The 144,179-nt window shown below is 48.6% G+C and overlaps 2 protein-coding genes and 1 long non-coding RNA gene across 4 annotated transcripts; 2 read left to right on the top strand and 1 right to left on the bottom strand.

The window, feature by feature from the left end:
• The first annotated feature begins 21,038 nt into the window (after nucleotides 1–21,038).
• On the top strand, nucleotides 21,039–23,923 carry LOC148543477 (uncharacterized). Its single transcript, XR_015871721.1, has 4 exons — nucleotides 21,039–21,244; nucleotides 22,255–22,346; nucleotides 23,527–23,634; nucleotides 23,739–23,923. It is a non-coding gene; the product is annotated as an uncharacterized LOC148543477 (long non-coding RNA).
• A 9,766-nt stretch (nucleotides 23,924–33,689) lies between these two features.
• LOC148543476 (butyrophilin subfamily 1 member A1-like) lies at nucleotides 33,690–78,846 on the bottom strand. Its single transcript, XM_088451601.1, has 8 exons — nucleotides 78,656–78,846; nucleotides 66,439–66,789; nucleotides 64,900–65,175; nucleotides 55,829–55,945; nucleotides 52,834–52,866; nucleotides 38,312–38,332; nucleotides 35,652–35,678; nucleotides 33,690–35,364 (listed from the first exon to the last, which is right to left on the bottom strand). The coding sequence occupies exons 1-8, from the start codon at nucleotides 78,705–78,707 to the stop codon at nucleotides 34,781–34,783; spliced, it is 1,461 nt and encodes a 486-aa protein (XP_088307727.1). The 5' UTR covers nucleotides 78,708–78,846; the 3' UTR covers nucleotides 33,690–34,780.
• A 128-nt stretch (nucleotides 78,847–78,974) lies between these two features.
• LOC148543475 (butyrophilin subfamily 2 member A2-like) lies at nucleotides 78,975–129,480 on the top strand. Of its 2 annotated transcripts, none has more exons than XM_088480762.1 (8): nucleotides 78,975–79,041; nucleotides 113,063–113,416; nucleotides 115,408–115,686; nucleotides 118,676–118,792; nucleotides 119,970–119,990; nucleotides 120,402–120,422; nucleotides 127,790–127,816; nucleotides 128,577–129,480. In XM_088480762.1, exons 1-8 carry the CDS (start codon nucleotides 78,987–78,989, stop codon nucleotides 129,158–129,160), a joined length of 1,458 nt encoding a protein of 485 aa, XP_088336888.1. In that variant the 5' UTR covers nucleotides 78,975–78,986; the 3' UTR covers nucleotides 129,161–129,480. The 2 variants fall into 2 exon arrangements, with proteins under 2 accessions (XP_088336888.1, XP_088300660.1); XM_088444534.1 differs by lacking the exon at nucleotides 78,975–79,041 and adding an exon at nucleotides 93,876–93,913.
• Nucleotides 129,481–144,179: the final 14,699 nt, after the last annotated feature.

Here is a 144,179-nt window from a genome sequence, read left to right as displayed (position 1 = left end):
CAGATATGGTAATGCAGCAGGAGGCATCACGTCTCCTGTGCATTACTTATGCAAGCTGCGTTGTCCAATGCAGCATCGGATAATCTGCATAACAACGGCCGGCTAAGGTGACCCATGTTCATACTTGCCTACACTCCCGAATTTTCGGGTAACCCCCCACACCCCTGAAAGAGTAGGCAAATCTCCTACATCCCGCCCACTTCCTAGTAAAGTGGGCAGGATGGGGAGATTTTCCGAGAAATTTGCTGGTCCGTAGGAAGGGGGCGAGGCTAAAAGACGGCGTATTGTGACATTTAGCCCCGCCCCCTCCTCATGGACCCGCAAATCGCAGAGTTTTCATGTAAAGGGGCCTAATGATGGCTTTAATCTGGACCCGCCCCCCGAAGATGAGAGCAGCAGGTCCTCTCCGGTGGCTCCCGGTAAGGTGCCCTGCAAAGTAGGTAAGTATGCCCATGGGACCACGCAGCCGGCTGTCGCAGTTGAGAGGAAGAGGCCAGGAAATTTCCATCAGCCGACGGAGATTCTGGCCTCTTCCCTCTCCCCCTAATGGCGGCAGCACACCTCCATTTCAGGAGGCCGTCCCCTCCCTACCCACAAATAGCAGCAGACTGTCAATCACTGACGAGCGGGATCGCATACCCATTCTGCACATGCACAGATTGGGTCATTCATCTGCGCAGATTCCCGCACTGCTGAATCAAGCCCATTGTGCGTACCTACCATGGGATGGGAGGAGGTCCAGCGCAGCCCAGTGCGTCGGAAGAGCTGGTCACACCCCTGTGTTATTCATGTGTGGTCTTGTCTTCAATAATGACAGGGTAAATATTGGAAGGCATGCCCTCAGTGATCTGGAAGATAGAAAGTTTTGTGTGGACACAACACCAGATAAGCTTGGCACAGCCAGAGGACAGTGGCGGGGTGTCGAAGTTACTACCAGTATTCATCAGAGCCCCCTTCCCCCCAAGCAGGGATGGATCAGCACTTCTATATAGATTCAGAATGCAGAACGCTCAGATCTAATCAACTTGCGGTTGTGAGACATTTTAGAGAAAAAAAAAGCACACGGAAAATCAACTCAAGTGTTGCATTATTTTTATTATTATCATTTATTTATATGGTGCCACAAATGTTCCGCAGCACCTTACATAGTACATAAACAAGTTGTAGACAAGTGACTTACAGTACAATACAATACAGGACAAGGACATGGATAATATATATTGCTACATTAGCGACCATAACACCCAGATAAGCAACAGAGCAAAGCAACCAAGTGTTAGGTGCCCTAGTGGGGAGTAAGAAGTAGATGAAACTAAAGTAGGGAGAAGCACAAGAGGGTAGAGGGCCCTGCTCATAAGAGCTTACATTCTAAATTATTGATCATATCCCACCATTGCGAAGAGGTGGTGACAGGGAGAAGGCGCTCCTCCAAAGGGAATTACAATGGATATATATCGGCACAACAGCCTATCCCCCAATGGGCTCAACGACTATTTTCAGATGGGTTGTTTCCTTGATTAGAGTCCCCATATGATTGGTCACTTTGGGGCATAGGGCCGATTCAGATCCGCTCGCGAGCGCACATCGCTGGCAAGCAGGTCGATGGTCAGCCAGTGCGCACGTGTGGCATGCGCAATGCACGTGCGTGAGCCCCGGAGCGAGTGAGAACTTCACTCGCTCCGGGGTTCGCTACAAAATGGGGTGGCTGTCGATGTTGATCGACAGCTCGCCCTGTTTTGTAAGCGGGGAGGGGGGGTGGCTGGACAAACGGAGGCATTCCCAAAGGAACACCTGCTGTTTGTGGGCCCTACTGACATCATTCGTGATGTCAGTAGTGGACTTCCTGCTCTATTAGAGCAGGAAGTTCACTCTGGCTTGCGGGAACTGAGACCCTACCACAAGGGTCTCGTCGCAAGCCCCGATGGACGCGGTTATCACGACCATCGCCAGGCCGTTCGCAAAAGCTGTTGGTGATCACCCACAGCTATGCGAGCGGCCTGGAGGTGGATTTTTTTTTTCTTTTTAAAAAGCACTGATTCAGAGCGTAAGCTCGCAAATAGCAAGGGAACTGAGCATTGACGATTTTAGTGAAGCAAATCACAGAAAAAAATATTTCACCAAGCTGCTGTAAGGAGGTGATCAGGGTGCTGAAACAGTAAGAGAGCATCTGAAACTGAGGCTTGGAATGAAGCATGACACAGAAAAACTGTTGTGTTATGGGAGTGACTGACTGCTGCAGGGCAGAGGGCTGCAGTCGGATTGGCTCTCTGAGACTTTGAGAACCAATCGGAGATATCAATGTGCCCTGTTGCTTAGCAGCAGCCTATAGAGGGGAGGGAGTGAGGGACTGAGCCGGGTCACATCTGAGGCAGATAGAGAGTGAGAGGCCACCTCCAATGAACCCATGAAGATGCATTGATGCAGACATAGGGAAGCCATAGCTATCAGGAATTTTAAAATCAAACAAATAAACATTAGAACACAATCAAATGATTTCCTGTTGATGGAGGTAAACATCGGACCGTCACTATCAAATTGTAAAAACACTACCACGGAACAAAAACATCGATGGTTAGTAACCATTGGATTGCAATGTCCATCCCTACGCTGGACCTGCAAACAGACTCCAGCCACCACTCCTCCACCATAAAGTGTTCCCGCTCAGCCACACGCCCTTGGTGAACAGGAGGCACCTCCCATAGAAGTTAGCACTGTTCTCTGACAGGGGCACCACGACGAGGAAGCTCAAGAGAAAGCCCAGGAAATACAGGGTACAAAGAGGACATTGCGCATTGCCATGTTTGGCAGCTGGGGAGGGGTGTACGTGGAGGCTGTGGAAATTTGCACAGGTGCCCCAGCCCCGGGGAAATGCTGCTGATAATGCTTATGGCAGCTGCTATACAAATGTTTCATCCATGATCCCCCTGCCCTTCCCAGCACATTCCAGTGGCTGGGCCACAGCCAGCTGCAGGGCAGCAGCAGTGGGGGTGGGGGTGACACTTGTGAGATGCAGGGGGCAAGAGTGACAAAGAGGGGGCCTGTGGTGAGCTGCAGAGGTCTGTGGTGTGATGAAGGGGCTGTGGTAAGAAGCAGGAGTGAGAAGCAGGGGGCCTGTGATGAGAGCAGGGGGCCTTTTGTGAGCTGCAGAGGCCTGTGGTGTGATGCAGGGGCTGTGGTAAGAAGCAGGAGTGAGAAGCAGGAGTGAGAAGCAGGGGCCTGTGGTGAGAGCAGGGGGCTGTGGTGAGCTGCAGAGGTCTGTGGTGTGGTGCAGGGGCTGTGGTAAGAAGCAGGAGTGAGCTGCAGAGGCCTGTGGTGAGCTGCAGGGAACTATGGCAACATTACATACAGATGTGTCCTGCTGCATCCGCAGCAAATCGCGGCAGGCATAGCGTGAGGTGTGCGCCCACGAGCAGATAAGCGCACTGCGTTTGCACCCACGCCTCCATAGGATTACATGGTGCGATCGCAGTGCACGCCATAGCGTACCACAGCATATGCTGCTGCGGGTAATCGCATGGCGCGATGCGTGCGCACATTTGTAGAGCGATTAGCTGCAGGGGGCTGTGGCGAAATTAAATTGCCCCCATGCAAAGCTGGGGTGGGTCGCTATATATATTGGGGTGGGTCGAAAAAAAATGAAATTGCGAGTTCGAATTCCAATAGTGCGGAAAAGTTGTGGCCATAACAGTAATACACGTGTGCAAAATGTCAGCTCGGTCGGATAATTTTCACTATCCCCAGCGGGCGATTGAAGTTTTGAAATTTTGACACAAATTAAAGTATTCTGTAATTGCGTGAAGGCGTGGTTTTGGGGCACATATTTTGGCAGTGAAGTTGTTTTTAGGTTAAAACACTTCAGTTGAACTCAGTTGGATGCAAACCTTCGGGGTATAGGTTTAAGATGGGTCTGGGCCTGAAAATAAGGTCAAAATATTGCAAATTTCCACGAAATGCCATCTTTGCCGTTTGTGTGTATTCTGACTTATAAAATATTATTTTCTAGGAGGTAGGAGTAGGGATGGACATCGGAAGGCCACCATCAAATGCTGGCTGGACTTCCACCATTGAAACTTTCAATGCGATGGTAACTAACCATCGCATCAAAAGTATTCAATGGTAAAAACTATTCATATGATTTGCACATGCGCTAAAAACCCTGCTCGCAGTTGGCAAGGGGTGGGATCGTGGCGGGGCTAAGGGCAGGGCCCGGAGCAACATACATACTGTGTCCTCTCTAGTGTAGCTATCAGCGCTGCTGTGCTGTGGGGAATGGAGGGTACATTATATTTACATAAACAATCCGGCTCTAGAGTCCATCATGCCCAGCACTGGTGGGGAGGCCACTGAAGTGAGGGCCTGATGCAGAGCCGGACGCTCTGACAGAGCGCTCGCTCTGAATAAGGGCCGGGCATTTTTTTTTTCAGAACGGCCTCCTGGCCGCTCGCATAGCTGTGGGTGACCACCCACAGCTATAGCAAGCGGCCATGATGAAGGTCGCGATGGTCAAGACCATCGCGACCATGGGGCTTGCGATGAGACCCTTGCGGTAGGGTCTCGTTGCCGCAAGCCCCAGAGAGCTTTCGGCTCTAACAGAGCCGGAAGCTCTCCTACTGACATCACTGGTGATGTCAGTGGGGCCGGCCCCAGGCGGTAGGCGTTCCCATGGGAACGCCTCCGTCTGGGCAGCCATGCCCCCAGACCGCCGACCAAAGGGGACGTGCTGTCACTCAACATCGACAGCACGCCCCCTTTGGTACGAGACCCGGAGCGACGGATTGCCCGTCGCTATCCGGGTCTCGCGCATGCACACGACGGAGCCAGCTCTGTCATGTTCATGCGCACTCAGGGCCGGTTCTCCCATTACGCATGGTACGCAGCTGCGTAAGGCGCCACATAGTGAAGGGCGCCTCAGCTGCGTACCATGCGGGCCGCGGTGCAGACTGTGTCTCTGTGACGCAGCGCTACACAGCACAAACACACAGCCGCCGGCTCCGGCAGCTGTGTGTTTCCCTTAGCAGCTGATGAGAGTCAGACAGACTCTCATCGGCTACTGTTCCCACTGCCAGAGCCGGATATCTTCCGGCTCCCGCAGTGGGTAATGGGAGTGACGTCATGGCGTGATGTCACTCCCATAATGCAAAGCGGCGGACGGAGGAGCTGGTATCGGCGGCGGGACCAGGACCGGGTTTCAGGTAAGTGTTTTTTTTTTTAATTTTCATTACGTCTCTACTGCGGGGGCACTACAAGGGGGGATTACTAGGGGGGAATACTACTTATGACACTACAGGGGGTAATACTACTGGGGGGCGCTACAAGGGGGGATTACTAGGGTGAATACAACTTATGACACTACAGGGGGTAATACTACTGGGGGCACTACAAGGGGGGATTACTATGGGGGAATACTACTTATGACACAACAGGGGGTAATACTACTGGGGGGCACTACAAGGGGGGATTACTAGGGGGGGAATACTACTGGGACACTACAGGGGTAATTCTACTGGGGGCACTACAAGGGGGGGATTACTACTGGGGACACTACAGGGGGTAATACTACTGGGGATATTACAGGGGGTAATACTACTGGGGACACTAAAGGGGGTAATACTACTGGGGGGCACTACAAGGAGGGAGGGATTACTAGGGGGGGAATACTACTTATGACACTACAGGGGGTAATACTACTGGGGGGCACTACAAGGAGGGATTACTAGGGGGGGAATACTACTTATGACACTACAGGGGGTAATACTACTGGGGGGGATTACTAGGGGGGAATACTACTGGGGACACTACAGGAGGTAATACTACTGGGGGGCACTACAAGGGGGGATTACCAGGGGGGAATACTACTGGGGACACTACAGGGGGTAATTCTACTGGGGGCACTACAAGGGGGGATTACTAGGGGGGGATTACTACTGGGGACACTACAGGGGGTAATACTACTGGGGGCACTACTACTGGGGGCACTACAGGGGGTAATACTACTGGGGACACTACAGGGGGTAATACTACTGGGGGCACTACAGGGGTAATACTACTGGGGGCACTACAAGGGGGGGATTACTACTGGGGGCACTACAAGGGGGGGATTACTACTGGGGGCACTACAAGGGGGGGGATTACTACTGGGGGCACTACAAGGGGGGGATTACTACTGGGGGCACTACAAGGGGGGGACTACTACTGGGGGCACTACAAGGGGGGCTACTACTGGGAGCACTACAAGGGGAGATTACTACTGGGGGCACTACAAGGGGGGAGGAATACTACTGGGGGTACTACAAGGGGGGGATTAGTACTAGGGGCACTACAAGGGGGGGGACCACTACTGGGGGCGCTATATAAAGGGCACTGCATAGTGGGTACCACTACTGGGGGCACTGCATAGGGGGGAGTACTACTGGGGCACTATATAAGGGGAATACTACTGGTGAGGGCTGTGCATTGATTGGCTCTCTGTGCTGTGTGAGTGACTGCTGCTGGGCGAGGGCTGCTCTCTGATTGGCTCTCTGAGACAGTTTTGAAGTTTTCTTCACTTTGGAGTGATCAATGACTGATGAGGTGTCATTGGGAGTGATGAGACCTAAGTCTTGCAAAACTGCAGTTGATATGGCAGCAGTTTCCCTATATGACACACCATATTGATCACTAACGAGAGCAGACTAATGCACATTTGCTGTGAGGAGCTTTGATGGCTTATATATCATCTTCGCCAGTGTCTGAATCACTTTTAGATTCACTAGAAGAATGTTGTTTGATATTGCAGCTTGCAAGTGCCAGTCCATGGAATCTTGCACTTGCGACAAGTCAAGAAAGGTTCCTCCTTCTGAATGGGAGTTTTTGAAAGACCAACGAGCTTCCAGGCTTATGTTTATATTAGGGATGTGCGCCGACCCCCTGTGTTTTGGTTTTGGATCTGTATCTCCTCAGTGTTTTGGATCTGGATTTGGTTTTGGCAAAACCACCCTTGCGTGTTTTGGTTTTGGATCTGTATTTTTTTCTAAAAAAATCATAAAACAGCTAAAATCACATAATTTGGGCTTGTTTTTGTTCCTACAGTAATATTAACCTCAACAACAGTTATTTACAGTCATTTCCAGTCAATTTTAACCACCTCACAGCTCACAATATTGACTTCATCCAGTTTAGGCCAAAAAGTTCAATCCAACTAGCTGGCCGACTAAACTAAGCAACAGCAGTGGGCGGCACTAACATGTGGCAGTTCAGCTTCCAACATGGCACAGAGTGGCACTGCAGTAGTAGACAGGATGGCAGTTTAATAAACAATACAACCCCATAGGGAATTTCAAAACCAAGAATGCTTTCATTAATCAAGAACTAGGTCAGAGGCCCAAGGGAGTTGGAATATGTTTATGGACTGAAGACAGGAAAAGGACGGAAGGATTCATTCATTTTTAATTTATTTATTTTAATGTTTTGATTATTTAAAAAAAAAATATGAGGGAAGATCAATGTAGGATCAAGTTCTTCAGTTCATGAAAGACATCTTGGATCTGGAGGAGGTTTTTCTATACATCTAATAGAAATGTGGTGGCCTTGCTTGTGGCGGTGCTGCTAGTAAACACTGACAGACGTTTACTTTGTGCTCAGGGAGGTTGTTAGGGATAATTGGGACCAAGACTTGCTGTTTATATCAGAGGAAAGCAGCCTGTAGCTCTACGTTTGAACTAGAACTCCCATCATCCGTGATGTTTGCCAGGCCTAACGGAAGTTATTTGTCAACAGGTGGCGTGCCTCAGGTTACCTCAGCCTGCTTTACGCAGAATATATAACGGAATTGGTATGTAATGCCGGCTGCCATTTTTCAAACACAGCCTGTGACATGGCAGTTAGGAGCTGATTGACTGGTACCTTATCACCATTCACTTTATCTCCTAACACAGCTTAGTAAATAGACCCGACGTTTCATGAATTTAATTCATTTCATCAGGATATGCATATTCTGATGAAATGAATTAAATTCATGAAACGTCGATAACCGATAAACTAAAGGAGACTTATTGTTTATTTATAAGTCGCTTAGAGTGCCGCCCCCCCCTGTTTCTGTTGTGTGTGATTATATATATATATATATATATATATATATATATATATATAATTTTCTGTTTTCACTATAAACTGCTGCACAGTTATGGACATAAAAGACTTTGGATACAATTATAAATATGAGTGACATATGGAATGAGTTTGTATCAATTGTGGCTTAGATTCCCCAAAGAGCACGGCTCTAATTCCTCGGTGCTATTTTCAGCTTATTACATTCATACAATTCATTTTTAGATTCACGTTTAGTGTATTTGTGTAATTTGTGTATATAGGTATGTGTTGTTCATTCTGTATACAAAACTGTTTTAATACTGTGTGTTTGAATAAAACCTATTATGGCTTATTAAAACGGGCCTCATGTTTATTAATGGAGAGTGGATTCAATACCTGTAGATTTTATTAATATAATTATTTCCACCTAGCGCAGTAATCCATTTGTTTTTGATAGTTATTCTTCTATTTACCACTGGGCTGACCTAAGTGTTGGCTACTTTTCACACTAGAATACATTAGATCTGTTAGTACAACTGCAAATTTATTTTTATTTGTTTTTATTGGTAGGAGGATGAATCTTGGTCTAGTTTCTGTAGAAATAAACCAAGCACCCCATGTTCAGCCCTGTTCCTGCTCCACCAAATAGCGGTCCCTCTAATACAGTAACAATAATGTTCCACAGTCTGGAACATGACATTAGAGGAGGGGGTGGGGCCCACCAGGGGTTTCCCCTGTACCCCTGTGGGTCAGTCTGACCCTGGACAATAGTCAGGAGGCCAGCCGAATACAGAGGAGCACAGAACAGCACACTGAGGGCAGCTACTGATTCCCTGACAAGAAGTGACAGATAAGACAGGTTTATATGGGGGGCGTGGCCACGGCGTCTATGGAGTAGTACACACAGTTGTGAGCTCTCCAATACACACATCCTGCACTACCTCCTGCTACAGCACCCCGGGGACACAGTGAACTGGGTAGCCGTCGGAGGTCCTGGAGCTCCTGTTGCGCCCGCTGCGGGAGCATTTTGCAGCCTCCTGGGCCCATAAGAGGCAGTCTTCTCGGCGGGTATAATAGCCGTGGCGGGTCACGTGGGACGCTGGCGGGCTCCGTGTCTTCGCGCAGCACTGCCACACACAGCCCTGCTTGCCTTAGCCCTGCTCTCCTTGGTAAGGAGTCCCTACAACTGGCTCTAGTGGTTAACCCTACCTCCTACTGGAGGCCTTTGCTGTTGCCCTGATCCCCTGCCTGGGTGCCTCTCTCTTCTGAGTGCTGGAGGTGCTGCTGGCCGCCATTTCACTCCCCGGACTGTGTGTTGAGTCTGTGACCTCCTTTGCTACAACAACTGCAGTGTTGGTGCTTCTGTTATCTATTACTTTATATTGCTATACTGCATCACCTATTTAATATGGGGAAAACTCATCATGCTGCTGCAGCAGCGAAGCTGGAGCGTTATTCTCGCTCATCAACGCTGCAGCCCCTGCCCCGCGATGAACGGGATGTCGGATCTCCTCCTGCGTCTCCTTTTGCCGATACTGTACCGGAGGACTCCTCTGCGGCCACTTTGCAGGGTGTACTTGATGCGGTCAGTGAAAAAAGGCTCACTGACAAGATTGGCAAAGTGCAGTCTGACCTATCTATAATTCATCATGATCTACAACGTGTCCGGGAGAGGTGGAAACACGTACGTCTACGCTCGAGGATACGGTATCTCCGCTAAAAGAGAAAGTGGCTGCTTTGGATTCTCAGATGGCTGCGGTACACAAGAAGATGTCGGGTATGGGGGGCGCCTTCGGCGTAATAACGTCAGATTTGTGGGGCTACCAGAAAAAGAGGAAGGCTCGAGCCCTGAGGAATTTCTGGAAAAATGGTTGCTGGAAACATATGGCCAGCAGGCCTTTACTTCACACTTTGCAGTAGAGCGGGCTCACCATGTGCCGACCAGACCGCTTCCTCCTGGAGCACCCCCGCGTACTTTCATTGCCAAATTCCTACACTATCAGGATCGGGATACTGTGATAAGACTGGCTCGCACTAAAGGTCCTATGGAACGTAATGGCTCTCGGATTTCAGTGTTCCATGACTTCTCCGTCGAGGTTCAAAAGGAGAGGGCACAGTTTCTTCCAGTCAAGCGTCGCCTGCGGGATCTCAATCTTCCATACGCCATGCTGTTCCCTTCGAAATTACGAGTGGTCATGGATGGTGAAACAAAATTTTTCTTCACCCCGATAGAGGCTGCTTTGTGGCTGGATTGCCGTGTCCCGGCCAGGAGGCCGTTAGTTAATGACTGAACATGGACCATAGCTCCTGAATTGCGTAGCACGTAACTATGCTATATATGTGTATGCCAACATGGTCGAGTGTTTCTTTTCTTTTTTCTTACTAATATTGATCTAGAAATGTTATCTTAGATGGTATGTGAATTTTGTCACCGTATTCCCATATTCTTTTTTTTTTTTTGTGCTCTGAGATTACGTATATAGTAGGGGTGAGCGGGTTCGGATTTCTGAAATCCGAACCCCCCCGAGCCTCCCGATCCGAGTCCGATCCGAATCAGGCTCGACTTTTCCCGCCTGACTCGGATCTGAAATCGAGGCAAAACGTCATCATCCCGCCTTCCGAGTCTCGCGGGTTTTGGATCCTATATAAGGTACCCGCGTCGGCGCCATTTTCTCACTCGGCTGTGGACAGTGAAGAGGGAGGGTGGGAGTTAGGGCTGTGTAGTGTAGTGTAGTGTAGTGCTGCTGTTGTCCACTACTTCAAAGTCCTTAGGGGCTGGCTGTGTTGTGCTGTGCTGCTGTTGTTAATAGGGGCTGTGTCCACTACTTCAAAGTCCATAGGGGCTGGCTGGACTGTGTTGTGCAGTCAGTTCTCCATAGGGGCTGTGTCCACTCCAAAGTCCTGTGCAGTGTCCCAGTCCTAAAGGGGTGCTGTAGTGTTGTCCAGGGGGTGCTCTGTCCATCAGGGGTGCTCCCCCCAAGTGCTAAAAAAATAATATATTTTCTGTGTTTGTGAATTGTGTGCGCAGTAGCCGCACGTGCATCAACAAAGTAGTGCCAAGCGTGCGCCTGTGTCATAAGTAAAGGGCCGGCTGGCTTGACCGTTAAGGGTGCTGTAACCCCCGAAAGTACACTCCAGTCCAAACCAAAAAAAAAATTATTTTCTGTGTCTGTGAATTGTGTGCGCAGTAGCCGCACGTGCATCAACAAAGTAGTGCCAAGCGTGCGCCTGTGTCATAAGTAAAGGGCCGGCTGGCTTGACCGTTAAGGGTGCTGTAACCCCCGAAAGTACACTCCAGTCCAAACCCAAAAAAAAATTATTTTCTGTGTTTGTGAATTGTGTGCGCAGTAGCCGCACGTGCATCAACAAAGTAGTGCCAAGCGTGCGCCTGTGTCATAAGTAAAGGGCCGGCTGGCTTGACCGTTAAGGGTGCTGTAACCCCCGAAAGTACACTCCAGTCCAAACTAAAAAAAAAATTATTTTCTGTGTTTGTGAATTGTGTGCGCAGTAGCCGCATGTGCATCAACAAAGTAGTGCCAAGCGTGCGCCTGTGTCATAAGTAAAGGGCCGGCTGGCTTGACCGTTAAAGGGTGCTGTAACCCCCAAAGTACACTCCAGTCCAAACCAAAAAAAAAATTATTTTCTGTGTTTGTGAATTGTGTGAGCAGTAGCCGCACGTGCATCAACAAAGTAGTGCCAAGCGTGCGCCTGTGTCATAAGTAAAGGGCCGGCTGGCTAGACCGTTAAAGGGTGCTGTAACCCCCGAAAGTACACTCCAGTCCAAACCAAAAAAAAATTATTTTCTGTGTTTGTGAATTGTGTGCGCAGTAGCCGCACGTGCATCAACAAAGTAGTGCCAAGCGTGCGCCTGTGTCATAAGTAAAGGGCCGGCTGGCTTGACCGTTAAAGGGTTCTGTAACCCCCAAAGTACACTCCAAACCAAAAAAATATATATTTTCTGTGTTTATGACTTGTGTGCACTGTGGCTGCACGTGCATCAACAAAGGAGCAGCGCCAAGCGTGCGCCTGTGTCCCATAAGTAAAGAGCCGGCTGGCTCATTTCTTAAAGGGTGGTGTAACCCACAAAGTGCACTACTCTCCAGCAAAAATAAAAAAATATTTTCTGTGTTTGTGTGCGCTTTAGCCGCACGTATATATATCAATATAACATAAATGGAGGACCAAACTTTCTCCGATAAAAATAAAATAGGGAAAGATCAAGAACCACTTCCTCCTAGTGCTGTTGCTGCTGCTGGGAGTTGTTCATCATCCCAGAGAGGAAGTAGGAACATCACTACTTTTACTAAACAATTGACCCTCCAACAGTCCCTAGCGATGAGGATGAAGTACGACAGCAGTCATCCTGAAGCAAAACGTATAACTGAGGCCTTGACTGCTATGTTGGTGTTAGACGTGCGTCCGGTATCCGACATTAGTGCAGTGGGATTTAGACAATTGATGGAGGTAGTGTTTCCTCGGTTCCAAATCCCATCTAGATTCCACCTGCATCCTCAAAGCAGCAGCGACAAGCGTGCGTCTGTCTGTTAAAGGGTGGTGACACCCTCAAAGTGTGCTACACAAACAATTAAAATATTGTTCTTTTTTTTCTGTCTTTGTGAATTGTGTGGGCTGTAGCCGCACCTGCATCCTCAAAGCAGCAGCGACAAGCGTGCGTCTGTCTGTTAAAGGGTGGTGACACCCTCAAAGTGTGCTACACAAACAATAAAAATATTCTTCTTCTTTTTTCTGTCTTTGTGAATTGTGTGGGCTGTAGCCGCTCCTGCATCCTTAAAGCAGCAGCGACAAGCGTGCGTCTGTCTGTTAAAGGGTGGTGTAACTCTCAAAGTGCTCCAAAAAATAAAAAACTATTTTTTTAATGTGTTTGTGACTTGTGTGCGATGTAGCCGCACTTGCATCCTCAAAGCAGCAGCGACAAGCGTGCGTCTGTCTGTTAAAGGGTGGTGACACCCTCAAAGTGTGCTACACAAACAATAAAAATATTCATCTTCTTTTTTCTGTCTATGTGAATTGTGTGGGCTGTAGCCGCACCTGCATCCTTAAAGCAGCAGTGACAAGCGTGCATCTGTCTGTTAAAGGGTGGTGACACCGTCAAAGTGTGCTACACAAACAATAAAAATATTCTTCTTCTTTTTTCTGTCTATGTGAATTGTGTGGGCTGTAGCCGCACCTGCATCCTTAAAGCAGCAGCGACAAGCGTGCGTCTGTCTGTTAAAGGGTGGTGACACCTCAAAGTGTTCTACACAAACAATTAAAATATTGTTCTTTTTTTTCGGTCTTTGTGAAATGTGTTGGCTGTAGCCGCACCTGCATCCTTAAAGCAGCAGCGACAAGCGTGCGTCTGTCTGTTAAAGGGTGGTGTAACTCTCAAAGTGCTCCAAAAAATAAAAAACTATTTTTTTAATGTGTTTGTGACTTGTGTGCGATGTAGCCGCACTTGCATCCTCAAAGCAGCAGCGACAAGCGTGCGTCTGTCTGTTAAAGGGTGGTGACACCCTCAAAGTGTGCTACACAAACAATAAAAATATTCTTCTTTTTTCTGTCTTTGTGAATTGTGTGGGCTGTAGCCGCACTTGAATCCTCAAAGCAGCAGCGACAAGCGTGTGCGTCTGTCTGTTAAAGGATTACATCGGTGACAGCATCCAAGTAGGCATGTCAGACAGTCCGTACCTGTACTGGCAGGAAAAAGAAGCAATTTGGAGGTCCCTGTACAAACTGGCTCTATTTTACCTGAGTTGCCCCCCCTCCAGTGTGTACTCCGAAAGAGTGTTTAGTGCAGCCGGGAACCTTGTCAGCGAAAGGCGTAGGAGGTTGCTTCCACAAAATGTGGAGAAGATGATGTTCATAAAATGAATTATCAACTCTTCCAGGGAGACCAGCCTCCAGAACGTACAGAGGGACCTGTGGTTCCAGCAGGGACGAATTAATACTCTGTGAGGATGAGGATGTACACACTGAAGAGGGTGAGGAATCGGTGGATGAGGAGGATGAGGATGACATCTTGCCTCCGTAGAGCCAGTTTGTGCAGGGACAGATAAATTGCCAGCTTGTTTTGTGGGGGCCCAAACGAACCAATCATTTCAGCCACAGTTGTGTGGCAGACCCTGGCGCTGAAATGATTGGTTTGTTAAAGTGTGCATGTCCTGTTTATACAACATAAGGGTGGGTGGGAGGGCCCAAGGACAATTCCATCTTGCACCTCTTTTTTTTCTTTGCATTATGTACAGTTTGGGGCCTAGTTTTTCAATGCCATCCTGTCTGCCACTGCAGTGTCACGCCTAGATGGGTCACGTGTTTGTGCCGCCCACTCGTGTCGCTTAGCATAGTCATCCAGCTACCTCGGTGCAACCTTTTGGACATAAAAACACTATTGTGAGGTGTGAGGTATTCAGAATAGACTGGAAATGAGTGGAAATTAAGGTTATTGAGGTTAATAATAGCATAGGAGCAGAAAAACCTACAAATTCTGTGATTTTAGCTGTTTTTATGCTTTTTTTCAAAAAAATACAGATCCAAAACACAAAACCCAGAACCCAAAACACGGAAGGGTGGTTTTGGCAAAACCAATCCAGATCCAAAACACGAAGAAAGATCCAGATCCAAAACCAAAACACAAAACACGAAAAGTGGCCGGTGCACACCCCTAGTATATAGTCATTTTCATTGCTGTGGGACAGTGCGGTCTGATATAATAGCTATTTTCTCTACTATCTGTATAATATGTATGCTCCCTAGCCTAGTAATATTCTATTTTGGGTCAGGACAGTATTTTGTTCATATTTTTAGTCCCCGGGTGTGAAATATTGGGGGGTTCCCTGTGTTCAGGGGTCATTATATATTTTGCCTCACCCTGTATACGGGATAAATTGTTATATGTTTATCTGGTAAACTTAATTTTTTTTTTATTGTTTACCTGTTGAGGGAAGGGAGTGGGAATAGGTATGCCGCAGTTGGGGTTGGGTATACAGGGAGGGGGGACAGAAGGGATAAGGGTTGTAGTTTTACTATTTTTTCTTATTTTTTGTTTGATTCTCTATGTGGTCACAAATTATTATATATTGCAATATTGTGTGTTTAATTCAGGGTGTGCTTGTATTGTGGGTCTGTGCAAGATCGCCCTCTGGATATATATCTTGGTAGGAGATGCTATAATAGCTGGAATATTATGACGCAAGCTAATATCAATGTTCTCACTTGGAACGTACGAGGTCTTAATGACAAAATAAAACGTTCCCTAGTGCTGCGACAACTTAAACACTATGGGGCAGATATAGTCTGCCTTATGGAAACGCACCTGATAGGTGGGAAATTGCTCTCTCTTAAAAAGCCGTGGGTGGGTTGGGCTTATCATGCATCACACACGTCCGCTTCTAGGGGGGTTTCTATTCTTGTCCGCAAGTCGGTCCCTTTTGTAATGGAGTCGGTGCAGATTGACCCAGGGGGTCGTTATGTTTTTTTGAAATGTAGGATTAATAATCTAACACTTTTATTGCTGGCGTTATATATACCGCCTCCTTATTCTCCTGTAGTTTTAAAGAGAGTGGCGGAGTTTATGGCCCTGTCCCCGGGAACGGCTACAATATGTGTTGGGGATTTCAATAATGTTTTGGATCAGGATTTGGATAGAAGGGGTACAACTCAGAGGAGTCCCTCATCACACGGCAACAGGTTTTCGGTTTATGTGTCTGGGCTGGGCTTGGTCGATGCGTGGATGACGAAAAACCCTACTGCAAGGCAGTTTTCCTGTTTTTCGTATTCTCACCTCACGTTCTCCCGGATTGACCTGGCGCTGCTCACGCGGGATATGCTGCCTAGAGTTAAGTCTGTGCGTTATGAGACCAGGGGAATCTCGGACCATTCTCCATTGACACTTAGCTTAGATCTGGGATGTCAAAGGGGCTAATCATTTTGGAAACTTAGGCCCTGATTCAGAGCCGGACGCTCTGACCAGAGCGCTCGCTCTGAATCAGGGCCCACCTCCATTAAAATGGAGCGTCCTCCTGGACGCTCGTATAGCTGTGGGTCACCACCCACAGCATATACGAGCGTCCAACAAGATGGTCGCGATGGTCTTGACCATCACGACCATCGGACTTGCGAGTGAAACTCTGTGGTCGGGTTTCTCAACCGCAAGGCCAGGAGTGATTTTGGCTCTATCAGAGCCAAAATCACTCCCACTGACATCACTAGTGATGTCAGTGGGGCCGGCTTCAGACGGTAGGCGTTCCCATAGGAACGCCTCCGTCTGGCAGGCACGCCCACCAAAGGGGGCGTGCTGTCAATCAACATCGACAGCACGCCCCCTTTGGTGCGAGACCCGGAGCGATGGAAAGTCCTTCGCTCGCCGGGTCTCGCGCATGCGCATGACGGAGCTCCCTCCGTCGTGCGCATGCGCAGTGGGGACCATCGACCCACTTGCGAGCGTACTGCCGCTCGCGAGTGGGTCTGAATGACCCCCTTAATTCATTTTGGTTGACCCGCATGGGGGAGGGCTCTGATTTGGAAGAAATGTGGAAGGAATATTTTGAACTGAACTGTGGTACGGCCCCAGCTCAGATAATATGGGACACTTTTAAGTCTTTTCTTAGGGGGACTTTGATTAAACGCGCGTCTGATTTAAGGTCCTTTTACAAAAAAAAGGAATTAGAGCTGGAGGCTTCCTGTCAATCATTAGAGCTTACTTATCTTGCTGATGGATTAGAGTTGTCCAAGGTTGCCTGGCTGTCTGCACAGAAGGCATGGAACGACTGTTTGTCAGATAAGGCTAGATATAAATTGCTATTCAATTCACACTCTAGATATGCAACAGGTGGCAGACCAGGAAGCTATTTGGCCAATTTGGCAAGATTGGACAGTCCTTCAATAACTATAGTAGAGATCGTGGGTCCAGGGGGTATAATTTATGACCAAACACCAGATATCACACAGGAGTTTGTTAGATACTATCAGCGACCAGTTGATTAGCCAGCCGTGCCGTTGCAGCAGTGCAATGGTCAGGTCCAAGTGGCGTAACAGGAGCTCTGGAGATCCTGCCACCAATAATAGGTCGTCCAAGTATGGCAACATGCGGACTCCCTGCAGCCGCAGAGAAGCCGCCATGACCGCCATCACCTTGGTGAAAACCCGTGGTGCTGTCGCCAGGCCAAAAGGTAACGCCCGAAACTGGAAGTGGTCGCTGCGGATTGCAAACCTGAGGAACTGTTGATGGCGCAAAAGAATAGGGACATGCAGGTAAGCGTCCTGTATGTCCAATGACACCATGTAGTCCCCAGGTTCCCGCGCCAGAATGATGGACCGTAGGGTCTCCATCCGAAACTTCGGTACCCACAAAGACCTGTTGAGTGCTTTGAGGTTGAGAATCGGACGATACGACCCATTGGGTTTCTGTACCAAAAAAATATTTGAATAGAAACCCTGGCCCCTCTGGGAGAATGGAACAGGCACTATAACTCCAGCCTGGAGCATAGTGTGCAATACCTTCCGCAGCTCCATAGCCTTGTTCCAGTCTGATGGTAGACCCGTGGTGAAGAATCGAGCCGGGGGTCTGTGCCGGAAGGAGAGGGCGTACCCGTGGGAGACCACCTCCAGAACCCAAGTGTCTGTCGTAGTGGTCGACCAACACTGGGCGAACTGCAGCAGGCGGCCTCCCACCCTGGGATCCCCCAAAGGGAGGCCCGGACCGTCAGGCTGCAGGCTTGTCATCGGGCTTGGGGGCCGGACGTCTGGTACTCCATGCCTGCTTCCGGGGCTTGACCAATTTCTTAGGGCCAGCCTGTCGAGGAAACGACTGTGGTTTGGGCCTGCCCTGGGCCCTAGATGACCAAAAGGATGATGGTCCAGAACCAGAAGGAGCAGCGGCCGACGGGAGACAAGCCGATTTGGCTGCCGCCAGCGTGGCCACAATCTTATCCAGATCCGGACTTCTCCGGTAAACGGCAACGCCTCCAGACCCTTTTTGGAATCTGCGTCCACCTTCCAGGATCGCAGCCACAAGGTGCGACGAGCAGCTACCGCTGCTGAAGAAATCCTACACACCAGAGTACTAATGTCTAGGGCCGCCTCGTTGATGTAGGTGGCCGAATCACGGAGATTGCCAATCAACTCCGCCTGTTCGGCCGGACAGTCGGAATCAAAAGAAGCCTCTAATGAATCCGCCCAGCGCTCCATCGCTCTGGCAACCCAGCAAATGGCCATAGCCAGCCGTGCTGCCCCCCCCCCCCCCGCAAGGGAATAAGCGGACTTCAGGCAGATCTCCACCTTGCGGTCCGTAGCATCCTTAAGGGAGGACATGGATGGCATCGGCAATGTGGCACTACGGACAAGACGGGTCACGTGAGAATCCACCTGTGGAGGGGATTCCCACTTTGCAAAATAATTATCCGAAAACGGATAAGCCACCGCCAGGCGTCTCTGCGGCTGGTATCTTTTGCCAGGCTGTTTCCACGCCTCCTCTAAATGGTCCACCAACTGACCAGAAAGAGGAAAGACTGTGGCATCGCCCTTCACATCTTTGAAAAAGGCATACTTAGATTTAGCCGCTGGGGGAACTTCGTCCTCAATCACCAAGGCTATGCGGACCGCCCGAATAAGTCCAGGAATATATACTTTGGACTTAGCATCAGCGTCCTTAGCATGGAGAGGTTCCTGATCGTAAGGATCCAGAATCTCCCCATCATCAGACGTCCCCTCGTCATCCTCATAAGGAGCCGACAGAGACGCCACCGGCCGTTTATGCGGCCGCATCACAGACTCCCCTTGCAACACATCCGACAAGTGCTGTACAGAACTCGTCAGGGAGTTAACCCACGCTGGCTCCTGAGAAAGCGGGAGCGGGGAAATAGGGAGACTGTGGGGTACCACCAATTGTCGTGGGAAACCCTGCATGGGTGACGACACCACTGACTGCTGGGACAAACCCATCGGTGTAAACGCGGGCTGCGGAGCTAACTGGCCCACTAAGGCTGTAAGCGCTTGAGCAAAACAAGCCCAGGGCGGCTCCTGTACCGGTGCAGTAACCGTAAGAGGCCACGCCATAGACAAACACTGCCGGCAGAGGCCCTCCGCGCTACCCTCCCCCTCCGCTAACGGTACTTTACACGTAGTACACTGTAGCCGGAGGGGAAAATCACTTTCAGACATGATGGCACCACGTATGTGACCCCTCTCACCAATTATATATTTAAGAGGCGAGAGACCACCCTGCAGCATCGCACCGCAAGGGCTTAGCAGAAAAAACAGGGACAGTATAAAGCTGACAGTTTAGAAAAAAAGTTACAGGCAGCAGCGCTAGCACAGTCACATACAATGCAGAGAAATAACAATTCCTGCACTAACAGCGCTGATCACTCAACTACACAGACACAGGGCCTGGTAGGACACAGCGCTGCATACACAGACCTGACCACAGCGGAGGAGAGGTATGCGGGGGGACCCAGACCACGATGCTTCCAATGCAGGCTTCCAGCAGCGTTCACCATGCTTCAGAAAAGATGGCCACCGAGGAGCAGAGAGAAGCTGGCCTGGGGAAGGAGCGCTGACACAGGGCCAGTCAGCACAGTGCAGAGAGGGCTGTGTGCAGCGGGGGAGGCGCCGGCTGTGAGACAGGGAAGGCGCGCTCCCCTGGCATGCATTTAACCCCTGGGACGCCGCAGCGCTACCGCTCTGCTGCGGTCTGCTGTCCCAGGGGGTAGTGGAAGCGCAGGTTGGTCGCCTGGCTCCACGCTGCAGCCAGTCCCCAGGGAGCCCCCTGCCTGGGGACTTAGGACCATGTGATCAGCGGGGACCCCCCGCGGGACCCCGCTGCTTACCTCTGTCCCCCTTGAATCCGGCCATGGTCCGGAACATCTGGGGTCACCGCTAGCTGTGACCCCAGATGTCCACCAGCATCCCCGGATCAGTACCGGCGTTCTGGTACCGGCGGGGTGTAGGGAAGACAGCATGGACGTCAGGACTGACTGTCCATGCTGTTCATCCAGATGTGCAGCCACAGCTGCATGAAGAAAAAGCTTCAGGGGCTCTTCTAAGCCCCCCTCTAGCAGGTGCCTCCGACTCTGGCCGGGCACCAAACGAAATTGAGATGCCTTGGCTCGGGGGCGGGGTATAGGAGGGGGACCTAGTGCATCCTGGGAGGCTGAAAGCTTAACTCTTTGGTGCCCGATGACTGACGTCACACCTATACCCCAAGGTATCCTGTGGATACCCTATGGACCCTGAAGTAGAAAAATATATATTCAACATTGGCCATAAACCATCGATTACTTGGAAACATCGATGGTCGATGGCCATCCCTAATCTAGCATGGCCCACATGGCTCCGGCCACACCCACACAGCACTAGTCACACCTCCCCTTCTCAGTATAGGCCCATGACCATTTTCAGCCCCAGGCCCACATGGCCCTTAATCGGGCCCTGTGTTATGGGAAAATAAGCCATGCGTGACCAGCCCCAAAGCCCTACTTTATGCAGATTTCTGCTTGCAACCCAGAAGGAATGTGAGCAGAAGTCTGCGATAAGTGCAGCCTCAGGACTGGGCGCCCCAAACAACTGAATACCTACCACTGCAGTGAGACTGGGACTGGTCGTTATTATTATCTAATATCAAAGCAACAAATCTGTATCTTACATTGATCTATTAATTAATCTGCAAAGTCCAATAAAGACTCAGGACTTTCCCCCGCCCTCCCTCGCTATGCGCTGCGGTCTCGTTTAGATCAATGATTGCCTTTTATAATAATAAATGAATGAATACATAAATCACACTATCTTATCTAACCAGCTACTGGCAGGCAAGCAGTGCTGGGACTGACCGCTGGGGGGCGCACTATAACACAAATATGACACAGCCCTGTTACTATTAGTGTCATTGCATTGTTGGGGCTAACAAGCTCCGCCCTCTCTCACGTCGTGACGTCAGACGCAGGCGTGTGTGATATAAAAGCCGCCTCCCACCGCCATCACCCTCTCTCTTTCTCGAGTCTCGCTGTTGAGCGGCTCCTTCCCGCGTATTAGCCGGTGACATCCTCAATTGTAGGGAGATGGGCCGGCTAATGTCCGCTGTGGCTGCTCTGGTAATCCCCCGGGGCGTCTCCTGTGGGAGCGATGTCTGTGAGAGCAGTCCCATAGCGCCCGGATGGTGCTGCCACGTGTGCGGGTGATAGAGGTGGGTCACGTGTCAGGCAGTATAGGGGGGGGGGGGGGGGGAGTATATACAGTGTATTGTAATCTCTGCCCCTGTATTGTATTCATCTCTCTCCCTCTTTCCCTTACTGCGGGCTGTGTGTATATAGTGTATCTCTGCTGCATCCGTACTGTAATCTCTTCCCCCCCCCCCCCCCCCCCCCCCATTGTGAGGTCATGGCTGTATATAGGGTGGGATTCCATTGGGGAGGGGGGGGACATGGACTGATGTGTGAGCACATCTGGTATAGGACCCTTAACCACTGGTGTGGAACACATTGAATACGATCACCCGCTAGATTTTGTATTGGTGATCAGGAGGGTCTGTACTATGTCCTGGGGGTCCTTACTGATCATCACTGCAAGTGTATGTATTGGGGTTAGTAGAGTGGGTGTCCTGGGGGCACATGTAATGCAGTCAGTAGGGAGGAGACATTAGATGTGACACTAATGCAAAGACGCTTGTCCCTTTTACACCTAAAGGCCCCTATACATCAGCAATCGTGCAATTTGCAATCAGTTGTGTATAAACTTTCCCTTTTCAATCGATTTGTGGCATCTCTGCAATCGATTGAAGGGGAAAGATTTTTATACTGGACCTGAGTTGCCTTCTACACCGAGCCGTGACCTGGGGTAAGGGGTATTCTGTTTGGGGTGTGTGGGACTTTTATTTTTATTTTTTTTTGTGGGGGGGTTAAAAATCAACCTGACTCAGTCTTTGTCCCTGTGATTAGACCATCACCTCTGAGTGTCTCGCTAAGAGACTGTCTCAATAAGCTGACACTCCTGCAATTATGATGGGACTAAAGAACTGAAGTCCTTATTTCTCCACAAACCTAAGAATGGGGCTAAGCCCACGCCTCGCTGGGGTAGGGGGGTGATGCCATCTCTTGGAACAGGGCTGTCTTACTACAAATTGTTTTTAAATGTTCCACATAGACCTGTTTTTTTGTTTTTTGCTGACTTGTTCTCTTTTTGTATTTAAATGGACAGAGGCTGAGCTGTGGGATCTGATGGAGGGATCAGACTCTGGACTCTCGTATTCTTTGTCTGTGCAGCCCTGGGACCAAGCGTCAATGTCGGGGGTGAGTCTCCTGCCTGGTAGGGTGTGGGGGAGTGTAATAAATGGCTCTCTGCAATGATGTGATATCTGATGCCATCTGATGCTTCATGCTGAATCTCAGAGGCTGTTACTGAGCAAGACCTGCATTTGCTGCTGCCTGAGGGAATGTGTATACCTTCCCCCCCATACTCCCCAACTGTCCTGGTCTTTAACACATCACTAATGACTTTAATAGGCGGCCACTGGCCCTGTTTACATGCCCCCGTCCCACAGAAGTAACACTTGTCAAACTCAATATACACCAAGCCTGCTTTCTGGTTAAGGTAATGGGTAACTCCACAGGGTCATATGGGGAAGGGGGACTTTGTCCAAAATAGACATTACTTTCCCCGACTACTTAATTTTTTTTTTATTCGCTTCTACATAGTCTTGTGCAATATGTCCAGTAGTAACTTATACAAAGTGCTAATTAATACATGGCAGCATTGTTGCCAATAGCTGCTGGTCCATCTGAGCCATTGAGTAACACACCTGAGGGGGTGCGATGCACTTACCTGTGGAGAAAGTACCATCCAATCAACTCCTAACTGTCAGTTTATGGGCTGTTTGAAAAATGATAGGATTGGTTGGTACTTTATCACTCCAGGGCTTGGTGCATCTCCCCCTGGGCACTGCTAGTCTCTCCCATTACTGAAGTTCCATCAGATTGGATGAGGTCTGTTAGTGAGCAGCAAGTTCCCAGTGTCGGGAGCTTCTGATTGGGAATGTGCTGGCACATGGTGGGGGGGGGGGGGGTCTCTGGTTGTAGTGTTGCAGCAAGGGGTCCAGCCCCCTGCCCAATTTTTAAAGGGTAAAGTTGCAGTGATCAGTCACCGTGAAGATGGCGAGCGCACTGATTCTATTCACCGTGAGGGGAGAGGGGGATGCCCAGCACTTACGGAAGTGGCGGGCATGTCTCAAGTGTAAGAATGCCCCTCCCTGGTTGGCCATGCCGCTTTTCAGTAGTGTGCGCATCAAAGGTGTCTTCATAGACTCCCTGTCTGTGCCCAGCCCACACTCTAGCGGGGATACTATGGTTGGGTGAATTCTGTTCAAATGCTTTAATTGTATGCAGTGGGTACCAGTCAGTTTTGTCATGTCAGAATATAAATACCTGTGTAAGTGCCTTATTTTGTGATTACAGCTTTAGTTGTGTGTTTTAGTGTTTAGAAGAGACGTGAGATGATGGATTAGCTGAAGCTGTAAATGATGGTACCGGGAGTGTGATGGAGTACTAGCACTGCACGTCATGACTGTCTGTCAATCAACAGGTAATTACATGCAGAAGACGGCCTGTGAGGTTCTGTCCCTCTATATTGCAGGTTTGGTCCCGTGTGCCGCCATCTTGTACTAACCCTGTTTCTCCCCATTTCAGATTCCTCAGCGTCAAGCTCTTCTCCCAGAGTAACAGCCAACATTGACAGTCTGACATTGTTAGAGGATCCCCAATGCTGCTGATAGACTTGAGGTGGAGTTCTATCACTGTCCAGCAGGTGGCAGTATTCGTGTATATGTACCATCCTGTAACCTTGCCAAATAAAGCCTGATCAGAACCTAAAACATGGTGTTTATTCTTAGTGCAGACTCTGCAATGAGGTGTGTTGTAACGCCAGTCATGTGCACAGCAATGGTGACTTTCGTGTCAGAAGCCAGCTTAATGCAAGAACATCTATCTCTTTAGACTGGTGATGAACAAGGTGGTCTCCTTGATATATAGCTCTAAAGCCTTTCAGCTATACAGTAGTAACAGGGTTTAGTTCTGGATGATGTCAGAAGTTGGTTCTAGTTAGTGGTAGTAGGGCATCTTGAGGCCCCATCCATCAGCGATGGTTTGCTGGGATTGCAGAAATCCAACTTGTTGGATTGCACAGATGGGTGTAGATCATTAGGTCTAGATAGACAATGGAAGATAGACGGGGTCTGAAGCCGGCTTTTTTTTTTTTTTTTTAACTATAGCTACGTCATTATCGTTTATAAAATCGTTCTTTTTAAAATTAACAATAATCGCTCATGTTTGTGGTTCATCGTCCATTCTGACTTTACAACAAACTATTTTCGTTAAGAAAATTGTACCGAATGAACAATGTCCATTCACTGTATGCATGATTAAAAAAAATCATTCATTAATTTAGTAACCAACGATTTTTATAAACTATTTTCGTTTACTTTTTCAAAGTAAAAACTGAACGATAATTGTTCGCTAAAATCATTTGTTACTAACATCGTTGTGTGTATGCAGCTTAAAGGTGCATACACAAGAATTTAGTTAATGAACCATTTTAGTAAACTATTTTCTACCTTGAAAAAATGAACTAAAATTGTTTACTAAAGTTTTTCATTTAAAAGTAATGAATGATTTTTATGAACTACAAATGATTTTTGCATATTAACTTAATGAAAATCGCTGAGTTGACAAGTCTGACTGAACTACAAACGTGAACGCACATGAACAATAATCGTTCATCGTTTGACTCAAAGTGAACGATTTTTTTCAAACTATTATCGTTAAATGATATTATTTAATGATAATCATTCAAAAAATCATGTGTATGCGCACTTGAGGTAAGGCACTTACTCCGATGGGTCGACTAGTTGACACTCGTATAGTCAAATGGTCAATTTTTTTTTTTTTTAATTTAGGGTTAGGCACCAGGAGGCAGGGTTAGGATTAGGGTAAAGATTAGGGCTAAACAAAACAAACCATGTGTTGACTGTTTGCATGTTGACCATATGAGTGTTCTAATGACAATGTTGACCTTCAAACATGTCGACCATTAGTGTATCAACCTTCAGTCCCTGTCTACCATTGTCTATCTAGACAATGTAGACCTAATGACTGGATACTGCACAGATATGCAAATTGGTAAAAATGTAACATGTCAAATTTCAGCGATCCTGCTATGGATTGTTTAACATCGATGGTCGGCATTTCCTGTTTGCTCATGAGAACCTCAATCGCATGTATGGGGGCCTTTAGTGTGGGAAGGTTAATTACTCTTAAGCGGCGACTCAATTGTCTGACTTCTGTGTCAAGTTTTTACTTGACCAGCCCCATACTCGCCCTATTGCACAGGATTAACTGCGTTTCAGCAGCAATTTCCACGCTAAAGGTGCATACACTATTTTTTTTACGATTATCTATAACAATAACTATATCGTTCAGTTGTTGAGAAAATTGTTCACTTTCTGAGTTAAAACGGTGAACAATTATCATTCACGTTTGTACTTCGTAGTTCAGTCAGACTGACCAATTCATTGATTTTCAGTAAGGGAAAATGCAAAAATTTGGTTCAAAATCTTTCATTATATTTAGTAAACTCTTCGTTCATTTTTCTCTTGAAAAAATGACTGAAAATCGTTTACTAAAATCGTTCATTTACTAAATCGTGTGGGTGCTCTGCAGTTAAGGTGTGACCAGCCCCAAATCCCCCTGTGAGCAGAAATCTGCGTACAGTGCATCATCTGGACTGGTTGCCCAAAACTGAATAGGCGTGATAAACAATCAAACCGTGTCTAGTGGTGGTGTGTGGTTGGTGTACCACAGTAAGGCATAATTGTGGAGTCTTGTTTGTTATAGGCTGGTGCCACCCCAGTGGAAAACTATTATCAGCACTTCGAAACAAGAGATGACCTCTCGCATATAGTCTCCCTTGGAAGGAAAGCCCATCAGTGTCTCTGAGCATTAGAGCTGAACAAACTTCACCCGGGCAATCCTGAAGTGATAGCGGAGCAAAGAACAGCATCTCCTCCCCAACTCTTTTGACTTTACCCGTGTCTTGTCACTTCCAACCACTGTATGATGTAGCTCAGGAGGTAGCCAGGTCGAACTTGGAGGCTTTTCTCTTAGCCGTCCTCTAACCATAAGGAGGAGTGTCAAGGGGAGAAGGACGCATGGACCTTTAACTCCTTGAGTCCCTTCATTAGTTTTTTTGGGCCATATGTGTCCTGTGCCTTTTAGGGTTAAGTTACCCTTAGTGGGTTTATAGGTCACTCAGAGGGTATAATTTACACTTTTTTTTTTTTTTTGGCATAGGGAAAGGATGGGTGCAATCAGCTGGTCCAGATTATGGCGCCATCCGAAGCCCCCTTAGTGCGTAGCTAAAATTCTAGATTCTAAGGGTGGCGGTAGGACTTACAATAACTAAACCAAATTACATATTTAAGTATGTAATCGCATATATATTTTTATATATATCATGGCCACCCCTGTGTGTGTTGGTAAGAAGCAGAGCTCTTTTCTATTGACACTGTAGCCGTTTCCAAATCTGCTGACCAGCTCCACATGCAGTGTGTAAGAACTATATACTTATACAAATGTGATTAAAGTGGTGGTTTGTTTTAACATTTATACAAAGGTTTGGTATGAGCCATTATAAAGGCTTCTGTACATAAATTACCCCTTCAGTACTTTCACCTGTTAGGGTATTACAGTACTTGGTGAGCTGTGTAATGATTGCAGTCACTTAGATAGGAGCTCTGGGCTGGCATGGTAAGAATGTGACTGGTCTGTTGGTGCTGGAATCCTGTCACCTGTCAGAATCCTGGTGCTGGTAATTACTGAGTTGAGACACTAGGGGGAGGGTCAGGTTGAGACTCTAGGGGGAGGGTCAGGTTGAGACTCTAGGGGGAGGGTCAGGTTGAGACTCTAGGGGGAGGGTCAGGTTGAGACTCTAGGGGGAGGGTCAGGTTGAGACTCTAGGGGGAGGGTCAGGTTGAGACTCTAGGGGGAGGGTTAGGATACTGACCAACAGGTGTTTCTGTCCTAACTCTGTTGGTATTCTGTACCCAACCTGCTCCATGAGGTCTCTGGTTCATAATTGATCAGCCATGTTGGTTATTTCCACATAATGGCTGCTTCCATAATGCATACCTTCCAACATTTTTCAGCAAGAACTCAGTACAGGAGTTTGGCCACATCTTAAAGGGGGTGTTGTCACAGAAAGGGGTGTGTCCATGGGGGTCTTGAGGTAGCTGGCGCTGGCGGGTTTTAAACTTGCAGTATAAGTGTTATACTGCAAGTTCTGTTTACTGGTGCAAGCGTCAGGGCAGACTGGAGAACCACAGAGGACGGAGAAGAGCCGACTGTCACACAGCAGCGCTGCTTAATAAATCAGGAGATTGTACCCACCCAGTACAGCCACTGTTTGCCGGTACAGACCATTAAGAAAAGGTCTGTACTGGCTAAAGCTATAAAGTTGGAGGGTATGCATAATTCTGCTTATCAGTGGTTTGATCAGCATTTGTGATACTGTAACCTAACACAAATAGCTGCATCCTTTGGAGGATGTGTAATAAGCCAGCACAGACATGACTGAATGCCTTTAACTTGTGCAATACATTTTACTCAGATGCCCTGAAGCTAGAAATCTAATAGGATACATGGCAGGTGTCTGCCTGATTAACACTTAACTGCTAATAAATCATTAATGTATATTTTGCACTTACCTATTAAGGCTATATAGTAACCACCTTTGCAAAATACCAATAACTAGGAATTTTTATTGCATTTTGTAGTGTACAGTAGTTTCACAGAAAAGAACAGGGTTCTGCCTATGCTGTAATATTGCACCTGATCCCATTGCTGAAGTGGCCCAGTCCATATAGGTGGGTTGTAAGTCTCTCCCATTCCATAATACAGGGGCAGTTGAGATCTCCCAGCTGTTGTGGTGGAATTCAGTGTGTAACGGGAAGAGGAAACATCACAAGGATTGCTACACTCTGTTCTACATACACGGCTTCCTGGCCTCCAGGGTGGAAGATGTAGGTGAGTATCTTCAGGCTGCCCATTGTCAAAGTGAGGGGGGGGGGTTGCCTTGACATTCATGACCCCCTGGAGCCAAGAGGACTGTTGTGAGGTGAGGATCTGCTGCCAGAAGGATGGTTTGGCCCCTTTTCCCATAAGAAACCATCTACAGCCTCCCCCTCCCATAAAAAAAGGGAGGCCATAGGCGTCAACACCAAACCCCGTCAAACTACAAAAAAGTGACACACATGGAAAGAAGTGGGGTGTAGTGTAATAATGGCTACAAAGCTATTGGCTGGGAGAATTGTCCTGATACTGGCTTGGAGGGGTATTCAATATGAAACGTTAACTTCACTGCCGAAGTTAACGCAGAAAAAAACTCCGATATGAAACATTAAGTCTGGTGCGCGCTCCCGCTTATCCCCGTATTCAATATAAAATTAACGAAAACGGGAAACTCCGAAGTTGGATTTGCATAAAGTTATGAATTTTTCCTTAAAATAATTGTAAGACCCCCCCCCCCCTAAATTTGGAAAAACATGGGGGAACACTATGGATACCCCCGTTTTAGCCTTTAATTGAAAGTCGGGGATTTAAATAGCCGCAGCAGGTGCTTTTTTCCCGACATTGAAGAAGTGATGCAGAAGAGCACTTAGGTTATTTTTTTTGTTTTTTTAAGTGGTCCCATCAAATTTGGGGTACATGAAAATGGGTACTAGCATATTTTGGTGTCCCTAAAGTAATTTTTTAAAAATTCTGCATTTGTGCACCTGCCGCTATAATTCTATTCTAGAAAACACCTGCCGCTATAATCTATTCTAGAATACACCTGCCGCTATAATCTATTCTAGAATACACCTGCCGCATCCTTGCAGAATAGCCCTGAACCTATTTCCCTATTGTTTAACCAATTTTACCCTTTTTTTTTTTTTTTTTTTTTTTGCACTCCAATTTTTAAATTAATTTTTTGGGGTGTCCCTATTTTTTTTTAAACTTTTTTTGACACAGTTCTTTTTTAAATGTCAATCTCAGGGCTGCAGGCTATTTTTTTTTTAAGCCTGCACCCCTAAACCCCAATTCTGCACTTTTTTTCGACACCTATTCAATGGTGAAAACTTATCACCATTTTTTATCAAAGACTTTTCAAAACTGCGATAAGTCTTTGATAATGAATACGGTGTAAAACTAAAACAAGTGATATTAACGCAAAAAACACCCATATTGAATACCCCTCTTAGAAGGCTTGGGCAAGGGAAAAATGGTGCCTGTGCCTTCCTCTGACATTACTAAGCCACGGGTACCTGGCACTGCTGCTCCTCAACCATAGCTCACATTTACAATATTTTATTGGGGAATAGGGGTTTCAGACTAAAGCTGGGCATCCACTATACAAATTTCTGTCAGATATCTGTCCAATCTGGTTGCAATGAAAACCTTGTAATGTATGGGAGCAAATGACAATCGTCCATTCGCTCACAAACACTGGAAAATAACCAAAAATGGTCGTTCAGACAAATTGGTTAAAACAAATGTAACCAATTTGAACAAATTTTTTTTTGTTCTTTTTTCAGTGTTTAAAACCATATGATCGACTGTCATTAGCTCCCATATATTACCAGGTTTTCATTCCAACCAGGTTGGACAGATATCTGACAGAAAATTGTATAGTGTATGCCCAGCTTTAGGTTTGGGTTGCACATATGGACCGATATATGTATATGTCTGTGCACTATACACCAAACCAGTTTCTCATTAATGTATGAATGGAGCATGTGCAACTTCATACTAATTATCCCTACAAGAATTAGGAGAGACCCAGCTTTTTCCAAGTAATCCTCCCATCCCCAAATAACAGCGTCATGTGACGCCCATCCAGCACCCGTGCGCTGTGGTTCTCCAGGGCTGACAGGGGAGATAATGGGATGAGTCTCAACAGTGGTGTTACACAACCGATCACCGCGCAACCTCTACGGTGGCCAGCAGTTATCCCTCAGTCAGTGCACCAGAGCGGAGGCCCCCTGTGCTTCCAATAAGGGAGAATTAATAAGATAACATGTTTAATGGGTTCATCAAGTGATAGCCACACAAAAACGCTTGTTCCCACGGGTTTTTTTTCAGCAGCGTTACATAAACCAATTGCGATCTTTGTACTAATGTTTTGGCGCATGTTCCATGATCATCTCCTGTCATTTTAAATGTGATGCTTTAAAAAAAAAAAAGTTACTTCTACTCTGCTTATGTAAAAGTGAGATAACAGCAGGTCACAATGCTGTAATAGAGTAAAGTTTTATAGTAATACACAGCTGATGTGCTATGCAGTACGGTAACCAGTAGATGGCGCCAGTAACCTTGTTTTGTCATGTTGGTGAGATGCAATGCAAATGATAATTGTCTAGTAAACATGTTAATTATGTATAATTGTAACATAATATCAATCATTCCACATAACAAAGTGTCTAAACAGGTATGCTAATGATGATGGGTGAGAGAAAGGCCTGGAGGATGGGGCTAATGACTCAGACAATGTGATTATTGTCATCATCTAGGTTACAACTCGGGAGCTCAGACATCCTAGGATCACAATGACTCACCGTAAAATACAGTCTGCTTACTAGAGAGCAAGGATTATTATCATCCTTTATTTATATGGCGCCACAAGGGTTCCGCAGCGCATTACATAATACATAAACAAATGAGCACACAAGACAAGTACATAGACAAATGGTAACACAATAAAAACAGTTATTAACCGTACAAACAATGCAGGAAAAATACACGATTTCTACATTGCTGCATAACACTTAGATAAGCCGCATGGTGTCAGCAACCAAGGGTTAGGTGCTGTCGTAAATTAAAGGAGGAGTAAGTGAGGGAAGAGGGCCCTGCTCGTGAGAGCTTACATTCTAAAGGGGAGGGGGCAGACAAACGGGTGACACAGATGGGCTGGATTGTGAGGAAGGAACACTGAGTAGTGGGTTAGGATGAGAGCTGGAAAGCTTTGAGGAAGAAAGGGGTCCTGAGAGCCCATTTCAAGGTTAAGAGCCAAGAAGCAAAGTTAACAAGACCAGGGGGACGAGGAAAGGCAGCTACTTGAGGAAGTCGGAAAAGGATCAGATAACGTCCCTATAATAGAACCTATATACAAAGTAAAATGTCATTTAAAATGAGACATCGGAGAGTAAGCTGGGTACACCTTTAACGATGTTTACCCAGCCGACTTGTCGTGCAACGGGACTCGGCGGGGGGTCCTGGCATCGGCAAGTGCATACACGATTGCTGATGTCGGGAGCGACATCGCAACGGCGGGGGCCATGCAGCATTCGGCAGCATGGCCCTCGCTGACTATGCATGCAGGTCTGCTGGGCGATGTCGCTGACAGAGCCCGCATCGTAAGCGGCATCGAGTGTACACACTAGATGTTGCCGACCGATCCAACCGGATGACATCATTTAGTGAGTACCGACCGGAACGATAAGTTTGTCTGCCGTACTTGCATTAGACGTCACGTGATATCACGCCTGACATCTATTATCTACATCACTGAAGTCATTATGGTGGTGCAGCAACAACCAGCAAAACCTGTTATTAAAGAACTCATTCGGTAACTGTTCAACTTCGTAGGTAACATTTGCACTTTGGCCTGCTAACCATTCAGACGCACGCACACATTGTCTAACGTGCACAAGATAAATGCTAATTGCTGATTGGCTGTTCAGTGCTCATTTTGCAGCTCGGTGGGATATCAGTGTTTGATTTCTAAAACTTTATTTAACTGGAAACATATGTTGTGACTCATAGCAACCAATCAGAGGTTTGTTTAATTAGACTGCTGCATATTAACACCTTCATGACAAAAACAAATTTAACATTTTTTGTGCTATTTTTGTCAGAAACTTTTTTTTATTTCTTGGTCTATCCAAAAATATAATTTATATTGTGTTTTAAGACTCTTTTTTTTCTTTTCATTATTAACACAAGCATTAATCCGCAGTGAATCGGTTCTCAGTGATTTAGGGGTCTATTCATGTAGCAGTGAAACGCCCTTTATCGGAGATAACAGGGCTTTTCACTGCTTCTTCCTATTCATAGAAGGGGTCACCGTGGAGAACTCTCAGATCTCTCCAGCATTACCCCTGATTAGCACAGACATCGCTTTCCCATAGCCTAGCATGGGGAGAGCGATTCATAGAAGCAGGGAGAGCTCAGCTTTCAGTTTCGCTTCTTAAAAGCTTTTGCGGCAGCTCAAAACGGCGTAATGTGCCTCATGGGAGGGGAAAGACTCCTGTCTCCCCGCCTTCTCCCTGCTCTCCCCACCCCCTTCACCGGCAGCAGCCAATCAGAGGAGCCTAGGGCGTATGCATATGCTGGGTCTCCTCCCTGCTGCCCAACTCCGCCCAGTGCCCCCTCGTTCTAACCCCACCAACACTATAGTAAGGTGACCCGGCCTATGCCGGGTCACCAGCTCTCACCTTCCCGGCGCTGCTCCCCCACACTGCCTCACACCATGACCCGTGCAGCACTTGAAATGTGCAGTGTCCGTGGCCGGCCACACTGCCCCCGCCGCTCTGTCACCCTCCCCGACCCCCAACGTTCTGTTCTCACCCCCGCTGTCGCCTGCCTCCTCCCCCCCCCGCCTGCGACCGCTGCTTTGTGATACATGCAGTCAGCCCCGTAACATTTCTCCCCAGACTATTTACGCGCCGCTGCCCCCGATGTTAGTGAAGTCAACTGGCATAATGTTGGGTCACTTCAGACTGTTCATTCCCCCGCTGCCGCCGGCTCTGCCTCCTCCCTGTCCCTGATGTGCGGTCGCCGGTGTAATAAGTCACTGTCCCCAGGTCACCCGGCTCCCCCTGTCCCTGATCTGCCGGAGGATGGTGCCAGCGCGTGCGCACACGGAGGATCCCGCACCGCAGGAGCTGAAGACGGGATCGCAGAGGACCTTCTCCTTCACACTGCAACGCCGAAAAGGTAAGTGTACATGAATTGCTGCTTAACAAAGCTATATAGCGCATCAAACTGCTGCAATATATAGTGATAAGTAACAATTTAGTTTTCACTTTCTACATGAATAGACTCCTTAGATAGCAGCTACTATTAGATCTCGTTGGGCGTGGAGCTATTAATGCTGCCTTGCATCGGGGGACCTGATCCTCATAGTAACTGTAGGGTGGTGTATTTAGTGGTCATGTCTGTGTGTATGACATTCCCCTCACTGTTATATTATGTAGCAGGGCTCCTCACAGTGACTGTTGGGGGGAGGTGGCTATGCCCATTACATTATGTAGCAGGGATCCTCATAGTAACTGTATGAAGGGGTATTCAGTGGTCATGTCTGTGTGTATGACATTCCCCTCACCGTTAATGTGTGGCAGGGCTCCAGTAACTGTAGGAAGAGGTGCTAAGTGATAATGTTTCTGTGAATTACTTTCCACTCCCCCTATGTGTAGCTGGGCTCCTCATAGTGACTATAATATAGCACCAAAATAACTAATTAAAAATATCTCACATTATAATATATAAAGTCTGTTTAACAAAAATGAACATAATTGCATTCTGCGTGACACTGTTTTGCATGGATTGTTTTTATTAGGTATAGAAAGTTTTACCAATGACTGTATAAATAAAGATATACAAATGACACAATACACAGTGACTAATACACAGCAATATTAATATATGGAATAAAAATCTTTATACATATATAAGACCGGTTCTCAGCTTTTCATGTTGGCACCCCGCTGGCTCTCTGAATTATTTAGTGCGCTAGATAAATCCTTTCTGACTGCTGACTTGTGGATCAGGACTGCTGGGGAGCTGGCAGAGGACGTGGCAGATGAAATTCAGGTGAGGGTATCTTTAACCATTTCGGCACCAGGCGGCATTTCATGTGGGAGAGGGTAACAGGTCAGAGTGGTGAATACACAGACAAATAGGCAGATGGAAGATATCTGTGATAATACACACGAGGTGCCGCAACTAATCAGACATTAGTTTTCATTCCCTAAACTGTTATAGAGACTGACGAGAGGAATGCACAGTGCTGGGCTACAAGCCAACAATATAACATACCATTACACTATTTAGTGATATATATATATATATATATATATATATATATATATTACCCCATATATTACCACTCCTGCGGAACACATCACCTTAAACCAGCTCACTGATGGCACTGTATTGTCTCACCTGCTGATTGATGGCACCATGTTATGTCACCAAGTTATTGCTGGCACCGTATTATCTCACCAGCTCATTGCTGGTGCCGTTTAATGGGCCTGATTCACTATGGATTGCGGCTGCGATTACACACGCAGTCTCACTGCGATAGTATGCTAATCCATTGTGATCGCTATGCCATCGCAGCACTCAGGGCCGTAACTAGGGTAGTGCGACCAGTGCCATGGCACAGGGCACCGCAGGGCAGGTGGCACTGTTGGGGGCCTGTGAATTTTCCTGTTTATTATCATTCTCACTTGTAGCTTCCTCTTCTTTTATCCCCAGCATCTCATGGCCTCTCCTATCTCTTCCCTATGAGGCCATGGCCCTTTTTCAGGTGCACTAGCTTATGTCCCTATTTTAAAAATTCAGACTGGACCTGGGCGATTAGATGGCAATAATGTGCCCACTCATTTCTGTGGCTACTGCAGCCGCTGTTGTTCAGCTCATGTCCTAGTATTACAAATTAATGTGAAAGAGATACCGGGACCAACATAGTAAAATCCATGAACAGGCTCCGTGAATGTATGTGTGAATGTGTAGAGGCGATTGTAGGTGTCCACATCATAAAATGAGACCCTGCCGTTGTCGTAGTCTAAAAACGTCCCCACTCTTTGTATCCTCATGGGTTCATGTGCTCCATTGTCATTCAGTAATCCAGGCTCCCTCGGCCCTGGATACTGGGAAAACGTGATGGGTTCAGGAGTGGCAGAGAGAGCAAAATAACCTTCATTCGTTGCCCTAATGGCCCATATTCCAACCTCAGGGCCCTCGCGCTGGCCTCCTGTCCGCCTCACAGACTGATTGGCTATCCCCAGAGACCAGAAATTCCCGTTCTGCTCCAGGATTTCCGTCTCCCAGTAGTGCGTTCCCGAGCAAATGGGAGTTTGAGTAAGTACGCAAGGCTCCGTGTCAAACCTCTCCGGCGATTGGAAGTCTTGCTGAGCCACATCGCTGGTTGTGATGTTACGGCCGTCCGGAGAGACGAGCAGGCCGCAGTAAGCGGTGAGAGGATCAAACAACATTGAGTCTGAAGGGATTACAGTAAAACAAAGTGATTACATAAAGTGATCATCAAACGGAGGAGAGAACACACAAATAAATATGATGAATGAACACATTCTGTTATGGTGATGTCAGGTATGGGGGCCAAGGGCACGATGACCAACAGACATGAAGAACAAGCACAATATACACAGCTACAAACAGAAATGAGAGTATAAAAACATAGAAGAATCATATACAGAAATAAAGGAAGATATTTAGGTAAAAAGACACAGAGAAGCCAGTAGAAACTGATTTTCATACAGTACATACCCTTTCTAACAGAAACTTTCCTCCATTCTAGACAGAAAGAAAAAAATAATGAAATGACATTTGTGGTAATACCATCTACATGAGGCCTAGCAATTCACAAAGGAATTAGATATTTATTAAACAAAATTTGCAGGACATCCCCCGAAAACACCAGTTTTGGGCAAATACCTACAAATATTATACATCGCCTCCATTTCCGAACACGGGGCCTGATTCAGAGACGGACGCCCTGAAAGAGCGCTCGCTCTGAATCAGGGCGGGTTTTTTTTTTTTTTTTGTGCTGCCTCCTGGCCGCTCACATCCTGGGCGGCCAGGATGATGGTCGCGATGGTCAAGACCATCGCGACCATCGGGCTTGCGACGAGACCCTTGTGGTAGGGTCTCGTGGCCGCAAGCCCCAGAGAGCTTCTGGCTCTAATAGAGCCGGAAGCTCTCTCACTGACATCACTGGTGATGTCAGTGGGACCGCCCACAAACGGCAAGCGTTCCCTCGGGAACGCCTCCGTTTGGGCAGCCACCCCCCCAGCCCGCCCACCAAACGGGGCGAGCTGTCACTCAACATCGACAGCTCGCCCCCTTTGGTGCGAGACCTGGAGTGACGGATTGCCCGTTGCTAGCCGGGTCTCGCGCATGCGCAGCTATTGCGGGCGGCCAGGATGATGTTCGCGATGGTCAAGACCATCGCGACCATCAGGCTTGCGACGAGACCCTTGTGGTAGGGTCTCGTGGCCGTAAGCCCCAGAGAGCTTCTGGCTCTAATAGAGCCGGAAGCTCTCTCACTGACATCACTGGTGATGTCAGTGGGACCGCCCACAAACGGCAAGCGTTCCCTCGGGAACGCCTCCGTTTGGGCAGCCACCCCCCCAGCCCGCCCACCAAACGGGGCGAGCTGTCACTCAACATCGACAGCTCGCCCCCTTTGGTGCGAGACCCGGAGTGACGGATTGCCCGTTGCTAGCCGGGTCTCGCGCATGCGCAGCTATTGCGGGCGGCCAGGATGATGATCGCGATGGTCAAGACCATCGCGACCATCAGGCTTGCGACGAGACCCTTGTGGTAGGGTCTCGTGGCCGCAAGCCCCAGAGAGCTTCTGGCTCTAATAGAGCCGGAAGCTCTCTCACTGACATCACTGGTGATGTCAGTGGGGCCGCCCACAAACGGCAAGCGTTCCCTCGGGAACGCCTCCGTTTGGGCAGCCACCCCCCCAGCCCGCCCACCAAACGGGGCGAGCTGTCACTCAACATCGACAGCTCGCCCCCTTTGGTGCGAGACCCGGAGTGACGGATTGCCCGTTGCTAGCCGGGTCTCGCGCATGCACAGCTATTGCGGGCGGCCAGGATGATGATCGCGATGGTCAAGACCATCGCGACCATCAGGCTTGCGACGAGACCCTTGTGGTAGGGTCTCGTGGCCGCAAGCCCCAGAGAGATTCTGGCTCTAATAGAGCCAGAAGCTCTCTCACTGACATCACTGGTGATGTCAGTGGGGCCGCCCACAAACGGCAGGCGTTCGCTTGGGAACGCCTCCGTTTGTGAAGCCACCCCCCCTGCCACGCCTACAAAATGGGGCGAGCTGTCGATCAACATCGACAGCCGCCCCTTTTGTAGTGAGCCACGGAGCAAGAGATTTTCTCTCTCGCTCCGGGGCTTGCGCACGTGCAGTGCGGCCGCTGCACGTGCGCAGAGCACACCATCGACCCGCTCACGAGCACTGAAGCGCTTGTGAACGGGACTGAATCAGGCCCACGGTCCCTCCATTTTTCTGACCGCAATGCAGCCCCCATAAGCTTCGGATCCCTCTCAGTTGGCCCACGATGACGCCTGGGCCATGCACAGTAGACGCGGGGGGACCGGAAGCACACCGATAGTGTAAGCTATCTCCCGGGAAGAGCACAATGCTAAATTCTTGTAAAAATTTACATTTCATGTTGTGAATTTAGGTGACAATAATTTATCACATCCGCATTAAAAATGTGATAAATAGGAACAGGAACGTTTCAAGAGAGAAGGGGGGGCCGTGTGCAGTCTCGGGGCCCCCTCCTCTCTCTCCGGCAGCCGGCAGCGCACCGAGGACCTGATCCAGACCCGTTCACTCGTTGCCGGGCGATTGTTGCTCAGTGCGCATGCGTAAGCCAGTCACTGCGATGGGGAATCGTGCGCTCGTAGCACAAAGCCAGAGCGCTGCTTTGAGTGGCAGATAGTGCCGTCTGTGGGTGGTTACAACTGCGATCCGTAATGGATCCGGGCTAAGCTGTGAATCCGAAAGAAATCGCAACTGCGCAAGAACTAGCGTTCGCCTCTGAATCAAGCCCACTGTGCAATAATCTGACCCAGCAGCCGAAATTCATCTACTCAGCCCGGTAATAGCCTCGCCTTGTATATAATATATCACTGACAGGCCACGCGGCACAATGTATACACAAATGACCTTTCCTATTAAATATCAGACATATTACATTGCTAATATAGAGATGTATTAACCATTGATCATTAGCTATTAATCAGTAGATTCAGGGTGAACTCAAATATTCGCATTTATTAGTGCTTGCAGAGCAGTGGCGGGGGCCTGACCAGCGCACACGCTGACATTACCGTTATTAGTGCTGTGCTATTAATCCCAATCTTACAGTTATTTTATGTTGTTCCGGCAGAGACACTCACCAATTTCACGTCTCAGGCGCTCTGAAAATAGAACACAAACAACAACATGCTTTAGGTAGAGAACCCCAGTCAGAGTGTAGCAAATATAGGCCACGTGCGTGTCACTACTTGTGGCTCCGAGTAATAACGTGGCCCCAGGAAATAGAGGTTGCAGCGGCTGTCCCGCCACACCCTGGGGCTGAGAGATATACAGTATTGGAGTCTTATGATTGTTATCGCGGCAGAGTGTGAGAATGATGCGGTAAACCCCCCTCCCCACCCTGGCATTTATCAGGTTTACTAATATGTCAGATTTTCAGGTGGGGGGGGGCTACTCCGTGACCTCATAACTCAGTACACTCAGAGAGAAGGCAGAACGCAGGAGGCCTTTTATTGGAGTGCGTCCAGGGCCACTGATGATTAATATTTAACGCGCAGCCTTTATTGGTTACACTTTAAAATGTCACAGGATTCAATTTTTTATATGGTTAAACTGCAAAATAAAAAAAGATAAGTGTATAGAGTAGGAAAAGGGGGTTTGTTAAACAGCTGTGTGTATAATGCCCATAATATTCCTATAAAGTATAATTATACCCATACGCTTGTATACCGGATAATCCGTCATTCAGAACGGTTCAGTGACACCATATCCAGGCTTCCAGCATGCTGCAAAGTGATCCTAATGCATTTGTTATTGGCGCTAAATTACAATGACCCCCGAAGCAGGAAGTAAAATTATCAGAAATGCGATCGCTTTATATCTTACTGATCACCGAGAGGGGCGCCTATCGGGGTCCGCGTACAGGCGTCTATGAACGGTACAATCCCCTGAGACAATAATCCTTATTACCTGATATGCAGCGATAAGGATTCTTAATTTTCGAAGGCAAATCTTCATACATATGCCCCAGACTCTCGTGAGGACCCTCTCTGTCTATGACGGAGTTGTTAGGGGCATATTTATCAATTATCTTTATTCATGGCAATAAGAAAGTAACATTCGCCATTATGTATCAGAAAACACATGCAGGGACAGAATGAGTCCATCCTTGTAATGTGTTAGGAGTGAAGTCATGTCATTAGTGGTCACTCTTCAATCGGGACCCTGTAGCGTTACTGCACATGCGTAGTCTGTCGAACATACATGTGCGGCGGCTATTACTGGGGAGGGTTCTGGCTGAACCATCTATAGGTAAGGAGAAGGTTAGGGTGAAGACTAGGGTTAGAAAAAAAAAAAACATGTGTCGACTATTTATTTATCGACCTTTAGACCCAGTCGACCATCTTCCATGTCGACCTTTTGTCCCTGTCGACCTATTGTCTGCTTAACATCTGGGGCCAAATGTAATAGAGTGAGAGTTTAGCAAATGTGAGTTTAGCAGTAATCTCTCACACTTTTTAAACTCGGCCAATGTAATAGAGTCCGAGAACATGGAAACTCGCCTGTTTTTATACTAATAAACTCTCGATTTAAACTCTCATCCAGATCTTTTCCCATTTTCAAGATAAAACTCGACCAATGTGAAAGATTACTGCTAAACTCTCACATTTTCTAAACTCTCACCCTATTACACTTGGCCCCTGGTGTCTATCTAGACACTGTCGACCTTTTAACTGTCTATCAATAGTCCGGAACACCCTGGTCGCTGTGTTGGATAAGGCAGTGCACGATGTAACGCCCCAATCAGCGTCCAGTGTTAGTGTTCCATGATGTTAGTAGGCCAGGCAGCGGCCAGCAATAGTCTCTCCAATAGACAGTAGTCAGTGAGAATAATAGTGAGCAAGAAACAGCAGCAGTTGTTCAAAAGACTTTGAATGCGTTTCACCGTTCCTGACGGCTTTTTCATGAAGCATGTGTATAATCTTAAGCTAGATACACACTTGTTGATATGTCGTTCAGTCAGTCGACTACCAATATATTGGTAGCAGTCGGGTGGGTGTGTATACCCAATATGTCTGTGAACGACGTAGTTCACAGATATATCAGGTCGGCCCTGCAGCACAGCCGATGCCGATATATCATGCAGATATATATCAGTACATCTGCCTGAGTGTATGGGCGACCTGCTGATCGCACGTACATTTGCTGCTGGAACCATCGGCACTGACATCACATCGACATTGACATCACATCGACACTGACATCACATCGACACTGACATCACATCGACACTGACCTCACAACGGGCAGGGCAATTTTGAAATGCCCGTCTTGTTGTGATGTTCGGCCAGACATATCAAGCAGCCGATTGGTAAGTGTATATAGCTTACCATATCAGCCTCTCAGTCAGCGCGACGTGTACCGAGCATTAGTCTGCAAATGTAGAGAGCAAAGCGACCTATGCTGACTGGCTGTACATATACTTTTAACAATTATAAGTAACTTTCTTACATTAAGATTCAAATAATTCTTCTTTTTCCTTACACGTAGGTATTTAAGATTATATGTATGAAATAATTGTAACGTCCCTGCGATCAGACGCAATGACACTGCACTCACCTTTATTATTCATGCAGGATAATGTGTACAGTGTGCTGATATCACATACGGAGTAATATCACCTGAACACTATACACTATTATATTGTACAGCAGGATGTGCCTTTATTTCTGTATTGTGTGTATAGTGTCATTCTGTAGCTCAGTGTTCTATGGACCTCATTCAGACCCGCTCGCAAGCGGGTCAATGGTGAGGGCCTGCGCACGTGCAGCGCTCGCACTGCGCGTGCGCAAACCCCGGAGCGAGTGACAAATGCACTCACACCGGGGCTCACTATAAAAGGGGCAGCTGTCGATGTTGATCGACAGCTCGCCCCGTTTTGTAGGCGGGGTGGCCGGACAAACGGAGGCGTTCCTGAAGGAACGCCTGCCGTTACAGGCGGCCCTACTGACATCACCAGTGATCAGGATCAGAGCAGGAAGCTACCTGGGGCTTGCGGTAGACGAGACCCTACCGCAAGGGTCTCGTCGCAAGCCCCGATGGTCGCGATGGTCTCGACCATTGCGACCATCACCTAGTCACTCGCTAAAGCTGTGGGTGGTAACCCACAGCTTAGCGAGCGGCCAGGAGGCCGCCTTTCAAAAGAAAAGCGGCCGCCCTCATTCAGAGCGAGTGCTCGCATTTTGCGAGCGGCTCTGAATGAGGTCCTATGTCCAGAGATCATTGTACATTTAAAGCTGCATCTGGAGGCAGCCGCTATTGCAGATCTGAGCGCTGAGTCCGTAGACGTAGCATCAGATAAACATCGGGCAGCCATCAGCCTAAGCTGACGCAGAATGGCCGCCAGAACGCCCTTGCCGGGATCAGGAAATCTGCAGCTCCTCAGACAATGGATCGGCGGAGCTCTCTGTACACTGAATACAAGAAGACGGCCGAGGAGAACTGCTGAGCTGCTCCCACACTATGAGACCCAGCGGAGCATCCAGCCGTCCAGTCTCCACCTCTCCTCAGCACTGAACGGCGAGCAGTGAGGGGTCACACCACAGCATGAGTGTGGGGATAGCAGGAGTATATATATATATAGAGAGAGAGAAAGGGGGGTATATACATGTACATATACTGTATGTGAACACTTTCCCCCGCCCCCTACAAATCCTGTGTTTGCCTCTATGCAGGTCCTGCTGAGTAAGCTGAGACTTAACGGAACTGGACAGCCAGGTGCAGACACTGGGCTCGACAGGCCTCCAAAATAGGGGCCACCGTTTTGGAGAACAGTTCCGGTCACCGCCCCCCAAACACTGCAGGATGTCAATCGTGCTGCGGCTAAGGGGAGTCTGCGAGCGAGCATGCCGGACCCATTTGTGTACATGTGCAGGACGGATCCTGCCTCTGCGCAGACCCAGAACCATCGGATTTGTACGCAAACCATCGAATTTACGTATGTCCCTGAATCAGACCCTAAAAGAGTATAATCAACTTATAATGTGCCACTGTGACCTATATAGTTCGTGGCACATCCCTGAGTGGTTAACGAGGACGCTGTGACATTGACCATTAGGATACAATTATGCAGCACGCTGACAAGGTACCGGTTAACCATTGTGAGGGATACCCCACATTATTATCTGCCCCCACACAACCATTGTTTTATTCTAAGGGGTCTAGTTACTAAGCAGTGTTAGGAGACAGAGTGAAAAGTGATAAGGTACCAGCCAATCAGATCCCAACTGTCATTTTTCAAACACAGCCTGTGAGATGACAGTTGGGAGCTGATTGGCTGGCACCTTATCACTTTTCACTCTGTCTCCTAACACTGCTTAGTAAATAGGCCCCTAAGACTGATAACTGGCAAGCATAAACCAATACCTGCCCAGCATGACTACATTATACATACACAGGCTAATCAGTATAACTATACTTTCCATGCAATATTGCGGATACCGGGCGCTCGCCTTTTCCTACGTTATACACTTCCTCACTTTTTATTTTGCGGTTTTACTATATTCCAATTAAAAATAACTAGGGTCCTATTTAACAATTAATATTCAAGGGATATCACACCATTTTCACAGGGTACCCTCAAATATTAAATATCCCCCCCCCCCCGAATGTATTTACAGGGGACGGCGGCAAATATTAGAGATATCACATGCGACCCCCATTTCCGATCGCAAAAAGCAGCCCCATTGAAACCTACAGGTGCGGCTTTCTTGCCGAATAGATCAAGCTCTGGAATGTGAAGCGGCGATAAGAAACCGTGGGCTACAGTGGCGGCTCCAGAGGTGGGGCTGCAGCACGGTCCAAAATTCAAATAGGGGAGCCACACCAACTGCCAGTGATGTTAGGCAGCATTTGGGGTGACAGTTGGTGTGACTCCCCTATTTGAATTGTGGACTGTGCTGCAACCCCACCTCTGGAACCGCCACTGATGGGGTATATTTACTAAAGTCCGGGTTTCCAAAAGTGCAGAAGTTGTCCATAGCAACCAAACAGATTCTAGATATTTTCTAGATAAATGATAAGTAGAATCTGATTGGTTGCTATGGGCAACTTCTCGACTTTTGTAAACCCTGCACTTTAGTACAGTAAATATACCCCTATAACTATCGTGTGTGGAACCCAATAATTCATAAATATGCCCTTTAATCTTGTGACATTATTTAAGCCACAGGTTCTCAAACTCGGTCCTCGGGACCCCGAACAGTGCATGTTTTCCAGATCTCCTCACAGAATCACAAGTGAAATAATTATCTCCACTTGTGGATCTTTTAAAATGTGTCAGTGAGTAATGACTGCACCTGTGCACCTGCTGGGTGACATGGAAAACATGACCTGTGTGGGGTCCTGAGGGCCGAGTTTGAGAACCAGTGATTTAAACATAACCAATAAAGGATATGTGTTAGATATTAATCACCGAAGGGCCTGGATGCACTCCAATAAAATGCCTCCTGCGTTCTGCTTTGTGTCTATGTTCCCTCTCCCTGGGCGCAGCCTGCACAGGATAAACACTGACACCCATTTCCTTACTGATCCCACTTGACTAGTTATTGGAATGTGCAGGTTCCAGCTGAACACAGTAATATGAGGAAGGGGAGATGGACCATCTGCAGACACAGAGATCCTCCATATATGTTATACTACACTCTCAGCCATGTAGATTTCCTAGGCAGCTATGTACTTACAAAATGTAGGCCAGGCAGTGAGGACTAAGCAGGACTAGGCAAAAAAGTTGCCATACCCCCATTCTGCTCTGCTCTGTTCTGTCCCGGCTCCCAACACATCAGACCAGGGGTAGGCAACCTGTGGCACTCCAGCTGCTGTGGAACTAAACATCCCAGCATGCCCTGCCATAGTTTTAGCAGGGTTGGGTATGAAATCCTGACTGTTGGGATGCCACTGGTCAGAATACCGGCAGCGGCATGCCGATAGCCAGGATCCCGAAACCCATAGGAACGAACGGTAAGTGCTTTCCTAACCCCTACCCTAACCCTCCCCGGTGCCTAACCCTTACCTCCCCTCCCCTCCCCCCCAGTGCCTAAACCTAACCTCTCTCCCCACATGCTAATCCTAACACTCCCCCCCCCCCCCGTGCCTAACCCTTCCTCTAGTGCGTAACCCCGCACCCACTAACCCTGCCAGGATGCCTACGGGCGAGATACTGGTGCCGGTATTTAGACCATCGGCATCCCGCACGCCGGATTGCCGACTACATCCCATATTAGCGTGCCCTAACAGCAAAACATGCTGGGAGGTGTAGTTCCACTGCAGCTGGAGTGCTACAGGTTGCCTACCCCTGCATTAGACCATGTGAGAGAGGTGGTATGCAGAGACGGGAGAGCTGGAGTGACACAGCTTAGCCCAGTAATGACTACATTGTGGTTATCATATAGAAGAGGTTCTTGGCAGCAATGGGAGGATGATGTATTGCTTGATGGAGTCTATGTAAAAAACGCTGGCATAATACGCTCCCGAAAAAAGATGCATTTTGTGTAGTGTCTCAAGATGTGTCCAACTCTGCTAGGTTAGCATAAAGTATGTTCCACCAGGAGAGGGCAGTAGTATGTGCACCAGTATTACACCAGGAGAGGGCAGTAGTATGTGCACCAGTATTACACCAGGAGAGGGCAGTAGTATGTGCACCAGTATTACACCAGGAGAGGGCAGTAGTATGTGCACCAGTATTACACCAGGAGAGATAAGTAGCATATGTGTCAGGTCTACACCAGGAGAGGGCAGTAGTATGTGTCAGGTCTACACCAGGAGAGAAAAGTAGCATATGTGTCAGGTCTACACCAGGAGAGGGCAGTAGTATGTGCACCAGTATTACACCAGGAGAGAACAGTAGCATATATGTCAGGTCTACACCAGGAGAGGGCAGTAGTATGTGTCAGGTCTACACCAGGAGAGAAAAGTAGCATATGTGTCAGGTCTACACCAGGAGAGGGCAGTAGTATGTGTCAGGTCTACACCAGGAGAGAAAAGTAGCATATGTGTCAGGTCTACACCAGGAGAGGGCAGTAGTATGTGCACCAGTATTACACCAGGAGAGAACAGTAGCATATATGTCAGGTCTACACCAGGAGAGGGCAGTAGTATGTGCACCAGTATTACACCAGGAGAGGGCAGCAGTATGTGCACCAGTATTACACCAGGAGAGATAAATAGCATATGTGTCAGGTCTACACCAGGAGAGGGCAGTACTATGTGCACCAGTATTACACCAGGAGAGGGCAGTAGTATGTGCACCAGTATTACACCAGGAGAGGGCAGCAGTATGTGCACCAGTATTACACCAGGAGAGATAAGTAGCATATGTGTCAGGTCTACACCAGGAGAGGGCAGCAGTATGTGCACCAGTATTACACCAGGAGAGATAAGTAGCATATGTGTCAGGTCTACACCAGGAGAGGGCAGTAGTATGTGCACCAGTATTACACCAGGAGAGATAAGTAGCATATGTGTCAGGTCTACACCAGGAGAGGGCAGTAGTATGTGCACCAGTATTACACCAGGAGAGATAAGTAGCATATGTGTCAGGTCTACACCAGGAGAGGGCAGTAGTATGTGCACCAGTATTACACCAGGAGAGGGCAGCAGTATGTGCACCAGTATTACACCAGGAGAGATAAATAGCATATGTGTCAGGTCTACACCAGGAGAGGGCAGTACTATGTGCACCAGTATTACACCAGGAGAGGGCAGTAGTATGTGCACCAGTATTACACCAGGAGAGGGCAGCAGTATGTGCACCAGTATTACACCAGGAGAGATAAGTAGCATATGTGTCAGGTCTACACCAGGAGAGGGCAGTAGTATGTGCACCAGTATTACACCAGGAGAGATAAGTAGCATATGTGTCAGGTCTACACCAGGAGAGGGCAGTAGTATGTGCACCAGTATTACACCAGGAGAGATAAGTAGCATATGTGTCAGGTCTACACCAGGAGAGGGCAGTAGTATGTGTCAGGTCTACACCAGGAGAGAAAAGTAGCATATGTGTCAGGTCTACACCAGGAGAGGGCAGTAGTATGTGCACCAGTATTACACCAGGAGAGATAAGTAGCATATGTGTCAGGTCTACACCAGGAGAGGGCAGTAGTATGTGCACCAGTATTACACCAGGAGAGATAAGTAGCATATGTGTCAGGTCTACACCAGGAGAGGGCAGTAGTATGTGTCAGGTCTACACCAGGAGAGAAAAGTAGCATATGTGTCAGGTCTACACCAGGAGAGGGCAGTAGTATGTGCACCAGTATTACACCAGGAGAGAACAGTAGCATATATGTCAGGTCTACACCAGGAGAGGGCAGTAGTATGTGCACCAGTATTACACCAGGAGAGGGCAGCAGTATGTGCACCAGTATTACACCAGGAGAGAAAAGTAGCATATGTGTCAGGTCTACACCAGGAGAGGGCAGTAGTATGTGCACCAGTATTACACCAGGAGAGAACAGTAGCATATATGTCAGGTCTACACCAGGAGAGGGCAGTAGTATGTGCACCAGTATTACACCAGGAGAGGGCAGCAGTATGTGCACCAGTATTACACCAGGAGAGATAAATAGCATATGTGTCAGGTCTACACCAGGAGAGGGCAGTACTATGTGCACCAGTATTACACCAGGAGAGGGCAGTAGTATGTGCACCAGTATTACACCAGGAGAGGGCAGCAGTATGTGCACCAGTATTACACCAGGAGAGAACAGTAGCATATGTGTCAGGTCTACACCAGGAGAGGGCAGTACTATGTGCACCAGTATTACACCAGGAGAGAACAGTAGCATATGTGTCAGGTCTACACCAGGAGAGGGCAGTAGTATGTGCACCAGTATTACGCCAGGAGAGAACAGTAGCATATGTGTCAGGTCTACACCAGGAGAGGGCAGTACTATGTGCACCAGTATTACACCAGGAGAGGGCAGTAGTATGTGCACCAGTATTACACCAGGAGAGGGCAGTAGTATGTGCACCAGTATTACACCAGGAGAGAACAGTAGCCTATCTGTCAGGTCTACACCAGGAGAGGGCAGTAGTATGTGCACCAGTATTACACCAGGAGAGAACAGTAGTATATGTGCCTGGGATACACCAGGGGAGAATGATAGTATGTGCACCAGTATTACACCAGGAGAGAACAGTAGCATATGTGTCAGGTCTACACCAGGAGAAAATAGTGGTCTCTGCGCCAGGATTATGCCAGGAGAAAACAGTATATGCGCCAAGTTGACGTTAGAATAAAACAGTAACATACTGTATGTGCCTGGTGTATGCCAGTAGATGTGGTTTGACAGCAGGGGCGTATCTTCCTATTGTCCGCACTTGCCGGGGGCACTGGCGCCGCCCACGGTCTGTTCGGTCTGTCAAAAATCTGCTGCTGCTGATCTCTCAGTCAAAAGCATCTGCCCTGGACAACGAGGCAGGGGAGGTGGGTGTGGGTGAATGCCTCCCGTACATCCACAGAAACGCCGAGGAAAGTCTCGCTGCATACACGTAAGCTGGAGTTTGAGACGGCATTCGCAATGTCTCTGTGATTGCAAGGTCCTGAGTAGACCCCTGCGATCCATGGGCGTTCCCAGCTAGAGTCTGGGAAGTGGTCGAGCGTTTGCAAAAATAAGCTGGTCTGTGGGCGTGTGATGGCACGTTCAGAGGTGTGTCTGCGACACGACCGCCCTCCCAATCGCAGTCTCTGAGGCCAGTTTCAGCTAGAAAGCTGATTGGTATTCTGCTGCCCAGGACTTACTCGAGGAGACGATGTGCGTCCGATGGTGGTGTGTTCTCAAGCGCAACCGGATCCGCACTCAACGCAGACAGGGGAAGTAGGTGTAGCTGCATTTTCTCAGTCCGTCGCACACTATCTCAGGCGGGGAATTTGTTAGCGGTCATTAGCATATTTTTGCCCATAACTTGCCAGCGCAGTCGCGGCTGCGAATGCAATGGCGCACATCTCTGAATCGGGCCAATCATTTTGTAAGAAAAGCATAAGAGTCTGTCTGTGTCTGGGCAGTGTTAATAGTAAATACTAAAGTTGAATATACCAAATAAAATACAAATAACTATAAATGCAAGATATACAACCTCCAGGGGCATTTTCCTGAACACGCCCCTTACGCTTGTACTACCGCTAAGGTTAAGGAGTCATAAGCGCAAGATGCATCCGAATCTCATTGCGGATTGATGCGGAGCACTTCTCTGTGCTAATACCCTACATGGAACCCTCTGCGATTTCTGCATTCGATTTTATGTTCGATTTAGCTCACCTCAAATCGAATCAAATCAAATGTAAAAATCCCACATTTACTGAAATTCAAATTTGGAAGCCTTTTCTAAATCAAATTCGATTTGGTTTGATTTTGAACAGTGATTTTGTTGTGTTGATTTTGCATGCCCATGTCCAACTCAAACACAAAATCGAACACAAAATCCCAAAAATAATAGACCTGCTTCATGCTGGAGTTTTAGCCTGAGCAGGCGTGAATTACACAGATGCATGCACAGATCACTGAGATCCGTGCATGCTTCTGTGCGTATAAAAAGTTGTTGAGTGGGATTCAGTTTTATGTTTGATTTGATGTTGGGTTTTGCCTTCAGTAAATCTCCGAAGGATAAATCGAATGCAAATTGAATGTGAATTCACCCAAAACCGAACATTAGTAAAATATACCCCCCGAGTCAGGGCAGGCTCTAGGGGTGTTCGACCTGAGCGGTCACACAGGGACGCCACCCATAGAGGGCACACCCCTCCCCAACATCCCGATTTCAGCGGGACATTAGTGGCCCGCGGGTGGTTAAGTCGGGAGGTTTGGGACCCCCACCGCCGCAGCTGTGCGACGATGCCGGACCCCGGCGACTATGAATGGATGCTGCGCGCATGCGCGCGGCATCAATTCAGTGACGGGAGAGGGCTGGGGGAAGCCCAGCTAGTGAGGCTCCCCCCAACCTGACGTTATTTGGAGGCGATACGCCTCCTAATAACGGCACGTAGGGGGCGTGGCCTATGGTAATTAGGCCACGCTCCCATTTTCGGTCAAGCCCGGCTTCGCTGGTATAGGGTGCAGTAGTGGTGATGCACAGCAGGGCAGAGCATTGAGGGGCGGAGCATGGCCTGGGTAACCAATCAGCTTCCTGACTGCACTGAGGGCCTGATTCAGAGCCGGACGCTCTGAACGAGCGCCCGATTCTGAATCAGGGCGTTTTTTGTTTTTTTGTTGCGGTCTCTTGGCCGCTCGCATAGCTGTGGGTTACCACCCACAGCTTATGCGAGCGGCCATGATGATGGTCGCGATGGTCAAGACCATCGCGACCATCGGGCTTGCGACGAGACCCTTGCGGTAGGGTCTCGTTGCCGCAAGCCCCAGAGTGCTTTTGGCTCTAACAGAGCCGAAAGCACTCCCACTGACATCACTTGTGATGTCAGTGGGGCTGGCCCCAGACGGTAGGCGTTCCCATGGGAACGCCTCCATCTGGGCAGCCACGCCCCCGGCCCGCCCACCAAAGGGGGCGTGCTGTCACTCAACATCGATAGCACGCCCCCTTTGCCCGTCGCTATCCGTGTCTCGCACATTGCCACCATCGACCTGCTTGCGAGCGCTTAGCGCTCGCGAGCGGGTCTCAATCAGGCCCTGACTATGATAACCTCCCTTGTGTAATTGGTGCAGAAGGATCGTTCATGTTTATTACATAGTGTCATTTAGCTTTGTCAGCACAGAAGCACTAAGGTGTAACCTGTACTATGCTCTGCGCTGCTTCTGTACTGAAGGTGACAACTGTACACAAACACCTGCAGATTACAGGGATTACTGGCTGCCGGATGTCATTTTATTGCTCTATAATTTAGCAGTATAACTAGAAAAGCCACAAAACTCTGCACCGTCCAGCCGTAACGGGACTGAACCAGCGCAAACATTCCCCAATATAAAGTGTCTGCATAACTCAGGCCAGGGCCCTCGACAGTTCCCGGCCTGGCCACTCCCCGTGTCCGCATCAGAAATTTAGGACTGTCATCAGGTAATGACCTGTTAGTGGTGCTTAATCCTCCACTCAGCCAATGAAAGATGATTATTCAGACGCAGCAATCCCGACTCTGTCCTCGTCCCTCCCGGAGAACGGAGGCGACACGCAATGACCAGGTACACGCCCGCCTCCATGTCAATCATGCTGCGGCTCGGGGGGGGGGGTCTGCGAACGAGATTACAGGACCCATTCTGCACCGGCACAGACCCCTATACATCAGAGATGGGCATTCGTCCGCGGATGAACGTACATCTCTGAATCAGACCCACTGTTGGCATTCATCATTAAGGGGTGTATTCAATTGTGTGAGATAAAGTACCAACCAATCAGCTCCAAGAACACATTTTGCTTCTGTCTACTCATTGTTTGTGCTTCTGTCATTCACTCTGCAGTTTCCTTTCCTGATACCATTAGTTGGGTTCAGTTTCTCCGGCTGTAACCAGCCCATAGGAGGGGTTAGCGCCGTTGCTAAGGCCGATAACTCTGTGGGATGCAATGGCTGCTCCCAGCTGGGAGAATAATAGGCGGCTGCACACTGAGCCTTTCATACAGTATAATAAGAAGGCTTCTTGCAGGCTGCTCGTAGGTAGCTGGGCAGCTTTATAGACGTACTCGCCATACTGCAATCTGCGGGGCCTGTAATAGTTCTGGGTGCTGTACACAAAGACTTGGCAGAAGTCAGGTGACGTAATACAGCTCAGAGGTTTAGGTTGTGATATCTGGAATTAGGATAACTAACATCGGTACAAAAGCATTGATGGTAGAAATCCATCACCCTCTCACCATCATCCGCTTCTCACCCTAGCAAGCAGGAGAAGGGGAGTGACGCAGGCCCTGATTCTGAGCCGGACGCTCTGACAGAGCGCTCGCTCTGAATCAGGGCCGGTCTTTTTTTTTTTTTTTTAGAACGGCCTCCTTGCCGCTCGCATAGCTGTGGGTGACCACCCACAGCTATAGCGAGCGGCCAGGAAGATGGTCGCGATGGTCAAGACCATCGCGACCCTCGGGCTTGCGACGAGACCCTTGTGGTAGGGTCTCGTTGCCGCAAGCCCCAGAGAGATTTCGGCTCTAACAGATCCGGAATCTCTCCACTGACATCACTTGTGATGTCAGTGGGGCCGGCCCCAAACGGTAGGCGTTCACATGGGAACGCCTCCGTTTGGGCAGGCACCCCCCCGGCCCGCCCACCAAAGGGGGCGTGTTGTCACTCAACATCGACAGCACGCCCTCTTTGGTACGGTTTGCCCGTCGCTATCCTGGTCTCTCGCATGCGCTCTGGGCCACCATCGACCCGGTTGCGAGCGCTCAGCGCTTGCGACCGGGTCTGAATCAGGCCCACTGTATCCCGGTTAGACTGGCAATGTGGAACTTGTATCCCAACGCCCACTTCCAGCTTATCGCTAACATGTAGGAGCACCAGGGCAGTAACTAGCTGTGTGTGAGCAGTGCTGCCGTCTAGGGTGCAGGATCCTGGAGCTGGCACCATTGCTGCGCCCACAGCTCCTGCCTTTGGCTTGCAGGGAGCCAGTAGAGCTCATACAGGAGAGTCACCTAATGGTAGCGCTGTATGCAATATGGCGAGTATACGGAACTGCATGTGGTGGGCATAGGGGGCAGGTGAGTCTGATAGAAATATAGGATCACCCCAGGGATAAGCGTGCCATTAATTCACTATAACATGAGTATATTTACATAGTACTGACCTATTACACAGCGCTCTACAGACCATTTTATATCACATCAGTACCTTAGTGACACATTGGCATTTCCCTGTAGCAACGAGCTCTACAGCTAAATAATGTGAATCAAAGATAAAAGTTGCTAGAGTCGGAATTTCTAGTGGTCTCGCGGCTCGCCCTGGGACCTGGGAGGTTTATGGATCAACACAGTTGGAAGTTAGAGAAGGTTGTGACTCTCTATGGCAGATATTCTGATAGAGTAGTAATATAAAGCTGCAGGTATATATAATGCTTGTTGTTTATTGCACACATGCTTAGTGTTTGTGTTATTTGCCTGTTTTATAAGCTGTTGCCCCCTGTTACTGCTGGCCTGGTGCTGATGACTCCGGCCTAGGTCACCGCCGAGGTCACAGTGTTAGGGAGAGTATAGAAATGGTCATTATGGGCGTTACTATGGGATCTATTTACTAAGCAGTGTTAGGAGACAGATTGAAAAGTGATAAGTTACCAGCCAATCAGCTCCCAACTGTCATTTTTCAAACACAACCTGTGAGATGGCAGTTAGGAGCTGATTGGCTGGCACCTTTTCACTTTTCGTTCTGTCTCCTAACATTGCTTAGTAAATAGACCCCTATATGTGTTTAGCACATACACATCTATAAATATTCGTATTTGATGTTTTTATGTGAGGATAACAAGCTCGAATTAATGAGCCCCAGCCGGGCCAGGCGATGAGACAAGTCCCTTGAGAATAACATACATGAACACATTTAAGGATAAATATCCCAACAAGGGAGTGTAACTAGGTCCTAGCAATGAAACAAGTCCCCTGAGAATAACACACATAAACGTATTTAAGGATAAATATCCCAAGAAGGGAGTAGAGTCACCGAGACTGACAGAGGAACACTCACCTATATAGTCATCTTTATTCATTAGTTGTTTCACTGCAATGACAAATAAAAAATAAAAATTAACAAATTCATAATAGCATCTAGATCAGTGGTCTCCAACCTGTAGCTCGCGGCCTTCATTTTGGTAGCTCACCTAGCTGCAGTACTGCCGAGTCAACTAGGAGTTAGTGACCTCTGACGTGTGCTCCCCCGTGGCATCGATGCCATGGGCGGAGCCACAGGGAAGCACGTCAGGTAATTGCTGCAGCCTCTACAGCAATCACCTGACGTGCTTCCCAGTGGTTCCACGGACGGCGGCTACACTATGGCGGAGCAGCGACTCCCTCCCAGCCCTGCCGGAAAATCACACAGCGGCCCTGCCTAGATCTTTTGCTCCTCTACTACACGTACCTCCTTGGAGCCGGTATTTAACAATGAAATGCGCCTGTGCTTAAATTTTATTTACAAACTGCAAAAATATCACTGTAGTAATTAGATGCATTTTTATTTTCTATAAAACATTTTTTTTTTCTTTCATTTTCATTAAATTACCTTCAATTGTTCGGTTATTAGCCAGATTTTTTTTTCTAGAATTTTAATAGCTCTTCAGGAGGTTTCAGTTTTCTAAAGTAGCTCACACCTCAATTAACGTTGGAGACCACTTATCTAGATATTCACTGTCTTAGTACTGCGGTCTGCGGCTATCTGCTGGCCAGACCTGTGTCTCACGGGATTTCCAAGTGTCCTCTACAAACAGCCATTATAATTTATTAGGGTCTTTTTAACCAAATGTCCCACACCTAATCCTAGATGGTTGCTGCTGTCACACACTGTTCTGCCAGCGCTCTCTCCTGAGGGGGCGCACCCACTTTCGAGCATGTCCTTTTCTAGATACAGTGCATTACGCCAGCTGCCCTATCATTTCTCCGGCATAATCAGATTTCAGAGTTTAGTTGGTACCAATTCGAAAGGGATCTTTCCATTATAACTACAGACAAACCTGGGTAATATGAGCCACTGTGTAGTCTCCTTTTGTTTAAGATATAAGAAAGTAAAATAACTAAGCTGGCATTACAAAAAAACAAAAAACAATAAATAAAATGCAAGGAGGCTAAATACCCCATGCTGAGGTCATCGCTTGGGACATTGGGCCTGATTCAGACCCGCTCGCAACCTTATAGCACTCGCAAGCGGGTCGATGGCCGGGCAGTGCGCATGCGCGTCGTGCGCACTGCGCGTGCGCGAGCCCCGCAGCGAGTGAGAAATTCACTCGCTCCGGGACTCGCTACAAACGGGGCAGCTGTCGATGTTGATCGACAGCTCACCCCGTTTTGTAGGCGGGGAGGGGGAGTGGCTGGACAAATGGAGGCGTTCCTGAAGGAACGCCTGCCGCTTGTGGGCGGCCCCACTGACATCACCAGTGATGTCAGTAGTGAGCTTCCTGCTCTATTTGAGCAGGAAGCTCACTGGGGCTTGCGGCAGACGAGACCCTACCACAAGGGTCTCGTCGCAAGCCCGATGGTCGCGATAATCGCGACCATCACCTGGCCGCTTGCAAAAGCTGTGGGTTGTCACCCACAACTTAGCGAGCGGCCAGGAGGCCGGTTTAAAAAAAAAAAGCGGCCGCCCTCATTCAGTGCAAGCGCTCGCTTTTTGTGAGCGCCTCTGAATGAGATCCATTGTTTTCTTAATAAGTACTCAGATCACAAATTGAAGTATTTAAATAAATATTGCATAAACACACTTACCAATTTATTCCTAGTACAAAATAATATACTCCAAACCAATGTTGCTGAAAAAAGTTTTAAAAAAAAGAAATTGCTAGAGGGCACCTAAAAAAATATAAATCAGAATGTGCATAGGGCTCCCGCCAATCATCGCATGCATACTGGCGTTTAGTAACGCTGTGTGCATGGCGATTTTAGCAATGGACATCTCTCCCGATAAGGGCTGTCCTTTGCGGTGCTGGGACTTCCGGATTTATGACCCACAAGTCCCTCTGTGCATGTGCGGCCGCAGGGGTCAATGGGGGGGATCCTAATAGATCCCTCTCAGGGAAATCTCCCGAAGAGAAACCCATAGGCTTCTATTAGGCAACGTGTTGCATCTCGGGTTGAAGCTCCGGAACGCGAAAGGGGACCTCATCGCTTTCAGCCATCTAAAGATGGCGAGAGCGACGCAGTGACAAACAGCAGTAATCTTAGATCACCCCTGTTTGTTAAATATACTTACATTCTATGAGGCGAGTAAGCAATCACACAGAGGGCTGGCCCTAGAGCTGGTATGTCTCATTTTTTAACAGTTTTCAACACTGAGCCCCATAGGCTATAAAATACAACACGCATTAGATAGAAAACTGACCAAAAGGCTACAGTATGTCCAAGGAGCAATTATCAATGGAATCGGTATGATTTACCGCCGGACCCATGCCCGGCGGTTGGAATCCCGACAGCAGCATCCCGGCAGAGGAGGAAATCCAGATCATCCAAGGTAAGTATTCTGTAACCTAATTCTACCCCCTAACCCTACCTTAGGGGTGCCTAACCCTAACCTTCCCCCCTAAGCGCCTAACCTAACCCCCCCTTCCCCGCCGCCTAACCCTAAGACCCCCCAGGGATGCCTAACCCTAACCTCCCCTTCCCCTAGCCTAAACCTAACCTCCCGGGGAGGTGCCTAACCCAAAGTCCTCCCCGGGAACCCTAAACCTAACCCTCCCTCCCCCCCCCCCCGCGGCTATCCGCACTCGGGGCCCGGCGCCCCTTCAATCGGGATGCCGGGCGCCGGTCTCCCGGCATCTGTAAAATGACAGGCGTCAGATTTAGACGCCTGTCTTTTAACCCTCGCCGGGATTAAGCAGTCGGGTCCGCCGGCTTCCCAAATGCATACCTTATCAATGGTTTATGCTCTGGAATAATGGTATAAGTGGTGTGCCCCCTGGGCTGAACTGCATTTTGAAAACTTACTGTAATTCGCATTGACCGTCAAGTCTAGCTGGTCTCCCAGCGCCCCACCCTACCTTTCTCCTTTCGTTTTGAGAAGAAGATCCAGGCCGTCACTGGAGAGGCCACGATGATGACAAACAGGAGCAGCCAGAAGACGATTTGCCAGGCAGAGGTGCGAGGAAACATTGCATCTGTGTGATATGGACAAGAAGAGGAGAGACCATCACTATAGTGCATCACACAAGGAACGGGGGTCACTAACAGGAAGGCTTGACGGAAACCTGCTTTAGCGATGTGTGCGTGCCTTGTTTTTTGCTGTCAGATGAGATTAGAGGGTGCCGCCTCTTTAGGTGCAAAGTCATATATATGACTACCTGAGACCCCCCCCCCCCCCTGATTAAATCACATATGCTTTTATGTTTAACTACTTGTTTAAAATTCCTTTTATAAATAAACTTGGGGGGAGTAAGGGGACACAGGTGGAGAAGTCATCTATAGCAACCAATCAGCTTCTGTCAATTCATAGACCGCATACTTACCTACTCTCCCAGAAGTTGTGGGAGCTTCACAAATTTTTGGCTATCTCCCCACACCCTCGGAAGAGAGGCCGCATCTCCCGCATCCCACCCATTTCCTAGTGAGGTGGGCGGGATGGGGAGATAACATCTGGGAATATCGTCTCCGTATGGAGGGTAGGGGGCTAAATGACGCAAAAACCTGTCACTTAGCCGTGCCCCCTCCTCGCTGCTCCGCGATTTTATATATAGAAAGGTCCACACTCACGTTTTGAATAGGAAAGTGCTGGGGTAGCGACCCAAAACAGAAATCAATGTTCCTTACACATATAAAAATAATCTGTTCCATGGGTGCACTCACCAGTCTTCACAAAAATGCTTTTAATTAATTTTACTATAACGGGAGCATAACTAACGCCATCCACATTTCAGTCCTACACATGGACCCTTTGTCAAGAAACCGTGACTTGGAGTTATCCTTCACTCCCTCACCTTCAAACCACACATTCAGCACCTCTCGCAGTCATGCCGTTTCCATCTCAAAAATATATACAGGATCAGATCCTTCCTCTCCCAGGATGCTACTAAGACCCTCATCCACTCACTGGTCATCTCCAGATTGGACTGTACTGTAACCTCCTCTTATTTGGCCTCGCTGACTCCCATCTTTCTCCAATCCAATCTGTCCTCAATGCTGCTGCTTGGCTCATCTTCCTCTCCAAACGTTCTACATCCACCTCCCCTCTCCTACAAGCCTTACACAGACTCCCCTTCAGAACCCAATTCAAGGTTCTTACACTCACCCATTCCTCTCCCACTTACATCTCTGACCCCATCTCCCTTCACACTCCTGGCTGCCCTCTTTGCCCTGCTAATGAATGCCGCCTCTCCTCCCAACTGATTACTTTTTCTCACGACTGCCTGGAAGATTTTGCACATGCTGCTCCTTACCTCTGGAACTCTCTACCTCTCCCTGTCAGACTTTTCACCTGTCTGCAAAACTTCAAACGAGCTCTCAAGGCCAACTTCTTCATCATAGCCTTCCATCTCTCATCCTAACCCTCTGTCCCATGCTCACTATCTACCCCATCTGTGTCACCCCTGTCTGTCTGCCCTTACTCTTTAGAATGTAATTTTCAGACATGCGAAGCTGCAAATAATCGCTCAATTATGTGAACATCGGCAACATCGGCGAATCGCGTGCGGCTCACAATCAGGCCCAATAGGTTTATAGCCTATGGTTTACACACAGCGCGATAACTATAGGATAATATATCACCTGTTACAGGAAGTGCTGTTAGTCTTTTGTGCTGTTAGAGCGATGTACTGATAACTATAGAGTTAAGATAATATTAAGGGTGGAATGTACTAAGGATCACATCCGCGATGTAGTTCATCGCACTGGTCATTGGGTACATACCGCGGTTGATTATAGTGGTACGTACCTAGAAATTGTGATAAAAATCGCAAAGGACAGCTCTCCCGATAAGATGTGCCCCAGACAGGCGGGTGCTTGGTACATATGGAAAATGCTGTAAAACCCCCAAAAACTGCATTTTGGGGTTTTTACCGCATTTGTCACTTTAGTACATCCCTTCCTAAGCCTCTAAAATGCCAGTTAGGGGGAGATGTACTAAGCCTTGGATGGCGATAGTACCAACCAATCAGCTACTAACTGTCATGTTACAGGCTGTGTTTGAAAAATGACAGTTAGGAGCTGGTTGGTTGGTACTTTATCTCTGTCCACTTTATCTCTCTCCAAGGCTTAGTTAGCACATAGGCCCCAAAGTCTCTTGGAGGAAGACAGATGGAAGCTGTGACTCACAACATAGTAACGGCTTAAAGTAACCGATAAACTTCTGTTGTTACTGAAATAGATATCCATTCACATTAGCACTACAAACAAGTGCAAAACTATGAAGAAAATACAATATACACATCTGGTGAATAGTAACTAGGTCAGCTAGATTCTTGCCAGATGAATCTACAAACAAACTAACACAGAGAGGGCGCTGACAGTAGTATGAGCAGCTTCAATTGAAATGAATAAATACATATATATATATCTAAAGGGTACATCAAATGTATCTTCCATAATAAGGTCAAATTTAACCAGCTTCAGATTATGGACCTCATTCAGACCCACTCGCTAGCGCTGTGCGCTCACAAGCGGCCCAATGGTTTGCGAACATGCATGCGCACGCTTCGTTCTGCGCATGCTACTCTGTGCGATCGCAGGCCGCTCGCTCACCCAGCAAAGACAGCCCAGTGAAATGAGTGACAGGAGAGGCCGTTTGTGGGTGGTAAAAGGGGCAGGACACGGGGGAGTGGAGGTGCGAACGCAGGCGCGCCTGGGTATTTCAACGCCGTTTTTAAGGCGTGCATAATTAACACGTCACATGCCTGTTTTTTACACTAAAGTCCTCGCAGTGCTTGCGGCAGGGTAAGGCAACCACAAGCACTGCGATCGCTACCGGTGGTGCTCGATGTACCAAGCTTTTAATACACTTCCTGGAGATGACGTGCGCTAGTGGGCGTCTCTACATACGCTAATGGGTGTCTGCATACAAATAGCGATCGCTCGTACAGCCAAAGTGGGTGTGCTTATGCCTTGGCGAGCGATCGCTTCCCATGGCGTCACCGTGACAAATTTGCATACGCTGGATGCGAGCGATCGCATCTAGCGAGCGGGTCTGAATGAGGTCCTATGTAAATACTTCAGGCCTGGAACAACACCCTTTCTCCAAAAAGCCCCAACACAAGAAGGCCAAAGGCCAGTCATACTGTTGTATGTTCAAAAGAAAAAATAATATTAACAAAGGATTAAAAACTTGTATATAACATCAATGATCCAATTGCATATAGCAAGATCTCTCACGGGGATCAACGTGGTAACAGTAGTCCAACCTCACCCTATCCGGGGAGAGAGCTCTAGTTAGGAGCAGGGTCCCCCACAAGCATCCAGGCAACAAGCATATCAGCATATCATTCAATGCGCTTTGTTGATAAGGCAACTTCCTGACATATATATATATATATATATATATATATATATACAGTGTATATATATATATATATATATATATATGGAATCGGTATGTATTACCGCCGGACCTAAACCCGGCAGATGAAATACCGGCGCTGGAAGGCAGGCAGATGAAGATCCCAACTGAGGAGAGTATTTACCCTAACCCTCCCCTCTCCCCCCCTAACCCTAACCTACCCCCCTAGTGCCTAAACCTAACCTACCCCCCTAGTGCCTAAACCTAACCCTCCCGAGGGGGTGCCTAACCCTAACCTCCCCCCGGTGGTGCCTGACCCTAACCCCCCCTTTCCCCTAGCCTAATCCTAACCCTCCCCTGGGGGGGTGCCTAATCCTAAATTCCCCCCGGGAGTCCCTAAACCTAATCCCCCCTGTGGCTAACAGATCCCGACGCCTGGCTCACCTACGTTCGGTATGCCGGGCGTTGGGACTTTGGCGTGGGGCTTATGATAGGCGTTGGTTTTTCACTGTCGGGATGCCAGCAGTTGGCATTTCACTCCCTCCCATCCTCTCCGGTCGGCCAATGACCGCCGCCTTTCCTCACTGGTTACCACATCTCACGCCAGAATTCGAGACTTCTCCCGAGCTGCCCCCCACCATTGGAAAGATCTCCCTCGTTCCCTCAGACTATCCCCCAGCCTGCATTGCTTCAAGCGGGCGCTGGCAATCCACCAGTTCATAAAACCATATTTGTCCTCCACTGAATCATGTCACCACATAGTCTACCTCTTACCTCCCCTTACACTAGCACACGCCTTATGTCTGCTGTTTATTTCCCCTTCCCTTGAGACTGTAAGCTCCATGAGCAGGGCCCTCCACCCTCCTGTTCTCATCACCTACTTCTCTTCCATACCTGATACACATCCTCCGTGGGCTCTCTGGACCCCAATCATTTGTTTTTGTTTTTTCTGGCGGACTAGACCCGTCATTTGTGCCCACGCTGACAGCTACAGGTCTCAGCTGATGCTGTACTTTTCTATTGCACACATTGCATCACAGCCAAGATATGTAGTGTTATTTGTACTGTACTGTGTTACCCTGTATTGTCTTATTGTTTTGCTCTCTGGGCCTGATTCAGCAAAGAACGCAGTTCCTTATACGCACGCAATTGGATGATTCATTCACAATGCTTATGCATTGCAGTGCGCGAGCCAGGCGCTGCGATCGGGAAAGCGATCACAGAGGATACGCAGACCCATGGCAGATTGATTGACAGGAAGTGCCGTTTGTGGGTGGTAACGGGGGAGTAGTCGGGCGAACGCAGGCGTACCAGTGCGTCTCAATGCCATTGCAGGGGCGTGCATAAATTAGCCACTGCGATACCAGACGCCGCCTGAGGCCTCATAGCGTGCGCTGAAGTTAGCAATTCCTGAGTGAGGTCTGACCGGCATTAACTGTGCTTATGGGTCCGATGTTACCGATTGTTTCACAATGTTGCCCTAGTATACGGATGTGAGTAAGGGGAAGTGAGCGTCCTTATGTCAGGCTGGGATCGCAATGCGAATGCAAACATTTACATATCCCCACTGATATTAGCAACTGCGTTGCCTGCGTGGAAGCAGAATAGCGATCCGTAGTGAATCAGGCCCTCTGTAGAGTGTTGCGGAACTCCTGCAGCGCCCTATAAATAAATTGTAATAATAATATTGCACATTACAACTAAACAACCAGCAGATAAATAACAGTTTGAGGTGCAATTAGTAAACTGCAGATTGCACTTTTTTTTCTTTAAAGGATCCAATTTAAAGATCTTGTAAATTCAAAACAGATACTAGCTCCAAGGAAGATCCAACAAGTGTCCCGTATCCAAAAATGGTGTCCCGTGGTTTGTGGTGTCTGGAACCCTTGTTGGATCCCCCTTGAAGTTCACGTCTGGAATCGGGTGCAGCAGAGGCCCCAGTGAACCAACTCGCTCAGTTAGACCACTTGCGTCGGATACGTTGATTGACATTGCTTTTAATGTTTTTGCTTTGTTTTTAACGCATTTGGGTATTTGTTGCCACTTGGCCGGTTAGATTGTCTTTAGTTGCATCAGCGGAGACATTGTATATATTTAGTGGTCTATGTACTAATCAGTGATAAGAGACAGAGGGCCTGATTCAGAGCCGCTCGTAAGCAGCCGCTCGTTCCCTCTGAGCGATGTTCGCACAACTGCGCATGCGTATGGGTCGTAATGCGAATGTGTCAACCAGTCATTGCGGTCGGAAATCGTGCGCTCGTAATACAGCGAGGGGCTGCTAATTTGAGTGACAGAATGAGGCGTTTGTGGGTGGTAACAGGGGAAGGTGCTTGAAAACGGGGGAGTGGAGATCCGAACGCAGGCGTGCCAAACGGTCATAACGCTGTTTAATGGGAGTGCATAATTAACAAAGCAGCGTCATCGACCACGTCACTTGGTTGTATTTTAACCTGAACTGCTCGCAGTGATTGCGGGAAGTAAATCCTACCACAAGCACTGCGAGCAGTTCAGATGCCTTTCAATGTTCCTGATTAATCTAATAAATAGCGGAGATGACGTCTGATGCGAACGGCAAAGGGGCGTCTTTACAAAATAGCGAGCGCATTTTTCTGACGCTCGCTCAGACATAGAGGCGTCAACAGACCGCAAAGAGCGAGCGCTCAATTTAAATATCCAGCCCCTTTTTAAGAACGAGCGTCCGCAAATAGCGTCCGGGTCTGAATCAGGCCCAGAGTGTAAAGTGATAAGTAAGTGATAAGGGGGCCTATTCATCAACACTAAATTAACGTTTTTAAGGACATTTTCCTTAAATAACGTTATTTTAGTATTCATGAAGCCACTTGGCACAGGAGATATCACAGTCCCCCTGCGTTAATTTCCACACTCCCCATACATTAGTACATTAGTATTAGTACATTAGTATGGGGATGTGGAAATTATGGTATTCATCAAATTCCGAAAATTATGTATTTTCGGAATTTGATGGAGTTACTATCCGCCACTGTGAGGTGGCGAATAGCAGGTGAGACTTACCTGTGTCAACGTGTGCAGGTCCCCCGGCGTCTCCCCCCGGCGCTCTGGTGCGTCCTCTGGCTCTGGAGGCTGGTCGGACATTGTGTTCTCCCAGCAGACCACGATAAAGATTAGAAAAAAAAAAAACATTTTTTTTTTTTTTTTTCTAATCTGTACTGTGGTCTGCTGGGAGACCATGTGACAGACCAGCAGGACGGAGCCGGAGGCTGCTGCGCGGACAGGTAAGTGCGGGACGGGGGGTAGTGAGCAGAGGGAGGAGGGGGGAGTTGGTGGGGGCACACAAACTTACCGCCGCTGTAGGTAGTTCTGCGCATGCGCTGGGTTTACGAGTGTAACAGCGCATGCGCAGCACTGTTTCCAGCTGCGATAAGTTAGAGTAGAGAGGGAAAAGTATCTATTTCCCGAAAAGCTGTCATCGCAAAAATAAGCAGCTTTTCGGAATAGATACTTATGGAGAGGTGGAATGATGAATTCCTCCAGTAATTAGGTAGAACTCCATGCGAGTTCTAAACCTAATTACCTCCCTCGAATTTTAAGGTATGATGAATATGCCCCAAGGTGCCAGCCAATCAGCTCCCAACTGCCATCTCACAGGCTGTGTTTGAAAAATGTCAGTTGGGAGCTGACTGGCTGGCACTTTATCACTTTTCACTCTGAGGGGTATTCAATATGAAACGTAAACTTCGCTGTCGAAGTTTACGTTGCATATCGGAGATTTTCCTGGGATAAAGTATCGGGCGCGCGCCCGCTTTATCCCCTTATTCAATATAAAACCTAAGAAAACGGGAGGCTGCGAAGTGGGATTTGCGATAAAAAATTAAATTTACCTGAAAAAAACTGTAGGACCCCCCCTAAAGCTGTAAAAACATGGGGGATCACTATGGGTCCCCCCGTTTTAGCCCGCAAATGAAAGTCGGGGATTTAAATAGCTGCGGCAGGTGCTTTTTTCCCGACATTGAAGAAGTGATGCAGAAGAGCACTTAGGTTATTTTTTCGTTTTTTTAAGTGGTCCCATCAAATTTGGGGTACATGAAAATGGGTACTAGCATATTTTTATGTCCCTAAAGTAATTTTTTTAAAATTCTGCAACTGTGCACCTGCCGCTATAATTCTATTCTAGAATACACCTGCCACTAATAATCTATTCTAGTAAACACGTGCCGCATACTTGCAGAATAGCCCTGAACCTATTTCCCTAGTTTTAAACAATTTTTTCCCATTTTTTTTTTTCCACCCCAATTTTAAAATTAATTTTTTGGGGTGTGCCTATTTTTTTTTATTATTTTTTTTGACACAGTTATTTTTAAAATGTCATTCCCAGGGGTGCAGGCTATTTTTTTTAAGCCTGTACCCCTAAACCCCAATTCTGCACTTTTTTTCGACACCTATTCAGTGGTGAAAAGTTATCCCCGTTTTTTTTCAAAGACTTTTCGAACCTGCGAAAAGTCTTTGAAATTGAATACGGTGTAAAACCAAAACCTGCGATAATGACGTCATAGGTGCGAAAACATCGCAAAAACAGAGTTTTCGCTCCATATTGAATACCCCTATCTGTCTCTTATCACTGCTTAGTACATAGACCCCATAAGATCACACAGCTCTGATTCTGTGTAATACGCATTTTGTACTTTTGTATCCATTTATTGTCTCCCAAAGCAGGAGACGCGAGAGCCATGGGAGACTTACATTATGGCGCAGCCTCGCTGCCGTCTCCTCTCCTCCTGTCATTGTACTAGAGCGGGGAGCCGCAGGACAGTAACCGGATCCTCTGCTAGCTCACGTTACTCAGCTGGTTTTCCTCCTCAGTACTCTGGACCTCTATGCATTGGAGAACGCAGTATGTTTCTCAGTATATTGTTTTCCCTTACATGTCACTTTGGGATTGATACATTTATCATTGTGATTTATTACGTGCCGCGTGCTGTGTTTCCAGAGGTTAGTTCCGCGGGGAGTAATACAAGCAGTGAGCTATAATACCACCAGCAATGACGATCGTTCCCTGCCATCCGCAGCACCATGTACTTAATATGACTTTGTCTTGAAGTTTTATTTACTGTGGAAGAGATGCGTCGAGCCTTAGAGAGAGTTAAAGTCATGTAGTTGCCCATAACAACCAATCAGCGTCTAACTGTCATTTCAAATACTGTGCTAGATAAACGACAATTAGACGCTGATTGGTCGCTATGGGCAACTACTCAACTGTATCTCTCTCCAAGGCTTGACACATCTCCCCCTGAACATCTTAGGATTTAGACCCTTTTTTAACATTCTAGTGATTGTCACATTTAGATAGTATTTGTGTCTAGGTAAATGCTGTTTTGTGTATTGTCATGGTTTATTTTTGTCATATTCATACGCGGTGATACAGGGTCAAAGTTACTTTATGTTATGTGTTAGAACATGAAGTGGCTCACGGAAAATATCACTATATATCGCATCACGTCGATGCGATATATAGTGATGTTTAGTAGTCATTAATTTTCACCCCTCCCCCCCTCTTATCTATGTGGAGTTATTGGGGAGGGTGCAGGCTCTCTTTACAGCAAATTTTAGCATTTTTGAGGCGTATTTACTTTTCTTTTGTCTTTTACACACCTGAGACTATCACAGAGGTACCGGTCTCCTTCCCGGTCACGGCATGTCTCAGTCCGCAGTAGACCTGTTCTGAGGAGTCATTCAGCAGAATACTGCTCCGCACAGCGTAGAGACCATTAGCATTGTCCTTCTGTGTCTCCGGATCTGTTGGCACCAGATCTCCATCGTGTCTTCTCCAGACCATTCTGGGCTCCGGAAACCAGCCAGACGACGAACAGGAGAGAACCACGGAGCTATCGTGAAGCCCAACAGCTATCAGTGGTGGTGATCCCAGGCCTGTGAGATACAGAAGGTCAGGGGCACAGTTAGGAAGCAAAATCATTACTGAGAATTGTGTCCACTCAGCAGGAAAGGTAAAGGGTTCACCGGAAAGGGATGAGATATAGAAAAGAGAATGGTCGCTAGCGGAAATAGCCGTGCTATTATATACTGTATATATATATATATATATATATATATATATATATAGTGTAATGAGAACTGTTTGTGGGGCCAAAGGGCTGATTTCAAAATAGTGGACAGACAGTATGAAGAGGGAAGTTTTATAGAAAACCAGGTGGCACAAATAAGTTCTACCCCAAGCATAACTATGCGGCAAGAAATGAACTAATATGGATGAGTAAGAATTGTTATGGGGCATGATTTGGGATTCTGGGGAAGTTTTTTAATTTTTAGTAACATCCGGGATCAACTGAATCCCATCCAATACCTTCCCTGAGTTATCATTTCCCAGATCTAAAATTGAAGATAGAAGGATAAGGGGCCCTTACGGCTTCATTTTATCATTGGGTTTGGAATTTGGGCCCTGATTCAGAGCCGGACGCTCTGACAGAGCGCTCGCTCTGAATCAGGGCTGGGCAATTTCTTTTCCAGAACGGCCTCCTGGCCGCTTGCATAGCTGTGGGTGACCACCCACAGCTACAGCGAGCGGCCATGATGATGGTCGCGATGGTCAAGACCATCGCGACCATCGGGCTTGCGACGAGACCCTTGGGGTAGAGTCTCATTGCCGCAAGCCCCAGAGAGATTTCGGCTCTAACAGAGCCGGAATCTCTCCACTGACATCACTCGTGATGTCAGTGGGGCCGCCCCCAAACAACCGGCGTTCTCATGGGAACGCCTCCGTTTGGGCAGCCACGCCCCTGGCCCGCCCACCAAAGGGGGCGAGCTGTCGCTCAACATCGACAGCTCGCCCCCTTTGTTGCGAGAGCCGTAGCAAAGGAGTGCCCGTCGCTATCCGGGTCTCGTGCATGCGCACGACGGAGCTGGCTCCGTCGTGCGCATGCCCTCTGGGCCACCATCGACCCGGTTGCCAGCGCTCAGCGCTCGTGACCGGGTCTGAATCAGGCCCTTGGTTCTGACATTACAAGGCACAACTCTTTGTGGCTGGATTTGGTTCGGGTCTGATTTCTGGAGTACAGATTTGGATCTAGAAGTAGAAAACATCACCAGGGAAAGAGAAATGGGGTGAGTGGGAACAGAACCGTTCCCCCGTTATTTATGAATGTTAAATCTTTTCAGAGATTTGCTGAGACGGACCCACGACATTAAGCTCCAGGATGGCTTCCTCGAAGAATTCAGCGGTGCTATTCTCCACAAAGCAGTGGTACCTTCCGGCGTCGGAGAGACGGACCTTGCGCAGAATAAGCGACAAGTTTCCATTGTCAGGCCCAGCCTCCAGGAAGGTTCTGCCGCGGTAATCTGCGCTCTGTTGCTGTCGGTCCTCGCGGCCATCTTTGAGCATGAAGGCTACAATGTGATGTTTATCGTGGAACCAGCGCACCTCTAGTCCCATGGCGCTCAATGGCGGCGAGACGGTACAGGGTAATAGCACATCTGATCCCACTGCTGCCACGAGGGAGCGGTCTTCAGAGTATACCCGAAACAACCCTGTAATAGACAGAAAGACTCTGAGATATTGAAAGTAACAAGGTACACTTTTGGGTCTGGGAATAAATGCTGCTGGACAAGAGGTATAAATGCGCTTCGCAAGGTGAAGAATATGAAAATCTGTGTGTCCCCCCCACCAATAAATATCTGTCATAGATTATGTAAAATGTCAGTTGCCTTGTTAATAGGTAATGTCTATATCTGCATACACACACAACGATTTTTTGAACGATTATCGTTAAACAATATCGTTTAACGATAATCGTTTGCAAAAATCGTTCACTTTCTGAGTCAAAAGGTGAACAATTATCGTTCATGTGCATTCAGTCAGACTTGTCAACTCAACGATTTTCATTAAGTTAATATGCAAAAATCGTTTGTAGTTCAAAAAAATCGTTCATTACACTTTAAAAAATCTGACAGATAATCTGACAGAAAATCGTTCATAAAATCGTTGGTAACAATCGTTGTGTGTGGATGCAGTTTATGGAATAGTACATCAGTGTTTGGCTTATTAGCTGATTTAATTGAGAATTCTCATGTTGTGTATTTATTTTTGGTTATGTGCAAATTTAACATCTAAGCGGATTAAATCAGTGTATCCTTAATACGGCATTATTCCATTTGTTATCCATGTGTTGCATGTATTTTTAATTATTTTAAATTGATTATCTTCTAGTAAAAACATGTTTTAAATAAGCAGCCGTGTCCGAGCGCTCCTATTCCTTTTCATTCTTTTGGTTGTCAGTTTATTGTGGGGTTTCCAGACCACATTGTAGGGCAGCCTGGACTGGGCTGAACTATTGAAAACTATACATTACATTGATCATATTGATTATTTAGATTAATTAATTAGCGCCCACTGTGTTACATATTTTCTATTTTGCTTTGACTAATATATCTGCTGCCCGTCGGGCAGTGTGTGCCCGCGATATGTCTGTGCTGCACAGCCGATGGACAGATATGTCTGCAGACTGCCCGTACACACACAGCGGCAGCCGCGGGAAGGGGGCTGGCACACGCCTCCGGCTGTCGGGACCCGCGGCCAGACGCAGATGATGGCCGTGTATAAATGACCGTTATCTGCAGATATATCTGTATAGTGTGTAACCACCATTAGTCAGTGGAAATGTGAGGGAGAGGTTAAACCTTTAGCAGCTCTTTCTATGGGCGGTATTCAATTAGTTCCACGTCCGCAATAAAGTTTCACCTGCTCGACTTTCCGCCTACATCGCGTGTTTTGCACGCAGAAACTTATCGTGGCGCCCCTGTTATCTGCCCTATTCAATACCAAACCAGGCGAAAACGGCAAGCCAGGAAGTAAGAACAGGCGGAACGTGGTGTCAGAAATGGGGAACTCAGCCTGAACCCCCAAAAAAGATGCTGTAACATTGGGGATCAATGTATATGTGTTTTGGATGGAATTGGTATGATTCCCGGCAGCGGCAGCCCGACATCAGCAGAGATCCCGGCAGCGGAAGGCCGACAGCGCTGGAAATCCCGATCGTGGATAGGTGAGTATCTACTAACCTAACCTAACCCCCCTATCCCTAACCCTCCTTAGGGGTGTCTAACCCTAACCTCCCCCCCAAGTGCCTAACCCTAATCCCCCTCTAATTGCCTAACCCTAACCACCCCCTTCCCCGCTGCCTAAACCTAAGACCCCGGGGGGGTGCCTAACCCTAACCATCCCTCCCCCTAGCCTAACCCTAACCCTCCTGGGGGGGTGCCTAACCCTAAGTCCCCCCCGGGGGTGCCTAACCCTAACCCTCCCTCCCCCTAGCCTAACCCTAACCCTCCCGGCGGGGTGCCTAACCCTAAGTCCCCCCCGGGAGCCCTAAACCTAACCTCCCCCCCCCACAGCTGTCCGCTCGCGGCGCCCGGCATCACTACGATCAGGATGCCGGGCGCCGGTCTCCCGGCGTCGGGGAAATGCCGGGCGTCTACATCTAGACGCCCGGCATTTCACCTTCGCCGGGATATGACAGTCGGGAAGCCGGTTGCCGGTATTTAGGCAGTCGGCTTCCCGATTGCATACCGTTTTGGATAGCCCTAATAAAGCTATTTGGGGTACTTAAGTTGTTTCAATAGCTTCTTATTGGCGTCTTTGCACAAGTGGTGAAGAATGGCATTAAGTAGTATTTTTTGGTGAAAATAAGTAGTCCAGGCAAATTTGGGGTACCTGAAAATGGGTGCTAGCATATTTTTATGTCTCTAAAGTGAGGTTTTAATAAAAGTGAAATTCCTCCGTCATACAAGCACCTGCAACCCCAAAAACACATGACCCCTTCTTAGAGCACCCCCAGAAAATTTTTTTGCCAGTTTTTGAAGTTGTTCCCCCACTTTGTGCTTTTTTGCCCCCAAAATTAAAGTACTTTTTTGGGGTGTTCTTAAGTTTTTTCCTGGAATTTTTTGACACAGTTGTCCTATTGGGTCCTGTCCCAAGGGTTCTGAGTGGTTCCCTACCTTTGCACCCCAAAATAAAAATGTTGCACTTCTTTTCTCCTGCTATTCAGAGGCCAATCTTTTTCACCTATTACAATGCATTGACTTTCCGCGTATGCGAAACCCAGCTGGAATTGAATACGGAGATAAGTTTCCTCCACGCAAAAAGCCGAGATCGGCGATACTTTTCCGCGGATCTCGGCTTTTCGCGTTTAATTGAATACAACCCTACGCTGGACAACCTGAACCCTGACTGCTGTGAATACTCTGCTCATTTGAACTGCTGTCGCATGTAAGCTGAATTATTGTTCCTGAACTGTGTTTGCATAATGTAAGAAGCCATTACACTGGCTAGGCCTTTTCAAACCTTGAATAAAAAGCTTACTTGTTTGCAACACCTCAGTCTCCCATTGGTCGTCTGAACGTACCCACTACTCACCTTCTAGAAGATAATAGTTAGAATCTGGTTGCTACGGGCAACATCTCCACTTCTAATACCCACACTTTAGTAAATATTCCCCTTACATTTCCAGTGCATGGGGGAAAGGGGGGTGGGGAGGCATGAGCCTGTTCTACTGACTTTCATTGGCAATGTTTCTCTATGTATCATGTATGGCACATCAATATGTAAACTTGTCTGTTACCATTTGATTCCAGTGCATTACTCTTTGTTTTTTTTATCTCAGCCAATCAGAAGCAGCTACCAATTGTCCTTATCCACAGTTTACAGTTTGCACCTGGGCCTGGGATCTGCCTCATAACAGGCGTCTGTGCTGGTGCTTCCTATAATGGGGTCTACTCATATACAGGGGTCAATTTACTAAGCAGTGTTAGGAGACAGAGTGAAAAGTGATAAGAAAGTGATAAGGTGCCAGCCAATCAGCTCTCAACTGTCATCTCACAGGCTGTGTTTGAAAAATGACAGTTGGGAGCTGATTGGCTGGCACCTTATCACTTTTCACTCTGTCTCCTAACACTGCTTAGTAAATAGAACCCATAGCCTGAAGTGGCTACCGGTAATTACCACTATGTATGTATTGCATCATATCAATGCGATATATAGTAGTGTTATGCAGTCATTCTGTAATACTAACCTGTCCGACAACAGCCTCCGATAAGCGGCTCCTCTGCGATCCCGGCAAGCAGTGTGGACAGTGAAGTATCGCGGGACCGGCAAGTTTTGTTCACACTGCGCATGCGCCGGAGGTGCTTTGCGATACAAAATCTGCCAACGTCACAGGGCGGACGCTGGATCAAGGGGGAGAAAGAAGAGTGAACTTTGCTGCTCCCCTCCCGCTACCGAGGTGTTTGCTGCTCCTCTCCCGCTACCGAGGTGTTTGCTGCTCCTCTACCGCTACCGAGATGTTTGCTGCTCTTCCCCCACTACCGAGGTGTTTGCTGCTCCTCCCCCGCTACCGAGGTGTTTGCTGCTCCTCTCCCGCTAGCGAGGTGTTTGCTGCTCCTCTCCCGCTACCGAGGTGTTTGCTGCTCCTCTCCCGCTACCGAGGTGTTTGCTGCTCCTCTCCTGCTACCGAGGTGTTTGCTGCTCCTCTCCTGCTACCGAGGTGTTTGCTGCTCCTCTCCTGCTACCGAGGTGTTTGCTGCTCCTCTCCCGCTAGCGAGGTGTTTGCTGCTCCTCCCCCACTACCGAGGTGTTTGCTGCTCCTCTCCCGCTACCGAGGTGTTTGCTGCTCCTCTACTGCTACCGAGGTGTTTGCTGCTCCTCTCCTGCTACCGAGGTGTTTGCTGCTCCTCTACCGCAACCAAGGTGTTTGCTGCTCCTCTTCCACTACCGAGGTGTTTGCTGCTCCTCCCCCACTACCAAGGTGTTTGCTGCTCCTCTCCTGCTACCGAGGTGTTTGCTGCTCCTCTCCTGCTACCGAGGTGTTTGCTGCTCCTCTCCTGCTACCGAGGTGTTTGCTGCTCCTCTCCTGCTACCAAGCTGTTTGCTGCTTCTCTCCCGCTACCGAGGTGTTTGCTGCTCCTCTCCCGCTACCGAGGTGTTTGCTGCTCCTCTCCCGCTAGCGAGGTGTTTGCTGCTCCTCTCCCGCTAGCGAGGTGTTTGCTGCTCCTCTCCCACTACCGAGGTGTTTGCTGCTCCTCTCCCGCTACTGAGGTGTTTGCTGCTCCTCTCCTGCTACCGAGGTGTTTGCTGCTCCTCCCCCACTATCCCGGCAAGCAGTGTGGATAGTGAAGTATCGCAGGACCGGCAAGTTTTGTTCACACTGCGCATGCGCCGGAGGTGCTTTGCGATACAAAATCTGCCAACGTCACAGGGCGGATGCTGGATCAAGGGGGAAAAAGAAGAGTGAACTTTGCTGCTCTTCGACCGCTACCGAGATGTTTGCTGCTCTTCCCCCGCTACCGAGGTGTTTGCTGCTCCTCCCCCGCTACCGAGGTGTTTGCCGCTCCTCTCCCGCTAGCGAGGTGTTTGCTGCTCCTCTCCCGCTACCGAGGTGTTTGCTGCTCCTCTCCCGCTACCGAGGTGTTTGCTGCTCCTCTCCTGCTACCGAGCTGTTTGCTGCTCCTCTCCTGCTACCGAGGTGTTTGCTGCTCCTCCCCCACTACCGAGGTGTTTGCTGCTCCTCTCCTGCTACCGAGGTGTTTGCTGCTCCTCTCCTGCTACAGAGGTGTTTGCTGCTCCTCTCCCGCTACCGAGGTGTTTGCTGCTCCTCTCCCGCTACCGAGGTGTTTGCTGCTCCTCTCCCGCTACCGAGGTGTTTGCTGCTCCTCTCCCGCTACCGAGGTGTTTGCTGCTCCTCTCCTGCTACCGAGCTGTTTGCTGCTCCTCTCCTGCTACCGAGGTGTTTGCTGCTCCTCCCCCACTACCGAGGTGTTTGCTGCTCCTCTCCTGCTACCGAGGTGTTTGCTGCTCCTCTCCCGCTACCGAGGTGTTTGCTGCTCCTCTCCCGCTACCGAGGTGTTTGCTGCTCCTCTCCCGCTACCGAGGTGTTTGCTGCTCCTCTCCCGCTACCGAGGTGTTTGCTGCTCCTCTCCCGCTACCGAGGTGTTTGCTGCTCCTCTCCCGCTACCGAGGTGTTTGCTGCTCCTCTCCCGCTACCGAGGTGTTTGCTGCTCCTCTCCCGCTACCGAGCTGTTTGCTGCTCCTCTCCTGCTACCGAGCTGTTTGCTGCTCCTCTCCTGCTACCGAGGTGTTTGCTGCTCCTCTCCTGCTACCGAGGTGTTTGCTGCTCCTCTCCCGCTAGCGAGGTGTTTGCTGCTCCTCTCCCACTACCGAGGTGTTTGCTGCTCCTCTCCCGCTACTGAGGTGTTTGCTGCTCCTCTCCTGCTACCGAGGTGTTTGCTGCTCCTCCCCCACTATCCCGGCAAGCAGTGTGGATAGTGAAGTATCGCAGGACTGGCAAGTTTTGTTCACACTGCGCATGCGCCGGAGGTGCTTTGCGATACAAAATCTGCCAACGTCACAGGGCGGACGCTGGATTAAGGGGGAAAAAGAAGAGTGAACTTTGCTGCTCCTCTCCCGCTACTGAGGTGTTTGCTGCTCCTCTACCGCTACCGAGATGTTTGCTGCTCTTCCACCGCTACCGAAGTGTTTGCTGCTCCTCCCCCGCTACCGAGGTGTTTGCCGCTCCTCTCCCGCTAGCGAGGTGTTTGCTGCTCCTCTCCCGCTACCGAGGTGTTTGCTGCTCCTCTCCCGCTACCGAGGTGTTTGCTGCTCCTCTCCCGCTACCGAGGTGTTTGCTGCTCCTCTCCTGCTACCGAGCTGTTTGCTGCTCCTCTCCTGCTACCGAGGTGTTTGCTGCTCCTCCCCCACTACCGAGGTGTTTGCTGCTCCTCTCCTGCTACCGAGGTGTTTGCTGCTCCTCTCCCGCTACTGAGGTGTTTGCTGCTCCTCTCCCGCTACCGAGGTGTTTGCTGCTCCTCTCCCGCTACCGAGGTGTTTGCTGCTCCTCTCCCGCTACCGAGGTGTTTGCTGCTCCTCTCCCGCTACCGAGGTGTTTGCTGCTCCTCTCCCGCTACCGAGGTGTTTGCTGCTCCTCTCCCGCTACCGAGGTGTTTGCTGCTCCTCTCCCGCTACCGAGGTGTTTGCTGCTCCTCTCCTGCTACCGAGGTGTTTGCTGCTCCTCACCCGCTGCCGCCCGCTGCCGATGTGTTTGCTGCTCCTCTCCCACTACCGAGGTGTTTGCTGCTCCTCTCCCGCTACCAAGGTTTTTGCTGCTCCTCTCCCGCTACCGAGGTGTTTGCTGCTCCTCTCCTGCTACTGAGGTGTTTGCTGCTCCTCACCCGCTGCCGATGTGTTTGCTGCTCCTCTCTCGCTACCGCGGTGTTTGCTGCTCCTCTCCTGCTACCGAGTTGTTTGCTGCTCCTCTCTCGCTACCGAGGTGTTTGCTGCTCCTCTCCCGCTACCGAGGTGTTTGCTGCTCCTCTCCCGCTACCGAGGTGTTTGCTGCTCCTCTCCCGCTACCGAGGTGTTTGCTGCTCCTCTCCCGCTACTGAGGTGTTTGCTGCTCCTCTCCCACTACCGAGGTGTTTGCTGCTCCTCTCCCGCTACCGAGGTGTTTGCTGCTCCTCTCCCGCTACCGAGGTGTTTGCTGCTCCTCTCCCGCTACCGAGGTGTTTGCTGCTCCTCTCCTGCTACCGAGGTGTTTGCTGCTCCTCTCCAGCTACCGAGGTGTTTGCTGCTCCTCTCCTGCTACCAAGGTGTTTGCTGCTCCTCTCCCGCTACCGAGGTGTTTGCTGCTCCTCTCCCACTACCGAGGTTTTTGCTGCTCCTCTCCTGCTACCAAGGTGCGCTTCAGCTCATTCTCCATCTCCAAATGGCAAAATGAAATTGAGAAGTGAATAGGAAACAATAAGTTTTCATTCTTTCGTTCTTACTAGTGTATAAGGAAGCGATTCTAACACCAAACAGGGGCGGAAGACTACTCCATGGTAACACCTTCTTAAATATGACCAAGCAGTGATAAGCCCTGTTTCCTGAAGGGCTTTGTGAAATAGGACTTTTCATTGCGTGGCCGCCGGGAAGCTGGTGAGGAGGCGGCGGAGGGATCTGCTCAAATCCCTCTTCGCATCCCCGGAACTTCTTCCCATAGGAAGGAACGGGGATCCGAGAACAAGTGCCGTCTGAATATGGCGCTTGTTCTTGGCAGCAAACTCCGAAAACTAATACCAAAGGGGTCCCATCGGACCCCTCATGATGAATGACCCGGTAACTTAAATATGCAGAAACTAGCGTTTCCACATGGTTACCGGGCCATTTATCGTTTGATGAATAGGCCCCATAGTGTGCAGACACAGGGGCTGATTCAGACCCGCTCGCAAGCATTATGCGGTCGCAAGCAGCTCGATGTCTACCCCCCTGCGCATGCGCCGCCTCCTGTGTGCGCATGCGCGAGACCCGGCCAGCGACGGACGTTCCGTCGCTACGGGTTTCGCACCAAAACGGGGCGGCTGTCGATCGCAATTTACAGCTCGCCCCGTTTTGGAGGCGGGCAGGGGGGGTGGCTGGACAAACGGAGGCGTTCCTGAGGGAACACCTTCCGTTTGTGGGTGGCCCTACTGACATCACTAGTGATGTCAGTAGGTGGACTTCCTGCTCTATCAGAGCAGGAAGTCCACTGGGGCTTGCGATGGATGAGACCCTACCACAAGGGTCTCATCGCAAGGCCCATGGTTGCGACCATCACCTGGCCTCTTGCAAAAGCTGTGGGTGGTCACCCACAGTTTAGCGAGCGGCCAGGAGGCCGGCAGGAAAAAGAATGCCGCCCTGATTCAGAGCGAGCGCTCTGAAAGAGCGTCTGGCTCTGAATCAGGGCCACAGTTTGTAATGTCGCACTAGCACTTGCGTTTCTTTTGCGCTGTATCTCTAGTTTGTAAATGAGAGTCCATAAATGAGAGTGTAAAGGCCCCTCCTCACTACACAATATTGCTAATTATTTTTCCGGTTCCGACGCATCAGAACGACAAATCATCAATATCATGCAGTGTGTAAGCACTACATGGTGTAGTGTGCGCTCCCGTGGGGTCGTCAGCTGCATCGCCTGATCTTTTGTACATGCAGAAAGATCAGATGATGCGGCTGATGATCCCATGAAGCTATGCGGCGGGGGCCGGCATATCATGCAGTCAGACACTGGGTCGCCTAGTGTGTACGGACCGCCTGACATGTCAGCCCGTCATTGCTGGGATTGTGGATTGCATCACTGGGTACACAATCATTTAGGAGCTCATTCAGACCCGCTCGCTAGATGCGTTCGCTCGCACCCTGCGTATGCAAATCCAGCGCACGCCCCCAACAAGGCAGGCGATCGCACGGCAAGGCATTAGCACGCCCACTACGTCTTGGCGTGCGATCACTTAGTGTATGCAGATGCCCATCAGCCATTCCTAAGTCGCCCACTTGCGCACGTCATCTCCTGGAAGTGCCTGAAAAAATTGGTACATCGAGCACCATCGGATGCGATCGCAGCGCTTGAGGTTGACTATATTCTGCCGCAAGCACTGCGATCACTTAAGTGTGTATTTCAAACAAGTGACGTGTACTATGACGCTGCCTTTAAAGTATGCACGCCTCTGAAACGGCGTTGAGACACTCAGGCACGCCTGCGTTCACGCCTCCACTCCCCCCGTTTCTAGCAGCCAGCCCCTTTCGCCACCCACAAACGGGCTCTCCTGTCACTCACTTTGCTGGGCTGTCTATGTGCAGCGAGCGAATGCATTCTGATCTTTCGCAGTGGTTCGCGCACGTGCATTGCGATGCATACCCATGCGTAGATTGCAAATATCGGACAACTACGAGCGATCGCATCCTAGCGAACGGGTCTGAATCAGCTCCTTAGTCTGTGCCCAGCTTAAGACAGGGACATGGAGAGGCCAAGGGGCATAATTAATAAGACTAAACTCTAACCACTGCCTGACGCAGGAGATATCAGAGCTGTCCTCTGCTGTAGGCAAGCTAACGCTGCAGCCACCATTATTCTCAATGGAGATTGCAGTCTGGGACAATTGTCAAAGCTCCGAAAAGTTTTGCTTTTTAGGGTTTGGCCTCAGTAGCTAATGAGCATTATCCATTGTAGCCTATAATCTATACCTTCACACACTCCTTCCCCATAAACTAAATATATACTGGGTGCAGGAGATAGAGGGCCTGATCTATAGGTGCGCGCTATTGCAGCCTCGACTGCGTCTTTTGCTGCGGCTCAACCGTCTTTATGCTAATGCCGCAGCCAATGGTATTCATACCGAGACGCCTACTTGCTGAGCATATTAAGACGTATCATCGAAGATTGCACCAGCCCTATTGAGGCGCACAATCTCCATCTGGACACGGCCACTGGTGTAAAGCTGGGTACACACTCAGCGATATTTTGAACGATTTGTCCGATTCCGATGGATCGGAACAGCAAATCGTCACAATCGTTAAGTGTGTACGCTCTATGTCGCGGAGTGCACACTCCCGTGGGGTCGTCAGCCGCATCGTCAGGTCGGCCCTACATGCAGCCCAACCTGAGGATGCGGCTGACGACTCCATGCAGCGGGACGTGGTAGGGGCCAACATATCGGGCAGTTGGGCACCAGATCGTCTATTGTCTACTGGCCGTCCGATATGTCGGCAGAGAGGGTCGCTCGTCGATCGCTGGGTACACGCGTCATTTAGCGTGTACCCAGCTTTAGTGCAACTGCGGCAAAAGACGCCCCCCCATCTGGGTGGCCACCCCCTGTTACCACCCTGAAATTCCCACTGAAATTGCCTCTATGCGTCAAAACTCATTCTGCGACTCCCGGTGGTAATCATTGAGACACATGCGCAGTGCGACTTGGACGAATGGGCAGACTGAAAACTTGTGTCTGAGACTGCGTCCACCTAAATCAGGCCTGGAATATTTGATAAAGAGACTGCCATAGAAACATACTTACCAACTCTCCCTGATTGTCGGGGAGACTCCCTGACATAGTAGCAATCTCCCAGACATAGTAACAATCTCCCTGACGAGTCTAGTAATCTCCCTGATTGCACCTTACCCGTATTATATAGCTGTTATATAAATAAAAAAACAAGATATATAAATTCAAATGGGATCATTAGTTTCATTTCCCTGCATTGGGTATAAGGCACAAAGGCCCTCATTCAGAGGCGGTCGCTTGGGAGCGATCGGTCACACCCAAAGTGATCGAGAATATGCAAAACGAGTGCTCAGTCGCAACGCACATCGTAAGCGCGGAAACACCCACAACAATGAAAGCACACCTATCTCTACGGCCTAATTCAGAGTCGGTCGCAGGCGGCAACCTACGTCAGCACGATTAACACCTGTTACATTGTTGATTGCCTACAAACATCGTTGAGGCAGAAACCATCGCCAGCACTCGCAATGCTTAAGGTAGACCTTGGACTATCCTTAGCACTGCGAGCAGTAGCATCGTTATTGCAACGAGATGACGTGTGTGATGACTCGCTCAGTAATATATGCACGCCCTTAAAACCCCCTTTTTAAGGTCAACAACGCCTGCGTGCGCACCACCACACCCCCCTGTAACCACCCACAAACGGCACGAAATGTCAATCACAGCTACGACCTCGTAGTGACTAGCGAGCAAGAGGATTGCGGTCGGAAAGACGGGCTTGCGCACGCGCACTGCCATGTACACGCATGCGCAGTTGAAAAAAACATCGCTCGCTACGACCAATCGCTCCATGCGACCGCCTCTGAATGAGGTCCAATGATCCCTATGGCTACATGCATTTTCTGATAGGTTTCAGTGTATTGTCATCAACTAGTAGATCTTACTTTAATGCCTTTGGGCTCAACTACTTTTGAATGTAAGTAAGGGCCTGATTCAGACCTGCTCGCAAGCGGGTCGATGTTCCCCCACTGCATACGCGCCGCCTTCAGCGTGCGCATGCGCGAGCCCCAGCGAGCGACGGCAGCTCCGTCGCTCCGGGGCTCACTACAAGACGGGGTGGCTGTTGATGTTGATTAACAGCTCGCCCTGTTTTGTAGGCGGGGAGGGGGTTGGCTGCACAAACGCAGGCGTTCCCTTAGGAACGCCTGCTGTATGTAGGCGGCCCTACTGACATCACTCTATTAGAGCAGGAAGTCCACTCGGGCTTGCGGGAGCCGAGACCCTACCGCAGGGTCTCGCCGCAAGCCCGATGGTCGCGGTAATCGTGACCATCGCCAGGCTGCTCGCACAAGCTGTGGGTGGTCACCCACAGCTGTGCGAGCGGCCTGCAGGCCGGAAAAAAAACAAAAAACGCCCTGATACAGAGCGAGCGCCTCTGAATCAGGCCCTACATTTTATGACACGCCTCTCAGATGTAGCAGTACAGTCCACTTTACCACCGCGCTAATAGGTGCTGCTTTTACAAACTCCCTGAAATGCTTTTTCAAAAGTAGGCAAATACAGTATGCATAGAAATCTGTGACAGTAAGAGACGTGTCTGGCCAGAGACAGTTACCTGCAGCTGCTGGTATTAGGACCAGGGTGAGATATGTGAGCGGTCTCTCCATCCTGTCTCCTAGTAAAGCGTCTGCCAGACTCTCCCTGATACTGCTCTGGCGTTTCCCTCTGTCATTCCCCTGGGGTTCTTCTCCTCCGCCTGCTCTCCCGTCTCACACACCCTGTATGTTGGGCTGAGAGCAGCATATCCTAAGACACATGATCACTGGTGGAAATGAATGACAAAACACAGGAAGTAGCAGAGAGAGAATAGTTTCACATTCGGCACATAGTGAAAGCAGTCTCTGATGTTACAGGGAAAGAGGAGATAAGGAGGGAGCCTGGTGAGGATGGACACTGCCTGCTGGTTTGTTCCCGTCATATTCCTGGCTACCGCAGTCTCAGGTACTGTGCCCCTCACTGTATCACTGCATTGTGCCTTCACGGTGCAGGCTGGATATGTTACACTTACTTAGTCATTAACAGTTATTTATATAGCGCACACACATTCCACAGCGCTTTACAGAGAATGGAAATCCACACAAGGGAGGGGGCGTACAAGCTGCACACAGACAGGGCCTTGGTGGGAATCAAACCCAAGACCTCAGTGCCGTGAGGGAGTAATGCTAACGACTACGCCAAACTTGAACAATACTGAGTCATACTTGCCGACAATATGCCTAGATTGGCATAGCCGGGGGGCGGGGCATGACGCTAATTTGGGGGCGGATCAGGGGTGCGACTGCGTGGCCACGCCCAGTAACACTGCTGAGATTACCGGCATTGAGCAGCCGGGGACGGGGCCACGATGACGCGATTCAGCGTAAATCGCATCATCGACTCCCCTGGACCGCCCACTTACAAGGGGGAAGCAGACACCTCCTGGGAAGGGGGGGTTTGGGTGCGGTCCGGCCCAGTCTTCAGGGGTGCCGGGAGAACCCACCTGATTTCTGGGAGGCTCCCGACCATCCCAGGCGAGTAGGTAAGTATGTACTTTGGGCCTCATTAAGCAATTGCTAATATCAGCGGTGATATGTAAATGTTTGCATTCGCTATGCGATTGCAGCCTAACATAAGGGCGCCCACTTCCACTTACTCACATCTGTATACTAGGGTAACATAGCGAAACCATCAGTAACATCGAGTAACACCAGACCATATTTGCCGACATTCAGCTCCCTCCTTCCGGGAGGGAGCTGAATGCCTGCATTCTGCGGGGGGCGTGGCCAGGCTATGATGCCATTTTGGGAGTGGGGCCAGGGGCGTGACCACACGATCGCATCATCGTGGCCCCGCCCCCTCTTCACAATGCCAAAAAAAGGCATTGTGAAGCAGGGGGCGGAGCCACAATGACGCGATTCAGTGCGAATCGCGTCATCTGCCCCCCCCTGCGGGGGGTTTTATTAGTAGTCCGGGGGGTAGGCGGCAGCTGGGAGGCTTGCCTGCCTTTCCGGGAGCGGCACCCGATATTCGGGAGGGTAGGCAAGCCTGCACCAGACCCATAGGCAGGACAGACCTCACTCAGGAATTGCTCATTTCAGCGCACGCTATGAGGCCTCAGGCTGCTTATGGTATTGCAGTGACTAATTTATGCACGCCACTGCAACGCCGTCCCAACGCTTTGGAACGCCTGTGTTCGCCCGGCCACCCCCAAACGGTACTTCCTATCGATCACTCTGCAATGGGTCTGCGTACACACTGCGCTCTCATTCCCGATCGCAGTGGCTAGTTCGCACACGCGCATATGATGATCACGATCCTTGCTGAGTCGGGCCCTGAGTGCTTTCACCAAAACCTTGTATCATATGAATGGATTGTTACAAATAGCCTTTAGCAGTATAGTAGTTATTTTATGTATATTTATATTACATGACTTTGTACTATTCTCAGTGTTTGCAGTGTCACTATTGCAGCTGCAGCTTCTGGTTACTGCTCATCCTCTGCCCCAGGGCGCCGTCTCCTGTCACTATGCTGCACACTGCGGGGACTTGTTGACAGTGTATAGGACTGTGTGGAACAAAAGATATAGGGGCTGCTTTGGCCAGTTTGCTTGGTGTAATATAGGAGGGGAGAACAGCAGCGGGTCCCACCCTTCTTGATGAGGGTGGGCTGCCCGCTGTGCTGCGAGTCTGGACAATTGGCGTTCCGGTCTGCCCGTGCGCAATGGATCTAAGAGGCGCCAGGGCCGGCACATGTGCACAGACCCCAGCAGACCGGCACATGGCTTCTAGGTACCGCGGGCCTGATCAGAGTTGTACGCTATTAGCACAGCAGCTGCATCCTTGGACGCGGCAGCAATGCTAAAATATCCTAATGTCGCTGGAGGCATCTTGTGTAAGTAGACGCCTCCCGCCTCCTTCTGTGACCTTGCTGCATCTGAGGACGTAGCCATCATATCAACTGAACAGCGGTATTCTGAGTACCCTTCAGGTTACTCAGGATGGCGGGTGTTCTAGCGCAGTCAGGGCTACTGAAGCTGTGTCGGCAGTTGCAGACACTGGCTTCGGCATAGCCAGAAAATGGGGCCAACATGCCTCCATTTTCTGGGACACTGGCCGTCGCCGCCCCCTTTCCCTCCTAGAAACAGCCGGAGCATGTCAAACATGGTGCGGCTGAAAGGGCACTGCGAGTGATCTCGCAGACGCTGATCGGCACATGCGCAGTAGAGATCCTGAGCATGTGCCGACCGCCCACTATCAGAGTTGTGCGCACACCATTGGGTATGACGCTGAATCAGGCCCTGCATCGGCTGCCGCCCCTAGAAGCCGGGTAGGAGTGATGGCAACGCTGTACAGTGGCTTCCTATTGGATGCTTTCTTTGTTAATCGTGTTCCGGAAACACCTCCCCCTGAGACTGCCTGTGCTGTGTGTGATTAGCAGGTAGCGCTTCTAATGGAAAGTCACTGCCGGTGCACGGACTGCAGATGGCACACCGGAGGTGGCGGATTTGACTGGGGGGGGGGTGCCCGCAGGTAAAATTCACCACTGGGGAGGAAGTCATTGCTGGCCACGTGCTGCCGAGTATCGCTGCAATGGTTGGCTGCGCACATACGGTGCCCTAGACACCACAAGTTTTCCCGCGCACCTCTATGGCTATAAACAAAAGAAGAAAAAATCTGCATGGTCACTGGACGCAGTGTGACGATCTGGAACGGGATATCCCGTCCATCCCTTCTAATTGAATCGGCCCATCAGAACACTCTGCACACGCTCATAAAAAAATAAAAACACGTACAGGGGAGTTATTCTATTTTGCTGGGTCAGTAATCGTCCCACCTGACAGAAATCCTGAAAACATGACCTGTTGGTAGTACTTGAGGATAAGGGTTGATAACCCTGATATTTGGTCAGTGGGGTCTAGAGGAATAGCATTTATTTGTAAACTCTTAGCAGTAGGGTACATTCTATATTAGCCAGGCACCCATTGCAGGTAACTTTTACTAGATAGATAAATTCCCATCTGCGGTTACTCTCAGTTTGCGGTGCTGCCTCTATGGACGGGGAAACTCCAGGCTGTGCTAACAGAAGTGTTATTCTTCTTGTGGTTGTGTTGCCACAGAGTCAGTTACATTGTATGCTTGGCTAGTGAGGGATCATTGTGTTTAGTAACCTAATAAGGGTTAAACCAGCTGGCAGAGAAAGTAGAAATACCACTAAGGAGCCGCTCGCTGAACAAATAAAAGTATTCCCAAGTAGTTGCAATGCCGTCATAGCTTCACTATGAGAAGTAAAAACCAATGGGACATAAGGGTTACATACTCTGCAAATAGCCATTAAACAAGTAATATACAGATTTCTGCAATCCAACACTCTCCAGCCGGCACTATAGAGAAACACAAGATTCTCACGTTAAACAACAGCACAGAAAACTATCCAGGTACAGTAGGTACAGTAGGGAGCAGGGGTGTAGTGAGGGTGGTTCCAGTGGAGCATGAGCTCCGGGCGCCAAAATGGACAGAGGGCGCCATCCAGGGTTCCCGGAATTCATGGGACGCTGCACAGTTAGTTTTATCTCGGTTTGTTTCCTCTCTATCCTAAATAAGTTACAGATCTGAGATCCATTTCTACATTTCATGCTCCCTCAAGCTGCCCTGATTGCCTCCCCTCAGGCCCCCCCTCCTCTGTGATCATCTTCTGTCACCTCCCCTCCGGCCCCCCCTCCTCTGTGATCATCTTCTGTCACCTCCCCTCTGGCCCCCCCTCCTCTGTGATCATCTTCTGTCACCTCCCATCCAGCCCCCCCTCCTCTGTGATCATCTTCTGTCACCTCCCCTCCGGCCCTCCCTCCTCTGTGATCATCTTCTGTCACCTCCCCTCCGGCCCCCCCTCCTCTGTGATCATCTTCTGTCACCTCCCCTCCGGCCCCCCCTCCTCTGTGATCATCTTCTGTCACCTCCCCTCCGGCCCCCCCTCCTCTGTGATCATCTTCTGTCACCTCCCCTCCGGCCCCCCCTCCTCTGTGATCATCTTCTGTCACCTCCCCTCCGGCCCCCCCTCCTCTGTGATCATCTTCTGTCACCTCCCCTCCGGCCCCCCCTCCTCTGTGATCATCTTCTGTCACCTCCCCTCCGGCCCCCCCTCCTCTGTGATCATCTTCTGTCACCTCCCCTCCAGCCCCCCCTCCTCTGTGATCATCTTCTGTCACCTCCCCTCCGGCCCCCCCTCCTCTGTGATCATCTTCTGTCACCTCCCCTCCGGCCCCCCCTCCTCTGTGATCATCTTCTGTCACCTCCCCTCCGGCCCCCCCTCCTCTGTGATCATCTTCTGTCACCTCCCCTTTCCTGTCAGATTGATTACATTCACTTCTCACCTCTTTAATTCCCTCCCCTCTCTACCATGGGAGCGGCTCTTTGCCCCTCTCCTCTCTTTTTTTTATTGACTTGTGCTTCAATTGACTTAATAGTTACACATCTGAGGTAAAATCCTAAACTTCAATTATAAGGTATGAGCTTAAGAAAGGTCACTGCTTTTCTATATAAAGTACTGGAGGTGTTCCCAGGCATGACCACACAGTGTTATTTGAAAGGTGTTTTAAAAATTATTAGGAGACCTGAAATAATAATAAAGGTGGTAGACAGAACATGATTAGTAATACTCACATTAATATAGGTGCAATGTATATTTGCTAAGTAGGAGCATAGCTGAGAAGGGAGCTTCCCATAGGTGTCCCCACTCCAGTGACAGCTGCTTGGGGCAGTGATTGCAGTAATAAGCTGTGCACCCTGTGGAATCTCACTCTAGCACATGTATTCTGTCAATTTAAGTTAAATGATCAGAATATATAATACAATCTCCTCTATTGACTAATAACAATGATTCTAAGGAGATAAAGTCAGATCCTAGGTGTTATACATAAATAAAGCAGTGCCAAGGAGCTGCCCCTTAATGTCAGATTCTATTCCCCCAATGGGACCTCAATGCCCAGCGTGATACTGCCACTGTTTGCTGTTTTCTCTTCACGCAGGCTGGCCATACCCCACTGGCACAGTTCAGTCCTGGGGGGGGGGGGGGCGCTATGACATGCACTTTCTTCGGGCGCCATGGTTCCACGCTACTCCTGGTAGGCAGTGATGAGTTTCGGGAGGGTAAAGGGGTCATGCAAGATGACAACTTGGCACCAGTTTAGATGAAGTTTTGCCGGCTGTTTATCACTCAGCCTCAGTATCTCTCATGTCAACATTTCAGCCCTTCTTATAGTAGGATGTCTCCCAAATAGCGTATACCTCCCGTTTCTTTGAATCAGTTTTGTCATTTATTTTTACAGATGTGACCTCATGCACCTGGCCTAAATACGCCCTACGGCGCGAGTGAGCTGCGCAGAGTGGTGTAGTGTCTTTTTTGCGCCTTTTTCGCTTGAATGTGTGTTTTAGTCACCATACGATGCAATAAAACCACTTCACGAGGCTGCGCTGATTAATTTGAAAGGCGACACTTGTGACTGTGTATGAATCTGTACAACGAAGCTTGTCGTGAAAAAGAGCTGCGGCCGATGCATCGTAGCGCTATGTATACAGACTCAGAGCCTGATTCAGCATGTAAGTCAAGTCTGACCAGCCACAAACACTGCAGCTCTCCTGACACGATCGCCTCCCCCCCCCACTGCGACCCGGCAATCGCACCCCAACCAACCCCCCACGACCCCCCCTTCCCCGGGCTTACACCTACCTTCGATGATCAGTGATTTCCTAGGGGGCTCCGGTCAGCTGGTCTCCCATCCTGCACAGTGACCCTGGTCAGCTGTTCTATGCAGCAGCTGACCAGGGTCACAGTGCAGGAGACCAGCTTGTAGTCTGTTTAGACCACACAGCTGATCACTGGGACCCGGCTCTGCTCTGCCTGTTAGAGCAGAGCAGGAGTCGGGGAACCGGGGGAAACCCTGGATAACGCCATCTCCAGGTGGCGTTATTATCACAGGGCTTCCCCCGGTATTTTTTCACAATATATTTTTAGTAACTTTGGCCAGATCACATTTCCTATTACAGTTATGGGAAATGCGATCTGATTACTAATAATATGTGACAATTAGGGGTTGGAGTAGAATTTTACGAATTCTACTCCAATTGCCTTTTAATAATGTATGTGATACTAAAATAATGTGAAAAGGGTGTGAAAACTCCCCTTTTCACTTTAATTTAGTAATAATAATGTTAATAAATAGGGCCCTTTGTACCCTGAGGAAAATGCAGTAAATACTATTGAAACATTGGTTTAACATTCAAGGGGTTTCCTGCTGTGTGTCTTTTATGTACGCTGAGTGCCGCCCTTGTATGGAGCCTCTGGTGGGACTGTGATTGGAGGGCAATGGGGTGAAGTACACTTCTGCTGGTAACGATGAGTGCTAGATTTGCCCCCGTTATCTGGAACTCTGCCCGTCGCCGTGTTAATCATGTTGCGGCTTTTGTGGCACTGAGAGCAACATCGCAGGTCCTGATATGCTCATACGCAGATCTGCAGACATCGGAGATTTACGTGAACATCGGAGTTCCGTAAATCCCTGAATCAGGCCTATGAGCGGGATGCATTATGTTGAAACATGCGCCCAAACCTCAGAAAATGCCGTTTTCTGAGGTTTAACCGCAATCACCATATGCACCAAGTTCCCTTACCTAATAGAAGGATCACACCCCAGGGTCCCCCGCATGCACAGGACCCCCGGGTCATAAACCCAGAAGTCCGCAAAAGATCTTATCTTATCGGAAGAGCTGTTTTTTCCTTAAATCTTCATGCAAACAGCGTTACTAGACTCCGGTATGCCTGCGATCATTGGCGGGAAGCATCGCATCCAAAATGTAATGTGATGCTCGTTGCATCCTGCCCCTAAACAGTATTTTCATATGGTAGGGCCAGATGTATGAAGCCTTGGAGAGAAAGATAAAGTACCAACCAATTAGCTCCTAACTGTCATTTTTCAAACACAGCCTGTAAAGTGACAGGAGCTGAGTGGCTGGTAATTTATCTCTCTCCTCTTTAGCACTCTCCAAGGCTTAGTACAGTACATCTCTCCCATGAAGTGAAAAAAAAAAATACAACTTAATATGAATTATGAACACACCTCGCAGGCTGAATACTAGGGGGTGTATTTACTAAAATCAGAGTTTTGGAGATGTTGCCCATAGCAACCACACTATCTTCTCTGAACATGGAAGCTGTAGTAGTGGAACTCTAAGCGAAATTTGGCCTTGGGAGGGCCCTTTATCCTGTGTATTGTCACAGTTGCTTAAATTTGCAAAACCGCCAGTGGGCGTCTCCATATGAATCCTGGCGGCTGCGACATTTGCATGTAAACAGCTGTGACATTAGCGTCCATCTCTGATTGAGGCCCTAGATCAGTCTTCCTATGTCATTAAGTCATAGTACAAATTCCCAACCAGGGAACTGTCCTGTCATTATCGAAGGCCCCCATTTATTAACTAGTTTGATCACCAAAACGAGTGATAAATGTCACTGTGTATGATAAATGGTGCTCCAGCCAATCAGCTCCCAACTGTCATTTTTTAACAGATGACAGTTGGGAGCTGATTGGCTGGAGATGACAGTTGGGAGCTGATAGGCTAGTTAATAAATGAGGCCCTTAGTTCTGTATATTCCACGTGTTCTGTCTGCCCAATTCACTTCCACATGGCGAGTAATTATCACTTTATTAGGTGCACTCCTATCTCTTCGGCAAGGTTTACAGAATTCCCATTGCCCTTGGTGCATCTGGAGCTGTAGTTCTTCCCATAGGCTGCAGTGCCCTCTCTGTTCTACTATATCTCTCATTGGGGCCTATTCATCATGGTATGCAGTCGGGATGCCGACAGTCTAAATCCCAACCGTCGGCATCCCGGCAAGTGTCAAATGACAGGCGTCGAAATCCTGACACCTGTCATTAGACCTACGCCGGGAGCCCGACACCCGGCTTTCCGATCAAAGGGAAGCCGGGCACGGACAGCAGCAGAGGGAAGGGTTAGGTTAGGGGCTCCCGCCGATTGCATCAGTCGGCTTCCCGACTGCTTCCCCTTCTAACTGAGGGAGGGAGCTGAATGCCTGTATGCAGCCCTTCCCTGTGCTTCTAGTTTATATGAAATATGACTATAACAGTTTCGGCATCAATCACTTTGTACAAAGTTCATGTCACTTACTATAGCAAACTTGATGGATGATATGACTCACGGGTGTTTGTAGATATTGCCTGTTGGCTGAGACGGGTTATCAGCTTCTAGTATTGCTAACCCACAGCTTAGCAATCGACAAGGAGGCGGCCGTTGAGGATGCAAGCGGCCGCCCTGATTCAGATCGACCGCTTGCAACTAACGACTGCCTCTGAATGAGGTCCAATATGTACGAAGTCTCGGCTTTTGTACGCCTCCCCTTCTCGGCGGGTGGGAGCTAAATATTTAAAGCAGCACTCACTGAAATGGATACACAAAAGGGGAAAGGAGGAAATTGTAGAAGGGAAGGAAGAGGACATTACAGGCCAAATTTGAGGGGAGGTCCATGTATCCCAGGTTTGGAGGAAATTGTACAATGAGAAAAGCACTCCTTAAGTATCCTGCATATCCTGGCTCTTCGTCAGCTTATTGGATACTGGGCCTAATTCAGACCCGGACGCTATTTGCGGCCGCTCACTCTCAAAAAGTGGCCGTCTATGCAAAACATGCGCTCGCTCTTTGCGGTGTAAGGACGCCTCTATGTCTTAGCGAGCGAGGGCTTATTGCGCTCGCAAGTGTTTAAAGACGCCCCCTTGCCACTCGCAACAAACGTCATCTCCGGGATATGTAAGATTAATCGGGAGCCATCGGAGCTGCTCGCAGCACTTAAGGTAGACCTAGGCTCCCGCAAGCAGTGCGAGCAATTCATGGAGAAATCATCCAAGTCACATGTTCAATGACGCTACTTTGCTAATTATGTACACCCATTAAACTCCGTTCTGACGGTCGGGCACGCCTGCGTTTGCACATCCACTCCCCCGTTCACAAGCACCTTCCCCTGTTACCACCCACAAACGGCACTATCTGTCACTCAAAGTCGCGGCCAGGCTGTGTACTACGAGTGGACGATTTCACATCGCAGACGCTTGTTTGCGCACTGCGACTTACAAGCATGCGCAGTTGTGCGACCATCGCTTAGAGCGAGCGAGCGCAGCTTAGCGACCGGGTCTGAATCAGGCCCACTGTTCTCTGAGCAAATACAAATTATTGCCGATATTTGCTCTATAAGACACTCCTGTAGTCCCTCCCACATTTATCCTGCATCTTACTATTTGCATATGTGCGCAATTTCATCATCATCATCTCATATGTTTCTGCATCCAGTCATCTGGGAGTGGCCTTGTGTATATTTCCATGTATTTTCCATTATTAGCAGTATCTGCTGTACTGGTAGTTCTGGTTAGTGAAATTGGCCACTGTGAAATTCATTGAGATGCTATGATCAGCAATTTTTCTTAAGCTTCAGACATTCACTACTGTCCTGGACCCACAACCACTTTCCGGTCTTCTAGTTGTTGTAAAATTCCTATAAATAAAACATTATTCTAATTTTTGCATTTAGCGTAAGTGCATCCTCCAGCTACGCAAGTGAAGGCCGACGCTGTGTGAGCTGGACCAATTTTCACCAGGATGCCCCCCTACCAGTTCACTAGGACAGGATTTTTTCCTCATGTCTCAGTGATGTCACCGTTTCCTAGTGACTTCGTCATCTGCGTTCTCATGGATGTTGGTTGAGCCCAGGAAATGGCTGCCGGCACTGTGTGTAGGTGACAGGATCACTTCCATAGACAGGTCACATGGTTTGATTGGAAGACATAAGATGACATACAGTCGGTTGGCTATCAAGTTCACAAGGACAGCATGGTGACACAGTAGACAGCATTGATGTATAACAGCCATGGGGTTGAGTGTAACCAGGGAGGGTCCTATCTGTGTGCACGTTGTCTGTTTGCTGTAGCTGTACTCCAGTTCCCTCCTTTATTCCATCTTCGTAGGTTAGTTGGCTCCTAGCAAAACTATCCTTATTGTGTGACCTGTAGGGAATTTTAGGGCTGTAACTAGGGTTTTTCCGAGAGGGGCGGCTGCTTCAACTGCAGAGCTAAATGGGGAAGAGGGGTGCCGGGGATTAATATTTTAGATCAAATTGCTTTCTTGCCCACGTTACCAACATTTCAAGTTACAGTTCTGACCTGTGGCAACAAGCTGTGGGACAAGTGGGTATAACAGCAAATTTAAAGGGATTATATAAAAAGAATTCCATTAGGTAACTTACCTCTTTGCATACTTGCCGACAATCAGCTCCCTCTTTTGCCGACGATCAGCTCCCTCCTTCCGAGAGGGAGCTGATTGTCAGCTAACAGCGGGGGAGGTGTCCGGACATTTATGTTACATTGGGGGCAGAGCCGGGGGCAAGGCCGTGCGATCGTGGTCCCGCCCCCTCTTCACAATGCAGTTATTTTCGGCATTGTGAAGCAGGGGGGCGGGGCCACGATGACACGATTCAGCGTGAATAGCGTCATCGCCCCCTCCGCTACGGGGATTTCTAGTTTATTCTGGGGGGAGGTTGGGAGGCTTGCCTGCCTTACCGGGGGGCCGAGAGCGGCACCCGATAATCGGGAGGCTCCGGCCAAATCGGCAAGGTAGGCAAGCCTGCCTCTTTGTCATTTCTGGTAACGTTTAAAAATGACTATAGGGGGTAAATGTACTTACTACAGTGAGAGTTTTTAGAAGTGAAGATGTTGCCCATAGCAACCGATCAGATTCTAGCTATTATCTTCTAGAAGGTGCTAGATAAATATTAAGTAGAATCTGATTGGTTGGTATGGGCAACATCTCCACTTCTAAAAACTCTCACTTTAGCAAATATACCCCTAGTTGTCGGGGTGTGGGGGTTACCTGAAAAAAATCGAAAACTGGGAGGTTAGGCATGTATACTTTGCACTAGTTCATCTGAGGACGTTCAGGCTGACTCACTCCCACATACTGACTTCTCACTGAGGTCCCCATTTATCAATGAAGGTAAACACCAGCGCAATTTTTCGTTTAGTATTACTGTGATACAAACGAAAAATCCACTGATATTTACCAATACTTACCCCTCCGGAGAGGTCCTCCTCCTCTGCGAGGTCCTCCGCTGGGCTGCTGGCAGCCTAACACTGCCAGCAACCGGGGTCTTGTGTAAGGCACACGCGTGACAGTCCGTCTGCATATGTGCAATACACTGAAGCTAGAAGGGCAGCCCTGGGTCCCCATTGGCGTCAATGGGGACCGCATCGTTCTCGCCATCTTTAGATGCAGCTGAGGTAGCCACAAGGATTTGCTCACTGCTGCATGGCTCTCCCTCCCCTCTAATTCCCCCGCTGGCTCACCTCTTCCCCCTCCGCAGTGCCTTCGGTGTCCAATCCAGCCCCCCTCCCGCAGATGCCCGATGCCCCCCCGTGGATGTCCGATGCCCCCCCTCTGTGGGTGTCCGGTGCCCCCCCCGCAGGTGTCCGAGACCCCCCCCGCAGATGTTGGATTAATGCAGGTGTCCGGTGCCCCCCTCCCCTGCAGCATCCCCTCTCATCTTTTCCAGCACGTCTGTGTCTTCAGCCAGTGAGTGTGGCCACATGTCGGCAGCGCCCCGGGAGTGAGAGCTCCGGGACTCAGCAGTGCAGACATAGCACATGATCCCTCTGCTGTGGCCACCTTGTAAATCTCCACAGGCTGCCATGTAAACAGCAGCCTGTGAAGGTTATCGGGGGCTGTACGCCATCTCAGGGTGGGGTTCAGTAACACCATCAGGTCCTGAAAAAAATGCTTTTTCAGAACTTGATAAATAGCCCTGACGCCTACTTTTCACAAAAGTATGTAAAAAAGGTAAAATTTCACATGTTTTTTGTGAAAGATAAGTGAAGATGAATAGGCCCCAGAATGAGAGCACGTCGCAATGACTCGGTCAGTGACAAGATGCTAATGAGGGGGCGGGACACTGACTCTGACAGGCCTGTTCCTTCTGTGATAGGGTGGAGAGGGGAAGTGGAGAGGGGGGGCGGGGTAGTGATAAAGTGGAGAAGTTGCCCAAAGCAGCCAATCAGCTTCTAACTGTCATTTCAAAGACTGTGCTAGATAAATGACAGGCAGAAGCCGATTGGCTGCTTTGGACGACTACTCTACTTCATCACTTGATACATCTCCCCCCTATGACACTTAGATATGTCGGTAACATTTTAATAAAATAGGATGATTTATGTTATTAATTCTCGAGGCGGTGGATGATGTCAGAGGAAAGGCAGCGACTGGGAGGGTAAATATCGCTGTCAGCACCTATACGTGCCAACACCTGAGGTAAACCAGGACTATTGTTACAAGGGATGCCAAAATGGAAGGGAGCGGGTTAGGGATGGCCATTGACCAACAATGATTCAAAATCATTGATGGTTTATGGTTGATGTTGAATACTTTGCCATCGATGGCAGAAAAACAAATGGTTTCCCGCCATCGATGTTAACTGTAAGTCTGATGGTTGTTTTTCTATGTCCTGTCGTTTTCAGGGCTGCTGCTGCACAGAGCTGCTAGGCTGTCACCCGGGAACGGCTCTGCGCTGCCCTCATCTCTTAGTCTAATGTGTACCCAGCTTTACACATGGTGTATCGGAAAGACAAATCGCGTGTACGCACTATGGGCCTGATTCATCAATGAGTGCAGTTGCCAATACGCACGCAATCGGCCGATTGTTGTGTCCTGTGCATGGGTATGCATCGCAGTGCGCGTGTGCGCAAACCAGCCATTGTGATTGGGACTGTGATCGCAATGACTACCGCCGCAGCACTACATAATGACGCCCACTTTGCCTCACACACATCTGTAATATATAGCAAGACTGCGAATCCTTCGGTAACATGGAGTACCATTGCAGCCTCGCGCATACTTGCACAAGCCCTGATCTTACTCAGGAATTGCTAACTCCATCGCAAGCTATCAGGCCTCAGGCTGCGTAGGGCATCGCAGTGGATAATTTATGCACGACCATGTAACACTGTTGAAATGCACCGGCACGCCAGAGTTTTGCTGACCCCACCCTGTTACTACCGACAAACGGCACTTCATGTCAATTACTCAGCGATGGGTCTGCGTAGCTGCTGCGATCGCCGTCCTGATCGCAGTGGCCGGTTCACACACACGCACTGCGATGAATACTCATGTGCAGTACGCAACAGTCAGCCAATTGCGTGCGTATTAGCAACTGCGATCCTAGCTGAATCAGGCCCTGACTGCATAGTAAGAAGTACATTGTGTGGACATTACACTTACATCCCTCCTACCACTGTACAACATCTGAGGCTGAGCCAGTGAGGACAGGGGCCATCCAGTGCTATCCCTGACTGCATAACAGAAATGCAATCAGCTGATACACTCCTACCCATTACATACAGGACCTTCCTCTCCTAATGCCCCGTGTTATTACCCTATTACTAGGTGTCCATATCGGTATGTGCAGAGTCGCAGGACCATTAATACAGGTCAGGCTCATACTCATTATATCACATCGTGCAAATGTATGATTGGGAGCCTAGCACTGACATTGCACATACATGCCTACTCTCCTGGGACGGCCTGGAGTCTCCTGAATATGGGGTTGCACTCCCGGCCCCCTGGAAAAGTAGACCCCCCCCTCCCGCATCACCCCGGACCACTACCTGCAGAGGAGCTGAATCGCGTCATTGCGGCCCCTCCCCCTGCTTCCCAATGACATTAAGGGGACGGGACCACAACGACACAATCGCGCCCCTGGCCCCAGCCCCAATACATCATCATCACCTGGCCCACACTCCCCACTGTATACAGACCAGGGCCGTAGGGAGGGTGGTGCGGCCGGTGCCTCCGCACAGGGCGGAATTCTCCAGGGTCACCGGCCACACACTTCCCGGCTCCGGAGGTCTACACGAAGAGACCTCCTGCAGTGGTGCGCGGCGCACCAAGAATGCCGGCGGAGGTTCCCGCCCTCTCTCCACCCCCTGGATGGAAAGGTAAGCGCTCAGGGAAGAGGAGGGGGCGGGGGAGGTAGCGAGGGGCAGCAGTGCTGCACAGGGCGCACTGCCGTCCAGATACGGCACTGATACAGACATTCAGCCCCCTCCCGGAAGGCTAGTATGACTATACAGGATACTCGCTCAGTGCTCTCAGGAAATGATTCATGCAAAGTTCTTGCAGCTAAATCAAAAGGGGATTTTTAGTGACAAAGAAATTCAACTGCACAATAGATGTATGTTATGTGTCTCCCCCGTACTGACCAACAAGATCCAAGGCCCCCATTTATTAACGAAGTATAACCCCTAAGATTACCGCTGTGTGTCACAGCATCGGTCTCGTCATCTTTAGATGGTGAGCGCAATGCGGTCCCCATTGCCGGCAATCTAGACCTGCCGGTGCCTTGCCAGCTTCAGCGAAGCCTTCCAGGCACTGACGGGTCCCCATGGACAGAGGATGCTGCCAGGAATTGAATGTATCGTGTGCATACAGGACTTTTACAGTGAGAAAGACTAAGGTGAATTCACTCATTAAGCCACTCTGCCGATAAGCTATTATAAGCTACATGACGGGCTCTATGTGCTAAACTTTACCTCTTTCTTAACATAGCCACTATAATTAACAGCTGGTCCAATCAAATATATTATATGATGTGGAGAGTTCAAAAGGAATCCCCAAGTGAACTGTTTTTTTTTTTTGTTGGAAAACCTGTAACAAGCTCTTTGTATCCAGTGTACTGGGGATTTGCCAATTAGGACAATTGACAACAACGGCTGTGTCATTCTGGCTCTCCTAAGGTAATGTTTTTGTTATACAAATTGCAACAAACATAAGTTAGTGTTATCTACATTCCAGCTTGCCAATTAGGACAACTGACACTACCGTCTGTGTCCTACTTTGGCTCATTTGGGAAACTTCTGCTGGATATGTATATTTGGGGATCGATATGAATGACCGCCGGACCTATGTGTTCAAATCCCGACGCCGGAAGACCAGCAGCAGTGAAAATCCCAACAGGAAAGTAAATACACTTTCGCTAACCCTTTCCCCCCCCTAACCCTCCCTTAGGGGTGCCTAGCCTCCCCCCTAGTGCCTAACCCTAACCCCCCCCCATAAGTGCCTAAACCTAACCCCCCCGCAGCCTAAACCTAACCCTCCCAGGGGGGTGTCTAACCCTAACCCCCCCTTCCCCTAGCCTAACCCTCCTGGGGGGGTGCCTAGCCCTAAGTCCCCCCCGGGAACCCCTAATCTAACCCCCCCCGCAGCCTAAACCTAACCCTCCCGGGGGGGTGTCTGACCCTAACCTCCCTCCCGGGGGTGCGTAACCCCCCCCTCCCCCTAGCCTAACCCTCCTCGGGGGGTGCCTAACCTTAAGTCCCCCCAGGAACCCCTAACCTAACCCTTCCCCCCCGTGGCTGTCCACGGACGCCGCCTGGCATACCTTCATTCGGTATGCCATGCGTCAGGCTCCCGGCATAGAGATAATGATAGGCGTTGGGATTTCAACGCCTATCATTAGTCCCCTGTCGGGATTGCACAGCCGGGTAGCCGGCGGTCGACATTTCGACCGCCGGCTTCCTGACTGCATACCGTATGTTTGCACTTATTTTTGCACTGAGTTTTATTATTTTAAGTAAAATAATTGGAGTCTGATCAACTCCTTTTATGATAACTAATAATTTATTCTAAGGAATATTTACATATTTTCTTGTTTAAAGACTTGCTTGTATGTACAGTATATGTTATTTGGTACAACTTACAACAATACTGCACTTTGTTGTCTTTATTGATGAAGTATTGTGATTAAATATCGCTTTATTTTTCGTCTGATTGATGTCCCAGCAAAGGTGTGTAAGCGCAGTTTTCTTGTGCGTTTTTGTTTTCTCTAGTGAGGTTGGCTGATGCCTCTTTCTCACTGCTGCATGATAACCTGATCTTTTTTCTTTTACTGCCGGGTCTCCGTGTCATGCACATGCACAGACGGACCCTCACGCATGCGCATTTCACAAGACTCCCGTCGCTGGCAGTGTAAGGTTGCCAGGAGCCCAGCAGAGGAGGAGGACTTCGCTGGACTTTGTTGGACCTCGCCAGAGGGGTAAGTATTGGTAAATACCAGTGGATTTTTCTTTTGTAGCACAGTGATACTAAACAAAAAATTGCGCTGGTGTTTACCTTCATTGATAAATGGGGGCCAAAGTCCAAGCAACCAGCTCCTACTTGTCATTTTTAAACACAGGAACAGACAAATCACAGGTGCACAACTCCAAATAAATTACTGATTATATATAAATTAGGGATGTGCAGGCTCGGATAGGTTCGAGTTTGCACGCCGAGTTCGGATTTTTCCCTCCAAAAAAATGGGACTCAGAAAGAGGCAAAACGTCATCTTGCATGGACAAACATCATCATTCCTGGACAAAAGGGAAAAATCCGAACTCGGCGTGCAAACTCGAACGAGCCTGCACATCCCTAATATAAATACATTATGCAATAATATTTTGCAATCAGTAGAGGTTCTTAGCATAATCATGGCCAAGATTATGGGCCTACCCACCATATCCAGGTAACCTCTGCAGGGTAGGTCCCTAATATACTAGGGTTCAAATCCAGAGCGCAAGACACCCCTAAATCTCCACTTTTATCTCTCTCCAAGGCTTAGTACATCTCCCCCTATCTCTTAGTACATCTCCCCCTATCTCTTAGTACATCTCCCCCTATCTCTCTCCAAGGCTTAGTACATCTCCCCCTCTCTCTCTCTCTCTCTCCAAGGCTTGGTACATCTCCCCCTATCTCTCTCCAAGGCTTAGTACATCTCCCCCTATCTCTCTCCAAGGCTTAGTAAATCTCCCTCTATCTCTCTCCAAGGCTTAGTACATCTCCCCCTATCTCTCTCCAAGGCTTAGTACATCTCCCCCTATCTCTCTCCAAGGCTTAGTACATCTTCCCCTATCTCTTAGTACATCTCCCCCTATCTCTCTCCAAAGCTTAGTACATCTCCCCCTATCTCTCTCCAATGCTTGGTACATCTCCCCCTATCTCTCTCCAAGGCTTAGTACATCTCCCCCTATCTCTCTCCAAGGCTTAGTACATCTTCCCCTATCTCTTAGTACATCTCCCCCTATCTCTCTCCATGGCTTGGTACATCTCCCCCTATCTCTCTCCAAGGTTTAGTACATCTCCCCCTATCTCTCTCCATGGCTTGGTACATCTCCCCCTATCTCTCTCCAAGGTTTAGTACATCTCCCCCTATCTCTCTCCAAGGCTTAGTACATCTCCCCCTATCTCTCCAAGGCTTAGTACATCTCCCCCTATCTCTCTCCAATGCTTGGTACATCTCCCCCTATCTCTTAGTACATCTCCCCCTATATCTCTCCAAGGCTTAGTACATCTCCCCCTATATCTCTCCAAGGCTTAGTACATCTCCCCCTATCTCTCTCCAAGGCTTAGTACATCTTCCCCTATCTCTTAGTACATCTCCCCCTATATCTCTCCAAGGCTTAGTACATCTCCCCCTATCTCTTAGTACATCTCCCCCTATCTCTCTCCAAGGCTTGGTACATCTCCCCCTATCTCTTAGTACATCTCCCCCTATCTCTCTCCAAGGCTTAGTACATCTCCTCCTATCTCTCTCCAAAACTTGGTACATCTCCCCCTAGCTCTCTCCAAGGCTTGGTACACCTCCCCCTATCTCTATCCAAGGCTTGGTACATCTCCCCCTATCTCTCTCCAAGACTTGGTACATCTCCCCCTAGCTCTCTCCAAGGCTTAGTGCATCTCCTCCTATCTCTCTCCAAGGCTTAGTACATCTTCCCCTATCTCTTAGTACATCTCCCCCTATCTCTCTCCAAGGCTTAGTACATCTCCCCCTATCTCTCTCCAAGGCTTAGTACATCTTCCCCTATCTCTTAGTACATCTCCCCCTATCTCCAGGCTTGGTACATCTCCCCCTATCTCTCTCCAAGACTTGGTACATCTCCCCCTATCTCTCTCCAAGGCTTGGTTCACCTCCCCCTATCTCTCTCCAAGGCTTGGTACATCTCCCCCTATCTCTCCCCAAGGCTTGGTACATCTCCCTCTATCTCTCTCCAAGACTTTGTACATCTCCCCCTAGCTCTCTCCAAGGCTTGGTACACCTCCCCCTAGCTCTCTCCAAGGCTTGGTACATCTCCCCCTAGCTCTCTCCAAGGCTTGGTACATCTCCTCCTAGCTCTCTCCAAGGCTTGGTACATCTCCCCTAGCTCTGTCCAAGGCTTGGTACATCTCCCCCTTTCTCTCTCCAAGGCTTAGTACATTTCCCTCTATCTCTCTCCAAGGCTTGGTACGTCTCCCCCTTTCTCTCGACAAGGCTTGGTATATCTCCCCCTTTCTCTCGACAAGGCTTGGTATATCTCCCCCTTTCTCTCGACAAGGTTTAGTACATAGGGCTTGATTCAGCAACACAGTTGCTAATATCAGCGGTGATATGTAAATGTTTGCATTCGCATTGCGATCGCAGCCTGACATAAGGACGCCCACTTCCCCTTACTCACATCCGTATACTAGGTGAACATAGCGAAACAATCGGTAACATGGAGTAACATCGGCCCCATACGCACAGGTAAGGCAGGTCAGACCTCACTCAGGAATTGCTTACTACAGCGCACGCTATGAGTCCTCAGGCTGCGGCTGGTATCACAGCGGATAATTTATGCACGCCCATGCAACGCCGTTGAAACTCCCTGGCACTCCTGTGTTCGCCTAACCACTCCCCCGTCACCACCCACAAACGGCACTTCCTATCAATCACTATGCGATGGGTCTGCGTGGTCACTGCGATCGCAGTCCTGATCGCAGCGTCTGGTTCGCGCACACACATTGCAATGCGGATGCATTCGCACTGCAAAATAATCGCCCGAATGCATGCGTATAAGCAACTGCGATCCTTGTTGAATCAGGCCCATAGACCCCTATAACTTTACAACAGGACACTCAGGTATTACACAGGTTCTGTGGCTGATTAAACCAGGTGAAGTCATACTTGCAGACCTTTTGGCTGCCTCCTCTGGGAAGAGGCAGCCAGGTCGGCACTGCGGGCGGCTGGCTCGGTGGAGGTGAAAGGGTCTGGAGGCGGCAGGGGGCGGGGCTCAACTGATGTGGGCGGGTCTGGGGGCATGACGACGCGATCACATCATTGTAGCCCTGCCCCCTGCTGTGCAATGCCGAGATTACAGGCATTGTTGAGCGGGATGTGGAGCCACAATGACCTGATTCAATGCAAATTGTGTCATTGGCCGGCCTGTGCTCCCCACTTCACTGGGGAAGTGGATGGCCCGGTAGCCCCAAACCTGGGAGACTTGTCCACCTTTCCGGGTGGCTGGGAGCACCACCCCGATTTTCAGGAGGCTCCCGTTCTTTCAGGGAGGGTAGGCAAGCATGGGTGAAATGCAGAGTGCTTAAAGGGATAGTATGGTAAACCTACATATAACCGTTACCCTCCTTCCCCCGAAAACAAATACACATAAAAAATAATTTTATTACTTCAATACATTATTATTTAATGTAATGCCCTATAGTATTGCCCTAGTTAATGTTATGCCCCATAGTATTGCCCTAGTTAATGTTATGCCCCATAGTATTGCCCTAGTTAATGTTATGCCCCATAGTATTGCCCTAGTTAATGTTATGCCCCATCATACTGCCACACTGCCCCTTTCTGGGGACAGTCCTAATCTCGGTGCTCATTCCCCGCCCCCTGCTCACCTCGCCAAGGCTGTCATGAAGGAGAAGCTCACTCTCCGACAGTGCCGGGCTCTCTGATTCTCTCAGCTGTGTCTGTGGGGGGTGAAACGGGAGCGTGGGAGATGGATCATATCAGTGTGGGGCGTTACTGAGAGGGTGAGACAGAGACCGCCACCTATATGAGCGCTGAGGTCCCCCTTTTTCAGGCCGGGTAACAGGCAGGACCCGATTGCTTAGCAGTCATCCGCGAGAGCTTGGTAGATAGCTATATGACCTGGGTGTAAGGACCCCTAAGCCTCTGGGCCTCATAGCAATAGCACCCACTGCACCCACTTTAGCCACGCTCATGTATGTACCATGCCAGGGGCGTATCTATAATGGGTGCAGGATGTGCGGTGCGAGCCCCCCTGGACTCGGGGGGCCCATGTGCACCGCACACCCTGCTCCCATATTACTTAAAACTTACCTCTCCGAGGTCACTCGCCGTGTGTCAGCGCTGTACAAAAAGCCGGAGAAATGGCCGCCGCAACCATTTTTCCGTCATTCTGCACATGTGCAGTAGACTCCGGGCACACTCTAGTGCCCAGAGTCTACTAATGCTCCGGTGGTTGGCCAGCCGCGTTAGTCGAGTGCCGGCTGCTGGAAAGAGAGGATGGGGCCCCGGACGGGGAATGCACACGGGCCCCCTCCTCTGTAAAGAGGCCCCTGTACCATGCGGTCAGTCTCTATACTCTTCTTGCTCCCTACTAAGCTGAACAACACCTGCAGAAAGCAGCAGAGTAATGGGCTCAGCTGCCGATAGGGAATATTCCAGCTAATCAATGGAACGCTTCAATACCTCCCACCTGTAGCACAATTGTATCTGTCATTGCTATATCGGTGCCTTAGCACAATGCGAGACCTTTGTTTCTATAGAGTAAAGGTCTCATATCCGAATGTATCTGACATAACTCACATACCTCAGAGACTGTACAAATACAACAGGCTACACTGGCACAACAAGGTACATATAATACTGTCCTCCTCCATTGGTTATCTTCTAATTATAGCCTTATCATGTGCTACAGAAATAGTGTGGTTCCAGGCTACAGATAGATAGACAATGTCTAGATAGACACCAGTTGTTAGACAGTCAATAGGTCGACAGGGACAAAAGGTCGACACACTAAAGGTTGACATGTCCGAATGTCGGCAGGTACAAATGGTCGACAGGGTCAAAAAATAGGGAGAAAACATCCTGCTAATTTTACAAGTGCAGTTTGTCAGGAAATAAAGATCGCCTTTCTGAAAGTGAATTATATTTAGGCCCTACCCACTCTGCGGAATAATATGTTGTCGTATCCGTGTACGGGTGTGTACGGGTGTGTACAGGTGTGTACCTCTTCTTATCTCTTCTCAATTACCCTAAGTGTGAAAGTTTCTCTTCAGAGAGGAATAAAATAAGCTGTAAAGTCACATAAAGTGAGATAATGTATAAATGTTGCAAACACAGGATTATACAATACCTATAAAACAGTTTTTTTTATGAATCATAGGGCGGAATTCAATTCTCTCCAGCCCCTATCGCGGCCGACGGAGCTATTCTATTCTTGCTCCTGTCTGGCGCGATCAGCTGCCAAGTGCTACATTTTAGCTCGCAGCCCCTGGGGGATGAGAGTTGAAATGTGCGAAAAGTGACATGTTTGGGCGCCCAAACATCACTTTTCGCGATCGCGTCCAGCACTTTGGTCGGGTTTAGCTGCTTTACGCGGCTAAACCTGACCTCTATGGGCGCGATCAGCGTGACATTCTGGCACAATTGAATAGCGGCCCGCGATCTCCTGTCACTTTAGACGGGAGATGCGGGCCGCAAAATCAATTGAATTCCGCCCATAGTATCTTTCACGCAAATCACATCTGAACATTATTTATGGTACTTTTTTCCAAAAAATTCTGTTTCCAGCAGAAATCTGCACGATAGTATGTTCTGTAGCGGTATGGAAAACTTTAGGTATGTACTTACACATGTTAGAATACATACGACTTTTACCCATTAAGCTAATGTATAACATTGCAATATACAGTTACCATGCAGGTTACCTAGTAAATGCCTATACAATATGGGTAATATAGAGGTATATGGATATGCTGTACGGATCTAAGGGTACAGGACAATACGTGCAGTCTCTGCCATGACAAAGTGTGACGTGGTTATATATTGTACTGACGTGTGCTTCCATATGAAATGTATTTGCTATAACAAAACCCGATGTAAGAAGAAAAAGAAATGAAAGAACCCTACACACGGAACGACCAATTGTCAATATTGTTCCGTCTGTATGCGCTATATCGTGCATTGCGCACTCCCGTGGGGTCGTCAGTCGCATTGCCTGATCTTTTGAACATGCAAAAATATCAGGTGATGCGGCTGATGATCCCATGCAGCGCTATGCGGCGGGGGCCGGAATATCGGGCGGTTGGGCACCGGATCGCCCTGTGTGTACGGACCGCCCGATATGTCGGCCTGGGATCGTGAGTCACATCGGCAGGTACACAATCGTACCGTGTGCCAGCTGTCTGGGTCACCCTCCTGCCAGTCTCAGATGTCACATTCCTCCTGTCTCCATTACCCCAGTAGCAGCAGATCAGGCAGGGAGGTCACTGTTTTGGAGCAATTGCTTATTCCAGCGCTAGGTCAGTGAATTAAGGGCCTGATTTAGAGTTGGGAATAGAGATATCTCTCTCTCAACTGATCATCTTGGTGACACCATGCTGCACTGCAGGGGGGCAGATTTATAATGTGCAGAGAGATTTAGATTTGGGAGGGAGGTGTCCAAACTGACATCTAAATTGTAGAGTAATAATAAATCTGTGCAGTATTTGTGGGCTACATGCAAAAGCAGCCAGTATTTACCCCACATGTAAAAAAAATGTATGTATTTACACTCCTTGCATTGCAACATGGTTTGTTCAGGTTCACAGTTGAGCAAGATATCTCACTCTGGCCCTCATTCAGAGCCGAACGCTCTGAGCAGAGCGCTCGCTCTGAATGAGGGCCGTCCTCCATAAAAATGGAGCGTCCTCCTGGACGCTCGTATAGCTGTGGGTCACCACCCACAGCACATACGAGCGTGCAGGATGATGGTCGCGATGGTCTTGACCATCGCCAGTGCGACCAGAAGCCTGTGGTCGGGGTTTTCGACCACAAGCCCTGGAGTGATTTTGACTCTATCAGAGCCAAAATCACTCCCACTGACATCACTAGTGATGTCAGTGGGGCCGGCTTCTGACGGTAGGCGTTCCCTTGGGAACGCCTCCGTCTGGCAGGCACACCCCCGGCACGCCCACCAAAGGGGGCGTGCTGTCAATCAACATCGACAGCACGCCCCCTTTGATCAGACACAACGAGCGAAGGAAAGTCCTTCGCTCGTCGCGTCTGGCGCATGCGCACGACGGAGCTCCCTCCGTCGTGCGCATGCGCAGTGCACACCCTCGACCCACTTGTGAGCGGACAGCCGCTTGTGAGTGGGTCTGAATGAGGCCCTCTATTCCCAAGTCTGAATCAGGCCCTAAATCTTTGCCTCTCCTGTGGATCACTCACTTTCATTCTTGTTAGACAGCAGAATACAGCACCTGATATCAGTGCTGTGCCTTCTACTATGCAGATTGCCAGGAGTATGGTAGTTTCAATATTTTATCCAGTTTGCGCAATTTGAGGGCCTTGAATTTGTATGCAGTTTGATCCTCATTTTCGGGTCGGTTCTATTTGGGTTCAACAGTGATGGCTGAATTTGTGGTTTGAAGAGTGAAAATCATTCGGTTTGAAATTGAAGAACGCATGGCAAGCCATTAATATATACAATGCAGATAACGGCTTATCTTCATCACAGTGGCGGAACTAGAGAGTGGTGGGCTCAGGTGCAAGAATATGCTTTGGGCCCCCTTATGCATTGCCTCCAGTAGTAGTCCCCCCTATACAGTAGTCCAGTAGTAGTCCCCCCTATGCATTGCCTCCAATAGCAGACCTCCCTATCCAGTTCCCCAGTAGCGCCCCCCCTATACAGTGCCCCCAGTAGCGCCCCCCTATGCAGCGTCAGTGCCCCTTACACACCCACAAAAAAAAAACACAACTTACCTGAATCCCTGCTCCCGTACTATGGGAGAGACGTCATGACGTCTCTCCCATCACCCGCTGCGGGGGGAGCCGGAAGGCGGAGCTCATGAGTGAGCTCCAGCCGGCTCCCTCCGTGGACGCAGCAGCCAGTGAGAGTCTGTCTGACTCTCATTGGCTGCTATAACAAACACACAGCTGCCGCTGGCTGCTGTGTGTTTGTTTCTGTGTAGGGAAGACCGCTATCACTGCTGTCTGCACTACACTTAAATACTGTGTGGTTTTAGGCATCCCCGGGGGGACTTAGGGTTAGGTACCCCCTGGGAAGGGTTAGTGTTAGGCTAGGGAAAGAGGGGGCTAGGGTTAGGCACTTCCCCGGGAGGGTTAGCTTTAGGGTGCGGGAAGGGTTGGTTAGGTATCACCGGGGGTAGGTTAAGGTTAGGCACCACTGAGGGTTGGGCGGGGGGAAGTTAGGGTATTTACCAGCCCCAGTCGGGATCCTAACAGTTCGGGCTTCCAGCGTCAGTATTTAGTCCGTCGGCAATACATCTGCCGGCATTACATACCGATTCCTGTGGATCTTCTCGTCTAATTACTTCTCTACCTCATAGAGCTCACTTGCTGTATGTCTACATAGATAGTTAGAGCGCTGTTGTTTCTTTCTTTTTGTTATCTGATTTTTTCTCTTTTGACCCGGGCAAAATTCCCCCCCCCTTCCTTCCTTCCTTACCCCCTGCTCTGGTTACCCCACACCTTAGACCCTCAGTAGCCCGCTCACATCCATTACTTCTCCACTTCATGGCCATATGGTCACATTGTAATGAATTGACTAATCTAACTCCCCTTTCCCCGTCATCCTGCTGTTAGGTAGCCCGTATCCTCCCTGGTTCTCTCCCCACAAGGCAAGAGGCTATTTACTCCTAAACTCTCTCCCAAAGGATGGGGCCTTCCCCCCCGGACAGGTACCTGAAGGACTGTCCTGGGTTAATTACTGAGCAGTCCCACCAGTAACCAAGTGCAGAACAGACATTTTTCCAATCCATGGAATCTCTCCTTCCATGCAGACCAGTTTCGGAGGTTGAAGCCTTTGCCTCTGTGGTCACTCTTCCAAATGTCTCATATCTGCTCTCCATAAACCTCATCTCCCCATCGCTGGTGCAGAGAGGATCCTTCTAAACTCATTGGCAATGTGGTTTGGGAGAGCTGTTAGACCAGGAGCAATGGGCGGACATATTTAAAGCTATTTCTTAGTCCTATATCAAAGTCCCTATCAAAGAAAACACTTACAAATACTTTAATGCTATATAATATGTCCCAGCCTGGCTTCATGGTATGTACCGAGATGTATCGGATGCCTCCTGGAGGAATTACGGCCAGCATGGGTTCTTTCTGCCTGTCTGGCGGAGCTGTCCCAGATTCAAACTGTTTTTGAAGTCGATCATTACCCTAGTCTCCCAGGCGCTTATTCCCCAGGTCCCAAAGGACCCGAAATGCATTCTTCTCCTCTGTCTTCTAGATATTAGGATATTAGGAGTATCCTGGGGAACTCCTCTGCTTCCATTCATAAAGTGTGACTCTCCATCCCCCCCGGTCCTCATGGTACTTCCAGCCCAGCTCAGTCACTGCTCCCCCACGTCCTTAAACCTGATACCAGCTAATCTCTCAGTGTATTCCTACCCCCACTTGCCACATCCCTCTCTTAATTCCTCATATGGAGCACTGCACCACAGGTGCCATCTTCTGTGTATGTCGTTTATTAGCAACTAGGTGAAGTACCCAGCGTTGCCCGGGTTTAAATCTTCAAGGTATTAAGCTTGGCATCTCAGACCAATTGCCACCCCCTCTGTGAAATTTTCATCCAAATCCATCCAGTGGAAGGCTCAGAACAGGCTCCCTGGGTCATAGTTCTGCCCAGCATACACCAAAGGGAGGTCCGACCAGGACCCTAAGCCCCCTAAAACCTGTCCAGGATCCAACTGGACCACGTCGCGTTAGTTTCATCCCAATCAGTGCAGGGGTGTCCGAATGCATAACTGGACAGACAAACAAACAGACCAATCAGGGGTGTTTCTAGAGAGGAGGGGGCCCGTGTGCAGTCTCCGACACGAGCCCCCTCCTCTCCGCCAGGTGGCCGGTAGCGCACTGAGCTGTGCGCGGCCAGCGCCGGAGTTATAGACTCTGGGCACTAGAGTCTGCCCAGAGTCTCTAGTGTATGCACAGTTCACCGGGAAAATGGCCACCGCGGCCATTTTCCCTGTACTGCGCAAACGACGTGAAAATGGCCACCGCGGCCATTTTCCAGTCGTTTTACAGGGCTGGACGGCCCCACCGACATGGGACTCCGGAGAGGTAAGTAATATTATGGGTGCAGGGTGTGCGGTGCGGGGGCCCCCCTGGACCCAGGGGCCCGTGTTCCCCGCACCCATTATAGATATGCCCCTGAGACCAATGAATTTTACATATATATAAGATTGCCTACTATGGTTCCTTATTTAATTGGACTGTGCTCTGTTTACCATACTGTGGGGCCTATTCATCAACTCTAAAATAATGGTTTTAAGGACATTTTCCTTAATTACCATTATTTTAGTATTCATGAAGACACTTAACACAGGAGATATCACTGATATCTCCTGGTTAAGTCCCCCTGCATTAATGTCCACACTCCCCATACATTAGTACATTAGTATGGGGATATGGAAATTATGCTATTCATCAAATTCCGAAAATGATGTATTTTCGGAATTTGATGGTGTTACTATACGTCACTCTCAGGTGGCGTATAGCTGGTTATACTTACCTGTGTCAGCTGGGCAGGTCCTCCCCCCGGCTCCCTCCGTCGCTCTGGTCCCTTCCTAGGCTCCGGCTCTGCTCTGTGTTCTCCTGGCATTGCGGCTGTGAGAACAAAATAAAGTTTTAAAAAAATAAATAAATCTTCAGCCTCCTCTGCCTGTCCGAGCTGTCTGCTGCAGACTGGGGCCGGGAGGGAGGTCGGGGTCGGCAGCTACAGCCGGCCAGGTAAGTGAAGGGGGGAGATCGGGGGGTGGACACAGAATTACCGCAGCTGTAAGCAGTGCTGCGCATGCCCTGCTTTTGTGAACGGAACAGCGCATGCGCAGCACGGATTCCAGCTGCGGTAAGGTAGAGCAGGCAGGCAAAAGTATCTATTTCCCGAACAGCTGTCATCGCAAAGATAACAGCCTTTCGGAATAGATAGTTATGGGGAGGAGGAATGATAAATTCCTCCGGTAATTAGGTAGAACTCCATGCAAGTTCTAAGCCTAATTACCTCCAGAGAGTTTTTAGCTATGATGAATAGGCCCCTGAGGTACTGCAACTTCCCAGTTGTTACTCCTTTAGGGCTCTATTTATTAACATTATGTTGACTAAAATAAAGTGAAAAGGGGTGTTTTCACACCCTTTTCACATTATTTTAGTATCACCTATAGTTATTACAGGGCAATTGGAGTAGAATTCGTAAAATTCTACTCCAACCCCTAAGTATCACTTATTTTTAGTAAGCAGATCGCATTTCCCATACTTGCAATGGGAAATGTGATCCGACCAGAGTTACTAAAAATAAAATGTGAAAAAATATCGGGGAAAGCCCTGTGATAATAACGCCACCTGGAGGTAGCGTTATCCAGGGTGTCCCCCGGTTACCGGACTCCTGCTCTGCTCTAACGGGCAGAGCAGAGCCGGGAGTCGGTCCCAGTGATCAGCTGTGTGGTCTAAACAGACCACACAGCTGATCACTGCAAAAAAAAATTGGTAAAAAAAAATATTACTTACCTGACTCCAGGGACCGGTGACAGGGCCTATGGTGATGTCTCCCCTCCGATCAACTGGTCTCCCATATGGTGCACTGCTGCCCGGTCATCAGGTGATCGGGTCCCAGTGCAGTATGGGAGATCACCTGACTGGAGGCATGGAGAACATCACCGGAGGCCCGGATCATGCAGGTAAGTGTAATTAAGGGAGAGGGGGGTCGCGGGGGGTCCGCGATCGTGGGGGGCAGGGCTTAGCACCGGGGGTATAGCAGCGGCGGCCAGTCGGCGCATGCGCGGGCACTTTGTCACGGTATTTTCGCAGAAAATACCGTGATAAGGCTCCAAAGGGGATTCGCAGGGACAGAGCTTTATCGCAAGCTCTGTCCCTGCAAGGGATTTGTAGTAAATCCCTGTGATATTGCCTGAATTCGCAATGCAAATTCAGTTGTTAATATCACACTACAATCTGCATTCAATATGCGGATTGTAGTAAATAGAGCCCTTAGTGCTTTCAGCAAACAAACTATAGAAGAAATGTTTACACTTCAGGTGGTAATTCAGCTTTAAACTAGGGATGTGCAGGCTCGGATAGGTTCGAGTTTGCACGTGGAGTTCGGATTTTTCCCTCCAAAAAAACGGAACTCAGAACGAGGCAAAACGTCATCTTACATGGACGAACATCATCATTCCTGGTCTTTTGTCCAGGAATGATGATGTTCGTCCATGTAAGATGACGTTTTGCCTCGTTCTGAGTTCCGTTTTTTTGGAGGGAAAAATCCGAACTCCACGTGCAAACTCGAACCTATCCGAGCCTGCACATCCCTACTTTAAACACAAACGAGCTCTAACATGTATAAACCTGTTTACTTACGTTTAGCTTGTACCTTTTTGTTATCAAAAATTCGCAATCTTTACAGTCTATTCAACAAACTGGTTTGAGAACCACTATAAAACAAATTCCAGTATCCCAAGCCAAGCAATGGGGCACCTAGGATACCATCTGGAAACATTAGAAGAACCCAGATTATGTAAGATCTTCTATTAAAAATTCCAAAAATACCAATGTAATGGTGCATACACACGATCAGATTTTTTCTTCAGATATGGACGATAACGATTTAAAAATAGTTCAGTCGTTCATATCTGAAGGAAAATCGTTCATATCTGACATGCCTGAACGATGGACGATCAACGATGCGCGTTCCCGTTTGTCAGATAACGATATCTGACATCTGATGGGTTTGCAGTCAGACTTGGACGATTCCATTCATTTTAATGCAGTAAAAAATCGTTCAATCGTTCAAAACTTTGGTCAAATCGTCCAAATCGTTCAAATCGTTTAATCGTTCAGTCGTTCATCTGACAAATCTGACAAGTCTGACAAATCTGACCGTGTGTACGCTCCATAATACTGAAAGATATTATTAAAACAGTATTAATTAATTTTACATAATTACTAAGGGCCGGATTCATCACATATGGAATTTTGAATGCAATGTATCCCGCCACTGGTCGCATGCATAGTAACACTTATTACCACCAATGCATGAATATTTGCAGTTAAAAACGCAAAGGACAGCTATTCCAAATAAGGGAATCGGTATGTAATGCCCGCGGATGATTAGCCACCAGATGAAATACAGACGCCAGAAGACCGAAGGTTCTACATCCTGACTGGGGCTGGTAAGTACCCTAACCCTCCCCTGTCCCCCCTCTAACAATAACCCTCCCTTAGTGGTGCCTAACCTTCCTGCATCCTAAACCTAACCCTCCCAGGGGGGAGTGCCTAACCCTAAACTCCCCTCGGTGGTGCCTAACACCCCCTTCCAGTAGCCTAACCCTCCTCCCATCCTGGCTGCCAGAATCCCTAAGGTAAGTAGCGGCATTAGGGGGAGGTTTTAGGCACCAGGGGGAGGGTTACGTTTAGGGTACGGGGAGGGGGAGGGTTATGTTTAGGGTTAAGGGGAGGGGGATGGTTAGGTTTAGGGTTAAGGGGAGGGGGATGGTTAGGTTTAGGGTTAAGGGGAGGGGGATGGTTAGGTTTAGGGTGCAGGGAGGAGGAGGTTAGGTTTAGGATTCTGTTTGGGGCAGGTGAGGGTTAGGCACTAGGGGTGAGGTTAGGTTTAGGCACCGGTAAGGGAGGGTTAGGGCAAGGAAAGGGGGAGGGTTATTATACCACCCGACAGGTGTCGGTATCCAAACCCTGTTGGGATGCTGCCGTTGGGATTTTGAACACTGGGATCCTGAATGCCGACATCCCGTAACCATCCTGTATTAGTCCCCCTAAGCATATGTTTGTAGTATAATCATCAAAATCTAATTAGGATATATTTTCAAAGCTTATAGATATTAGCTATGAGACAGCCACCCATGTTTTCATTTTGTTTCCAAAACCATACTCTCATAATTTGGTGTTGGTTTAGTATAAGGGGCACTACTTTAGGGGGCCCTGCATATGGGGCACTACTTTAGGGGGCCCTGCATATGGGGCACTATTTAGGGGGCCCTGCATATGGGGCACTACTTTAGGGGGCACTATTTAGGGGGCCCTGCATATGGGGCACTACTTTAGGGGGCACTCCTTTAGGGGGCCATGCATATGGGGCACTACTTTAGGGGACCCTGCATATGGGGCAAAACTACAGGGGGCACTGGATAAGAGGGAAAACAACAGGGGGCACTGCATAAGGGGCACAACTACAGGGGGCACATATGGGGACAACTACAGGGGGCACAGCATAAGTTGCACTATTGCCTGAGAGCCAGTGGGAAGGGGGGGCAGCCTGAGAGCCTGAAGGATGATGCATGCTTTCATGCTTATGGGGGCAGAGTGGGGCTGTTGAGATAACTCAGGGTAGGGGGGTGGCAGGAGTGACACATGGGGGGTCGCTGCAGTGGCATGGTTGGGCTGCATTGACACATGAATGTGGGCTGGAATGGCAAGGGAGGGTGCTGGAGTGACACATGGAAGAGCTGAAGTATGTGAAGTATTATGTGAATGGGGGTGTATCTCACATATATGTATATATATTATCACCCGCGCACGCAGGGGGGGTTTCCGGGTACCTAGAAACCCCCCCCCCCCTACCCGACCCAGCGAGCAGCGCTGAACAAAATCTCTATTTATTTTTTTTTCAGACTGACACTGCCTGGGCTGGCTGTAGGGGGAGCTGCAGCGCGCAAGCTTCTCCCAGTCAGTTCCCAGGCAGTGATGTCGCATGACTCAGCGCCTCTCCTGCCGCCCGCCCTGGACACTGTGTCACAGCTGCCAGCGGCGCGCTGTGTAATCCACTGTCAGCCGCAAGAAGTAAGTGGCCGGGTGCCGCCCCGCCCGCCGGGGGGGATAATATTTATTGATTAAGCCTGATGAGTCATACAGTACTGCTGTATGTCAGCGGAGCGCCGGGGGTCTTGCGGGCGGGGGGGGTTGGGGGGTTTCTGGGAGTAATATTTTTAGAAAGATGCCATTTTTGACTGCTGTATGTATAGGGGGGGGGGGAGGAGGAGGAGGTGGAGAAGAGGTGGGGCGGCGGGGCATCCAGGAGGGGATAATGTGTATTACCATTACATTTTGACTGCTCCGTGTATTTGCGGTGGGGGGGATAATATTTATTATATTATGCCATAGGTCTGCTGTATGTTATTCCAAGGGGGTAGGGAATGGGAGGAATCCTCCCCCCTCCCCCCAGAGTAACATACAGCTGGCATAACCTAATAAATATTATGTTGCAGGTTTATTCTGGTTAGACGATTTTGTCATTGAATCTGTAACCAATTATTTGGAAACCCCCCTTTCAAAATCCTGCGTTTGCCACTGATTATATATGAGTGCAGAGCCCCTGTGATTTCTATTTAAACAATGTGGTCACATACCATGTTGCACCCCAAATCTTGGAATGGTGAGTGCCGTGGATTCGTGAATTTTGTTTATTTGATTCATTTTTTTAATTCATGTTTTTGTGATCACATTTTCTCATGCACCCCTTTTAAGCTATCTAATCAATCTTATATCAGCTGTTTTCCTAGGTGCTTTGCAACAGGTGTGCTTAGCGACTGTCTCACCTTAAAAGCAAAAGTTGCTTTTAGCTTTAAACCAGATAGCAGCATACTATGAGTATAACACTAATGCGATAGCTATTTCCATGTTATAATTCTGAGCAATAGAGTAGGGACTTGCAGTAAAGTGGGGTCCCTTGACGGGGGCTGCAAGCTTAAATGCATTGATCAATTCAAGAACCAAAAGCGCACTGTTGAATATTATTGTTAGTTATTATGGTGAGTGCAGAGCCCCTGTGATTTCTATTTAAACAATGTGGTCACATACAAAATCTAGGAATGGTGAGTGCTGTGGATTTGTGCATTTTCTATATGTATATATAATATGGAAACCCCCCTAAAAATCCTGCATTTGCCCCCTGCGCTGGTGTGTTCTGATAAATTAACCTGCGCTATCCCTAATCCTCCTGCTTAACATGCAAAATAAAAATTCACTATAATCATGTAAAACTAAATATAAAAAAAAACACAAAAAATTAGCTCAGCCAGGATACTGAGAGAAGCGTGGGCGCACTGCTCAGCCGGGATACTGAGAGAGGCGTGGGCGCACTGCTCAGCCGGGATACTGAGAGAGGCTGGGGCGCACTGCTCAGCCGGGATACTGAGAGAGGCGGGGACGCACTGGTCAGCCGGGATACTGAGAGAGGCGTGGGCGCACTGCTCAGCCGGGATACTGAGAGAGGCGTGGGCGCACTGCTCAGCCGGGATACTGAGAGAGGCGTGGGCGCACTGCTCAGCCGGGATACTGAGAGAGGCGTGGGCGCACTGCTCAGCCAGGATACTGAGAGAGGCGTGGGCGCACTGCTCAGCCGGGATACTGAGAGAGGCTGGGGCGCACTGCTCAGCCGGGATACTGAGAGAGGCGTGGGCGCACTGCTCAGCCGGGATACTGAGAGAGGCTGGGGCGCACTGCTCAGCCGGGATACTGAGAGAGGCGGGGACGCACTGCTCAGCCGGGATACTGAGAGAGGCGTGGGCGCACTGGTCAGCCGGGATACTGAGAGAGGCGTGGGCGCGCTGCTCAGCCGGGATACTGAGAGAGGCGTGGGCGCGCTGCTCAGCCGGGATACTGAGAGAGGCGGGGGCGCGCTGCTCAGCCGGGATACTGAAAGAGGCGGGGGTGCGCTGCTCAGCCGGGATACTGAAAGAGGCGAGGGCGCACTGGTCAGCCGGGATACTGAGAGAGGCGGGGGCGTGCTGCTCAGCCGGGATACTGAAAGAGGCGGGGGTGCGCTGCTCAGCCGGGATACTGAGAGAGGCGGGGGCGCACTGCTCAGCCGGGATACTGAGAGAGGCGGGGGCGTGCTGTGAGGCCAGGCCCCCGTGACTCGCGGCATGCCCTAATGAGATTTAACCATGCAATGTGAGCCGAGGCCATGCCCCATTTACGTGAGCGTGCCCCTACGGCGGGCAATGCCATCTGATCTACAGCCCCAGTCCGTCCATGTTAGTGACTATTGATTATATACTAATCTGATGCATGAAAGCATTAGCCCTGCTTACTACATCATACTTGACGACTTTGGGCCTTATTCACAAGTGTGTGCTAACTGCACGTAATGTCGATATTTGCAACTGTGCACGCAAAAGAAGTTCTGGAGAGAGATGGTATCACAAATTGGGTGACAGTGACGGGTGACTAGGAGGTGGCCTAAAGGGAATAACTGTTATGGGCGTGTCTGTGAAAGTAGCTGTTTTCTCCGGCACAGAGCTGCAGCCACAGAGGCCTTGTTCAGACAGAGAAACTGCACCTGCTATAGGTGCAGAGACACTGAAAGTGGGCGTCTCAGTGCTTGCTCATTCAGGGACGGGCTGAAAGTATCTTTTGCATATGATCACAGCCGCGACTCTGACTACAGACGCACCGCCACTGCGTGTACCTCTGAATCAGGCCCTTCGTCAGGAGAAGCTTGGAGAGGAGATGCTGCTGACCACTGTGGTGGTTGGGCTGGGCTCTAATGCCATTAGGCCCCGCCCCAGCACGGCAAAATGCTGAAAATTGCAGGTCTGTAGGGGTAGGGAAGGGCTAAAACAATGCAATTTGCATAATTTTAGCCCCACTCCCTTCATACAGACCCATGATTCCCGGTATTATCTCCCCATCCTGCCCACCTTGCAAAGAAGTGGGCGGGATGCGGGAGATCCACCCCAGCCTCCCGCACCTTGTGTGAGAGTAAGTATGGCCTACATACATTGTAGACATGCACACTTGTGTGATTGCAAAAAACACATGCATACACTAGTGCACAGACTGCTGGTGTTTCATGACATTCTTTGTCTCAATAACAGTTTTCTCTCTTTCTCTCCTCTAGGTAGGTTTCAGGTGGAAACACAGGATACGACACTGGTGGCAGAAGTGGGATCAGATGCTTTTCTGCACTGCACTCTCTCACCTCCTCTTGGACTTACTGGGCTCATGGTGCACTGGTTTCGTACCCGCTTTCACTCAACGGTCCTCCTGCTGAAGAATGGGAAGGAGGAGAGAGATCAGCAGAGCGCGGAGTACAGCGGAAGGGCGTCTCTCCAGGGCAAAACCAACGCTGGAGACCTGACGCTGATACTGCACAACATCAGTCTCTCCGATGCAGACACCTATCACTGTTTGGTGGAGAACATCAGCAATCCTGGACAATATGAGGAAGCCGTCACAGAGCTCATCGTCATAGGTCAGTTTAGCACCAGGCAGACAGTAATAACATGGTGCAGTGTGCACAAATGTGCTGTTACCCCTAGCAACCAATCCGTTTGGCTCGCGTTTCATTTTATATAACAAAAGCAAGTGTGAAAAGAAAGCTGTATGCCTATCAGTCCGTTCAGTTTGGCATGCTTTAGCTGACTGGGCATGCTAGGACTTGTAGTTCAACAGGAGCTGGGGAGCTGCCGGTTACTGACCAATGTTCTTCATTAATCTATTTTCTGACTCTCCTCAACGCCTCTACTAAAATATTCACATTTCCCTTTCCAGCAGATTGCACATAATGGGCCAGATGCTGGGTGTGAGGCAGCTCCGTATACGGCCGCAAGTAGCGCGTATTAGCAAACTGCGCATGCTCAGAAGGGAATTTACGCAATGACGGTGGCAGCTGTGGGCGGAAAAACAGCGAGCGGAGCTGCTCCACGCTTGGAGCTGTAAGAATAATCGCATTAGGATAGGGTAGTAAGTCCGGCTTCCACGGCTTACCACAATTACAGCCACTTTGCGCCCCGATTGAGAATAAGCCCTAATACATCATAATGACGATCCCTCCTATGCTACAGCAACAGCAATTGCACAAGAAACCCAAATATTTATAATAATAATACATTATTAATCCAGTGAACGCACTCTACAGATACCCGATTCCACTCCCATATACCGGGTCCATTAGGAACTTAATGACTGAGTGATATAACATCAGCAGCCAAACCTCTGACAGGATTATGGGCCCTGATTACAAGGAGATCCATTTGTCATTAGGAAAGATGAAACTAATTAACTGGAATAAGGAGAGCCACCAACAGAGACACGTAGCACTTAGCAGCGCTGAGAATGCGAGGGGGGACGGTAGGGGTAATGACTAGGAACACATGGTAGGGGTAATGATGAGGAACACAGATATGCAGCCATTTGTAGCAACAGAGGAAATGTAAGAATGCAGATGTTCAAACGGGATCAAGATAGGAATAGGGCTTTGTCTGGTGGTTTTATGTCAGATACGTTGGCTGATACAGTATATGATGATGTAGGGGATACCTGGAATCAGGGGCGTAACTACCATAGGTGCAGGAGGTGCAGCTGCTATGGGGCGTAGAGCTGAGGGGAGTCCATCATCCTTGTCACAGTTACATGTGTTATATACATTTTTCACCATTGAGAGAGATAAAGTAGATAGAACAGCCAATCAGCTTCGGGCATGTTACAGGCTGTGCTAGGAAAATGACACATAGAAGCTGATTGGTTGGTACTGTGGACCTCATTCAGGGTCGGTCGTCGTACTGGAAAAGGGTCCGGATATGCAAGTGATGCACTCGCATGTTGCGTCCCTAAGTTCGGATCGTTAGCTGGCCGACCAAGGGGAGGAAGCGGTCGGAACACAAAAAATACGCCCCCATCTCGTACGCATTACACGTCATCTCCGGCCATATAAGGATTAATCGCGAGCATCGGGAACCATCGGAACTGGTCGTAGAGCTTAAGGTTGACCATACCCTCTCTTAAGCTCTACGATCATGTCAGTGATCAAAACTCCCATGTCACATGTGCCATGACGCTACTTTCTTAATTATGCACTCGCATAAAGCGTATGCACTCCCATAAAACACCGTTCGCATAATTTGGCACGCCTGCATTCGGATCTCCACTCCCCCGTTTTCAAGCACCTTCCCCTGTTACCACCCACAAACGCCTCAATCTGTCACTCAAACTACCGACCTGGCTGTGTTCAAGGAGAGAGAAATTTCTGATCGTAGCGGCTAGTTTGCGCACGCGCATTGCGAACTTTACGCATGCGCAGTTTAGCGAACATCGGTGGCATACGACCGTGCGGCCGCAACAACCGACTCTGAATGAGGTCCTGTATCTCTCTCATTTTTATCTATCGCCATGGCTTAATACATCTCCCCCTGTGTTTTACACCTGTACATTTATTAACAAGGGTCAACAATGTGTGTTTTGCAGGTAGCGGTTCCCTGCCTACCCTGGCGGTCTCCCTGGAAGACGGTGCCATCATGGTCTCCTTTGTCACCAGTGACTGGTTTCCATGGCCGCAGATGCATTGGAGAGTGGATGGTGTCCCCGTCATCACCGATATTTCAGAGAGCATCCACAACCAGAGCAATGGCCTCTTTCAGTTAGAGAGCAGGATTCTACTAAAAGACCCCAATGCCGGGCAGTTGTACGGAGCCGCGAGGCACCCAGTGACGGGGAAAGAGTTTGGACTTTATATGACACTTGCAGGTGTGTAACTCCTGGGTTGTGTTCCAGGTCAGTAGCCGCTGACAAATCCCCCTGTTTTCTCCATGCGGGACTGGGCAATGGGCAGATGTACGACATGCAGGTCTAGCAGCATAAACCAGACGCAGAATGTAGGGCGCCTCTGAAGATGTTGTAGAAGAGGAAACTATAGGCTTTGTGTTTCCACAAAAGCAGGAGAGACACAGATTGTGTAAGCCACATAGGCTATGCCCCAATCATAGGATGGAAGGCCCATAGACTGTAAGATCCAATGGGGCAGGGACAGATGTTAATGATAATAATAAGCCTGATAACCACAATTCAGCCTTTCCTATCTCATGATTATGGGATAGATGTACTAAGAGCCTGAGAGATAAAGTACCATCCAGTCAGCTCCTGTGCAGTCAGGCTGTGTTTGAAAAATTACAGTTAGGAGCTGATTGATTGGTACTTTACCTACATCCACTTTATCTCTCAAAAAGGCTTAATACATAGACCCCTAAATTTGGCTTGTTATGCTGCTATGTGGCCTGAATATACAATACATGTTGTGTGACATTGTTCATTATTATTATTTATTTATATGGCGCCACAAGTGTTCCGCAGCGCCTTACACAGTACATAAACAAATAGGTGTCTACGACTTACAATACAATGCAATACAAGGACATGGATAATATATATTGCTACATTTAGTGATCATAACACCCAGATAAGCAACCAAGTGTTAGGTGCCCTAGTGGGGAGTAAGAAGTAGATGAAAGTAGAGAAGGAGAAGCACAAGAGGGTAGAGGGCCCTGCTCGTAAGATCTTACATTCTAAAGGGGAGGGGCAGACAAATAGGTGAGACACAGATGGGGTAGATGGGGAGGAAGGCGTATGTAGCAGGGAGTTAGAATGATAGCTGGAAGGCTTTGATGAAGTAGTGGGGTCTTGAGAGCCCGTTTGAATGATTGTAGAGAGGGGGAGAGTCTGATGGGAGAGGGAGAGAGATCCAAAGGTGAGGAGCAGCACGGGCAAAATCTTGGAGGCGAGAGTGGGAGGAAGTAATTAGTTGGCATGAGGGGCGGCGTGCATTTGTGGAACGAAGAGGGCGGACAGGAGAGTGAAGGGAGATGAGGTCAGAGATGTACAATGGTAGAGAAGTGGGTGAGGGCTTTGTTCATGCTGACTACAGCTACAGTAACTTATATGGGGCTACATACTGTAGATGCCCGCATTACATTGCTAGTTGTCTGGGTGTACAATATAATAATGGACTAGGCTACATGCCAACAATTTTGAGCATTTTATTAGTGGACCCAGACACAGATGATGCACTAAACGAAAAATGCGTTAAAAACCCCATTTCCGGGGTTTTACCGCATTTTTCGTTGCACGAAGGGGTGACCGCCGGGTCTCCGATGCGGTGGGTAACGCCAGCTATTGCTGGCATTGCCCTATAGAAGCCTATGGGCTTCTACCGCATCGCGCTGCTATGAGGGATCCGATCGGATCCCTTCCAGCATGCCCCGCGGCCGTCGCGTCACTCTGCCAATGCGCAGATGGACTCCCGGGTCATAAACCCGGAAGCCCACGGCGCAGGGCAGATCGCAAAGGGCAGCTCTTATCGGAAGAGCTGTCCTTTGTGCTACTGATCACATATGTTAGTGCATATGCGATCAGCAGGGAGGCGGTGTCCTGCGGTAAGTGTTGCGAGATGTTAGTGCATCTCGCCCCTGGAGAGGGACAATGGCCCCTTCCGCGGTGCAATATGAAGGTCACCTGCTCCCATTTGTCAACATCAGGACTAAAAGTGTTGAAGTCTCTCTAACGGAGGGATGTTATTAGTGAGGTGAGAAGGGTGTAGGGACTTAGGGGCCTATTCATTAAACCTAAAAATTCTCTGGAGATAATTAGCTTTAGAACTCGCATGGAGTTCTAGCTAATTATAGGTGGAATTCATCATTCCACCTCTCCATAAGTATCTATTCCGAAAAGCTGTCATTTGTGCGATGACAGCTTTTCGGGAAATAGATACTTTTCCCTCTCTACACTACCTTATCGCGTCTGGAAACAGTGTTACATCTGTAAAACCAGCGCATGCGCAGCACTGCCTACAGATGCGTTAAGTTTTGTACCCCCCCCCCGATCCCCCCCACCCCCCTCCGCTCACCTCCCCCCCCCCCCCGACTTACCTGTCCGCGCAGCAGCCTCCGGCTCCGTCCTGCTGGTCTGTCATATGGTTTCCCAGCAGACCACATGACAGATTAGGAAAAAAAAAATTTTTTTTTTCTTTTTCTAAACTTTCTTGTGCTCTGCTGGGGAGCACATATGTCCGACCAGCCTCCGGAGCCTGAGGACGGAGCAGAGCGCCGGAGGGACTCGTCGGGGGACCTGCACACGCTGACACAGGTAAGTTTCACCTGCTATTCGCCACCTCACAGTGGCGAATAGTAACTGCATCAAATTCCGAAAATTTATAATTTTCGGAATTTGACGAATACCATAATTTCCACATCCCCATACTAATGTACTAATATCCCCATACTAATGTACTAATACTAATGTACTAATGTATGGGGAGTGTGGAAATTAACGCAGGGGGACTTAGCAAGGAGATATCTGTGATATCTCCTGTGCTTAGTGGCTACATGAATACCAAAATAACGTTATTTAAGGAAAATGTCTTAAAAACGTTATTTTAGTGTTAATGATTAGGCCCCTAAATGGCATATTATTATCTGGAGCACGCTTTCATTATTAAAAATAATTTGGCCCCTGGATGCTGACCTAATTGCTGCTGATCTTTCATTTTTACCTTAGCCCGGCAAGACATGTCATCTAACCATCACGCTAGTAGCTTTAAATAGATTAAGAAAATATTAATTGGCAAAGGAACATAGAATCTATTTGTATTTACAAACGTTTGACCAATGTTCAAACTCCTATCCAATCTAACAGCAGTGATGCTTTGGTGTTCTGACCAATGACTGTTTATTTCTCTCCACAGCGGACATGTTCCCTCGTGTCTCATCGTGGGCCTACGCCTTCCTCTTCACCCTGGCGCTAGTGATTGTAGGGGCAGCGATGGCGGCTTATTACATCAAGAAACATCTGACAATGGAAGGTGGGAGTGGAGAGTTATGAGGGTCCTGTCCCCCCTTAGCGCTAGCAGTAGTAAGCCCAAAAAGCGTCTTAGTCGGCATAAGTGCGGATGCGTAAGAATTTTTAGCACACGTGACGTTGAAAGATGCATTTTGTGTGGGGGGGATCATCTTTAAATCCTGCTCTGCATGAGTGCTAATATGTGCAAGTTACAGGTAGGAGAGTTCGCCAAACTATATGAACTAGAGACATGTTTTGGTTTTGGATCTGGATTTAAAAAAAAAAAAAAAAGTTTTCAAAAACAGCTAAAATCATGTAAGTTTTACTATCCAAAACCCAAAATTTGGATTTAAAAACCCCATTGGTTCTCCTGATGTCCAAAACATATTAACATATTTGAAAAAAGTGTAAAAATAAATGAGGTGCTAGATAAATGATAACTAGATGCTGACTGTTGCCATGGGCAACTTCTCCACTTTATTTTTCCGGAAACCTCTACCTCTAAGGTTTGATACATCTCCCCCCTGATGAGACCCATCATTTTATTCCTTTTGGCTGAGGGTCCGGATCACTTCCTGCATGACTGAGGACTTTTAGTGAGGTCTGAGGTACCCAGCTTTAGGCAGGACCAGATTAAGAGCTACACTGACCGACCTGGGGCTAAAAATGTTCAAGGCCTATACTGAGAAGGGAAGGAGGTGTGACCAGTGCTGTGTGGGTGTGACCAGAGATGTGTGGGTGTGGCCAATGCAGTGTGGGTGTGACCAGTGCCACATGAGTATGACCAGTGATGTGTGGGTGTGACCAGAGATGTGTGGGTGTGACCAGTGCCACGTGGGTATGACCAGTGCAGTGTGGGTGTGGCCAGAGCCACGTGGGCGTGTGCACCCCTACAGTCTCCGCCCCAATGTCTCCGTAAATACATACAAATTCAAAAATCGCATAATTGTGTGAGAAAACTATAAAAACTATTTTAACACTTATTATTTATGGCTGACTGTGTGGCCAGCTAGGAGGCTGGTCATTATCATGCTTCCATGACGACGGGCCTATTTTTCTGTGGAGGCCTGGGGCTGTAGCTCCATCCGCCCCATTGTTGCTAGAATATTGCTGTTATGAAAAGTGAAAATGAAATGTTTGGTAACTGTTTGGAATTTGTCTAAATCCTGTTCCCCCCCCCCCTCCTTCCTCTCTTCTAGTGGTGCTCCAGAAAAAAATTGGTGAGTTGTCAGCCAATATATGGGATCACACAATCCCTACTGTACATTATATGGTTATCAGATATCACTGGGTAATTTTTGTCCATGTAATGACACAAGGCTGTAGGCAGAATGCTCTTATACGAGTCACAGAAATCCATGGCGACTTGTAATATCCATAATAATAAACCAATAAATAATATTACTCCTTATCCTTACACACATACATGTTATCCTGACAAATGATGCAGTGATGACATCATAGCTCATTGTTTATATAAATATTATTTATAATATATTAGTTTATTCATATATAATATCACTTGTGTGTGCTTTATATAATATACTGTATATTACACCAATCTGATATAGCCACTGATGAACGGATGTTTATATTATGAATGTCTTATGTTGTCTCTGTTATCATGGCAGGTTTTCTGTCCTCTCAAGTGGGTAAGTCAAAAAACCCATATAACACATATAACTGTCTGTGACATTTTTAGAGGCCATTTAGGGCGCCCAGGCTTTCTGCACACAGTATAGGCATGTACCAATGTTCAGGCAATCAATTCCCCAGAGCTTGGGATATCAGGGAGGTACACAGAGGGCCTGATTCAGAGCAGGACGCTCTGACAGAGCGCTCGCTCTGAATCAGGGCCGGCCCTCTGGTTTTTTAGAGCGGCCTCCTGGCCGCTCGCATAGCTGTGGGTGACCACCCACAGCTATAGCGAGCGGCCAGGAAGATGGTCGCGATGGTCAATACCATCGCGACCATCTGGCTTGCGACGAGACCCTTGTGGTAGGGTCTCGTTGCCGCAAGCCCCAGAGTGCTTTCGGCTCTAACAGAGCCGGAATCTCTCCCACTGACATCACTTGTGATGTCAGTGGGACCGGCCCCAGACGGTAGGCGTTTCCATGGGAACGCCTCCATCTGAGCAGCCACGCCCCCGGCCCGCCCACCAAAGGGGGCATGCTGTCACTCAACATCGACAGCACGCCCCCTTTGGTACGAGACCCGGAGCGACGGGGTGCCCGTCGCTATACGGGTCTCGCGCATGCGCACGACGGAGCCGGCTCCGTCGTGCGCATGGGCCACCATCGACCTGCTTGCGAGCGCATAGCGCTCGCGAGTGGGTCTGAATCAGGCACAGTGTCTCATGCCTCAGTGATGTCACAACCAACAGAGACCTCATTGGCAACAAAAAGGTGAAATTTAGCAACACTGTTAACAAAAAAAAAAAAAGTAGGGACTGTCCAAAAAACGTGTATAGTTTATTTTCCCAGAGAGCTTATGTCGCAGAACATGCGGTAAAACTGTATTGTGCTTCAATTTGCGCTCTGATCTTTCTGTATACTGCATATGCTCAATGAGTCACTAAAACGTGTACTACCTAACCTGGTTCTGTGTTTTCAAATGTAGGTGTCAAACAGGCCCCATTTGGTTCCCAATATTAAATGCGTAATCGGTGCGGGAGGCTCCGATTACACACGCAGTATCACTGCGATAGTATGCTAATCCATTGCGATCGCTATGCCGTTGCAGCACCACATAGGGACGCCCACCTTACCTTACATGCGTAATGTTTAGCAGGACTGTGAAACCATCGGTAACATGGAGTACCATCGCAGCCTCACACACACTTGCACAAGCTCTGACCTTACTCAGGAATTGCTAACCTCATCGCACGCAATGAGTACTCAGGCTGTGTATGGCATCACAGTGGATAATTTATGCATGCCCCTGCAACGGCATTCATACGCACTGGCACGCCTGTGTTTCGTCGACCAACCCCCCCCCCCTCCCCCCTGTTCACTCCCAAATGGCACTTTCTGTCATTCAGTTCTCGATGGCTCTCCGTCCGCTTTCACAATCGCAGTGGCCGGTTCGCTCACGCGCAATGCGGTGCGTACACGTGCAGAACGTCAACATCGACCGGGTGCATGCGACCGCAGACTTGCGATCCAAGCTGAATCAGGCCCATAATCCATTGTCTGCCTGTTTGGGTGAATGGTACGTATATAATCCATTGTTTGGGTGAATGGTACGTATATATAATCTATTGTCTGCCTGTTTGGGTGAATGGTACGTATATAATCCATTGTCTGCCTGTTTGAGTGAATGGTACGTATATAATCCATTGTCTGCCTGTTTGGGTGAATGGTACGTATATAATCCATTGTCTGCCTGTTTGGGTGAATGGTACGTATATAGGCCCTCATTCAGAGCCATACGCTCTGAGCAGAGCGCACGCTCTGAATGAGGGCCGCCCTCCATAAAAATGGAGCGTCCTCCTGGACGCTCGTATAGCTGTGGGTCACCACCCACAGCCTATACGAGCGTGCAGTTTGATGGCCGCGATGGTCGTGACCATCGCGACCATCGAAACTGCGAGCCGGAGCCTGCGGTTGAGGTTTTCAACCGCAAGCTCCGGAGTGATTTTGGCTCTATCAGAGCAAAAATCACTCCCACTGACATCACTAATGATGTCAGTGGGCCGGCTTCTGACGGTAGGCGTTCCCGTGGGAACGCCCCCGTCAGGGAGGCACGCCCCCGGCACGCCCACCAAAGGGGGCGTGCTGTCAATCAACATCGACAGCACGCCCCCTTTGATCAGACACAACGAGCGAAGGACTTTCCTTCGCTCGTCACGTCTGGCGCATGCGCACGACGGAGCTCCCTCCGTCGTGCGCATGCTCAGTGCAGAACATCGACCCACTTGCGAGCGGACAGCCGCTCGCGAGTGGGTCTGAATCAGGGCCTTAATCCATTGTCTGCCTGTTTGGGTGAATGGTACGTATAATCCATTGTCTGCCTGTTTGGGTGAATGGTACGTATATAGGGGGTCATTCAGACCCGCTCGCGAGCAAAGTTCACTCGCTAGCGGGTCGATGTTTTTAGACTGCGCATGCGCATGACGGAGGGAGCTCCGTCGTGCGCATGCGCGAGACCCGGCGAGCAACGAGAAATACGTCGCTCGGGGTCTCGCACCAAAGGGGGCGTGCTGTCGATGGTGACTGACAGCATGCCCCCTTTGGTGGGCGTGCCGGGGGAGTGGCGGCCAGACGGAGGCGTTCCCATGGGAACGCCTACCGTCTGAGTCCGGCCCCACTGACATCAGTAGTGATGTCAGTGGGAGTGACTTTGGCTCTGATAGAGCCAAAATCACTCCTGGGCTTGCGGCAGCGAGACCCTACCGCAGGGTCTCGTCGCAAGCCCGATGGTCGCGATGGTCTTTGACCATCGCGACCATCATCATGGACGCTCGCTATAGCTGTGGGTGGTCCCCTTTGTTGTGAGACCCCGAGCGACGGCTTCCTCGTCGCTCGCCGGGTCTCGCGCATGCCTACGATGGAGCTCCCTCCGTCGTGCGCATGCGCATTCGGGCACCATCGACCCGCTTGCGAGCGTCCTGCGCTCGCGAGCGTGTCTGAATTAGGCCCATAATCTATTGTCTGCCTGTTTGGGTGAATGGTACGTATATAATCTATTGTCTGTCTGTTTGGGTGAATGGTACTCATATAATCTATTGTCTGTCTGTTTTGGTGAATGGTACTCATATAATCTATTGTCTGCCTGTTTTGGTGAATGGTACGCATATCATCTATTGTTTGGGTGAATAGTACGCATATCATCTATTGTTTGGGTGAATGGTACGTATATAATCTATTGTTTGGGTGAATGGTACGTATATAATCCATTGTCTGCCTGTTTGGGTGAATGGTACGCATATAGGGCCTGATTCAGAGCCACTCGTAAGCGGCAGCTCGTTTGCTCCGAGCGATGTTTGCCCAACTGCGCATGCGTACGGATCGTTATACGCATGCGCGAACCAGTCAGTGCGGTCGAAATTCATGTGCTCGCAAAATAGCGAATGCCTGATAATTTGAGTGACAGAATGAGGCGTATGTGGGTGGTAACAGGGGAAGGTGCTTGAAAACGGGGAGTGGAAATCCGATCGCAAGCGTGCTTAAAGGTCAAAACGGGCGTTTTAAGGGAGTGCATAATTAATCCAGCAGCGTCATTGACAACGTCACTTGGTTGTTTAATAGTCAGAACTGCTCGCAAAATAGTGGTTGAAAAAACCAACCACAAGAATAGCGAGCAGTTCATACTCTGGTCGATGTACTCGATTAATCTAATAAATAGCGGACATGACGTATGGTGCGAGCGGCCAGGGGGCGTATTTTTCAAATTTACGTTCGCATGTTTTGCTCGCTCGTTCAGACTTAGAGGCGTGAACAGACCGCAAAGTGCGAACGGTTCATTTGAATAGCCACCCCTTTTTAGAAAACGAACGACCGCAGATAGCGAGCGGCTCTGAATGAGGGCCATAATCTATTGTTTGGGTGAATAGTACGCATATAGGCCCTGATTCAGACCCACTCGCGAGCGGCTGTCCACTCGCAAGTGGGTCGATGTTGTGCACTGCGCATGCGCACGATGGCGGGAGCTCCGTCGTGCGCGTGCGCCAGACGCGACGAGCGAAGGACTTTCCTTCGCTCGTTGTGTCTGATCAAAGGGGGCGTGCTGTCGATGTTGATTGACAGCACGCCCCCTTTGGTGGGCGTGCCTCCCTGACGGGGGCGTTCCCAAGGGAACGCCTACCTTCAGAAGCCGGCCCACTGACATCACTAGTGATGTCAAAGGGAGTGATTTTTGCTCTGATAGAGCCAAAATCACTCCGGAGCTTGCGGTTGAAAACCTCAACCGCAGGCTCCGGCTCGCAGTTTCGATGGTCGCGATGGTCACGACCATCGCGGCCATCAAACTGCACGCTCGTATAGGCTGTGGGTGGTGACCCACAGCTATACGAGCGTCCAGGAGGACGCTCCATAATTATGGAGGGCGGCCCTCATTCAGAGCGTGCGCTCTGCTCAGAGCGTACGGCTCTGAATGAGGGCCATAATCTATTGTTTGGGTGAATGGTACGTATATAATCTATTGTCTGCCTGTTTGGGTGAATGGTACGCATATCATCTATTGTTTGCCTGTTTGGGTGAATGGTACGTATATAATCTATTGCCTGTCTGTTTGGATGAATGGTACCCATATAATCTATTGTCTCTCTGTTTGGGTGAATGGTACGCATATAATCTATTGTTTGCCTGTTTGGGTGAATGGTACGTATATAATCTATTGCCTGTCTGTTTGGGTGAATGGTACCCATATAATCTATTGTCTGTCTGTTTGGGTGAATGGTACGTATATAATCTATTGTCTGCCTGTTTGGGTGAATGGTACGCATATAGGCCCTCATTCAGAGCCGTTCGCTATTTGCGTTTGTTCGTTCAAAAACAAGGGGCGGCTATGCAAATGATCCGTTCGCACATTGCAGTCTGTTCACACCTCTAAGTCTGAACGAGCGAGCAAAACATACGCTCGTTTATTTGATAAAAACGCCCCCTGGCCGCTCGCACCATACGTCATGTCCGCTATTTATTAGATTAATCGAGTACATCGAACAGGATATGAACTGCTCGCTATTCTTGTGGTTGGTTTTTTCAACCGCTATTTTGCGAGCAGTTCTGAGTTTAAAAAAACCAAGTGACGTGGTCATTGACGCTGCTGTATTAATTATGCACACCCATAAAACGCCCGTTTTGACCTTTAAGCACGCCTGCGATCGGATCTCCACTCCCCGTTTTCAAGCACCTTCCCCTGTTACCACCCACATACGCCTCATTCTGTCACTCAAAATAGCAGGCACTCGCTATATTGCGTACAAATGATTTTTGGCCGCACTAACTGGTTCGCGCATGCGTACTAAAAACCGTATGCATGCGCAGATGTGCGAACATCGCTCGGAACGAGCGTACTGCCGCTAGCGAGTGGCTCTGAATGAGGGCCATAATCTATTGTCTGTCTGTTTTGGTGAATGGTACGTATATAATCTATTGTTTGCCTGTTTGGGTGAATGGTACGTATATAATCTATTGTCTGTCTGTTTTGGTGAATGGTACGTATATAATCTATTGTTTGCCTGTTTGGGTGAATGGTACGTATATAATCTATTGTCTGCCTGTTTGGGTGAATGGTACGTATATAATCTATTGTCTGCCTGTTTGGGTGAATGGTACGCATATAATCTATTGTTTGCCTGTTTGGGTGAATGGTACGCATATCATCTATTGTTTGCCTGTTTGGGTGAATGGTACGCATATAATCTATTGTTTGGGTGAATGGTACGTATATAATCTATTGTTTGGGTGAATGGTACGCATATAATCTATTGTCTGTCTGTTTGGGTGAATGGTACGCATATCATCTATTGTTTGGGTGAATGGTACGCATATAATCCATTGTCTGCCTGTTTGGGTGAATGGTACGTATATAATCTATTGTTTGGGTGAATGGTACGTATATAATCTATTGTCTGCCTGTTTGGGTGAATGGTACGCATATAATCTATTGTCTGTCTGTTTTGGTGAATGGTACGTATATAATCTATTGTCTGTCTGTTTGGATGAATGGTACGTATATAATCCATTGTCTGTCTGTTTGGGTGAATGGTACGCATATAATACATTGTCTGCCTGTTTGGGTGAATGGTACGCATATAATACATTGTCTGCCTGTTTGGGTGAATGGTACGCATATAATCCATTATCTGCCTGTTTGGGTGAATGGTACGCATATAATCTATTGTTTGGGTGAATGGTACGCATATAATCTATTGTTTGGGTGAATGGTACGTATATAATCTATTGTTTGCCTGTTTGGGTGAATGGTACGTATATAATCTATTGCCTGTCTGTTTGGATGAATGGTACGCATATAATCTATTGTCTGTCTGTTTGGGTGAATGGTACGCATATAATCTATTGTCTGCCTGTTTGGGTGAATGGTACGTATATAATCTATTGTCTGCCTGTTTGGGTGAATGGTACGTATATAATCTATTGTCTGTCTGTTTGGGTGAATGGTACGTATATAATCCATTGTCTGCCTGTTTGGATGAATGGTACGCATATAATCTATTGTCTGTCTGTTTGGGTGAATGGTACGTATATAATCTATTGTCTGTCTGTTTGGATGAATGGTACGCATATAATCTATTGTCTGTCTGTTTGGGTGAATGGTACGCTTATAATCTATTGTCTGTCTGTTTGGGTGAATGGTACGTATATAATCTATTGTCTTCCTGTTTGGGTGAATGGTACGCATCTAATCTATTGTTTGCCTGTTTGGGTGAATGGTACGTATATAATCTATTGTTTGCCTGTTTGGGTGAATGGTACGTATATAATCTATTGTTTGCCTGTTTGGGAGAATGGTACGTATGTAATCTATTGTTTGCCTGTTTGGGTGAATGGTACGTATATAATCTATTGTCTTCCTGTTTGGATGAATGGTACGTATATAATCTATTGTTTGCCTGTTTGGGAGAATGGTACGTATATAATCTATTGTTTGCCTGTTTGGGTGAATGGTACGTATATAATCTATTGTTTGCCTGTTTGGGAGAATTGTACGTATGTAATCTATTGTTTGCCTGTTTGGGTGAATGGTACGTATATAATCTATTGTTTGCCTGTTTGGGAGAATGGTACGTATATAATCTATTGTTTGCCTGTTTGGGTGAATGGTACGTATATAATCTATTGTTTGCCTGTTTGGGAGAATGGTACGTATGTAATCTATTGTTTGCCTGTTTGGGTGAATGGTACGTATATAATCTTTTGTCTGTCTGTTTGGATGAATGGTACGTATATAATCTATTGTTTGCCTGTTTGGGAGAATGGTACGTATATAATCTACTGTTTGCCTGTTTGGGTGAATGGTACGTATATAATCCATTGTCTGTCTATTTTCGTTTTAGATTGGAGACAAGCTGTCATGAGTCCAGGTAAATTTTCTACATTTATCCCCTTTAATATCCCGGGAAAGCTGGGAGAGATGGTAACATGATAAATGTGGCATACAGTGAAACTATGCTAAATGCATCTTAAAGTACCTTAAGCGTTTCACTTGGACCTCTGCAGATAGATATGGCAAGTTTCTTCAGTGGGATTGTGGGTTGTTTATTAGTTAGCCATTTTATTACATTAGGATGCCTATAGGAATATAGAAAATGTAACCACCGTAAAGCGCAAAACGGGAGGTTAAAGTTGACAAAAAAAATCACATGGTGTAAAGTTCAAGTTCAATAAAGAAAAAACTGATGTGTCCTTGAAAAGTTACTACTGTATAAAATACTTTATACGATTTTCTAAGTAAAGTTCCAAGGTCATTTCCTTCAACTTCAGGATGTAGAACTTGGGCGAAAATAGGTGTTCCGAAATAAATGTAAAAAATATAAGTTCTGCAATGTTGAGGGGCAGCTCTGGAGAGGGGCTCATGGCCGCCCTGTCCACCAAACAAGTGTGTACGCAGTTGCCGATGCCGGGACCCGCCGCGCGACACATCAGCTGGGTACACATCGTTAAGGGTGTACCCAGCATTAGTTAAAAGAGTTTTGTGGTTACAGAGAGTAACATATTAAATGAAAAAGTGCTCTAACTTTTTGGTTAGAGAAATTTCTCTGCACCCTTCCCCCACAGTCCGCCACCACATATCGCCATGTTTTTCTCAAAACATCCAGCTGACCTATTCCCTTTCTCCCTCAGAGAACATCACGTTGTCTCCTGAGACGGCCCATCCGGAGCTCTCTGTCACCGACGACTTTCTTACGCTCACGAACCGGCCTCCCGCGGCCCCGGCTTCTCCATGTAACGCCCGTTTTGAGACTGAGCGCTGTTGCCTTGGTCTCCCTCCCTTTTCCTCTGGTTGCCATTATTGGGAAGTGGAGCTGGGGGGTGGCGTTGAGTGGGCCGTCGGTGTCGCCACCCCGCAGGTGCAAAGGAAAGGCCACGCTTACATGTTCCGCCCCCAGGAGCACATCTGGTGTATTTCCCGATTTACGGAAGCAATGAAAGCCCTGGACAATCCGGAGAGTACTCTGGTAGTGGCTGAGGGCGCACTGCCGGTGGTCGGGATCTATCTGAATCTATCAGGCCCTCGTACGATTACCTTTTATGACCCTCGGAACTGGGATGAACTATATACATTCAATGATGTGGCACAGGAAAGAGAAACTGTCCTACCCTTTTTCTGGCTGGGCAAAAATGGAGGGGAAGTGACCTTAAAGAGCGGCAGTTGGCAGACAGAGGTTGAAGAAGATACTGACCGAAAGATAAATATCCTGACATAGACCGTGTGGATAAAGAGAAGGTATTTGGGTAGCAGTTTAGTAATATTGCAGTATCTGATTTAACATTCCCAAATGATTCTCTTACAATGACTCGGCGTTAATGCCACATTCTGCTCTTACCAATGGATCTGCCCTAGAGCAGAAGATTAAACACAACACAGGACTACACTAGACTGGAAAGATTATTATAAGTGAAAGTTTATAAAAGGGCTGAAAAGAGACATTTGGAGACATGATTTACGCACCACGACAGACTATGATACTAAACGGTGCTGTGTAGCTGAAGCGGCATCTCTAGTACAGATAGGGGTGAGCTGATTCGTTGGTCAATATTTATTATAATAAAGTTTTGTTTTTTAATTAAAAAAGTTTTACTTCTATTCAGTTGTCCCTTTGTAGCTGAAGGAGAAGTTACAGATATTTGATCATTGCATTCTGTCACTATATGAGAGGCTATTTATATAATTATTCTGCTTTAGATGCAGACACACATTCATACAGTAGCTCTTTATGGGGTGTTCTGGCAATGTGAGAAAAGCTCACTAGTAATAGGGTTATTTATCTTCACCCAATACAGGAAAGGATAATATCACAGCAAGAAATGTGCTAAAGTGTGCCTTATTCACCTCTTTATACTCTGCTCCACAATACTCAGCCTTCTCCACAGTTATACGGCCCCCCACACTGCCTCCTCCTCCTTATGCTGACTTTGCACTGATTAGTGGACGTCCTGTGCTGCGTATGTGACCACCGGTGTACTCAGGATCAATCATCCATTGGATCTTTGTATTACATGTCAAACCCTCAGAGCAGGGGGTCAGTGATTGCCTTCTGAGCAGATTTTACAAGAAGACAATTAATAAACACACAGCCACTTATACAAATACACAGCCACTTATACAGCCACTTATACAAATACACAGCCACTTATACAAATACACAGCCATTTATACAAATACACAGCCACTTATACAAACACACAGCCATTTATACAAACACACAGCCACTTATACAAAGACACAGCCACTTATACAAACACACAGCCACTTATACAAACACACAGCCACTTATACAAACACACAGCCAATTATACAAACACACAGCCACTTATACAAACACACAGCCACTTATACAAATACACAGCCACTTATACAAATACACAGCCACTTACACAAATACACAGCCACTTATACAAACACACAGCCACTTATACAAAGACACAGCCACTTATACAAACACACAGCCACTTATACAAACACACAGCCACTTATACAAACACACAGCCAATTATACAAACACACAGCCACTTATACAAACACACAGCCACTTATACAAATACACAGCCACTTATACAAATACACAGCCACTTACACAAATACACAGCCACTTATACAAACACACAGCCACTTATACAAACACACAGCCAATTATACAAATACACAGCCACTTATACAAACACACAGCCACTTATACAAACACACAGCCAATTATATAAATACACAGCCACTTACACAAACACACAGCCACTTATACAAACACACAGCCACTTATACAAACACACAGCCACTTACACAAACACACAGCCACTTATACAAATACACAGCCACTTATACAAATACAACGAACTTGGTTATAAAGAATAGAGATTACTCTCACTAATACACCACTGACGGATTGTGCTAGTCTTCAGTCCTTAACTCATTAAAGTAATACCAGACCTCAGGTTAGTCCCAAGTTGTAAGCCCATCCACAGCCCAAGTCCTACAATATATGTAACATTAGTCCTAAAATAGTTTTAACATTATCCCAACCTATAAAAGTAGAATAAAATCTTTATGCACTGGTGTAAACATAAAGTATATCCTTAGCTTGTTATAGAATGGCTCTGGGAACATTTGGTGCATGACATTATACTATAGTCTAGGTGTATAGTTGAAAGTTACTCCCTGGGCACTGCAAAGTAATCCACAATGTATTGAGACCTTTAATTGGTCGTGGTGGAAGCACATCCTATTATCATGCAGTGCCTGCAAACTGTATCCGGTCATTAGGTCTACAGTAAATAGACAATGTTTGAGTAGACAATGGAAGACAGACAGGGACTGAAGGTCGACAGGGTCTGAAGGCTGACACACTAAAGGTCGACTAGTAAGGAAACTGACAGGTACTGAAGGTCGACCAGGTCATTAGGTCGATGCACATATGGTCGACACATGTTTTATTTCGTGTTTTTTTTAAGGGTCAGGCACTTACCCCGACGGTTAGGCACCAAGGGGAGAGTTAGGGTTAGGATTAGGGTGAAGATTAGGGCTAGAAAAAAAAAAATGTGTCGACATTCAGTACCTGTCGACCTTCTTACTAGTTGACCTTTAGTGTGTCGACCTTCAGTCCCTGTCAACCTATTGTCTGTCTATTCTCCATTGTCTTCCCAAACATTGTCTATCTATTTACTGTAGACCTAATGATCCACACCCCCTGCAAACTTATCTCTGTTACTTAGGAATGTCCTACGCTGGACATTATGCTGCCAACCAGGGCTTGTTAGAACTTCAATGGGTGAGGTTGACCTGACATCGGGAGACACCAAAAGGTAAGTGTAGCAGAACTTCATTCTGTATCACTGTGATACAGAAATAAATGTACCGCTGCAGGTTAACAGCCTCCTTCCTCCTGTCAATCCAGCCTTTAGCCCCCAGTCACTCCAGCCTTTAGCCCCCTGTCACTCCAGCCTTTAGCCCCTTGTCACTCCAGCCTTTAGCCCCCTGTCACTCCTGCCTTTAGCCCCCTGTCACTCCAGCCTTTAGCCCCTTATCACTCCAGCCTTTAGCCCCCTGTCACTCCAGCCTTTAGCCCCTTATCACTCCAGCCTTTAGCCCCCTGTCACTCTTGCCTTTAGCCCCGTCACTCCAGCCTTTAGCCCCCTGTCAGTCCAGCCTTTATGCCCCTGTCTCTCCAACCTTTAGCCCCCTGTCACTCCAGCCTTTAGCCCCCTGTCACTCCAGCCTTTAGCCCCGTCACTCCAGCCTTTAGCCCCGTCACACCAGCCTTTAGCCCCCTGTCACATCAGCCTTTAGCCCCCTGTCACTCCTGCCTTTAGCCCCCTGTCACACCAGCCTTTAGCCCCCTGTCACTCCTGCCTTTAGCCCCCTGTCACGCCAGCCTTTAGCCCCCTGTCACTCCAGCCTTTAGTCCCCTGTAACACCAGCCTTTAGTCCCCTGTCACACCAGCCTTTAGCCCCCTGTCACTCCTGCCTTTAGCCCCCTGTCACTCCTGCCTTTAGCCCCTTGTCACTCCAGCCTTTAGCCCCTTGTCACTCCAGCCTTTAGCCCCTGTCACTCCAGCCTTTAGCCCCCTGTCACTCTAGCCTTTACCCCCTGTCACTCCTGCCTTTAGCCCCCTGTCACTCCAGCCTTTAGCCCCCTGTCAGTCCAGCCTTTATGCCCCTGTCTCTCCAACCTTTAGCCCCCTGTCACTACAGCCTTTAGACCCCTGTCACTCCATCCTTTAGCCCCCTGTCACTCCTCCCTTTAGCCCCCTGTCACTCCTGCCTTTAGCCCCCTGTCACACCAGCCTTTAGCCCCCTGTCACTCCTGCCTTTAGCCCCCTGTCACACCAGCCTTTAGCCCCCTGTCACACCAGCCTTTAGCCCCTTGTCACTCCTGCCTTTAGCCCCCTGTCACACCAGCCTTTAGCCCCCTGTCACTCCAGCCTTTAGCCCCCTGTCACACCAGCCTTTAGCCCCCTGTCACTCCTGCCTTTAGCCCCCTGTCACATCAGCCTTTAGCCCCCTGTCACTCCAGCCTTTAGCCCCCTGTCACACCAGCCTTTAGCCCCCTGTCACACCAGCCTTTAGCCACCTGTCACTCCTGCCTTTAGCCCCCAGTCACACCAGCCTTTATCCCCTTGTCACACCAGCCTTTATCCCCTTGTCACTCCAGCCTTTACCCCCTTGTCACTCCAGGCTTTAGCCCCCTGTCACTCCAGGCTTTAGCCCCCTGTCACTCCAGCCTTTAGCCCCCTGTCACTCCAGCCTTTAGCCCCCTGTCACTCCAGCCTTTATCCCCTTGTCACTCCAGCCTTTATCCCCTTGTCACTCCAGCCTTTACCCCCTTGTCACTCCAGCCTTTACCCCCTGTCACTCCAGCCTTTAGTCCCCTGTCACTCCAGCCTTTAGTCCCCTGTCACTCCAGCCTTTACCCCCTGTCACTCCAGCCTTTAGCCCCCTGTCACTCCAGGCTTTAGCCCTCTGTCACTCCAGGCTTTAGTCCCGTCACTCCAGTCTCCTGTCACACCAGCTGGACTGCCCATCTGGCGCTTCTGGCAAAAGCCAGAAGGGCCGATGGCCAGATAGGCCGCTTCGGCGTCAAACCCCAGCCGAGCAGCTCCGCCTCCCGGAGAGACATGGCTTGCCCCTATTGTGTGCCTATCACTAATACTTCGCCGCATGTTCGCAGGGCAGCTTTGACGCAAGCGCAATGGCAAAAAATGACTCCACTGCGTCCGACTTGGACAATGCCTGCATCTCTGCACCAGGCCCTATAACACTGCTATGTGTCTTCCCGATAAAGGCTGGATATGTTACATCAGAATAACACTGAGGACTGTCATGCGTCATATAAATGGATTCCTAAAAATAGCCTATAGCTGTATAGTAGCTATTTATGTAGATTGCAGTTTGTACAACTATTGTCAGTCTTTGCAGTGTCACTATTGAAGCTGCAGCTGCTGGTTACTGCTCATCCTCTGCCCCAGGGCGCCGTCTCCCGTCACTACGCTGCACACTGCAGGGACTTGTTGTACATAAAGTAATCTGGTTAGGTTAGTGGTTCCCAAACTTTCTTGAATCACGGCACCCTGGAGTATCAGCATTTATTTCACGACACCCCTAGGCCAAAAATTTCCTATTCAGAAAAAAAAATTTTCAATTAAGTAAATTGTGCTAATTTGTCATCCTAAGGTCCAGTTATGGGGTGGTGCATAGAGTTATGCTTCTGTTTCTACACATTGTTTGATTGGCAGCCAGAGGTCCTGGTTTTGCCTATTGCACTGATCATAAATAATTACATTTTGTCCCAGACCACCAACTCAAGGAACCCCTGCAAGTGCCCTGAGGCACCCCAGGGTGCTGCATCTCTGGCATATTTCTTCCTATGGAGGAGAGGAAATTTTCACCCTGGGCACCACTTGGTCTAGAACCAGCTCTGTCGGCACCAGCCCCTATATCTCTGGTTTTGCCCAGCCCTATACACTAACCCAGTGAATAAATGATTAGCCTAGAACAGAGGTACCCATACTCGGTCCTCAAGTCACCCTAACAATTCAGGTTTTAAGGATATCCATGCTTGACCATAGGTGACTTAGGGCCTGATTCACAACCGTACGCAACTGTGAATACGCGCGCAATCTGCCGATTGTTTCGCACTGCACATGCATACGCCGCTGCAACAGGGACTGCGATTGCAGTGACTAGAAGTGCCGTTTGTGGGTGTTGACGGGGGGGGGGTGTTGGCAGAATGCAGGCATGCCAGTGTGCGTTTGCATTCCGTATGCACTAGATTCTTTGTCCAGGAGTTCAAGGGAAATCGTTGTCGACATCGCATCGTTTGCAAGTCGTCTAGTGTGTACCCATCTTAAGTGGGATTTACAGACTCCTCCCTCTTTGGGGTCAGTCCGATTAGGTGTGAGTTGGGTTCCGCAAGCCGTTCTCTTGGCAGACTCGCACAGCGAATGTCATTGCTGCTGTGTATATTATGCTTGTGTGCCTGCTTTAGCTTTCTTTTTTTCCATGTACTAGATAGAGAATTAGTTCTGCTGCACCGGAGAGGTTTTTTTTTGTTTTTTAGTGAGTTCAAACTCTGCAACAGGACCATAATGTGAGGGTATACAATCGGGAAGCCGGCTGCCTTAATACCGGCAGCCGGCTTCCCGACTGTCATATCCCGGCGAGGTATGAAATGCCGGTCGTCTATATGTAGACGCCTGACATTTCCCCGACGCCGGGAGACCGGCGCCCGGCATCCCGATCGAAGGGATACTGGGTGCCGCGAGTGGACAGCCGCAGGGGGGGGAGGGTTAGGTATAGGGCACCAGGGGGGGGACAGGGTTAGGCACCCCGCGGGAGGGTTAGGGTTAGGCACCCCCCCGGGAGGGTTAGGGTTAGGCTAGGGGGAGGGAGGGTTAGGGTTTAGGCACCCCCGGGGAGGACTTAGGGTTAGGCACCCCCCCGGGAGGGTTAGGGTTAGGCTAGGGGGAGGGAGGGTTAGGGTTAGGCACCCCCGGTGGGACTTAGGGTTAGGCACCCCCCCGGGGGACTTAGGTTTAGGCAGCGAGGAAGGGAGGGGTTAGGGTTAGGCACTTAGAGGGGGGATTAGGGTTAGCCACTTGGGTGGGAGGTTAGGGTTAGGCACTCCCTCGGGAGGGTTAGGGTTAGGCTAGGGGGAGGGAGGGTTAGGGTTAGGCACCCCCGGGGGGACTTAGGGTTAGGCACCCCCCCCGGGGGACTTAGGTTTAGGCAGCGGGGAAGGGAGGGGTTAGGGTTAGGCACTTAGAGGGGGGATTAGGGTTAGGCACTTGGGTGGGAGGTTAGGGTTAGGCACTCCCTCGGGAGGGTTAGGGTTAGGCTAGGGGGAGGGAGGGTTAGGCACCCCCGGGGGGACTTAGGGTTAGGCAACCCCCCGGGGGACTTAGGTTTAGGCAGCGGGAAGGGGGGGGATTAGGGTTAGGCACTTAGAGGGGGGATTAGGGTTAGGCACCCCTAAGGAGGGTTAGGGTTAGGTTAGTTAGTACTTACCTATCCACGATCGGAATTTCCAGCGCTGTCGGGCTTCCGCTGCCGGGAACTCTGCCGTTGTCGGCCAGGCGCTGCCGGGAATCGAACCGCCGGCCATGCGGATGGCGGTATTTCATACCGATTCCAATGTGAGGACTAGCCTATGCTTTACAAGCACTGTGCACCGAGCACAGCAACTCCAGATCACTAAAGGGGCCTGCCAGGACCTTAGCGCAGCTGAGCAGTGTCAGACTGGGATATGAAAGGACTACTGGGGGGGAATACTATGGCACAGACCCATGAAGTAATGTAGTGTGCTGCCACTGAAGGGGGTGTGACCAGCCTGCAGAGGACATGTCATGACAGCTGACAGTGCACAATGGATCATAAATCAAATTAAATGAAAATTCATCTACATGGCTTAAAAATTATTCTGAAATTCAAAGGACATGGCCATGATATATTCTGATCTTTATAGCAAATCTAGGCCCTCATTCAGAGCCACTCGCAAGCGGGCGCACGTACGTTAGGCGTACGTACAAAAATATTTAAATTCAAGGGCTCGCTCGTACTTTCGATCGCATCTAAAAATCCTCCCCAAACTCAGACGACCCCTCCTCTAACTAACGAGCGTGCGAAATAGCGAGCGTACATCCCCGAAATGGCTTGAAGGGAACGCACGCACAAGTATAAACCGGAAGTGGCCATGTCAGATGTCGATTACCTGCTCCTTTATTCTGCCTACCTCCATCAATCGTATCATGCCAATCAATGTATCAATTAGCTTAATGTTTTTTTTTTTTCAACACAATGCAAGAAACTTTACTCTTGTCCGTGTTTGTGTTTACCCGCAGAATACGTACGGCTTAAACATTCGCTTTTATTGCTCAAAAAACATGTTAGCCACAATGAGACAATTGTTCTATTGCTGTGGATCCCCGCATATTTTCCGGGGTTCATTTCTTTATTTAAATTTGCTTACGCATGTCACTGCATCAAGCCTATCATAACTCTCCAGAGATTTCTGGCCCTGTCGAACACATGACTCATACACTAACCAATCAAATTGCTCCTGTTAATTTCCAAGCTACATTAGCCAATCAGAAATTTTTGGCACACTTTATCAAAAATGAATTTTAAGAAAAACACCATTGCCATCATGAGAGCCTCCGCATTCACCAGGCGCGAGCTGCTGGTGCTAACGGAGGTGCTGGATCGGCGTATCACCAGCCAGCCTCCACCCATCACCAACCGGCAGAAGCGTTCCGCGTATGCGGAGGCACGGGCCCGCCTGCGCTCCTTCGGCTCACGCCGCAACATCGGCCAGCTGGAGCGCAGGTGGTCTGACCTGCAACGGCGAACGCCCCGCTTGCTGGCATGCTTTCGCATGCAGATATTGGAAAGTAAGTGTTATGTATTGTGGTTTTCATGTTTGTCTTTGTGGGGCAAACTGCGTGTGCATGTTTTCATGTCTGTCCTATTTTTTCATTCTCATCATATCTGCATGACCATGTTTTCCCTCTATTTCTGATATATTCATTCTACTCATATTTGCATGTTTTTTGTTGGTGGTGGGTGATTTTAAAATGTTATTTGGGCAGGATTTGGCCAGAAACTAACCACAATTTGTTTGACATCTTTTAGGGGGACAGGCAAGACTACGCCGTCACCGTCCGGCCAGACGGCGGTCCCGCCCACTCTCACCCACCCCCAGCCAACACTCCACCCCAAATAATTCCCCTATTCCCCCCTCCTCCCAAGCCTTCCAAGAGCCTCTCCCGGAACTGTCGGGCCTCCTTCCCCTCCGTCCCCCTTCCCCCTCTCCTCCAACCACCCCTCTTCCAATTACCCCCTCCCCGGAGTCCGTGATAACCCCGCCCCGTTCTTTGGGGAATGAAGGCTCCTCCGAGGATGAAGATGGAGGGACTTCGGGATCTGCCGTTTTGGCTACCGGTATGTTTTTCTTTTGCGTTTTTTTTTAACCACAAACTGTTTGTATGTAATCATGTGTCGTTCCTTTATTCGTGATTTTTGGGTTCTTTTTTGGTGATTTAGCAGTTTGCCTTTACCTCTTCCTGCTGATTTCAACATACACATATCACACCTGTGGGTATTTCTACATAGGCCTTGTAATTTTTGCAGCACCCCTTTTTTTTTTTAATTTTGGTTTTGGAGTGATTTCGTTGTGTTTTTGTTTTTTTAATGTGGATTCCCTATTGTTTGATTAATCCACACACTTTTCTCACCCACAGAGGAACAGAGGCGTCGGCAAGAGGTCGAACATTGTGTGGCACACATGCGCCAAAATGTAATTGGGGTGCTTGTGGCCCTTGACCGGCTGTCTGGCATCCTTCGGCAGTAGTTTTTTTTTGTTTTTATCTTTTTCAAAATAAATTGTTTATTTCTAATATACGTTCTGCCTCATTCGTTTTTTCAAAACCAAAGATAGTTAACCCTGACATAAGTAGACTGTTCCTGCAAGGTTTTGCATTTTTTAAAAATTAGATTGGGTTTTGTATTTGTATGTAAAACACCCTCAAGAAACACATAACAGTAACAATGTCATTTCCCTTTTTGTGTGTAGTGGCAATTAGATATTTCTACATTTTACAGGTTCCTAGTTGGTGGGCAAGCTGCTTAGGCGAATCTTACAAAGCCAAATGATTGGACAGGCTTCCTTTTGGTGTGGGTTGGGAACCTGAAAACATATTTCATTTTTGCTCAACTGGCGTCAGTACTGGATTACCCCTTAGTCAAATGTAAGGTGTGTTAACCTGGTTAAACTTGCTGGTAACGTCCAAAAAAAGGAAGAACATTTAACTCTCCAAACATTTATTCACAACATAACTGAGAAATCAAAGTGGTCACTCACAAAAAAAACACACAGTGAGAATCTCAAATACAACACATACCCAATAAAAAAAAATAAAAAAAAAACAAATCAAGAACTGGTTGAGGAAGGACCATGCCAAAATGATTCCACAAACATGGCGTTGCGATATGGGTTCCAGAATATATTCCCAAAATGAGCAGATCCAGGTTTGGTAAGGGTAGCATGAAGTAGTGAGCGTTGTAGTGCCAAAGATTATTTGAACAAACCGAAGATGTTGAAAAAAAGAAAACAAAATTAGATGTTCGCAAACAAACACATTAGGTTAAAACACTGTTTTGTTCAAACTTACCTAAAAAAATCTGGCCACCACATCATCGCGTATGGCCCCCCCACATACTGACCTCCGACCAACCTCGGGGGGGCCATCCTCAGGTAAGGCATCCTCTGGCTGCATTGGGACACCACTCCTTATGGCGATGTTGTGAAATATCCCACACAGGACCACAATTTTCGACACCATATCCGGCAAATACATGAGCTCGCCACCAGAGCGGTGGAGGCATCTGAATCGGCCTTTTAAAAGGCCGATACAGCGCTCCACCACTTGCCTGGTGGCTGTAAGTGCGGAATTAAATGCACTTTGTGGGCCTGGTGTGGGAGCCAAATAAGGAGTGAGCAGCCAGGACATGCAAGGATATCCACTGTCTCCTATGGAAAAGAATTGACAACATCAGGAACACTGTGTATCAAGCTTAACATTGTTATGTACTAAAGGTCTCCACTTACCCAGAAGCCACGCATCACCAGCTTGTAGGTTGGTTAATTTGTGCCATATCCCTGATTGCCGGATGACGAAGGAGTCATGTGCACTTCCGGGTAATTTAGCATTCAGGGACAGGATCTGGAGGGAGGCATCACATACCACCATTACATTCAGGGAGTGATAGTGTTTCCTGTTTCTAAATATGGCCTCCAGCCGGGCTGGAGGCTGAAGTGGTATGTGAGTACCATCCACAACCCCTATGATGTGTGGGAAGGCAGCTATTTGGTAAAAATTGGCCTTGGCCACACTAAGGGCACCCATATCCAAAGGCATTTGAATAAAATGATGGAGGTGCTTGAAAAGTGCCTCCATCACTGCCCTCAGGATCCGGGAAAAGGAGGATTGGGAGATGCCCGCCACTATTCCCACCGTTGTTTGAAACGATCCTGAGGCACAGAAATGTAACACCGCCATAAATTGCGTAAGTGGTGGTATTGCTGTTGGACTGTCAATTTGCCGCTCAAGATCACTTTCTATTAATGAGAGAGTGTCTATGATGATTTTGGGAGGTAGATGGTAGCGTCTTAAAACCTCATCATCGGGCATTCCAAAAAGGGTGACACGTGTTCGAAATATCTGGGGCCTTGCATGCCTACAATGCCTACGCCTGGGACGAGATTGAGGTTGGTCGGCTTCCGGGAGCATGGCCAGAACAATCCGCCCCAGATCAACCTGAAATTCAAAGATTTTAAAGTAAGGCTTTTGACCCACCCCAAAACTATATTAAAACAACTTAGCTTGATGATACCATTCATTGCTGCTTACATGCCGGGGTATTGTCATGATACGTCCAAACTGAAAATAAACACCAAAATTACTTGACACATTTCACTCTGTGCATTTTTGTTTACAAATTTTGTGCTAGACCAAAGTTAAAATATGCCAAACACCCATTTAGCAAAACAGCAAAGCGACATTTAACACAGTACATCAAAATGGGTCGAAATGTTGGCACAAAAAGCGAAAGAGAAACCACCCAAAAGTTAGAATGATTATTAAGCTGTTAAAAATGCGCTAATTAGTTCGCTAATACAAGTCACAAGAGTAACTACTAAAAATGCGCTAATTAGTTCGCTAATACAAGTCACAAGAGTAACTACTAAAAATGCGCTAATTAGTTCGCTAATACAAGTTACAAGAGTAACTACTAAAAATGCGCTAATTAGTTCGCTAATACAAGTCACAAGAGTAACTACTAAAAATGCGCTAATTAGTTTGCAAATACAAGATAAAAAATGGACTTACCAAGAGCAAATATATAAGAGTCAAAATCAAAAGGTCTTTTGGGTCGAAAATAAACAAAATCTAAAATAGAAGAAATTATGGATCCAAAATTTACAAAAAATAAGAAACACAATGAAACAACAATTGAACAAAAGTTACACTTCACAAAACTTACCAAATCAAGAAACGAGGTCCCAAAAATATAAACCAACAAAGATAACGGAAAAAAAAAACGCAAATCTAACCAACAAACGAATCTCCAACCGCCAACTCCTTTCTACGCAATCAATAAACTCCAGCCAAGATAACCTCCAACAATCCAAAAACGCCACCTCGACTTGAGACACACCAAGCCATAAATAGTGTTTAGTTTCCCGCACAAATTAAGGAGGGATCATAGGGCCGACAATCAATGATGCGGCCGCAAAATAAGGACGCATGTATAAATACGTCACGAAAACACATTCAAATTCTGGTGTATTTCTTGTTTGGACCTCAGACATGGCGACAGACCAGGGAAAAAATGCCCAAGAGTCAGGCGGTAAGTCTTTCATGCATTTTGTATCAATGATTAATTTGAAACATAAGATTAGGCAAGTTGTGATTTTGTGAATTCTGTAAATTTACACAAATAGGTGAGGAGAATGACATGGAAGAGGCTGCTGGGCCCAGTATTCCGGCCAAAGCGGCCAAAAAAAAAAGGCAGCCACATTTCACAAGAAAGGAGATGGAGGTTTTGATCCAGAAGTGTGTGGACATCCTGCCACAGGCAGACAGGAATATGAGTCTAAGCCAGAAGTGGAGAATGTGGGAAGAGGTAGCCGTTGCTGTCAATAGGGTGGGTGATTATGTCCGTCTAGCCCGGGATGTCAAACGGCGGTAAGTAAACCCTTGCCCCCCCTAAAAACAAACCCCATTGTAAACCAAAGGATAATGGCTTCCATTTTTTCCCACAGATGGGGCGACTTCAAATATCGCTTAAAACAAAAACTCGCGGACAGGGCTAGGCATGCAAGGGGGACAGGTGGGGGTCCCACCCCTGTGTCATTGGAGTTGACGGATTTAGAAGAGCTGGCACAGGGGTGTGTGCAGCCTGTGGAGGTGTTTGGCGTGTCCAACATGGATACGGACATGCCAGACTTTGCGGCTCCTCATGTTGTCCCAGGTAAATCTTTGGATGTCATCAACTCTGAAATGTTATTGTGCCAATATGTAGATTGTAATGTGAGGCTTTTCTCTTTTTTCCTAACAGAGACACAGGCGGATGAGTCTGCTCCAGAGGGGAGCCTTGGCCGCCGAATTTCTGCTGGCTCTGCAGGGGAGGAACCAGTACATCCGGCTGAGGACCCTGCAGAAGCCAGTCCAGGACAATCCCCCTCGCAGGCAGTGGCCCTCCTCACAGAACTCAATTTCAAATCGGATTCCCATACGGAGATTCTGCAGAGGATGGACGCCAGTCTGCTACGGGTGGCTGAGGCCCTGGAGCAAAATGCTGCGGCCAACGAGACCATTGGTCAGGCCCTGGCGGAAAATACCAGGGCCAACATCCGCATCGCCAATGCCCTGGAGCAGCTCGTTCGCCAGCACATGGTGGAGCCGACCTCCCTTCCTGCCGGAACATCAGGATCCTCCACCTCTGGCACAACATCAGCCAATCCTCCAAATGTGCCTAGCCCTGTGCCTAGTCCAGAGGCCACAACATCTGCCTCTGGACAGGCCAGCCCGATGACATCCCGGACCCGGTCTGGCGCCCTCCCTCCCCCATCCAAACGGGTGAAAAAACGGTGACAGCAATGGTGACTTTTCCCACAATCCTTCTGTGCTTGGCTCATATTCCTTTCGGGTCAAAACTTCCCTCTCCTTTCTTGTGAAATGTTTTTATTTTTTTGATGTATGTTTATGTCAACAGTTATGTTGGGCCAATTTGTTTGATTTGGGAACATATCTTTGGGCAAAAAAGATGTCCCCAAAATTTTTAAAATAAGTTTTTTTGTTTGAGCAATAAATTGGAAATTAAACAATGACATTGGATTGTGAAATTATTGTACAAATGGGTTACATTTAATCCTGGGCCAAAAGGCAAAAACTCGGCCAAAAAAAAAAAAAAAGGGCTCTTTAAGGAACGTTTAAAAATTCATATAATTCGGCAAATTCAAGAGGCACAAATAAAATGGTGTGAAACTGAAAACATGATGAAATTATTGTTACAATAGGCCCTAACCACCAAATTGCTGCCCAAATAAACCCCCCCAAATGTACGCAAATTGACTGTGTCATCCTGACATTAGCAGCTCTGAGTTCCACCTGCGTACATTTTGTGCTATCCCAAAAAACTGATTTCAAAACACATACCAAGCCGGTTCTCAATCCAACACTAATTGCTTTTCTGCCCGCCCGCGATTAATCGCAACAACATCGTGGAGTCCAGGGACGGAGGAGAAGGCCATCGCCAATGTGGTCGAGTAATCCAGACTCTAAGCTGTGCGAGCATTTGGAAGGGAAAGAGGATCATCCAGTGACGTAGGAGTCGGTCCGTACACATTTTACGCTCGCATCTGCTAATGTATGTACGCCCCAAAAACGCCTCGCCACGCCTGCGTTTTTCCATCTCCACCCTCGTCAACACCCTAAAACGCCCTGTTCTGTCAATCACATTTGACATGTCACTTCCTGTACCCTATTTTAGGAACGAGTCCCAAAAAACTCGCAATCTGCAGTACGCACATGCGCAGTGTTACACCGACGATGCGCGGTTATTCAACATTGGAACGCAACGAGCGTACTGCTGTTAACGAGTGGCTCTGAATGAGGGCCCTAGTCATACGGAGTAATTATATGACAGCTATGTTCAACAGATTGGTGCTTCATTCAGTCCCATCAGGCATTCCGGTTAATGTATTTACCCTCCATGGGGAGTGGTATAATATATCTTTACTTACATAATAATACCTCAACTTGCTGTAAATGTTCTTTCTCTATTTGGATTGAATTTAACAATCTGAATGACACAAATGTAAAGTATCCACAGGATGCATCTAAGGGGCATTGGAGCAGATATCGGAATCAGTATTTAATGCCGGCAGATGAAATACCGACAGCGGATGCCCGACAGGCCTAATTCCCAACTGGGGCTGGCAAGTACCCTAACCCTCCCTTAGTGTTGTCTAACCCTAACCTCCCCCCATTAGTGCCTAAACTTAACCCTCCTGGGGGTGCCTAACCCTAACCTCTCCCTAATGGTGCCTAACCCCCCCTTTCCCTACCCTAACCCTCCCGGGGGTGCCTAACCCTAACCTCTCCCTAATGGTGCCTAACCCTGATCCCCCCTTTCCCTACCCTAACCCTCCCCGGGGGCGCCTAACCCTAACC

The sequence above is a fragment of the Taudactylus pleione genome, unplaced genomic scaffold (genome assembly GCF_031769625.1).
Source record: "Taudactylus pleione unplaced genomic scaffold, aTauple2 ptg000001l, whole genome shotgun sequence".
In the NCBI taxonomy this organism is placed as follows: domain Eukaryota; kingdom Metazoa; phylum Chordata; class Amphibia; order Anura; family Myobatrachidae; genus Taudactylus; species Taudactylus pleione.
The sequence above is the reverse complement of the archived record's forward strand: the minus strand, read 5'-3'. Positions and strand labels throughout refer to the sequence as shown.

Bases quoted from the DNA above. Each gene is read 5' to 3' on its own strand.
- LOC148543476 (XM_088451601.1), bottom strand. From the start codon at position 78,707: ATGGAGAGACCGCTCACATATCTCACCCTGGTCCTAATACCAGCAGCT. The intron at 52,867-55,828 runs GTAGGGTGGGGC...TTGTCATTGCAG, and splicing joins CTCAAAACGAAAGGAGAAAG to TGAAACAACTAATGAATAAA. The intron at 35,365-35,651 runs GTATGTACTGTA...TAATCCCTTCAG, and splicing joins GAAAGTTTCTGTTAGAAAGG to ACTCAATGTTGTTTGATCCT.
- LOC148543475 (XM_088480762.1), top strand. From the start codon at position 78,987: ATGGACACTGCCTGCTGGTTTGTTCCCGTCATATTCCTGGCTACCGCA. The intron at 120,423-127,789 runs GTAAGTCAAAAA...TTTTCGTTTTAG, and splicing joins TTTTCTGTCCTCTCAAGTGG to ATTGGAGACAAGCTGTCATG. The intron at 127,817-128,576 runs GTAAATTTTCTA...TTTCTCCCTCAG, and splicing joins ACAAGCTGTCATGAGTCCAG to AGAACATCACGTTGTCTCCT.